The sequence below is a fragment of the Metopolophium dirhodum genome, chromosome 9, assembly GCF_019925205.1.
Source record: "Metopolophium dirhodum isolate CAU chromosome 9, ASM1992520v1, whole genome shotgun sequence".
NCBI lineage: Eukaryota > Metazoa > Arthropoda > Insecta > Hemiptera > Aphididae > Metopolophium > Metopolophium dirhodum.
In genome coordinates, this window is record NC_083568.1 from 33,258,480 (window position 1) to 33,402,658 (window position 144,179).

The 144,179-nt window shown below is 29.2% G+C and overlaps 11 protein-coding genes across 22 annotated transcripts in view; 7 read left to right on the plus strand and 4 right to left on the minus strand.

The window, feature by feature from the left end:
* The window catches only part of LOC132952678 (isoaspartyl peptidase/L-asparaginase), a 3,076-nt gene extending 236 nt beyond the window's left edge, over positions 1–2,840 (minus strand). Inside the window, exons 1-4 of the mRNA XM_061025034.1 lie at positions 2,283–2,840; positions 1,972–2,197; positions 1,673–1,908; positions 1–1,600 (exon numbers count right to left, since the gene is read on the minus strand). The exon at positions 1–1,600 is cut by the window's left edge and continues 236 nt beyond it. Coding sequence (XP_060881017.1) covers positions 1,398–1,600; positions 1,673–1,908; positions 1,972–2,197; positions 2,283–2,550 — 933 coding nt within the window. The 5' untranslated portion in view covers positions 2,551–2,840 and the 3' untranslated portion in view covers positions 1–1,397. The remainder of the gene's footprint in view (positions 1,601–1,672; positions 1,909–1,971; positions 2,198–2,282) is intronic.
* Positions 2,841–10,642: 7,802 nt separating this feature from the next.
* Positions 10,643–14,980, minus strand: LOC132952218 (large ribosomal subunit protein eL31). 2 transcript variants are annotated; one of them, XM_061024433.1, is made up of 3 exons: positions 14,824–14,980; positions 14,292–14,536; positions 10,643–10,850 (listed from the first exon to the last, which is right to left on the minus strand). In XM_061024433.1, exons 2-3 carry the CDS (start codon positions 14,513–14,515, stop codon positions 10,700–10,702), a joined length of 375 nt encoding a protein of 124 aa, XP_060880416.1. In that variant the 5' UTR covers positions 14,516–14,536; positions 14,824–14,980; the 3' UTR covers positions 10,643–10,699. The 2 variants fall into 2 exon arrangements, with proteins under 2 accessions (XP_060880416.1, XP_060880417.1); XM_061024434.1 differs by having other exon boundaries at positions 14,745–14,900.
* A 4,009-nt stretch (positions 14,981–18,989) lies between these two features.
* LOC132953075 (cell cycle checkpoint protein RAD1-like) lies at positions 18,990–21,384 on the plus strand (the record flags this gene model as incomplete). The annotated part of the gene is made up of 6 exons (XM_061025622.1): positions 18,990–19,016; positions 19,780–19,878; positions 19,946–20,100; positions 20,162–20,396; positions 20,459–20,665; positions 21,126–21,384. Coding segments are annotated over 6 exons (750 nt in total), but the record flags the coding sequence as incomplete, so codon positions are not given.
* Position 21,385: 1 nt separating this feature from the next.
* LOC132952847 (uncharacterized) lies at positions 21,386–22,054 on the plus strand. Its single transcript, XM_061025307.1, has 2 exons — positions 21,386–21,518; positions 21,586–22,054. The coding sequence occupies exons 1-2, from the start codon at positions 21,516–21,518 to the stop codon at positions 22,018–22,020; spliced, it is 438 nt and encodes a 145-aa protein (XP_060881290.1). The 5' UTR covers positions 21,386–21,515; the 3' UTR covers positions 22,021–22,054.
* Positions 22,016–44,485, minus strand: LOC132952845 (protein mini spindles-like). The gene is made up of 36 exons (XM_061025305.1): positions 44,288–44,485; positions 42,965–43,097; positions 42,452–42,642; positions 42,181–42,387; positions 41,847–42,021; positions 41,669–41,789; positions 41,388–41,608; positions 40,723–40,917; positions 40,482–40,662; positions 33,557–33,669; positions 33,278–33,491; positions 33,037–33,212; positions 32,820–32,971; positions 32,528–32,749; positions 30,873–31,056; positions 30,608–30,799; positions 30,435–30,532; positions 30,215–30,353; positions 29,985–30,147; positions 29,755–29,924; positions 29,517–29,687; positions 29,315–29,437; positions 28,801–28,953; positions 28,515–28,727; positions 28,301–28,436; positions 28,026–28,219; positions 27,090–27,424; positions 25,235–25,414; positions 24,972–25,176; positions 24,740–24,877; positions 24,328–24,515; positions 24,098–24,266; positions 23,242–23,415; positions 23,066–23,176; positions 22,778–22,931; positions 22,016–22,701 (listed from the first exon to the last, which is right to left on the minus strand). Exons 2-36 carry the CDS (start codon positions 43,025–43,027, stop codon positions 22,367–22,369), a joined length of 6,156 nt encoding a protein of 2,051 aa, XP_060881288.1. The 5' UTR covers positions 43,028–43,097; positions 44,288–44,485; the 3' UTR covers positions 22,016–22,366.
* Positions 34,853–39,333, plus strand: LOC132952848 (carboxypeptidase B-like). The gene is made up of 4 exons (XM_061025308.1): positions 34,853–34,980; positions 35,057–35,285; positions 38,385–38,574; positions 38,638–39,333. Exons 1-4 carry the CDS (start codon positions 34,880–34,882, stop codon positions 38,883–38,885), a joined length of 768 nt encoding a protein of 255 aa, XP_060881291.1. The 5' UTR covers positions 34,853–34,879; the 3' UTR covers positions 38,886–39,333.
* Positions 44,486–50,969: 6,484 nt separating the features above from the next.
* LOC132952392 (xylosyl- and glucuronyltransferase LARGE1-like) lies at positions 50,970–67,845 on the plus strand. The gene is made up of 14 exons (XM_061024685.1): positions 50,970–51,693; positions 57,093–57,287; positions 57,357–57,574; positions 57,685–57,883; positions 57,960–58,174; positions 58,441–58,526; positions 58,808–59,057; positions 59,717–59,875; positions 65,260–65,440; positions 65,563–65,687; positions 65,776–65,931; positions 66,034–66,213; positions 67,100–67,323; positions 67,443–67,845. Exons 2-14 carry the CDS (start codon positions 57,233–57,235, stop codon positions 67,522–67,524), a joined length of 2,130 nt encoding a protein of 709 aa, XP_060880668.1. The 5' UTR covers positions 50,970–51,693; positions 57,093–57,232; the 3' UTR covers positions 67,525–67,845.
* Positions 67,846–71,291: 3,446 nt separating this feature from the next.
* On the plus strand, positions 71,292–87,938 carry LOC132951702 (protein scabrous-like). Its single transcript, XM_061023587.1, is given in 9 exon segments — positions 71,292–71,420; positions 71,423–71,655; positions 74,016–74,349; positions 75,205–75,252; positions 76,570–77,016; positions 77,768–77,881; positions 81,034–81,130; positions 82,665–82,847; positions 86,839–87,938. Coding segments are annotated over 9 exon segments (1,989 nt in total). The 5' UTR covers positions 71,292–71,306; the 3' UTR covers positions 87,258–87,938.
* LOC132951703 (solute carrier family 35 member C2-like) lies at positions 87,680–97,384 on the minus strand. 8 transcript variants are annotated; one of them, XM_061023590.1, is made up of 7 exons: positions 94,350–94,490; positions 91,536–91,750; positions 91,362–91,434; positions 91,177–91,295; positions 89,660–89,793; positions 88,658–88,824; positions 87,680–88,599 (listed from the first exon to the last, which is right to left on the minus strand). In XM_061023590.1, the coding sequence occupies exons 2-7, from the start codon at positions 91,748–91,750 to the stop codon at positions 88,339–88,341; spliced, it is 969 nt and encodes a 322-aa protein (XP_060879573.1). In that variant the 5' UTR covers positions 94,350–94,490; the 3' UTR covers positions 87,680–88,338. The 8 variants fall into 8 exon arrangements, 5 of the variants coding, with proteins under 5 accessions (XP_060879573.1, XP_060879572.1, XP_060879574.1 ...); XM_061023589.1 differs by lacking the exon at positions 94,350–94,490 and adding an exon at positions 91,848–92,803; XM_061023591.1 differs by lacking the exon at positions 91,536–91,750 and having other exon boundaries at positions 94,350–95,488.
* A 569-nt stretch (positions 97,385–97,953) lies between these two features.
* Positions 97,954–100,855, plus strand: LOC132952028 (differentially expressed in FDCP 8 homolog). 4 transcript variants are annotated; one of them, XM_061024143.1, is made up of 7 exons: positions 97,954–98,260; positions 98,691–98,839; positions 98,899–99,202; positions 99,276–99,458; positions 99,529–99,773; positions 99,834–100,052; positions 100,123–100,855. In XM_061024143.1, exons 2-7 carry the CDS (start codon positions 98,705–98,707, stop codon positions 100,306–100,308), a joined length of 1,272 nt encoding a protein of 423 aa, XP_060880126.1. In that variant the 5' UTR covers positions 97,954–98,260; positions 98,691–98,704; the 3' UTR covers positions 100,309–100,855. The 4 variants fall into 4 exon arrangements, with proteins under 4 accessions (XP_060880126.1, XP_060880128.1, XP_060880127.1 ...); XM_061024145.1 differs by having other exon boundaries at positions 98,251–98,379; XM_061024144.1 differs by lacking the exon at positions 97,954–98,260 and adding an exon at positions 98,278–98,393.
* A 2,133-nt stretch (positions 100,856–102,988) lies between these two features.
* LOC132952640 (BTB/POZ domain-containing protein Tiwaz) lies at positions 102,989–116,019 on the plus strand. Its single transcript, XM_061024975.1, has 5 exons — positions 102,989–103,217; positions 110,902–110,997; positions 112,414–112,611; positions 113,475–113,680; positions 115,300–116,019. The coding sequence occupies exons 2-5, from the start codon at positions 110,936–110,938 to the stop codon at positions 115,740–115,742; spliced, it is 909 nt and encodes a 302-aa protein (XP_060880958.1). The 5' UTR covers positions 102,989–103,217; positions 110,902–110,935; the 3' UTR covers positions 115,743–116,019.
* The last annotated feature ends 28,160 nt before the right edge of the window (positions 116,020–144,179 follow it).

A 144,179-nucleotide genomic window follows, 5' to 3' on the forward strand; every position in this document is an offset into this window, starting at 1 on the left:
ATTTAACATATGCGGGTACGAGTGTACGACGTCCTAAATTAAATTGAATTGTACTTAAAAAATCAAACACATAAAGGTAGACTAGATAACAAAGTATACAGTGACTCAATTAACGTTAAAGTGTTCTGAGAACTGTTAAAAAATTAACTAATCAAACATTAATAAAAATAATTAATAATTAATAACTACTCTAAGCAAGTAGGTATATCAAGTATCTTACAAGTTACAAGTACTATTTATAGTGTTTATTTTTGTTTTTGTGTAAAATATAGGTACTTTAATAATATACTATAATCAAATTTACTAATATTTTGCTTTGGCAATGTTACCAATTTTTCACTAAGTTAAGTTACTTACTATTTTTCTATTCAACTTGTATCTTTTACAAATTGAAACGAAAGAAATGTAACATTTAATTTAAACTTAACTTACATGTTTTTATATATACCTAACTTAACAAGTTGGTAAAAATTAGTTAACATGTCCAATATTAACACTCTGAAAAACATAATCAACAAAAAAATGTAGATGATGAATAAAAATACAAGACTAGTAGACTCTAGCCACATTTTCGAGTCTCAATTAAAAATATTAAATTATTTTTAGAACTATTATATTATTTTTGACTACCTGCATAGTAGTTAATTTACAGATGTACAGTATAATTATTTCCAAACTATTTAATAATATCAAAGATTAAATAAGTAGGTAACTAATAGAATTGAGTAATAATTATATATAGTAATAGATATATAATTATATATAAAGTATCTATACTCAATGCTAATAGTGTTATTTAATCTATGGTAATAGACAATAGTAACTGAATAAAGTAGTACCTAAGTTCCAAAATATGCTCCTTTAATCTTTAACTCCATTAATACTAAGTCAGTAATATCCAAGTAATGATTTTAGGTTCAAGAGTGGTATGAACATTTTTAATTTTAAAGGCCAATTTTTTGTACTAAAAACACAATTATTCTATTAAAACTATCAATCACTATTGTAAATCTGTAATGTTGAAATACCATTCTAAAATTGGTCCTCTATTTTTGACATTTTATTGACACTGTCCAATTGTCTAGTTTGTCACTTAAACATATTTATTTTATGCGTACATATTACATGCAATAACTAACAAGTAGTTACCGATTTTGTAAATGGTTAGATTATGGTTCGCCAATATTATTAACAGTTGTTAAAAGTATAAAAATTGTGTTGTAATTTACTTCATTGTAAATTAACACAATATTTAGATTAATATTATTTATGGTTATAATATATTTATATGCATTTAAAAATATTTGTACATTTATACTATATAAAAAACAATCTATACCTATTCAAATCAAATGTATTAAGTAAATATTCGGTTCTGTAATCCTATTAGTTTTTTTTTACAGCTTAACCGAAAACTTTTGACCTTTTTTAATTCCATAGTAAATGATTCCGTTTTTCAAAAACGCCCATGCCATTTTAGGAGAAGAAAAACCAATGCCAACCTCTCCAGTTTTGGAAATAACAATAGCCCCAGCACTTCCACCCACACGGGCTGACATACCGTCACATGCTTTCTGAGCTGCAATGTCTGGAGTTTCACCTAAATAATATAAAATATAATATAAGAAATGAATATAATTTTTAACTAGTTATATATGGTAATAATTTGTACCATTTTCCAAATTTTGCATTATTCTTTGAGCCAAACAATAGCGCATTATGCTATCACCATGACCAGTGGTTGAAACAGTGCCCACGGTATTATCACAGTAACCACCAGCACCAGGAACTGGTGTATCACCAACTCTACCAGCCATTTTGCCGGTTATTCCTCCTGTCGAAGTACACGAAACCATATGCCCGCTGTTTCCATTCATACCAATAGCACCAACAGTGCCCACACCTCCACTAAAAAACATAATATATATTTTGTTACACAGAAAATAACTGTTCATAGACTTATATTATTACTGTCCAATTTCTGTAGTATTGGGTTCACTGCCTGATTTCAAAAAATTGTCCAAGCCTGTTCTCGCATCGCTTGTTATAAGATAATCGTCACTGACAGTTTCAAATCCCATTTTTTGAGCAAACTCATTAGCACTTGCACCCATCAAAAATACATGAGGTGTGTTTTCCATAACTTTTCTGGCCAGCGCTATTGGATGTGCAATGTTCCTTACACCAGTAACACTACCTATAATCAAACAAAAAAAAAAAATTTAATTTAAAATTTAGCATAATATTATAATATAATGTTGCAGGAATGGAATATTTCTTACCAGCCTTCATGTCTTTTCCTTCCATAATAAGAGCTTCCATTTCAATTTCGCCCTTTAGATTTAACACCGATCCACGGCCTGCATTGAATGCTGGTTCATCTTCCATATACTCAACAGCGACTTGACATGCATCCGTAATAGATGATGTTTTTGTAAAGGTTTCATGAGCTTTTCTGATGGCGGTTAAAATGCCATCAAACTTAGGTTGGTCACGGTTGTCCGGTATATTTCCTGCTCCACCGTGCAGAACTATCACTGGTTCAGACATTATATTTGGATAAGAAATATAATCTTAAATACAATCAACAGCATCAACACAAAATGTTAAAAGCTAGATTGAGAACTAACTACCTGCCTAATATGAATTTAATATAGGTGTATTGTTATGTTATGGTGTTTTTGTAAAAGAAATCAAATCATAATATTATACTACTATTAGTACGTACTACGTATACAGTTATCTGTTTACTGTTAAGTGTTTACTAAGCAGTAAATATCTACTAATAAATAATAATGCAATAATCACTATTATAGTAAAATAATAAAATTATGATAGTCATTTAATTATTTTAATAAGTGGTTTTATCTCTTATCAATTAAACTGTGGAAATTTGGAATTAGCTTATATATTTTGTTATAATTAGGACCTGAACCAATATGAAAATATTGGATAAAAATGTATACACTGTGGTTACTATAGTATACTATTAATGTAAATGAAAAAAAAAAATTTTTTTCTCTAACACAACACGAGTTTTTAAGTACTTTGTAAGTGGGCGTGGTTTAGATTTTCAAATATTCATATTTTCCCGCGCTTTGAGCATGACGTCATAATGCCGTACTCCCGTACTGGCCGTCGCGCGTCGGCATACTAAAATATTATTATTTTTTATAGCGTTATCGCCACTTCTTACTTAGTTACCTCGCTATGTTACATGCGTATGTACGACATTATAATTTATTAATATTATAATTTGTATTACTACATGGGTATTAATACACGAGTAGTATAAATGTTTATAATATTATTAGGTACATATTTATTAGTATTACCAATAATAATAATACAATATTATCGAATTATCACTTTTTTTTAAGTTTTCATTATTTGATACCTAGATAACTCATATATTTTAGATGCAGTTATTCTTCCATATCTAAGTTCGAACCACAAAACATTATTAGCTTGGTTAGTAGTTTTTTCCTCTACACCACTGAATACTGATATGGGTGTTCTTTCTTTTAAGAAATGTAAAAAGTCATCCGCTGTACCATCTGTATTATAAAATAATGTGTGTAAAAAACATTAAATACAAAAAAAAAATCTTTTTTTCTAATACAAAATAACTTGGCCTTCCGTAATACTTAAAATAATTAAAACTTTCATACCTATACTTATATTGTGGTATTTTTATATTATTAACTTACTACTATTATATTGTTTGGAGAATTCTAATATAGCTGTATGGATTGACAACATTTTGAAAAAAGATTCCTCTAATTTATAATTATGAGCACCAACTTGGCAATTTATTTGGTGGGTTTCTCCTAATTTCATAGCTTCATTAAAAAAATTCTTGTTAGATATTTCACTTTGAATATTTACTATGGATTTTTTGGACATAGATTTAGCTGTTATATATTTTAATGTTGTGCCAACCCCAGAAAGTTTGGGTCTTTTCCAATAGCACTCAACTTCTGTGGGAGACTTTTCTTCAGATTTTCTATGAACATACATGAGAAAAGCTAAACTGTGTTTACATCCACCTGTAAATAATAATATAATCTTTGTTTACAACATTTAAGGACTAGTTATAATTAAATATAAATACCTACCTTATCAATAATTATAAATTATTTTCTATAGGTACACTTAATATCACAAAAGATTTATAATATAATATAACATATTAAAATTCTCATAAAGATATAGGTTCTATATAAATATATATATATATATTATTATGCAGTCACCAACCTAAAGATGCTGCACAGTCATCATAATGTAAATCAACTATTTCTTCTTTTTCTTCATTTATTGTTAAAGAAACATGGTAATTTTTATTTCTAACTCAATGTTCAGGACAAATTTGAGCCTGAACATTACATATAGATCCTTCGCTTTTTATTTGAACATATCCAATAGCTGAATCTCCATAATTTTCTCTCGATGATCTAATGAAAATATATAAAAAAAAATCAGCCCATCTATATATTTTATTAAAAATAATCGAGTTTTTAACTACATATTAGTAATTAGTATTCTTAAATATTTATATTCAGGTAATTTAATTATTTAAATATTATAAATATTATTTGTATTAGGAAACAAAAAACTAGCAGTGATAATAAATAATAATAGGTACACACCTTTGAGCTTTTGATCCCCTAACTTCAGGATCATTGAAGCAATCATTATTTTTTATGTATTGTGTTACAGAAAAAATGTCAAGTTTTGATAAGTTTATAGATGTACCTTTGACATAGTCTTTACTGACACTTACAGCCATTGTTATTCATTTATAAAAAAAATTACTATAATATATACATATAAGACAATACACTATACACATTGACATTAGTATTTACAATTTATTTTCTGCTGAAAGTGATACTGACGATACTGTTGTGGCTACTCCACACTGTCAATAGAATTTGTGTCGAATTATTAGATTTTACGTAATCAAAGTTATTTTAGTACAGTCATAATATTATACACGCGCATTGACATATAATTAGACGCACGGGCGTACGGCATCGTGACGTCACACACCAACTGAATAGACCACGCCTTCTCAAACAGAGAAATGTATGTTTGGAGAGCTATTAGTCCTACAAATCGAAATAAAACGAAAAATTTACAAATATATTTTCGTTTTTAATTGGTATGTAGAATACGAAAAACAAAGAAAATTTTTTTTGTTCAGGTCCTAATTAGCTTATAATATAGACATAAGTAACCATAATAATATTAAAAATTAAGAAATATCTCTAATATGCATATTCCTATGATATTTAGTACACGGGCTAAGATATATATTATAATATTAAACTACCAATACGGGGGACCGGAAAAAGTTCGGGGAAAAAAAGTCTTAAGGAAAAATAGCCTCGGGGCAAAAAAGTTCATAAAACTATTAAAATAATTTTTATAAGTTACAGCGATAACAATTTATATAACTAGGATTTTTATAATTATGTAATATTTTTTTCCTTTTCTGTATAAATGTTCCTGACAAGTCATCTAACTTAGTGATATATTAATGTATAATATTTTAATAATATTATTGACTAAGATTCAATGGGATATTTTTTTATAATTTTAATATTATTAGCTATTATTTTTGTTTTATCTGTTTTGTATTTAGTAGTCACCTTTTTTTTTTTTTTTTTTTTTTTTTCCTGTTTGAACCGACGGCGTCGCGGGAACTGCTTTCGCATTACTTCCGCGACGCCGCCATCGTTTATTTGATGCACAAATATTATACATACATACGTGGGGGGGTTGACGGGACATGTCCCCGACTAACCACCCCCTTTGTTACATTATACATTTCATTATAAATTATATACATTTATTTTATTCCGGTGCTTCCTGCCGTCTTCGAGGGCCGACCGCAGTCCGCCGCCCTTGATGTCTCGTGCTTTCCGTGTTGGCGGGCCGACCGAAGTCCGCCGCCCTTGCGATCTCGTGCTATCCGTAACCAGTCCAGTGTGTGTGCGCCGTGTTGCGGCCTACTTGCCGAAGTGGTTGAGCCGCGATGCCGTGATCGTCGTCCCTCCCATGGTGTCACAGGTGGGGGGATGAAGAACGTGGTCGGTGACACCTCCGACGTTTCGATTAAGAAATGTGGGGTGATCGTTGACCGTTCTTCATCGAGTTTCCCGAGAGCGGGTTGAGCTGGCCCCCTAGTCGAGTGCTCTCAACCTGTTAAGTCGAGCCAGGTCGTCGGCTTGATCTTCTCTCTCATCCTGTTCCTTGGTGGCCATGATGGATTCGATCATTGTGATGAGTTCTTGTCTGTTGGTTTTGGCTTGCTCCATCAGTCGGAGCCTTGTGGCTGGATCGTCTGGCATTGCGTCCGTCGATGGTCCACAGAGGATCTCTTCGACGTCCGCCGCGGTCGGAGGTCGTCTGATAATTTCGGACAAGCGTGTTCGATCGTCTTCCCACCTAGGGCAGACGAACAGAGTGTGTTCGGCATTTAGTAGTCACCTATAATATGATTACATAATCATTAGATATTATCCTTAGAAAACAGACTTTTTACCCCCCAAGACTTTTTAGTTTTTTTCCGGGACATTTTTTTCTACCATCACCAATACGAGAAGAAGATAGTAGACTAAATTATCTATATTATAATACTTTTATTATATTTTTTCAATATTATACTCATAGGTCATAGGATACAGTAATACGTTTAGAAGTTTTGAAATTCTAGTCTAAGTATTACAGTATACCATAGTACTATACTACCTATGCCAAAGCACTTTGGTTGTGAAATCAATGAATATGTAGGTTATATAGGTATATTAAATAACTGCAATAGGTACCTACTTATGGCTAACCAACCTTAAATGTATTCTGGGTAGAGTAGGTACCTATAGACTATGATCTATGAAATATGAATATTATGATTAATTAAAATGTATTTTGGATTAATATAGAGAAAGGGAACATGTCAATGAGTGCCTAGGTACCTATCTAAATAAAACCAATACATTATACCTAGACAGCTAGGTAGCTATTTGTTTTAATAATTTTAAAATAGGTAATCTAATTGAACATATTTTGAACGAAATAATAAATGTCTTTAGTCTTGATTGATTTATTTGTGACCACTATTATAGTCATTACTCATTACATACCTATCTAGAAGGCTAAAACATTTATATGCATATGTTATACACTAGGTACAAATAATAATTGTATTTTGCTCAAGTCCTATAGAAACAGAAAAATATCACGCACACAATATCCTGATGGCTTAATAGATAAATAGGAACGTGTTCTAGAAGTGTTCATTTAAGTGCGAACACCTTTTAAGTTTTGGTACCTACTTAACTATATTAAATGTTGAATTCATGCAGCTCTTAAAACATTGAATGAGTTACCACACTGTCTAGTAGTCTACTAGTCTGTAGACTGTAGTTCTTATACCATAGGTGGCAGACGCAATGTCAGTTTTTGACTTGGAGAATGGATGGGCTTTACATATTTAAAATTTAAATGAAACAGATCCATGGACCATGGGTGGCTCTGTCCCAGTAGCATAGCTAGATGGAAAAGGCAGTACATAAACTTACCAGCCTCCTTAAAGAATATTATCTTTGTGAAAATTAAAAATATACACGTAATATTATGGGGCCCCAGGCCACTTCTCTGTCCCCCCCCCCCCACACCACTGTTTGACAAATACCCACCTTTAAAATACATGACCTACTCAGTGGCGTATACATAACTTTTGTATGGGGGGGGATCAGTTGCAAACAAATTATTATGGAACAAAAATACCTAAACCTAGGTATGTGCACATTTAAATACCTAATAAATGATAAAACATATATATATTCAATACATTTTATTTTAAATTCTACAAGTAGTTATATGTAGTTATGACTTGTTCGTACAACTGACATAATATTTGTGGTTGATTTTTGTTTTTAGATAATAATAATATTTATTATTTAAGCTATTTTTAGCTATTTTTATATTTCTTTTTCTAATGTGTAGGAAAATGTATTATTATACGCACGGACATGCGGGCGTCGTCTCCGCCGCGTTGATATCGGTGACGGTGGCGACTGGCGACGGCCCGTGGCTGGTCTGCCACATATTATTATCTTATAATAATTTATTATACTTGTATATATAATATACATATTATCAAATATCACATAATACGATTATTTGAATATGAAATAAATATATGATTACTGATTAATATTAAGTAAATTATTTTTAATTAATTGTTGAATGTGTTAAAATAAAAATTTACAAAAAATCCTTGCCATTTTTTTTCCTTGTAATTTCCTTACATTATTTTAAGAACACTATTTTATAAAATTTAAAAAAAGGCCTATTGGGGGGGGATCTGACCCCCACATCCCCCCCCTTGTATACGCCCCTGGACCTACTTTACAAAATAATATATTTATCATTTTTTTTCTCACCCACATTCCTACATATAATATATTATAATTATACATTTAGGTACCTATCTATTACTAAAATGAAAAATATTTTTATTAAAACAAATTACAACATTTAGGGTACCTTCTTGGCTTCTTATAATATATAAATAATAAATATTATAAATGTAACTGTCGATTCGAAATTGCAAATGTAAAAAAAAAAAACAGTAGTAGACCAGCTATTCCCAACCCATGGGCCGCGGACAATGTGGTACTGGGCCGTGATTCGCGAACTCTGGTCGAGAGTCTAAGCCAAGGGACAGCAAATTTGAATTGGCGTCAACATCGAGATTTTTATATGATTTTATACAATTCTATATTTCTTTGTGTTTATATTTTATACTTGTAGATTAGGTAAGTGGGCCTTAAAGTTCTTTATACATAACTAAAATAACCTCATTACTGAAAACGTTGGGGGCCGCTGTTCTAACTTCTAGACAAATAGAAATGTTATTAGTAAATACTAATTAATAGTAATGCAGGCACGTAACTAGGGGGCGTGTTACTGGTGCACTGACACCCCCACCAGACCATGTTATACTTATGTCTTACAATTTATATTTATAAATGTAAAGATTCATCAAAACCGTGATGCACACAGACTACACTGTACACATAGCATTGGCGTAAATAGCGTTTGAAATTTGGGGGGAGGGGGGCTGAAGCTCAGGTCTATACTTGATACTCTTATGATGATTTTAAATTATAGTTGTGAAATCATTAGCTTTTGGGGGGATAAGCCCCCCCCATTTGCGCCAATGACATATGTTGTGACTACAGCAAGAAGTAAAAGATCCTTTTTCTACTTACGACGCTTAAAAACCTATACAACTGATTAAAATTCCTTGAATGGTTTATTTATTTATAAATATTCATCGCGAATAGTTGTAACACTTGTAACCACAAACAAAATAAAACATCGGTTATTTTTAAAAAAAATATGTTTTTTTATTAGTAATAAATAAAAGACAAAATTTTAAATTTAAATTAAAATATTTTCTCATAAATAGACCTTAGAGCCTCCCCTATGTCTTACGGGGAAGTCATTCTTAAATTACCAATTTATCGATTTCAATAAAATATTTAAAATATTTTTTACTTCACCAGTGTGTTCTTCTAATATTATAACTCCAATAAATATTTCAGTTTAAGAATAATATAATTCTCATAAGGAACAAATACAGTTGATATCACATTGCAGAGGTTATTTTCTCTACATCGACCATTGAACTTAATTATTTTGTGAAATTCAAATTTAATCATAAACCCGGTCTAAAATACTTTTACTTAGTTTAAATATGAATTCATAATTGGTTATACTAACACCGTAGCACCATTATTATGTGATAATTTAAAATTTAATAAGTACCCAGTACATACCTAACAGATACCGTTAACACCATTTTCTGCAGTCAATGAATTTTTGAACAGTTGCACTATTAAAACTACCAGATATCCAAGAGTCGTGACTGCCACTCACATTTGTTACCAAATATAATTTATTTGTGTTTTAAAATATATTTGTTGACAACCAAGTAAATGTAACCCATTTACAGCCAGGGGGCATGTTGTTGGTTAAATTCAGACTTAGTGCTGACAGCACATAATATTATTATAATAGACGGCTCATAGTAACTAGTAAGTAACATACATCATATAAAATATAATATAAACACAATATCAAACATTGGTGGTCGGTGGAGAATTTATAACTTCCCTGAATTTAATTCTCTGTTCCTCATGTCAAAAAAATAGTTTTGCTTTCCCATATTTTTTACTCGTATTTCATACTTTAGTGAAGCACCTTTTGCTTTTCAAACTACTGTTTCAGCTTGTATCAGTACAATGTTTTTCAACATGTGTATTTCTCTGAATCCAATCTTTACAATGTGCATATTTCATCTTACTACAACAGTACACCAATGAGGTAGAGGGCATTCTTCTTACTCCACTAATTGAGGATTAAATATTAATAACAGCAGATAAACTGTTGTGTATTAACAAAATTATTCAAAAGATTTTTTCATCATTAATCACTAGCTATCTAAATAAAATTTGTTAAAAATGTGTTATAAAGTATAAACTTATGAGGTAGGTATCTTCTAAATTATTGTAACACTGGAAAATAACGAATTATGGACAAAATTAAAAAATACACGGTAAAATATTAACAATTTATCATTTTATACTTATTTATTATCAAAGACAAAGTGTTTACAAGTTTATTCTTCGGTTCCGTCAACATTTTCCGTACCCAATTTTTTGAATGTAGGTACATTCACCCAGGTAACCAAAGTGTATAACTTGTGTGGTGAATCTTCATCGTCATTACGTCTCCTTGCTAATTGTACACGAATGCGGAATGGTACACTCCTAAAAATTTAATTAGAGAAATATAATAGAAAACAAATTAGCAAGCAGTGGCGCAACCAGGGGGGGGGGGGGGGTCAGGGGTTGTAATCCCCCAAAATGTTCTCCGAGGCCTAGTATATTTTAGCTTATGTATATATATTGTAATAATGTAACATTATAACTCCTCCAAAATTTTTTCTAGTTGCGCCACTATTAGCAAGTTTTAACTATGTAATATTATTAATATTTCAACTAATTTATTTAAGTAGAAACAAAAATATGTATGAATTAATAGTATAATATAGTTATGTGACTTATATCTAACTATTTTGAATTCATTTACACATAAAAAGTAAAAGAAATATAACACCGACTGAAATAATTCATCCACATTTGTTGTTTCCATCTTACACACGTACGGCATAGCAAAAACTGTTTTGCTTGGGAAAGAACCGAGAAGGCTACACTGTAGGGTGGCCCTTAGCTTATTCCTATAAATTTTTTTTTTATTGTACAGCTTGTGGCACTCACGCAATTTTTGTTAATACATAATTAAATATTAACTGCAAAGTTTGAAATCAAACAATCAATTTTAAGACCCGCCCCTGGGAACTTGATGTTCAGTAATCATGTAATTTTTTACGAAATTCTCTAAACATTGGCTATAACTTTTTTTTCAACCAAAAAACATTTTAACATTTAGTATTTTAGATAACAAATTTTATGACAATTTCATTTGACTTGACATTACCTATTACATATTATATTATTACCAGCATAGTTATAATTTTATGCAAAAAATAAGTAAAAGCTCAACAAATCTGGCAAAACCGTTTTTTATTTTATTTTTATTTATACCAGTCAAATGGTTCAAAATACATTAAAATTACGAATAAATATCGAAATCATTTGTGGTATCAAACACCCGAAGTTGTTGCATTGGCATTTTTCGACAAAACTATTTCTATTGAATCAAAAAGAAAAATGATCGTTAAACTAACTAATAAAACAGATTCAAAAGAAAAAATTATAGAAATTATCAGAAATTCCAGAATTTTTGAAAAACAAAATAGAATTTTTCGTCTCAACGTGGGCGGAGAATGAAAAGGTTTTATGTCCACATTTTTGAAAAATTGTTTTTTGAATTCATTTGTTTAATTTTTAACTGTGCATATTTTTATTCAAAAATGGTGTAAATATTCATGTTGCATGTGTCGGTAACTATGATAAGAAGTAAACATCATATTGTGTGGAATTACATAAAAAGAAAAAAGTTCTATGTATATCATATCATTTAGTTGGAAGAATGAAAAGGTTCTAAACACAGAACTTTTTTATTCTTATACACTTGTTTTCCAGTTTTTTGGGTTTTATAAAATGTGTGGATGTCTAATACTTAATATTAACAATGTATCTTACAATAATTGTATTTATTTATTCGTTAAAATTATGGTTATATTCACAAGATAACCTGAAAAAAAGATATTGTGTATTAAAGTTAAGTATCGCTCTGCTGTACAAATAGGATATTGTGACATAGAACCTTTTCATCCTCAACCCGCCGTCAAGTGAAACATTAGATTTTTCTTTACTTGGATACAAAATTTCTTTTAAATGACCCATCAGATTGGAGTGAAAACTTATCTTTTCAAAATGCATTGCAAATGGTCACTTAACTGAAAACAGTCAATGATACTGCCAAGAGGGGAATAAAATTGATTGAAGATTACAATTCAATACTCACCACCAATGAGGAACAAAAACAATTTGTGTTACAAATTGTAAGTGATTATAGAAAAATATTTCTTGACTGCAAAGAATTGTGACATACCAAAGTAATTATTTTAAAACATTATAATAGGCAATTTAATTTTAATAATTTTGTACATACATAATTTTAATGTATTTTGAATCGTTGACTAACATAAATAAAAAAACGGTTTAGCTAGATTTTTAGAGCTTTTACTTACTTTACCATAAAATTGCAACTATGCCGATAATAAATTATATAATAATAAAACATACAACATTAAATAATTAATATTTAATATTCTTTGGTTGAAAAAAATGTATAACCCAATTTTTGTAAAAAAAAATTACAAAACTACTAAACTTCAAGTTCTCGGAGGCACATCTTAAAATTGAACGATTGATTTCAAATTTTGAAGTTAATATTAAATTGGGCATTTACAAAAATAGGTGGGTGCCACAAAGAAAATTTAAACATTTATTTTTAAGGTCCACCCTAGGCTAGTCATAAACTCATAACTAAGAAACAAAATTTTCACCACATAAAAAGAAGAACTTTGGCTATGCAATATCGTTTTTATTTTTTCGTTATCAGAACTTCAAATAGAGTTAATCAAGTTTAAAAAACACAAATAATAATGGATTTTGAAAAATAAGAACTCTTTTTGAATAAGTGATATATATATATAAAAAAAAAAACTATATTACACAGCCAGAGTTTGCCTTTATACGTGGTGAAAATTTTGTTCCTAGTTATGACTGTAGCCTTCTCGGTTCTTTCCCAAGCAAAACAGTTTTTGCTATGCCGTACGTGCGTAAGACGGAGACAACAAATGCGGGTGAAACGTCCTCTTAAGATTTAACAAAAAATTAGGTTCCTATCATTTTTATTAGTAGTCCCAGTCTTTCAAAACTTGGAATCAACAAATTCATATAATATATTTTTATACATTATGTAAAAACTAATTATTTGGAATTATGTATAGAAAAATTAGAGTAACCATTTTGAGATGAGCTTGGTTTAATGATTTTATTTTTTTCTAATCGACAAACAGAGCAAATCTTATTAAAGGATACCTCCATATAGCAGGCACACTAAATTATGGTACAAACTAAACCCTAAAACAGCAAACAAAATTTCACTAACGGAATGTGTGGTATTCAGAGGTTCCGCTGTACATATTTCAATTTGTCAAAACTTTTATTTCAATATAACTTAATGAATTAATAAATGTAGTTACAGTGGTTCTATTTACCTAAACATAATATTAGACATGTCAATAATTATTTATTATTTTTTAATTAAATTTTTAAGTAGTTACTATTAAATAATAATCAAAAGAAACATTATCTTTCAAGGCATTAAATTGAATTAATTACTAGCGACATTACCTAAGTACATACTCGCTATATTTAGTTCCGATTTTTTTTTTTATTAACCAAACAGTACCTAAGGTTAAGAAAAAAAATCTTAAAAAAACAGAATCTGTTAAATATTTGTGTTAAATTTTTTGTTCAAATCTACACAAAAAATATATCTATTAGAATCAGGTAATATATTACGTAGGTGACTTTGGTAACATAATAAATATCTAACACAAACATCCATACTGTATAGCTTTTTATAGGAGTTGGTCGGATACTTTAATAAGACAAAACCAATAGTTAGTGATATAATACAAATAAACTAACAAATGAAAATATTTTACACACCTGATTCCTTTGGACCAGACGAACTTGTTCAACCTAGTGTCGATGCGCACATCTTGTGTGCCCATTTGTTGGGTGGCGAATTTGCGGATTTCTTTGATCGCACGAGGGGCTCGCTTCTTGAAACCAATGTTCAAAAGCCTCTTGTGCATGTTAATGGTATACACACGAGTAACCACCTCATTGATCGCCGATTTACGTTTTCGTTCCCTAGTTAACTTGGCCATCTTATGATTTCGTCTGCAAGACTGGAATAGAACAACGCATTGATGTCATTAATAATAATTTGGCAACCTTCTCATCGATCATCAATCAATTCAATATGTTTGAACGATGGTTCGACAAGAATCAGTATTAAATCCTTAATGAATACAATTTTTAACATAAAATAAAAAATGTTATTTATTACGAATAAATCAAAAAAGTTCAAAAGTATATAGGTATATATAATATTACCCTAAACACTTCTCAGCAATAAGTAAGTTATATTGAAGTTTTAGTAGAAGGATTGAGTTGGATAAAAAATTTAACTTACCCGAGTCAGACGAGACAGAACGAAGAATTATTTGCAAAAGAGACGAATTGTTTACAAAAATCTTTGTACATTAACCTACAATGTTGATTACCACATTTTACACTCACGTCAACGATACAAAAATAAGTATGGTCACACTGAAACTACTGATAACAGTAAATAAAAAGGTGAACGGCCACCTAGATCCCCATCCAAATAGATCCCCGTGATCTAAATGACACAGCGGGATCTAATTGACAGGGGATCCAAATAACCATAGGGAACTAGTTGACACCATCCTAGTTGGGGATCTAAATTACCCATTTAGCGTTTAGATCTCCCTTGGTCTACTAGATACCCCCTCTGTGGCGGTAATTTAAAATAACATTATAAATTATATTAAACTTATTTTATACTAAACGTATTGTTTTTTCTTCAACAAATGATTAATTTAATTTCAATATGTATCATAAATCATATTAGGTATTACATTACATTAATATAATACTCATAAGTCATAAGTCATAACTCATGAATAATTCATAAGAGACAAAAGTCATAAGACTAGGTATAGTAAAGAATAGTTTGTAAATTTAAATTTTTTTATTATTTACAATTAATGGTTGCAAATCAAGGTTACTCACCTCTCTTTAAGTCTTAATATCACACACAACTATAATGAATCACATAAAAAAAAATAATTAATTTAATGGACCAATTATGGGCCACGAAATCATGATCAAAAGTTATTTATCTCACAACTGACTCATAAAATGTTTTAATTAAACTTCCAAATAACAACCGTTATCTCTTATGCACAACCTATCACTAATTTATTTCAATTTATTTAGTTCATAGGCTGTAATGCTGTAGCTGTATAATAAAACAGAACCTAATTATTTTTTTTTTTTTTTTATTTTAATACAATTTTTAATTGATTGAGGCACAAAAAATGTTCTTTATTTGGGAATGAGGAAGAAGAAACAATTTAAGTAGTTCCTTTTTAACAAAATGAGTGTGAACGTTAACTTATTCCAAGCCTTCAACGTACTGTCGTATCTGTCTATAGGAAATAAATTGGTGACAATGCGACATGTAAGTAGGTAAATCGTAAATAAGCCTATTGTAAATTATAACATAATCTTCTGTAACGGAAATTTACTGCTTAATAATACCTATTATATTGTAATGTCGACTTGTAGACTGTAATCGTTTATTTCAGTCATTTCAAAAGAAAGTTTCGCATTTTAATTTTAATACCTAATAATTACTATAATTTAACTAAAAACTTCTTAATTACTATTAAAAACTGTGACTAAGGATTTTTAATTTTTTTCATCTGCCTTTGAAACAATAACCTAGGAGCCTTCTATTAAATTTTTAAGCTTTTTTACTCAACAGATAAAATTTTATTGATATTTATAGAAAAAAAAAGGTGGATAAGCGGATGTCACTCTGCTGTACAGTAGGTTACAAGTGGGTCACTGTAATGGATGGTGTTAAATTTGAATTCAATAATATAATATCATTGTATAAGAAAAACGATTCTGAGCGAAAACGGTCAGTCAGCCTATGATTTTACCAAGTATATTTGATGATATTATTGTGAATAAAGTAGTTTATATATAACCTACTTACTTGGAGCCTTGTTTTAAATTTTCAATCTTTAGCCATAAAAGTTAAACATTTTATACATTTTTAACCACAAAATAATTAATAAATTATAAATTTGATAAATGTTGTCAACATTTGAACTTTAAATGCTTATAAAAAAAAATTGTGCCTATGTATTTTTAAAATTTTTCAACTGCTATTAGAACGATATATCAGGAGCCTTATATTAAATTTTCACGCTTTTTTACCCAACAAATAAAAATTTATTGATATTTATAGAAAAAAAAACTAAAAAATTGAAAACTGACAATGTCCGTAAATAGCTCAAAAAGAGTCAAAATATTTTCAACATTTTATGGTGTATAGAAAATAATAATATGAACATTCAGTGAAATTTTCAAGTATCTACAGTCATTCGTTTTTTAATTACAATAAAATAAGAAAATTGTTACATGAGAAATCGAGTAAATATCAAATGTTGTAAAAATATAAATTTCAGACGCTCATAAAAATTTAATTTAAGTTTCTTCTAGACATTTTTTTTTTGATAAAGGTAGACACACTTATGAGTAATCTTATATTACATTTTCAAATCTTAGATTTAAAAAGAAAAATTTTTATGAATTCTCAATTCAAAATAATTTGCTATTTTTCGTGATTTTTCCGTATTTTGTCAAAATTTGAACTTTAAATGCTCATAATTAAAAACTGTGACTAAGGATTTTTAATTTTTTTCATCTGCCTTTGAAACAATAACCTAGGAGCCTTCTATTAAATTTTCAAGCTTTTTAATCAACAGATAAAATTTTATTGATATTTATATAAAAAAAAACTAAAAAAATTGAAAACTGACAATGGCTGTAAACAGCTCAAAAAGAGTCAAAATATTTTGTAAATTTTATGGTGTATAGAAAATGCTAATATAAACATTCAGTCAAAATTTCATGTCCCTACGGTCATTTGTTTTAGAGTTACACCAAAAACCAAAATCGATTTTCTCAAAAACAGATTTTGCGTAAAAATTCCCGTTTTTCCTTAATTTTTCTTTTGTTTTTCATTTCGCTTGTGAAAACTACTGGGAAATTTTTACTTTTGACCCCTTAAAATACCAACTAGATTCACTTTCCTATCAGAAAAAGTTACTGTTTGAAGAAAATCCAAGCACTTTTACTGTCCTAAAAGGTGATGACAGACACAAAAATAAAAAAAAATTTAAAAAAAACACACATCATTGTAAAATCAATACATTCATCGCTTCGCTCAGAATCTAAAAAGGATACAATTGTTTGGAAAAAGTAAAAAAAGCATGACCAAAAATTAACTTTAACTAGGTATACAATTGAATAAAAAAAAATTTAAAAAAAAATTTATCCGATTTTGAATTAAAACAACAGATCAAAATTGTTATTTTACGGTTGACTAATCCTCATTCGTCAAACTTCAGAGACTCGTAAAAAATATTTCTGGAATTACGCTCAACTTTCAATTTTAATTCCAGTAGGTATTAAAAACTCATGAGGAACCTTGTATTAGGTTTTTAAGTTTTTAACGTAACATGCAATTTTTTTCGACAGTAATTTTTTAAAAAATTAATAAAAATCGAAATTTTAATAATTTTTACATACTTGTTAAATGTAACAGTATTATGCGTTAAAAATAAACATAATAAATTACCTATACAATATAAAAAACAATAAATCTTTCTGAAGTATTTCTGGATAATAGTCGTAAGTTGTTAGATACCTATTATAAAATATCTATAACTAAATTAAATGGATGCTCGACAAATCGTACCAACATGTGACTAGGATCTTGAAAACAAAGAAAAAAAAGCAATTATATAATAATATTGTTTTACACTTTTTTACATAAAAGTATACTATTTAATACATATTAAACCTTGTTTATTTTATTATTAGTCAACTTTTATCGTACAATTACCTTTTAATAAAACATTCAATAACTGTAAAATGAATAGAAACACAATTAATTTATTACGGTACAAAATATCTATAGATACACTTGTTGTAACTACAAAAAAAGAACCATGTAGGCTAACACATTTTAAATATTAGGTAGCCTATTAATGGCTGCTACTAGTACTCCCGCAAAATCCCGTGGTGCATTCATATTGATGCTCCTATAGAATGGCCCAGGTATTGGTGATGGGACTGTCACTTCTACAGAATCCAAATAATCATCTTCATATCTTTCACTGACAACATACAACAAACCCTCTAATGCAACTACTCCTATATTAAAATTTCAATTTTACTTCAGTGCATTTAAAAATATGTACAGCAGAGCGACACCCACTTGCCCACCTTTTTTTAAATTGTTTTATTACTCATCAATAATAAAAGAACCCTTATAACCTCAAAAATTGTATCACTTTATTCTCAGTTGATAGGTCCGATGTCCTATCTATTCTTATAATATCTTTTATCTATGCACATATTAATCCGTGCACATGACCATAATATTTGATCGAAGCCCGCCAAGGTAATAAGGCAACTACGAATTAAGATCTATCTTAAATCGTGGCTATAACCGACGTTTAACTTCAAATTTGATTTTTGACGCTAGTTTCACAGCAACTGGTTTGTGAATTATGTTAGTTAAAAATAATAATAATTATAATATAGTTCTATACGTTTTCTCTGTAACTAAAATGTTATGCATTATTATTCAAATATAAATGTGATTTCAATATAATAAAGTATACCTAGTCATTAATATGGAGGTTGATGGTAATGATTCATTTGAAGAAAAGTATCTTTTAGTCGCTAAAGCTGACAATGTGAAACACATTTCTTCTTTGTTGAAGGCAGTTAATTAAAGACGTGAGTGGTTCTCTACATTAATATATAATACCTATTAATCTTAACCTCTTCGTCTATCAATCTAATTTATGACTTCAATCAATAATTATTACTCCTCTATAAACTCGTTTATTTATTTAACAAACACAGAACAGAATACATTGAATTAACTTTGAAGTTTGAGTGCTTGTATAATTAGTCGGTGACCAACAATTACTATTTTATCGAGCTGGCGGATCATTTTATGTATGGAGGTGTTGAAGACTTTTAAGTTCCAACCATAGGAGAAAAAAAACCTAAAATTAAATGGTTATGAGATAGTCTAGGACACAGAATGAGATTGGTCTGAGGTCAGAAGTGTCAATTGAGCATTTGAGCATTTGAATCCACGGTCAACGATGATAGGAAAACGTGATAGTAGCTTCCGCAACAGTATACTGTCACTGTATAAACTCCACGATAGTTATATTAAAAACTACTTTATAACGTTAAATAAATAACAAGAACAAGAATTGTTACTATACAAATATGCCGTTTTCAGGTTGGTGTGTGTTTCGCAACCGAACATGGTTTAAAAATTGTGGTAGAAGATTCCAAATGTGTACAAGCTAACACTTTTATAGGCAGCGAAATATTTCAAGTATGTTTTAAATGTATTTTGGTTCATGTATAAAAATCGATAATATTAAATTAAATTTCTTTTACAGGAATATCACCTTAATGATGATACGGTTGCCTTTCGTGTTGATCTCAATACTTTGATTGAATGTCTCACAATATTTGATGGGTGTTCAACTAATCCTAGTTCCACAACTGCTTTAAAGTTAACATACAAAGAATATGGTTCTCCAGTAAAATTATTGTACCTAATTGTCTATAAAATAAAATAAATTAGCAATCATTAATTTGTATTTTAATCTTAGGTTAGAAGAAGGCGGTATCATTACCGACTGCTCGTTGAGAACCATGGAAGTGTTTGATATATTAGACTTCAGTATACCGGCAGAATCCACTACCAGTAAAATTATATTAAGGTCCTCAGATTTTAAAGACATTCTCAGTGACATAGATAGTACATCTGATTACGTAGAATTTACATTTTCTGAAGAGCCACAGTTTTTTAAAATCTTAACTTCTGGAATTGCAGGAAAATGTAGTGTAAGTACCAAAATACTGAATAATATTGATTATTGTAAGCAATCAAATGTTTGTTTTTTAAGGTTGAGATACCATCTAAAAGTGAAATAATGGAACAGTTTCTTTGCAACACGTCAATTACTGTCAAATATAAATATAAACAGATTAAACCTTTTTTAAAATGCATGAACATATCACAAAAAACATTAATACGGACAAATGAGGAAGGACTGTTGTGCTGTCAATTCATGGTGCAAGTAGACAGCCATACTTGTTATTTAGAATATTTTGTAAGTTCTGCTGAATTTATACCATCTTACATTAATTATCATTTATTATTTTTTATAGCTATAAATAATACAGTGGTGTAGCCATGGGGGTGAGGGACTGCAGCCCCCCCACCCCGAAATGTTAAGAAAATAAAAAAAAATATTTTAATGATCTATGATAGTCACTCTAAAAGTCTTAAATTGTATTTAAAATATTTAAAAATTTAATATAAGAATTAACACTTTGCAGCTATCTATCTGTGCTAGTATGTATTTAATGTGTAAAAGTTATCAGCCCCCCCCCCCTCCGAAGAAATTTTAATTGAAATAATAAGATCTAATTAAAAATAGCTTACAAATTACTTATTTTAAAACTGAATAGTATATGGAGAAACTACATAGTTAATGCCCAAATTGACTTAAGATATTTAGATCAGATAAAGTTTTATCTTAATTAAATTATTCCAATATTTTGTTTCAGTGCACACCTATTGTTGATGAAGACTGATGAGTGATGACTAGATATGCATCAACTATAAATACAAAACATTTTGTCATTTCCATACATAACTATTGATTATTACTTAATTTTATCATATAAATTACAATTACAACCTAAAAACTAATGAACAATTTAAAAGTTTGTCATATTTCTATGAAAATGGAAAAGTGTAGATTATTGTTGTTGTAGTTGTACATATAAAATAAAAATAAAAAAATATATTTTATATTTTGTTCCATGAACAATCTAAATATTTTTTCTTAATACAAAAACATTTTGTATTAATAGCATGAATATTAAATAGTTAAACAGTTGTAACTTTATGCTTATACAATTCCTATCAAAATTTGTAACTGACGATTTTAAAGAATGGTAAGAATGTCACAAATGCATTTTTTTTATACTTATAGATCAGAAAAATATTTGCTATTTTTTGTAGTCTAATCTAATGAAATACAACAAATCTTGGATCATCAATTGTTTTTCAAAATTAAGTTTAAACAGTGAACACACTACCTCCATACCATTGAGAGTAGATTTTCTGAACCATTCACTGAACATTTTGGCAGATGGAGTAAACGAATTTATTTACCTCACGCCCGAAACATACGTCATGCAATCAACTTTTCATTTAGGAATTTTATCATTTGATTTCTGTCATCACGGCAAGTGGGTTTTAAGCTTTAATGATTTACCATCTGCAATGGATTTCATCGAAACATTGAGAAAAAACGATATTAAAGTGACGGACATTCAGAAATTGTTATCAGAAAGAGTGCACTTGGAAGACACCATAATCAAAACAGTAACTGATGTAGGTTTTCCAAATTTTGTAGCTGAAGTGGAAAACGCCATGAAAAACAAAGATGTTTGATCATTGGAATTAATTTTAATCAAAAATAAGAGTAATAATTATAATTATAACATTAAAATTAATATATGTCTAAAATACTAAAATGTAAGTATTATTTCATGTGTTAAGTACCTATTATATATTATTAAAAAATAAAATCTTTATGTTAAAATCCACTAAAATATAATATTAAAAAATTATAATAAATTACACAATATTTTATTATTAATCTGATTGCAACACAACTAGCTTCTTCGTTTGCAAAAAAAAAGGCTCATACACAAATTTTGATGTTTTCTTTTATAATATTAAAGCAAATATAAAAAAAAAAAACAAAGAAACAAATTGCATTAAACGTTATGGGTTTTCAGTCTTGGTAGGAGTAGTGAAAGGATTTGGGCATACCGATTTGACCTATATCAGAGCACTTGTTAGAAAATAATACTATGTAAATGGAATTATAATTTATTTGCGGGGGTGAACGACTTGTGTTGAGCATTGGTAGATCTTCATCTTGCGAGTCCTCGTCTAGTCGATTGTTTCCATTACATTCTCCATTCGATGCACCGTATGTTTCTTCTCTGGACGCTTTCATTTTCAATATTTGCAACCGTTTCATGAAACCGTCTGCTTCGCTTGCAGCAGCAGACTCTGGTTTTCGTATGGGCATAGATGTAATTGGCTTTAGACTGTCATTATTTCCTGTATAATAAGAACAAGCATAAACTACTGAGTAAATAAAATGTTAATTGTCCTAGAAAAAAATTTCAATTACTACCATTTGGTTCAACTAAACAGCTTTTTAAATTGTCTTCAATTGCTGACAATTTACGGTGAATGTAATCTTGAAAATATTTCGTAGTCTTAGAAATATGTGGTTCTATGTCTATATTTGGATGCTTTATTTTAAATCTATGCAACTGTTGTATGCCCTAAAAAAATATATATATATTATACTTAAAATAAAGTGTTTCCAGATTTGTATAAAAATATAGTTATTTTGTCACATCGTATTAATATTTTATTTTTGACATACTACATGGCATGATAAATTATTTCAACTAACCTCGTCGGTGTTTTCATGTTGACCTATTTGTTGGAATATGTCAGACAGTTCATCGTATGGTGTTCGATGTTTTCGCTTACTACTTTCAGGTCGAGGTTCGCTGTTCAAATGCTACGCACATATTAAATTGGGATTTATTAAATGTAATATAATTAATAGTTATCATTATTCATTACCCTTAAAAGTTTATGTATGTAAACAACCATTTCTGAATCTTTTGGGAATTCTGGACTATCTAAACTTTCCAATACTTTATCACTGCGTATTTTTACCATAGTGTGAAGAACAGTTTTGCACGTTCTTAATGGAGTGTCAGACGGTTGTTTTTTCCAGTGCTTCGAATCAAACTCCTAAGTAAAGCGTTTAAATTGCCACTCATTAAAAAATATGAAATAAAATTTAATAAAATATACAGGGTGATTCATCAAGTGTAAAACACTCATTATCTCAATTATTAATGTTTTTGAAAATATTTTTTACAGTTTCAAGTTGTTAAAAAAATGTTTTTATTAAAAAATTATATTTTTAATTATATTTTTTTTAAGTTTTTTACTTTTTTGAGTGAAAACATAGTTTTAATTTCACTTTCCAAAGCAGGATATTTTTCTAAGTATTTTGATACATAAAAATCAAAAATTAGGACGAGTAGTTTATGAGTTATAATTATTTAAAGTTTAGACAAGCGGAGTAGTGGACAAACATTTTGCGGGGTAGCCCCATACCACTCCATTCATCTAAATTTTAAACACTTATAACTCATAAACTACTTGCCCTAAATTCGATTTTCATGTATCAAAATACTTAGAAAAATATTCTGCTTTGTAAAATTAAATTAAAACTGTTGTCATTCATAAAAGTAAAAACTTAAAAAAAATATAAGAATAAAAAATATTTAAAAATATGATTTTTTAATAAACACATTGTTTTTTTAAAAACTTGAAACGATGTAAAAAAATATTTTCAAAAACATTAATACTTAGAGATAATGAGTGTTTTACGCTTAATGAATCAGCCTGTAAATAGCTGAATTACTTTTAAGAATCTGTGTATGTGTGCAAGCACCCGCTCGTAGCATAGTTCATCGCCCCATTCTTGAAAATCTTTTACTATTTTCCATATACATTTCATTACTAATTCTTTATAATGAGTGGACGAGTTTTGAGGGGACTTAACTGTGTCATAGAGCATTGCCAACAGAGCACTATAAAATTATTATGTTTGTTTTAGTATGGTGTAAACATTGGTGTAGAGCAAAAACTTACCATGTGACTGGTGTATGAGAGGATCGTTCTAAAACATTCATAATGAGACTGTTCACACATCGGCCAAAAAGTTGAGTATCTGTACTGTTCTCTGGTCCCTTCATACTTAATAGATATAACAGTTTTGAGAGTAAGTCACGCACAATTTGTTCATTCAGTATTAAGGTAAATTCTTGATATTTGTACAACTAAAATTATATATTTATGAATGAATTAAAAATAATTAGTAGATACACAACTACTCAATTGGAAAATGTACCAAGAACAGTTGGGTGGAAAATGAAACTTGAGTACCCGATGAGTATTCTCACATAATATGAAGGAGCATTTACGCAATTGAATTACTTGGAGCTTATTGGATAGCATTTCAATTAATTTAGTCTAATATCAACTTAAAATAAACAATACTTACATTCAAGCATAAATTAAATATATTCTTATATCCAACAGTGACGTCAATGTCATGAGATTCAGATAAGACATCAAACTGTTTGATGATTGCATAAAATAGTGATAATACTTTGCCACCTTCTAAAAACTTAGATCTCATCTGCAACAAATAAAGCAGAAAATTTTAATAATAAGTAATACGTTTGTGGGAACAATTACACATGTTAAATATATGATGTTCAAAATTGTCTTACATCGGGTCTCAAAAGCATTTTGTCAAGACTTGTTAGAGCAGTTTTTGAAGTCTCTATATTTTGTGATGTAACTTGATTTATTAACTGCTGAATAGGATCTGGCATGGGCGCTGGTGGTGTTTTAGGACTTTTTGTAATAGTAGCAGTACTGTATGGACTCACATTTACACATGGTTTAGATGAAGACATATTATCAGGTAAAGATCTAAAATTGAGAAAATATTTAAATTTATGTTAGTGTGATTTCATAAAGAGTTACATACTGAGTATGGTCTTGAATTCTTTTTCTGAATTTCACTTCATCATGATCTGTATTCCAATTATATGATTTTAATTTTAATTCTGGTCTTGAAATCTCTTCTGCTTCTAGTTCTTTAATAAACTTTTCGTCAAGCGCATAACGTGTCACTTGAGGTTCATCATAGACTTCACTAACAGGTCGTCTAATAAAAACAAAACAATAATAAACTGATAAAGTAAAATATATTCAACATAAATGTAAATGTGTGAACTACTGGAAAGTTCTAAATACAGTATCTACCTAACTGCAGTATGTACATATTTACTATTTATAAGCAAGACCATCCCAAAGGGGTGATGTAAAAGGTATACAAAATATGTCTTTAAAAGTAACTTTTCTAAATGCTTATAAAAAAAAAATACTGTAACAATTCATTAGCCTGACAAACCATTTTTGCTTCGAATCATTTTTTGTACATACAGATTTAATATCATTGAATTCAAATTTAACACATCAAGGTATAATAAGTACCAAATAACTATAATATTTAAATCAACATAAAAAAAAGTTGCACTGCTGTACAGTAGATTAGGTAAGTAGAAGACTGTAATGGATAGTATTAAATTTTAATTAAATGATATAATATCATTGTAAATGGATTCTGAGCGGAGACGGTTTGTCGGCCTAGGATATTTTATTCTATAATATATTTTATATTGTAATTATTAATGCGGTAGCTGGTTAAGTTGAATTATTATTATTTATTTACTATCATATTTGTATACAATAATATGCTTTAGAAGTTTCAAGAACCCACAAATAATAAATTTAAAATATAACACAAAACTAAAATCGTTTTTTTTTCATTTAAATATCTAATTTCGTCTAAATTATTGAACATAAAATAACTATAATAAAACTTGTTTTTATATTTTTTGGTTACAGAATAACCTATTTACATGGAATTTTGTTTTAAATTTTCAATCCTTAGCTATAACAGTTGAATATTTTATACATTTTTAACTACAAAATCATTTGTTATTTTAAATTTGATCAAAATTCAAACTTTAAATGCTTATAAAAAATAATCGTGTCTATGTATTTTTAATATTTTAAACTGATACTACTGTAACAATATTTCAGAAGCCTTGTACTCAATTTTCACGCTTTTTGACCCAACAAATAAAATTTTATTGACATTAAGAGAACGTTACTCATTTTTCGTGATTTTTACGAATTTTGTCAAAGTATGAACTTTAAAAATAAAATTGGAAACTGAAAATATCCAAACAGTTCAAAACAACAAGTCAAAATATTTTGAAAATGTTATGGTGTATAGAAAATATAGTGAAAATTTCTAATTATCTATGGTTATTTGTTTTAAAATTATACCAAAACCCAAAATCGATTTTGTGTATAAATTCTCATTATTTTTTTTTCCGGTTTTAGAAAACTACTCAGAATTTTTATTTTTGAGCCTCTAAAGTAACAACTAGATTCAACCGATCGAACAAGATACTGAAGTTGAAAATCAAAGAATTATTTCGACTACTTTCCATGTACAGCACACAAAAAAAACCCCATGTAACACATTATAAATCCAATACGTTCATTGCTCCACTCAGAATCTAAAATATATAAAATAGTAAAATAGAAAACATTACAAAATATAACATATTTGGATTACTGTGTAATATACAAATAATCATGTATGTCTACTACCAATATCATGAATTAACATTTTTTTTTAGTTGGAACATAAACAAATGTCGTCTGGTAGGGAAGGGGGCTTAAGTTTGGTTTGGGACGGCCCTGCTAATAATTCCTAACACTATACCTCATGCATCAACAATTTATAATTTCAAAAGTGTTATCACCTGAATCCCATCCTTAATGCTGACGAATGCTCTATAGCAGTAGGAATGCTTCCTGTTCTATATGACACGGTGCTTGCAGATCTAGAAGGTGAATCATTAGAATATCTTTGAGGACTAGATGTATGGTTAGATTCTTGTGAAACATTAAATGTAGCATTGTGTTCTTCTTCGTCAGAGTTATATTCATCATCAATAATGTCCTCGGTGTCGGGTACTTGGTGAACAGGAGGAACAACCATTTTGATGGTTGGCTGAACAGTAGCCACTGGTACAGCTCGATTCTTCGATGCTCTTTTTAATCGTTCTCTCAGAAGACCCATATCTTTTTCAGATATCTATACAAATGGTAAAAATGTATTATAAAAAGAGCAAATACATAAAAATTCTCAAACTGTTGTCAGATTTTACACACATTACACAAATATAAAATTTAAACATGTTTAATAGCACAAATTAGCAATAGAAAATACTAAATAAAACAAATGGCACATATGCCTCAACTTTGGTATAGCGTACTTGGCCGGCGGTCCACTGCTGTAGTCACCGAAAACTAGACTAACTTAATAACTTAATATGTATCTCAAGGAGGGGTCTCCCAGAGCGGAGTCAGGATTGGCAACAAAACTGTGTTCCATAAGGAACATAGCTGCGTAAAAATTAAAAAAATATATATATACGAGCACTCACACGAACCTCTTCAGTAAGGCTCATTATCATTTTGAAAGAATAAAATAAAAATAAAACACTTTAATCCTAACAAGTCTAATCTAAAACTAATTACGATCAATAAACTATTAAATTTATATCACGTAAATATAATTATTTTTGAATGTTTATGGATTTATTTGATTTGCTATGTACACATTTAATACTTATCACTTGTCAGTTATCATAATATTTTGTGATTATTAACACAGAAAAATTATGTATTCTTACATTGCCCACAAATTTGAAAAGTGCTTCTCCGTGCAAAAAGAATGCAGCAACAAAGCAATTTAGTGCAGCTGTTCGGACAGAATTATCTCTATCTCCAATACTTTTAGCAATTTCTTTACAAGCCGCTGCAACACTAGGTTGGCAAATTGATGTACCATAATCTTCTATCATCGTCGCCAAATGTTCCAAACACTCTATAAGTACAGAAAACATTATTATAAATATAATATTTTTTTACTAAATTTCACATCACAACACTGATTAATAAATATTACCAGAACGCTGTCTTGAGTTCTTCGATTTAACACCATCCATAATGTATTGAAACATTTTTGTATTTGGGAATATGAAAGCAATTTGTTTTAAAATGGCACGAACATTGCTCCTTACTGTATCTTTTGGGTCACCCAACTTAAGTGTAAATAAAATTAAAAATTGAAATATTATTAGTATTAAACATAAATAATATTAATTTATATTTTTACCCACTTTTGTTACTAAATATGGTACGAAACTTGATGCTTCAGTATCATGGAGAGTGTATTTTTGAGTCATTAGGATGTCAAATATGTGTTGTAAATAGTCAAGTCCTTTTAAAAGCACTGACGGATTGGTATCGAAAAATCTTAATGTCATCCATTTCAATATTAAATCAAGATTACTAATCAATGCTCCATTGCTATCATCAGCTGTGTTCAAATCCTAATTTTAAATTAGGAAAAAATTAGTATGTTTAAGAATAGGTATATTAGATAAATAGTTATTTTCATAATACCTCTGAAAGAGTTTCGATGGCTTTGAGATGATATCTGAAATCTGAATGAAACATGTTTGTAATCAACACCTTGTTGATACCAGCAGTTAACATTTGTTCTCGAAGTTGTTCAACAAATTCTTCTCGAGGAGATGCGAAATTCCATTTTAATGACTAAACCATACCAACATTTTGAAACTATTATACTTCACTAATAATTGAATTAGATAAGCAATTCAATATAATATAATATAACTATAATAATTTTAAAATATTTGTTATTTTAACAAGCATGGTTTAACAACAAAACCTTTATACTTAAGCACTTTCCAAAACTCAGTGAAAATAAAAATAATTGGAATTGTATCCAACTTTAATGTTTTGAAAACATTGACTTTTAATGAAGCTTATTGATTTAAACTGGATCAGATATAAGTTTAATATAGTATAGTAACTATATATATATATATACTTGTAGAACTTAGTTTTAATAAATACATTATATATAAATAAATAATAATATAAATAATTTTACTTTTAATTTGTGCTCATCAATATCACGTTGGTGCTTTAAATTATTTCGTTGGAATAATGGGCCATTATCAACTTCTTCTTTTTTTTTTCCAGTAGCTGTACTTACTCGAGGAATTACATTTTCCTTAGTAAAAAAAAAAATGTTATTGAATAGTAAGTTTAACTAATATGTAAAAGTAAATTTAAAATTTAGTATAACAAACTTTATTAGCTTTAGTAGCAGCTTTAGGAGGTGGTATTTTTGATCCTCCTGATTTAACTGAAGAGCCAGCAGGAATACCAGATTTTACAACCTTGGGTTTTTCAATTGGTACAACGGGTAAATTTGGTCTTTCTTTGTCCAACTTTTCTCTGCAAAACTTGACAGACATTGGCTACAAACCAAATAAACTATTAAAATATTTAAATACGTTTTAACATTTTTAAATAGTAAAATTATACCTTAAGTTTTTCACATGCTCCATACATAGAAGCATAACCTAAGTGCATCATAAATCCAAGTACAGCCTTTTCAGAAGCACTACGAACACTTGCATTTCTATCTTCAAGACTTGTGTAAAGAACCAGAAGCAAACATTTCAACTCATCAGCAGGAATTGACTTAGAAGGGACTAAACAAATTAAAAACTAAATTAAAACTTGTTCAACTAAATTTATAATTAAAATCATACTGAGTGGCAACTTTTCTGCAAGCCAAGTCCATAACTCTGATCTTAATGTTACTGAATTATTTTTTAATGCATCTAAAAGTATATCACCACCAAAAAATTCACGATAACCACATACATCTGCCCATGTATTCATACATTGACGAGCACTTTGACATTTAAACGTCTAAAATAATTTATACATCATTATTAATATTTAATATTTATTCTAAAAAATATTAATAATATAATACCTTTGGGTCACCCAATGCATTTAAGACACCAGGTAAATAACCTTTTATGTAGTTTTTAAAAGATGATCCCATAGCTTTTGAAATTAATTCTACCAAGTTGATTGCATTCGAACCAAGGCGAGCATTTGAATCACTTATTCTAAGTAATAACGACCAACAAAACAATTAATAATAAATATTATTTTTAAACATTTATAAGTATAAGTTAACTAGTTTATACCTGTCTTGCAAAGCTTTTCTAGCTTCTCCCAATTCACTAGTTATAAATTTGGCTTCATTAACAATATTTTGCAATTTGCTTAAAGCATCAGATCGAACCTAAATATATATATATATATATATATATAAATTATAAAGTGTTTTTTATATACTAATAATATTTATACTACTTACTTTCCAATCTTTATCTGAAAATTCATTAATCAAAGCATCGGTTATTTGAGGAGATATATCTACTCTTGGTACTATGTCTCGAATGTTAACTTCATATGATGGTTTTTCATCATCACTTGCAGTTTCTATGGATTCAGTGGATCCGTCCATATTTTTGCCCCGTGTTGGTTTAGGAGGAGCTTCTCCTTGATGCTATTGAATAAAAAAAGAATTATATGTGTTGTTATTTTTTACAGAATATGTTATAAATAACAATTAATCTTACCTTTTCAAATTCAGCATTTATTTGTTGCACTAAAGTTGGTTTTTCATTTTCAAAAAACAAACTTAACTGAGGTCCCATATAAAGATACATAACACCCAGAAGAGAAATAACAGCTAAACGAACTTGAGGGTTAGAAGCACTCACAGCTTTTTTGACATTTTGCATCACAGATTTAGGTTCAATGCTAAAATAAAAAAATATATTATACAATGTTTTTAATACTGAAAATTATTTCTTTTGATAATATTAAACATCCTACATGACAAATATGAAATATTCATGAACCATAATTATATTATTTTCAACATAAATATGTATATACTGTATACCATTCTATAAAAGCTGGTTGGCGTTAATCTTATAATAAATAAAATAAAAATATACAGTTTGTACCAGAAGTCCCTTATCACTGTAAAGAAAACTGCATTTAAATAAATTGATTTTCTGCTGAGATACTAAGGGTGATAAGGGACTTAGTATCTCAGCGGAAAATCAATTTATTTAAATGCAGTTTTTTTACAGTAATAAGTATGGAAATTCTGATTAAATAGCATAATATTCAATTTTTTTTTCAAAAATTCAAAAATTATCAAAAAATTTTTTTAGGCAAATACTACATTTTTTAAATTTCTAAGATAGCCATTTTGTTGATTGCTTTAAAAAAAACAGTTCAAAAAAAAAAAAAAAAATATTAAAATTTAATGAAAATTGCGCAAGTTAGAGCTAATGATTATTTTGAATTTATAAAATATCAGCGTTCCAATTTTCAATTAAAGCATGTGAATCGTATTTTGCTAATGCCGTACGCATAGGTAACATTATTCTTAGAAATTCAAAATAATAATTGGCCCTAACTTGGGCGATTTTCATTAAATTTTAATATTTTTTTTTTAACTGTTTTAAAAAATATGATTAATAAAATGGCTATCTTGGAAATTTAAAAAATTTATTTGCCTAAAAATTTTTTTTGATAATTTTTGAATTTTTTTAAAAAAAAAAATGAATATTATGTTATTCAATCAGAATCTCCATACTTGTTGTTACTGTAAAAAAAAACTGCATTTAAATATATTGATTTTCCACTGAGATACTAAGGGTGATAGGGACTTTTGGGATATTGAAATGATCTTTTTTTTCTATAGTATTTTTAGTATCTATAGATTTCTCTAAAGTATTACAAACAATTGATTAAAGAAATGAAAAAAATTGTGTAAGATTTTAGTGTATCTTTTAACCCAGGATAAATATCAACTATAAACGACCTATTATAATTCTACATATTGATGGTAGATAAGAAATATAAAATTATTAAAAGTAACAACACTAAAAAAAATTACAAACTGTACAATTATTATAAGTAAAATACATTTGTTGGTTATAAATGTATTGATACAATTAAATAAATAAATAACATAACTTACTCCAATTCAGACCTGATAGCATGAAATTTAAGATAATAAATTAAATAAACAAATCTATACATAAACATATTACTATATTAACAAATTGAATATGAACAATATAATTTATTTTAATTAAGATAAAACATCATGATTATCTTGATACAATTTACTCAGTTGATTAATTTTTTACTATTTTATTAAATAAAAGTTTATTTTATACTTAAAATAAAAATAAAACAAAAATGTACTTACATAAATCCAAACTCCAAAATGGCACCTGAAAGCCAATTCAAGGCATCAATCTGAACTTTAGGGTTTTTCTGTACAGTAAATGCATAATCTAACACTGCATTACAGACTAGATCTAGTCTAGTTGATTCTGCAAAAGTAGTCAGTACTTGACTAGCTAAATTACCATTTTTATTATCCCCCAAGAGGGAAGAAACATCTTGAATACAGGAATTCATGCCAGTACTATAAATATTTAATAATGAAAAAAAAAATGAAAAACAAAAGTAAAAAATAAAACAAATAATATAAATACCTAGTTATAGGAAACTTTTCAATGACTTTTTTTAAACACTCAAGTCTCAATTTTTGTATTTGTACATTATTATCTTTAATACCAGGTTTCTTATTTAGCAATTTTATTAATACTTGACTGCTAACAGTCAATGATTCAATTTGATCAATTATCTGAAATAAAAGATACAAACAATTTATTAAGTAAACAATTTTTTTTTTAAATAATTAGCACAAACTTGAGAAAATTCTTGAACATTGGACAAACGAGTTTTCCAATTGGCGTCGACCATACCATTTAAAATTTCAGGAGAACAAAATGTCAAAGCCAATTCATCTAATTCATCGTCACCGATTTCATTTTCAGTTTCAATTGGAGGAAGAGCTTTTGATTGTACAGGTTTACGTCCTCCACCTGATGGTAAAAAAATAATATTAAGCACATTACAACATTCTGAATATTAAATCCAATAAATATACCAGGAGCACTCATAGGCTTTTTGGCCTTACTGTTAGCAACAGTTTTACTAGGAATATTGACAGCTGTGCGAGTTCTTCTAATAACAGTGTTTTTGTTAATTGTAACTGTTGCTTTTTTCTCTCCAAAATTAGATGAGACAGCAACTGGTTTTGATTCTCTTACAATATTAGTTGGTTTTGCAGTTATTATAGCTTTTTCTGATGCTTCTTTTATCTAGAAAAAAATCGTTTTTAAGTCATTAATAATTGTAATAGGTATATTCTGATTTTTCGACTTACTTTAGCAAGTTTTATTGCATCTACAGTGGTCAAAAACGGAAGAATATTTTTTTCTGATACAACCTTCCATGCAGTACCGAGAGCTTCAGCAGAATTATCTCGAACAGTTGGATCTGTAAATTAAAAATTAATAGTTCATGAATAAATAAATAAAAATGTATTGATTTTATTTCTGTTTACAAAAATAAACATTTGGCTAAAGCACTAAAAATTAATCACCTGATATAACTTATACCATTTACAATAATCATTCAAGATTAAAATTATTCCATAGATTATGTTGTTATAGATACAAATCAACAGATATAATAAAATATAATGTTAAAAATTTAACTAATATGAAGAATTATTTATTTTTATTTAATGGTGTACTGTATTTGATTAAGCTATGTTGTTTAGCACAAAACATAAACTTAACAAATTCTAAAAATTCTAAAAATGCATTAATTGTTTTAAAAAATTACAAAATTAGGATTATAAGAGATTGTAAGTTATAACCGAGTAGGTAAAAAATGTATAAAAAATAAAATATATTAAAAATAGTTATGGCTTTAGTAAGAGTGAATAAAAGCAATTTAACTTATATGGATGATATTGTAAATAAACAAAACATTGGTCAAGACATAATAAAAGAATATATTAATTATAATAATGTATTATTCAGCACAACAAATAAAAATATGAAATGTGACTCAAGAAAAAACACGGAAAAAGTTATTAGTAAAGTAATAATGTTGTACCAAAGGAAGTAGAAAAATGCACTCGTATCGTATACAATATTAATTTTGAAAAAATGTTATTCTTTTCTTTGTAGACAATTCATTTTCTTTATTTTTACAGAAAATTATTGAACTTTAAATAGGGAAAAAAATAAAAACTAATTTCATACAAGAAAAGATGTTTAATTTTTCAAAATTAAAATTGGACCAGGGAAATATATTTATTTTTCTTTGTTAATTGACTAAAATTAATGAAAAATCAAACCACCTACAACCGCAATCATCAAATATAGGAAGTATTGAGCATTTTATATTTCAGGACATTCCATACAAGTTTAAGAAATTTCATCATACAAATGACATTTACAAGTTTATTGATAATTTGAATAAAAAAAAATTTGTTGAAGTCTCAACTATTGGACATACTAAGCAAGGAACTCCTTTAAAAGTAATACACGTAAAACCAGATAATAATAAAACAAACAATGATATTATTTGGATTGATGGAGGTATACTTGTCTTTACACTATTTAAACAAATATTTATAAACCTTAAATATATTTGAATAGGGACTCATGCACGGGAATGGATAACTATTTCTTCAATGGTATATATATCAAATGAATTAATACATAATAGAAAGACTTTACCAATATATATGAAAAATATTCATTTTGTCTTAATGCCAATTGTAAATCCAGATGGGTAATACTTAATAGAATTTCAAAAAATTCAAATAACACCATTTAATAATTTTTACCATAAATGTTTTGCTATTTAGGTATACATATTCATATGAAAACGATAGGCTATGGAGGAAAAATCGTGTTGAAACATCTAACAACAATTGTATAGGAATAGATTTGAACCGTAACTGGAATTATGATTGGTACCGTGAAAAATCTGGGAAAAACTATTGCTCGGCATGTTACCAAGGACCAACTCCAAACTCAGAATTAGAAATTAAAGCAATCATTCGGTTTATCTTAAATAATTTAACTAAAATAAAGGTCAGTTCACACTAAAACTTGAGAACTTCAAGTATCATGGTTAATATAATTCCAAATTCCACTATAATATAGTATTTTTAAGTATTTGTAATGTTTTATTATTTTTTCCATGTTATTTTAATATTTTATAACAATTAGTTATTTAGCATAAATATTTTGTATAACATAAAAAGGTAATGGTTAAATCATTCTTTATGCACTTTTATATTATTATTTAATATACATACAGGGTCATTAAACACTCATTATTTCAAAAAGTATAAATACTTTTTTACAGTTTCAAGTCGTTACAAAACAACAATTTTATTATAAAATTATGTTTTTAAATATTTTTTATCCTTATAATTTTTAAGTTTTGACTTTTTTGAATGACAACATATAGTTTTAATTTCATATTCCAAAGCAGAATATTTTTCTAAGTATTTCTTTACATAAAAATTGAATTTAGGGCGAGTAGTTTCAGAATTATGAATATTTTAAGTTTAGATGAGCGGAGTAGTTGACAAACATTTCGCGGAGTAACTCCATGCCACATAATCACTACTTTAAATACTTATAACTCATAAACTACCAAGGCTGGGCAAGTTAACTATTTTTTTAAACTCGTTAAGTTAAGTCAATATAAAAAATGTAAGTTAAGTTTAAAGTTAAAAGTTACCTTTATTTTTTTTTACAAGTTAATTAGAAAATAAAAGTAACTTTTAACTTTAAACCTAACTTACATTCTTTTATATTGACTTAACTTAACGAGTTAAAAAAAATAGTTAACTTGTCCAGCCTTGGTAGTTTATGAGTTATAAGTATTTAAAGTGGTGATTATGTGGCATGGAGTGGTATGGAGTTACTCTGTGAAATGTTTGTCCACTACTCCGCTTAGTTAAAAATCAGTTACTTTTTTTTTCATATAAAATTAATAATTATACATATCGTTTTTATAAGTTAACAAATAACATAGTAATTCAATAAAATAATGTATGTATCTATTAAAATTAATTGGTAACAAAATAATTAAATAATTTTTATGTATTTGTTTAGGTACGTAATGGTCCAAAATACACAACTATACTAAATTAAAATATTATAATAATCAAATTCATTGTATAATATAAAATATAATAAACTGATTAAACATCTCACAGCTCCACATAAAGCAAAATAAAAACAAAATTGTGAAAAATAATTGTTGAGGACACGTTTATGTACACTATTAAGATCTATACGTAGACACGTAGTACCTACAGAGTATTTGCAAGGGAAATTCAAATTTTGTTTTTTGCTAATTACCTGGACAAATCAGGTGGTTTATTTAAAAATAAAAATTAACCCGCGTCCCACAATGTTGTTAAATAGATAGGTAACTTATTCAGCTATTTAACTAGGTAAATAGTAAATGAGGGATACGATGAACTACACTGCTACGAGTTTGCATTATTTGCACCAAAGGCCAAGTTATCGCTTAAATTCCATGAATTAATAAAAATATAATTATAAGTAGTAATGAGTAATGAATATACAAACTTGTATCTGATAGGTACTGAGTAATATTTCTGTAAATAATATAGGTATATAATATATTCTGTAAACATGCAATATTAGGCATTATTATTATAAATTATTATTTATCGATTACTATACTTAATATTTCCGATAATAATTTTTTTTTTTTATAAATTAATATTTTTAAAATTGAATATATTTTTAATGTGGTTTAAGATTAAAATTAACTTAATGTGACAGTAAAGTTAATTAACTCATAAGTTATTAAATAATACAGAAAAAATGTAACTCGTTATTTAACTTAGATAAAAATAACTTAACTTTAACTTTTTAATTTGTTAATGCCCAGCCTTGTACACTACTCGCCCTAAATTTGATTTTGAAGTATCAAAATACTTAAAAAAATATTTTGCTTAGAGATATGAAATTAAAACTATGTTTTCATTCAAAAAGTAAAAACTTAATTATAAGGATAAAAGATAAACAAAAATATAATTTTTTATTAAAAACATAACGACATGAAATTATGTAAAAAAACATTTTTAAAAACGTTTATACTTTTTGAAATAATGAGTGTTTAATGATAAAATAATCACTTTGTGTACTACAGTATTTGAAATAAGAGTAATTTTGGAAGCTTATATTAATATAATGTAGAATAAATATTAAATTATACAGGTAGATAAACAATTTACAACAAAAAAATACTACTTTGTTTTCTAAATATAATAACAAAATATTATCATATAACTGTAATACTATTAGATTAAGAAGATGTCAACGCAACATAGACAAAACGCATTAACGCAGAATCATTTTTTCTGTGCTTTTAAGTAATCTTAGAGACATTCACCTATTACAAAAAAGGTAGAGAATAATATTTTTGAGGGAATGACATATCAATTTTATATTTAATTATTATTTGACTTTGTATTCGACTTTCAAAAATAAACAAAAATTTGTTGTAAATTTACATTATGTTTAAATTGTTACTAGACAATATTTTGACAAATCCTATGTCGTTCCCTCAAAAATATTAATCTCTATTTTTTTTTGTAATGGGTGATTTTACTCTAAGATTACTTAAAAACATAGAAAAAATGATTCTGCGTAAATGCGTTTTATCTATGTTGCGCATGGGCCAGAGAGAGAAAACAAACAGTGCGCTGACATCCTCTAAATAAAGAATTTTAGAAGGAACTCTAATTAAATCAAAAGCAATAATTGGTACACATAAAATTATATAATTAGGTATATATTATTGTATATCGTGTCCGTGAAAAAACTAGGTACACTCTATAACTAAGTTACCTACATTATTCAGTACCCAATATATATTTTAGAATTCTATCTGTGGGAGATTGATGATCCAATAGTCTAGTTTAATGTGCCCCAAACAAAATTTAAAAATATGAATAGGTCATGGGGTACTGAGTAATATGGGTAATTTAATTATACAGTATAATAACCAATCTTTGAATTAATTTATCTGTTTAAATTTAGTATTAAAATTAAGTTTCAAAAATATTTGTAAAATTATATACGTTAGGTTAGGGTTAATACAATAAATGTAAGTACTTATAGAAACCCTTTGTTGGACAGGGGTTTATAACATTACACTCATACGGGCAAGCTATTGTATTTCCTTGGGCATACACTAAAGATCATATGATAAAAGAAGACTATGATAAACTTCAGAACATAGCTACATCCATGTCATCAAAAATATTTAAGAAAACTTCAAACATCTATACTGTTGGTCCAGCAAGTACAGTGTTATATAGAGCATCAGGTTTAAATCAATTTATTTTAATGGGCTACCTATTTAATAATTAGTATCAACAATATTTTACAGGAACGTCAATAGATTGGATGAAAGGTATAGCAAATATTAGATATGTATTTGCATTGGAATTAAGAGATACTGGTGCCAATGGTTTTATTTTACCAACTAGTGAAATAATACCAACAGGTCAAGAAGCATTCTGTGCTGTTTCTGTACTAGCTAAAATTGTTGAATCTGATAACCAATCAAAAGGAACATTTTGTAGGTCCATACATTCTTTGTTTAGTATTATGTTAATAATATTTTATTTCAATTAAATAATTTATTAATAATCTACAAAAAAAAAGTTAAGATAAATACAAATAATTAATAAACAAATTTTCAGCATTTAATCTGTGAGAAACATTACTGGCGTACACTGATACTAAAAATTGATTTAGAAACGTTTAATAAGTGGCTCAATTGCGTCCTGTGTGTTTTTGAAAATAACCCGCTGCAGTATCTTTTTTTTTTATCAATATTGACGACGGTGGCATGGGGGTCAGATCCCCTCATAGAGTGGATAATTCCATATTGTGATTGATGCAGTTGGCACAAAAAAGCCCAGCCCGAAAAAAAACCCGGGCTGTTTTTTTAGGTTAAACCCACTTGATATTTTGAAAAACCCATAAAAAACCCGGGCTGCTTTTCTGGATGAAATAAAAATGAACTCTATTTTTTTTATTAACTCATGTTAATTTTCACAGAAATGTACGGACTAGGTATTATTTATTTTTCCAATTAAACTTTGATTAGAAAAAAAAAGTCATTATTTTTTTATTTAGGTACCTACGTACAAATAAAAGTATAAAATGAAAAAAATTACACATCAATAGAAATATTTTATTTTTAATATAAGATATTAGCATGGATTAAATATATATTTATTAAATCTTAATTAAATTTATATAATAACTAACAACAAAACAAAAACTTCATAATGCCACTAACGTCAATTAACAATTGGGAAAAGGTCGGAATGGTCAATATCTAATATATTATTTTGGTGGTTTTTGGCGGGGCCTGAGATAAGGTGATCAAGGGAAAAATCAAAAAACCGTGCAGCTAATACATAGAAATAAAATCACCCATCATCACTTATACAATAAGTGTTTTTTTGGGGTATTAATTAAAAATATCTGATAAAACCTAACCAGATTGGGTTTTTCTATGAAGCCCGGATTTTTGCCAACCCTGGATTGATGTGAATTTAGAATCAATTCAAATTATATTCATTGTTCCTTATTATTAAATATTTTACTACCTATGTAAAAAGTTTTAAGGGTGGGGGATTTTCCAATTTTCCCCTCTCATCTAGCTGTTGTTTTATTTAATTGCAATCATGTTTATTGCTTCCTGAAATCATGTCTAAGCCACTGATTGACGGACAGAAATTTTAGAAATTGTTAAAAATATACTTTATTAGTAATACGCAAGTGAAGTTTGTAGTTAGTGATACTATCTATGTTATGCTCAGATATTTTTTTTTTTATCTAGGTAGATAGATAATGAAAAAGTTAAATATATCTGGATAGAAATTATGTAATTTTTTTTACTTCTTACTTTTATAACAGTTAGATACTATAATTTTATTATTTATATAGATAAGATAAAGATACAATGGTTTTATCGAGGTAAACTCAGCTATTGCATAAGAATAAGTACTACAACTCACATCAAAACTAATAAACATCTGCCATTTCAGTTGGTAATAGGCTTTAGAAAAAGATTGCTTTAACATGTATGGTTCATTTTTTTTTGTTTAAAAATTATTTATATTATAAAATTGAATAGGTATATAACTTATTTAAGTTTTTTATGCTTATTTTAAAATATGATCAATTAAAAATAACATTTATTATAAAAAAAATTACCTGATTCATTCAATGTTTTTATTAATGCCGTAGTGAAAATTTTTAAATATTTTTTGTTTAAAATTGTTGGTGTACATTTTGAAAAGCATCGAGTTAAAAACGAAACTGATTCAGCTTTTACGGATGGATTTTTATTGTCTATAGCAGTTAAAATATCTTCATGAATAGATTCAAGTGTCATCTAAAATAATTATAAATTATTGTTTATATAAAATTATAACTATTATCAAATATAATTTACGCTTAAATATATTGCATCGACAGCATCTCGTAGTGGCAATACAACATTTTGTTTTTTTTCTTTAAATTTTTCCAACAATGCTGGTATGCAAGCAGAAGCATAAGTTTCAAATCGTTTTTTCAATCCATTAGCTAACATTGCCATACACTTGGCAGCAATACCAACTATTATAACATTTGAATCTTTTGTAATAATCTGTGGAAAAATCGAAATATAGGTATAAGTACATACATAAAAACAATATATTAATTATATACTAACTTAATATTTATATTGTTAATTGTTTATTACAATTAGTATTAACCATTTCACTTCTCCAGACTTACTATTACATCCAATACATTTACACTATTCACTACTATGACGTACTATTACATTCCTGTATTTTATAATATTATCATTTGCCGGTAACTGTCAAACTTGAGAAAACCTTGGCTCGCATTATTTTAAACTTAAATAGTTAGATCATAATATAAATCTCATACATCTGCATACACAGGTTGCACGATCAAGGTATTTAAACTTTAAACGTCCAAAAATAAATAAGGGCATTATTATTTATTTCATTCAATTTTTATTTTTAAATAGTTTTTAGGAAATTTAAATCAAGCTCCCTAAAAATATTATTAAATTATTATTATCAAATTTATAACATGATTTCTTACTTTCTTTAAGGCTCTGACTAAATCTCCATATTCACCACTTTCTAATTTAGGAGCTTTAGACAATATTCCTTCAAGTGTATCCATGGCTTCTTTACGTTCTTGCCATTTTTTTGCTTCAACCTTTTCATAAAAGTCTTTACTAAGTTGACTTAGTATGTTAACTGGATCAATATGTTCTTCTGGATCATCAACTACATCAGTGCCTTCTTCCAATATCATATCTATTATTTAAATATGTTTTATTAATTTATTTTGCTTGTAATTACTAATTTTTAGCTTACCTCCATTAGCAGCAGCAACTTCTTCCATTTTAGCAGCTTGCTCTTGTTGAGAACGTAGGAATCGTGTAGCCCGTGGTTTATCACCACTTATTTTTTCAAATTCTGCTTCCAATTCTTGAATCTAATTTAAATATTTATTTTAATCAATTATTATATGATGAGGCCTGGGTATATTTACTTGTAGAGGTTTTAGATTAGCCAAATTAGCTTTAACAGGTGTAGACCCAATCCAGGAATAGATTTCTATGGCCAACAGTTTTGCTTCGTCTCTAACACTTTTATCTCTATCTTCAAGTATTGATTGTAATTTTTTCAGTAGAGGTTTAATACTCAAAACTTTTGATCCATATTCTCTATAATAAATAAATCCCAATACATTTAAAAAAGTAATACATTTTTTAATAACATATTGTTATATTATATATAATTTTTTTATTAATTACATTTATTTATAATTTAAAAGTTTAATGATACAATATGATTTTTATGCTACTATTAGTATATATACTTACTTTATTGCTTGAGTTGCAGCTTTAATACAAGTTGAAACAATTTTAGGAAATTTATGGTCCATTCCTTTAACTAATTCTTCTATAACTATATCTTGCTTTTCAATTTCAATAAACATTAATGTTATTTGTATAGCAATATCCTTAGTTTTTGCTTTTGGTGCACCATAACATTTTGTTATCAAACCAGTCATGACATCACCCACCGTACTATAAAAATATTAATGTAAAAAAAAATCAATGCTACTTAAAATAAAAATTATAATTAACTAACCGTCCAGCAGTAGCAGAATTTTCCACAAAAACTAATGTGGCTTCAAGACCTTTTTCCTGTGCAACCGCATTGCTGTCAATAACAAATTTCTTTACTATTCCTGTAAATTTATTCCATTCAGGAGCTTTTTCATCCAATTGTCCAAATAACTTAATAGCTTCTTCATAACCATTTATTCTGGCTTTCCACAACTTAATAAAGTAATTAACATTTAGTATGTATTGTTAAAATTATTGTAATAGAAAATTTATAAAAATAATAAAAAACAATTTCTCATATTACAATATTATGGGTGACGGCAGTGGTGTTTAAACCCCCGTGGTATTATTTACTATATTTAATATGTATAGATGTATACAAATTTATAAAATGTATAAAACATTTTTTTTATATAACCCTTCCCATTGAAAATATCTGTGTACTGGGGGGACGATAAGTAAATGAAACTTAATACTAGTATTGAAAAAGTGAAAACAATTAGTTGTATACAAGAATATACAAATAAATAGTTACTTTGTGTACACATCGTTCCTCAATGGGCAACTTTGTATATGATGTATCTTCCTCAGCAGTCATTTTTCCATAAAGTTTATTAAAACAATATGAAGTTTAAATTTAACAGTATATTTTTTGACTCATTAATGTGCTGAAAATAAAAAAAAAGTTTAAATTATGTATTTTATATTTATACACAATATAGGTGCATTGTATTTAAGAGAGTGATTGATAAATAAATATTGTTGACTTTAGTGGGAAGATTATATTAATTTCAATTTTTATTTAAGTATAAATTAATAACAATTAATATAAGTAAATTGATAAAAACTTATTCATTATAGAGTACAATGTAAAGATTCAGCAGATAGAGTGAGAGGTCCTAAACAGGTTTGCTTATTTGGATATGATCAACCTACATAAAACTGTCTAGTATGATAAATTTCTTTTTATGTAGGTTGATACTTAATTAAAATTTCCTAACAATAAACATGGTTATATAAAAAAAATGTAAGTCTATACCTACGCCAAAAAAAATGAATGAGATACACTAACATAAATAAAATACATAAGCTTTTATGTATGATAAATGTAATAAATGCATGTATTACCTAAATGTAATTAAACTGTTCCATAATAAAATATTATACTATTGTTTTTGATTTAGGTACAAATAATATAATGGTCTTTATAGTTTTATTCAACGATTTATTTACTTAAGTATAGGATTTATTGGTATTCGTAATGAGCTAACCTAAAACTATAAATCTTAAAAAGAAAATAGTTAATATGTATACTTTCATATCGACAATAGACAATTAGATACATTTTACCTAGGTACATAGATATTGTAATTATAAACATCTATTAATTTTACAAATTTATTAAAAATTGTTTTATTCAATTACACAATTTAGAATCGATAAGAAATTATTTGCAGTTGAAGTTTGATATTGGGACATAGGTATACATTTATCTGAAGTATTATTAAACCAAAACGACACGATTATGTTTAAAAAATATATTAACATATTTTTAACCATTAATGTAGACAATATTAGCAAATATACAACTATGTCAATATAATAATCTGATGGTACTTAGTTTACAAAAATACAATAAATACCTATTAATAAATTTAAATTGGTAATTTTGTATAAGTATATTACATAGATTAAATGTAATTAAATAATATTATTACAATGTTGTGCATAGAAAATAAGTAAACCATCTAGGTATCTCGTGCATCAAATCCTACGGTATGTCTAAATATTAAATTTGACTACGATATAGGTAAAACGTTATTGTACACAATATATTATACAAAATTTTAAAACGTACCTTAACTTCTATAATATCTAGGTGTAAATTGTACGGTATTCAACGCTTTCCTCCAAATAATTGTCAATCAATTTAGTTACAATATAGTTATATTTTAACGTCAAACGATTTCGATACGAATTACGAGGATGTACTTATATCAATTTAATGTGTTTTATCAGTTGTGAGTAGTTGTGACTAGCCTGTGAACGGAGGGATATTAACGATTTTCTTTACTTGACGCAGTTAATAAAAAAAAATACGAAATGAAAACAAAAAGAATAACACATGTTTTATCACAGGGAGATTAAAAATTCAATTACATTTATAATAGATTCTAGCGTCCTTGGAATATTTGAGGATTTACACGTTATCAATGATAACATTTTGAAGTATTCAAATAACAATTATTTTTAAATTAAAATTGCCTTTTTCATTTTTCCAATTCTTATTCTGAAAATTATGTACTTAAAATGTAATGTTAAGCGCATCTTTACTCTATGAATATCCGAAATTAATATTATCTAACAAAAACTATACTAAATACATCGTATATTTCTACATCAGGTAGGTTAGCGTATGAATATATTTCAAATTTTGCACCGGGCCATGAAATCCATTGGGTTGGCAATGTATATAGTATAAAATATCCTAGACCGACAAACCGTCTCTGCTCAGAATCGTTTTTTGTATTGGGAATACAAATAACAACATATTATAACAACAAACAAGAAAAACCCTTATATTGATTAGACAAACGTCAATCACAATTAAAAAGTAAAAAAGTATTGATCTAATCTTTTAACATTTTGATAATAATTTTCAAATAAAATATTAAATTGTTGAAACTAATACTACGTAACTTATGGTACCTATAACATTATTATTATTTTTGTCACTATACCTATTATCATAAGATTTAATTAATTACGACGGCATAGGGCCCTAAAATAATATTTCCATAAAAATAACTATTTGTAGATGTTAGATTTTGTGATCTTCAGACTTAAGAAAACGAATAGAAAAAAATACGATAACCTACTGCACATTTTCTGAGATATACCAATCTTCAAAACTTATCAACTTTTTATCGTAATTTTTTTTGTATTTTAAAGCTATATTACTGTGCTATCAACTAACATACCCAATCTAACCAGAAATGTACAAATTATTTTTATTAAATTAGAAAAAGTAGAATTCTGTAAAATAATAAAATTAAAATTAAAACTGTAGTAAACACGTCGTTATTTGGAGCTATACGCGATTTCCTTTTAAAAATGCTAATTTTTTTACTTTTTTAATTCAATGAAAATATTTTGTACATTTCTGGTTTGATTGCATATGTTATTTGATAACACAATAAAATTGCTTACAAAAATATAATGGTAAAAAGTTGAAAAGTTTTGAAGATACATCAGCAAATGTGCGGTAGGTTTGGTTTGTTTAAAAAAAAAGTTGAATTACCCATAAAGCCATAACTAAAAAAAATAAAGAGTTATACCCCCCCCCCCCCTTTTAACCGGTTTTTTTTCATAACTTAAGGTACCTTGCATATGACGCCGGCCGGTTACTTATTCACGGGATCATTGTACCTACCTATAATATTAATATGGACTATTATACAGGGTGTTTCTTATGTCATTGTTCACGGGTTTTTTTTAACGATAATGGATCGATGACAAAGAATTTCCCTAAAACAAAAAAAGACGTGTTATTTTATTTTTAACAGGCAATTTTTTTATGACAGTTTAAAATTTTTAAACACGCCGGTGTACCAATAGCAAAATCAACTTTATTTTTTCAAATGGTAACTATTATATTAGATTCTGAGCGAAGCGATGAATGTATTGATTCTACAATGATGTGTGTTTTTTTTTTTATTTTTGTGTCTGTCATCACCTTTTAGGACAGTAAAAGTGCTTGGATTTTCTTCAATAGTAACTTTTCTGATAGGAAAGTGAATCTAGTTGGTACTTTGTGGGGTCTAAAGTAAAAATTTCCCAGTAGTTTTCACAAGCGACGTGAAAAACAAAAGAAAAATTAAGGAAAAACGGGAATTTTTACGCAAAATCTGTTTTCGAGAAAATCGATTTTGGTTTTTGGTGTAACTCTAAAACAAATGACCGTAGGGACATGAAATTTTGACTGAATGTTTATATTAGCATTTTTTATACACCATAAAATTTACAAAATATTTTGACTCTTTTTGAGCTGTTTACGGCCATTGTCAGTTTTCAATTTTTTTAGTTTTTTTTTCTATAAATAATATCAATAAAATTTTATCTGTTGAGTAAAAAAACTTGAAAATTTAATAGAAGGCTCCTAGGTTATTGTTTCAAAGGCAGATGAAAAAAATTAAAAATCCTTAGTCACAGTTTTTAATTATAAGCATTTAAAGTTCAAATTTTGACAAAATACGGAAAAATCACGAAAAATAGCAAATTATTTTGATGAGAATTCATAAAAATTTTTCTTTTTAAATCTAAGATTTGAAAATGTAATATAAGATTACTCATAAGTTTGTCTACCTTTATCAAAAAAAAAATTTCTAGAAGAAACTTAAATTAAATTTTTATGAGCGTCTGAAATTTATATTTTCACAACATTTGATATTTACTCGATTTCTCATGTAACAATTTTCTTATTTTATTGTAATTAAAAAACGAATGACTGTAGATACTTGAAAATTTCACTGAATGTTTATATTAGCATTTTCTATACACCATAAAATGTTGAAAATATTTGGACTCTTTTTGAGCTGTTTACGGACATTGTCAGTTTTCAATTTTTTTAGTTTTTTTTCTATAAATATCAATAAATTTTTATTTGTTGGGTAAAAAAGCGTGAAAATTTAATATAAGGCTCCTGATATATCGTTCTAATAGCAGTTGAAAAATATTAAAAATACATAGGCACAATTTTTTTTTATAAGCATTTAAAGTTCAAATTTTGACAACATTTATCAAATTTATAATTTATTAATTATTTTGTAGTTAAAAATTTATAAATTTTTAACTTTTATAGCTAAGGATTGAAAATTTAAAACAAGACTCCACGTAAATAGGTTATATATAAATTACTTTATTCACAATAATATCATCAAATATACTTGGTAAAATCATAGGCTGACTGACCGTTTTCGCTCAGAATCGTTTTTCTTATACAATGATATTATATCATTGAATTCAAATTTAACACCATCCATTACAGTGACCCACTTGTAACCTACCGTACAGCAGAGCGACATCCACTTATCCACCTTTTTTTTAATTGATTCCGGTAAAGCTTTTTTTTCTGAAAATTTTGATAGTCTAATCATCAATGTTGGTTCGCTAGTTTATTAACTATATGGTCCTCTTAAGTTTAGTAAAATATGCATTAATACTTTTAATTTAAATAATTGGTATAGCAGGTTAGGTTAGGTAAGTTTTTCCGTTGTTAAAATAATTGTTATGTTAAAGGATAGTAGTATAAAATGGTGGGCAAGTGGGTGTCGCTCTACTGTACAGTAGGTTACAAGTGAGTCACTGTAATGGATGGTATTAAATTTGAATTCAATGATAATATAATATTATAATATAGTATAGTATGTCCCAAAAGTCCCGTATCACCATTAGTATCTCCATGGGATATCAATATATATTTAAATTCGGTTTTTTTACAGTAATAAGTATGAAAATTCTAATTAAATAGCATAGGTTTCAATTTTTTTTTAAAAAATTCAAAAATTACCGATAATATTTTTTAGGCAATTAAGTTTTTTAAATTTCCAAGAGAGCCGTTTTGTTGATCATATTTTTTAAAACAGTTAATATTAATAAAAAATTGGGTAAGTGGATATTGCTCGGCTGTACAGTAGGTTACAAGTGGGTCACTGTAATGGATGGTGTTAAGTTTGAATTCAGTGATATAATATTATCATTGCATAAGAAAAACGAACCTGAGCGAAAACGGTCAGTCAGCCTATATATATTACTAAGTACATTTGATGATATTATTATTGGGAATAAAGTAATTTATATATTTACCTATTTACGTGGAACATTGTCTTAAACTATCAATCCATAGTTATAAAAGTTGAACATTTTATACATTTTTAACTACAAAATAATTTTTAAATTTTAAATTTGATAAATTTTGTCAAAATTCTAACTTTAAATGCTTGTAAAAAAAAAATGTGCCCATGTATTTTTAATATTTTTCAACTGCTATTGTAACAATATATCAGAAGCCTTGCCTTTAAGTTTCATGCTTTTTTACTTAACAAATACAATTTTATTGATATTTATAGAAAAAAAAACTGACAAAATTGTAAACTAACAATGTACATTTACAGCTCAAAAAGAGTCAAAATATTTTCAAAATTTTATGGTGTATAGAAAATGAAAATATAAACATTCAGTAAAATTTTCATGTATCTACAGTTATTAGTTTTTGAATAACAATAAAATAACAAAACCGCTATAATAGGTATGAGAAATCGAGTGAATATCCAATATTGTAAAAATATGAATTTCAAACGTTCATAAAAATTTAATTTGATTTGCTTGTATACATTTTTCTTTTGATAAGGGTAGACAATGTTATGAAGAATATTGTATTACATTTTCAAATCTTAAATTTCAAAAAAAAAAATTTATGAATTCTCAACTCAAAATAATTTGCTAATTTTTGTGATTTTTCCGTATTTTGTCAAGATTTGAACTTAAATGCTTATAAATAAAAATTGTGACTAAGGATTTTTAATATTTTTCAAATGTCATTGTAACAATAAAGTAGGAGCCTTGTATTAAATTGTCAAGCTTTTCACACAAAAATAAAAAACACACATCATTGTAAAATCAATACATTCATCGCTCCGCTCAGAATCTATAATATAAAATAGATATAATAATATCGGCTCTAGTATTTATTATACACTTGGACAGGCGCGGATCCAAGGGGGGGCCAAGGGGCCATGCCTCCCCCCCCCGTAGATGGGTAGATTTTCTATTATATCTATTTTCGGCAGCCGATAAAATGTATTGTTTTGCCGATAGCGTTTCGGCCGTGTCCGTTTTCATCGTTCGCCGTGATTCGCCATGATGTGATTCCGAAACCTTTCCAATTATTTATTTTGTTTTCTTATACTCCTGACATTACCAGCCACTTCAGCAACTGCGGAACGAAATTTTTCTTCTCTTCGCCGACTAAAAACTTGGATGCGATCAAGAATATCCGAAGAACGCTTAAATGGACTTGCATTACTTAATTGTTATAGAAATATTAGTATTGACTGTGAAGAAGTAATTGACGAATTTGCCAAATCTAAAAGACGAATGGATTTTGTTCTGTGATCATTTATTATTAATTATCTAATAATTTTATATATTTTATTGTACTGATAAACTGGGATTTAAATAATAATATTTGTCTATTAGCTTACATGGTATGTACAATGTTTTTATCAGACTTAGGCCCATTATTGAGGAGTGGTGGACCTTAAACTATATAATCCTTAGTACAGAAAGTTAAATAACTCAAAAACTGCTAGCTCGAATCATTTGATTTTAATATGTCAAAATGTTCAAAATATGATCTCTTAAAAAATTTGCAGTAAACAATGGGGGTTCACTTTGAAAAATAGAAGTTTGTATCACCACAAGACACTAGTATTAAGTAGTACAGAAAGTCCCAAGAATTAGAAAATATATGGTCTTAAATTATATTTAAAAATTTAAAAAATCAGAATTTGAATAAATTCATTATTTAAGGAAAACATGTGGGCGCTCGCAATGAACATGCTTGGTAAATCTCCCTGTAATTAAAATATTTATATTATTATATCTGGAAGTATTATTTTATTCTACGAAAAAACGTCTGTACTTGTCAATTTGGAGGTAATCTCATCTACACTGTTGCATATGTTCAGTCTCTTATTACCTCCTAGTCATTAGAGTATAATATTGTATCAATCTTATATATAAACTCTTATGTATAAAAGATGTATTTTGGCTGTCTCGTTTGGACCGTATGGCTTATTTTAAGGTCTTTAAATGTTATAGTCTAATATATCATTATCATTTATTAATTTTTACTTATTAGATGTTTTTACTAAAATATTTTAGATGAATTGTATTGGTGTTTATTGGACGTATAATATATACTAAAGCATTGTTCGTCAAATCAATATGTGGAAAACAAAACGTCAAACACAGATTTAAATCAGGTAATAACTAATAGGTCGTATTTAGTATTATTTGTAGGCGATACCCGCCACACTGCAAGTCTGCACCTACACAATAATATATAGGTATAAATCTATAGTATAATAATATACATATAGTACATATATTATAATATTATGTATATACTATAGCATGTAGGTATTAGACGTATTACACTATTACTGTATTAACTATTAAGTACGTAACACGAGTAAACGCTTCGTCACAATTATTACGGTGCCGTTCTGTCGGCATCAATACAATTTAAGTACCTATATTCGCAATAATATATAATTGTATACTACATAGTCATAAATATCGTAAATGTCATTCACTCGTCCGTAGCAGGACGTAGCTTGGTACCTAAATTTAATTTAACCGTTGTCGCGCACTAGATGGCAGCACGCTACGGGCGAATAACATAATATACACAAACATATAAATATATTATACATATGTTTATATCGACCGGTCGACCGGTCGACCGACAAACCTCGTCGGCACTCTGCATCCGTCCCCTTCGACCAGAAATCGTGGGCGGCGCGTCCAATGCTGTGCGATTTTCGTCGAAAAAATCGCATCTACACCGGTGTGTTCGCCACCGTTTTTTGGCAAAAAGACGTGTCGCTGCGGAAACCGTGGACTTTCGCGAAAAAAACTACCAATCATCCGTCACGTCCATCGGTTATTATCGATTTTACGAACAGGTGTGTTGCCCGCGCGGCTAACAGGCACGCTCCGCCGCAGTGGGCATGACTGTCAACCACCGCGGTGTACGCGATATTCCCTAGCGTTTCCTGCAGCGGAGAACCGCCGGTATTTCCCGCACTAGTGCACTACCCGTTCAGTTTTGTGCGATCGAGGTCTCTATTTGAATAAACGCGTGGCTTATCGAATATATTGTACTTACCTTCTATTAGCTATACCTACATCGTATTATATTATACGCGATCGTCAAGTTCGTATGTTAAATTAATTATAATAAAATAATAACGCGTGTACCGCTGCCAACTGACCCATTATAGTAATACCTATATATAACTATAATACATATATTGTATAGGAATAGGAAGGTTGTTTTTACATCAATAATTATAATATAGCGTATTTTACGTCACGATATCGATTATAAGCAGGGTAGTAAAAGCTCTGCAGGACGATCCCGTAAATGTTTCAAGTGCGTGATAGTATTATTCGCGATCAACAAACGACGTTTAAGCGGTGAGTAATGAGTTTATTATATAAAACCAAATTCTTAAATATGTATTGATTGTTTTTTAACGTTTATGTTTGGGAGAATATATTATATTTTAATATTTATAAATTATAGTAGTCAGTAGATGTAAATAATATTTGCACACGTTTCGTAACTATTCGTCATAATTGCCTGCAGGTCACCTAGTAATCAGAATAAATATTTTATTATTTAGCTCTTTTATAATTCACACACGACACACGTGTCATATTTGGAGTCGACGAATCATAATAAAAATTAATATACCTAGGTAAATAGGTACTTAAGGTATTTTACCTAAATCGAAAGTTCAGCTTTTTCACATAACCCATCTTACTTTAAAATTTCAAACTAATTTTGTTGTTGAGACAATAACATAGATTTAGGTCTTAGGTATCTAATACCTGCTGTATTCTACAGTACCTATCATACCTCATACCTAAACAATTTGGCGGCTTTTTCAATACCCAGTGTTGCCACAGTACCTATATGTTAAGAAACTATAGGTAGGTTGTAGTATGTACTATGTACCAATACATTATAAAACATATTAAAATGTATTGGGTATAAAAATATAAAATATAAGTAAATAGGTACCATTATACCTAGTCACAATTTTTTTTTATAAGCATCTAAAGTTCAAATATTGACAAAATACGTAAAAATGACAAACATTTGTTTTTTAAATCTAAGATTTGAAAATGTAATACAAGATTAGGTATCCATAAGTTTGTCTACCTTTATCAAAAAAAAAATGTCTACAAGAAAATCAAATTAAATTTTTATGAGCGTTTGAAATTTATGTTTTTACAACATTGGTATTTACTCGATATCACATATAACGATTTTCTTATTTTGTAGTAATTAAAAAACGTATGACTGTAGATACTTGAAAATTTCACTGAATGTTTAGGTATATTAGCATTTTCTATACACGATAAAATTTTGAAAATAATTTGACTCTTTTTGAGCTGTTTACGGACATAGTCAGTTTTCAATATTTTTAGTTTTTTTTCTATAAATATTAATAAAATGTTATTTGTTGGGTAAAAAAGCGTGAAAATTTAATGCAAGGCTCCTGATGTATTGTTACAAAATATTAAAAATACATATTCACAATTTTTTTTTATAAGCATTTTAAGTTCAAATTTCGACAAAATTTAATAATTATTTTGTAGTTAAAAATTTATAAAATGTTCAACTTTATAGCTAAGAATTGAAAATATAAAACAAGACTCCACGTAAATAGGTTGTATATAAATTACTTTCTTCACAATAATATCATAGGCTGACTGACCGTTTTCGCTCAGAATCGTTTTTCTTATACAATGATATTCACATAAAACAGAAAATCACGGTATTGAATCCCCTTAATAATGAGCTATACCTACCTATAATAGAGAAGATATTTTTTGTACATTATGATTCATACATTGCGTGCTATTTTAAACTATTACTTAGTCATCATATTATAATTTATGTGGCCGCATAAATAAGTCACAATTTGTATTGATTTTTACATATTTTCGTTATACACGTCATAACTACATGTTACAGTTATAAAAAAAGCGTAACTATAGGTACATCTTTATACATAAATACAATTGAAATAATAAATTAAAATGTATAACGCTCGTTAAGTGCAATTTATTTATATATTACATTCATGAATAATATAATATAATTTACGTAGGCACGTAGCTATAAGTTTCAAAATCAATTACATAGTACAATATTAATATATAGTTATAGTTGTAAGTTGTTTATAGTTATTTCCTACACGAGTACACAGGGCATGTTTTCTCAACACTTATCGAATGATTTATTTTATTTTAGAATATTGTTATTCTTTAAATCAATTTTTGTCAAGTGTTGTAGATAATAGATGTAAAATAATTTATGCACTGCTATTATATGAGTATACGACCATGAGGCATAAGCATTAAATGTTACTATATAGGTTAGTTCTCCAATGTTCACGAATATGAATTATAGGATTAATAAATTTATAGTATCACTACACGCCCGCTATAATTATACAGAACGATTATTCTCAAGTAAATACTCACAGTATCAGTGAGTGTCCAGATATTTTTGTCTAGGGTCTATTTTTGTCAAAAAGAGTCAAATTATTTTCAAAATTTTACCGTGTATAGAAAATGCATTTAGTAAACACAACATTTTGAAATAATATGAATATGACTATTTTTTATAGTTATAGTTTTTATATTTTTATACTATTTTGAATGACAACTTAGACCAAAATGTTAATTTTTGTTGATTTCATATTTCTTAGAAGAATATATCTTTTGGAATTTTAGATTCTGAGTGAAGCGATCAATGTATTGATTTTACAATGATGTGGGTTTTTTTTTTTTTATTTTATTTTTTATTTTAGATTCTGAGCAAAGCGATGAATGTATCGATTTTACAATGATTTGTGTTTTTTTTTATTTTTTTTTTTCGTGTCTGTCATCACTTTTTAGGACAGTAAAAGTGCTTGGATTTTCTTTAACAGTAACTTTTTTGATAGGAAACTGAATCTAGTTGGTACTTTGGGAGGTCAAAAGTAATTTTCAAACACAACGTGAAAAACAAAAGAAAATTTAAGGGAAAACGGGAATTTTTATATTGTTTGAAAGGCAGATGAAAAAAATTAAAAATCCTTAATGATATTATATCAATGAATTCAAATTTAACACCATCCATAACAGTGACACACTTGTAACCTACTGTACAGCAGAGCAACATCCACTTACCCACCTTTTTTTAGTTTATTTTCTATGGTTGTCAAAATTTGAACTTTAAATGCTTATAAAAAAAAATTGTGCCTATGTATTTTTAATATTTTTCAACTGCTATTAGAACGATATATCAGGAGCCTTATATTAAATTTTCACGCTTTTTTACCCAACAAATAAAAATTTATTGATATTTATAGAAAAAAAAAATAAAAAAATTGAAAACTGACCATGTCCGTAAACAACTCAAAAAGAGTCAAAATATTTTCAAAATGTTATGGTGTATAGAAAATGCTAATATAAACATTCAGTGAAATTTTCAAGTATCTACAGTCATTCGTTTTTTAATTACAACATAATAAGAAAATCGTTACACGAGAAATCGAGTGAATATCAAATGTTGTAAAAATAAGAATTTCAAACGCTCATAAAAATTTAATTTGATTTTCTTGTAGACATTTTTTTTTTTGATAAAGCCAGATAAACTTATGGATAATCTTGTATTACATTTCGAAATCTTAGATTTAAAAAGAAAAATTTTTATGAATCCTCAACTCAAAATAATTTGCTAATTTTCGTGATTTTTCAATATTTTATCAAGATTTGAACTTCAAATGCTTATAAATTAAAACTGTGACTAAGGATTTTTAATTTTTTTCAAATATGATAGTAGCAATATAGTAGAAACCTTGTATCAAATTTTCAAGATTTTTTTCCCAACAAATTAAGTTTTATTGCATAGAAAAAAAAACTAAAAAAAGGTGGGTAAGTGGATGTCGCTCTGCTGTACAGTAGGTTACAAGTGTGTCACTGTTATGGATGGTGTTAAATTTGAATTCATTGATATAATATCATTAAGGATTTTTAATTTTTTTCATCTGCCTTTCAAACAATATAAAAATTCCCGTTTTCCCTTAAATTTTCTTTTGTTTTTCACGTTGTGTTTAAAAATTACTTTTGACCCCCCAAAGTACCAACAAGATTCACTTTCCTATCAGAAAAGTTACTGTTGAAGAAAATCCAAGCACTTTTACTGTCCTAAAAGGTGATGACAGACACAAAAATAAAAAAAAATAAAAAAACACACACAGCATTGTAAAATCAATACATTCATCGCTTCGCTCAGAAACTAAAATTTTTATGTCCGTAAACAGCTCAAAAAGAGTTAAATTATTTTCAAAATTTTATCGTGTATAGAAAATGCTAATACAAATATTCAGTGAAATTTTTAAGTATCTACAGTCATACATTTTTTAATTACAACAAAATAAGAAAATCGTTACACGAGATATCGAGTGAATATCAAATGTTGTAAAAATATGAATTTTAAACGCTCATAAAAATTTAATTTGACTTTCTTGTAGAAATTTTTTTTTTTGATAAAGGCAGATAAACTTATGGATAATCTTGTATTACATTTCGAAATCTTAGATTTAAAAAGAAAAATTTTTATGAATTCTCAACTCAAAATAATTTGCTATTTTTCGTGATTATTCCGTATTTTGTCAAAATTTGAACTTTAAATGCTTATAAATAAAAACTGCGACTAAGGATTTTTAATTTTTTACATCTGCCTTTGAAACAATAACCTAGGAGCCTTCTATTAAATTTTCAAGCTTTTTTACTCAACAGATAAAATTTTATTGATATTTATAGAAAAAAAAAACTAAAAAAATTGAAAACTGACAATGGCCGTAAACAGCTCAAAAAGAGTCAAAATATTTTGTAAATTTTATGGTGTATAGAAAATGCTAATATAAACATTCAGTCAAAATTTCATGTCCCTACGGTCATTTGTTTTAGAGTTACACCAAAAACCAAAATCGATTTTCTCGAAAACAGATTTTGCGTAAAAATTCCCGTTTTTCCTTAATTTTTCTTTTGTTTTTCACGTCGCTTTTGAAAACTACTGGGAAATTTTTACTTTTTACCCCCCAAAGTACCAACTAGATTCACTTTCCTATCAGAAAAGTTACTGTTGAAGAAAATCCAAGCATTTTTACTAAAAGGTGACACAAGAAAAAAAACACACATCTTTATAAAATCAATACATTCATCACTTCGCTCAGAATCTAAAATTTAAAACTGACAATGTCTGTAAGCGGCTCAAAAATATAAAATACTAATAAAATTGGAAACTGAAAATGTTCCTAACTAGTTCAAAACAAATCAAATTATTTTCAAAATTTAATGGTGAATAAAAAATGCAAATATAAGCAACCAGTGAAAATGTCATGTATATACGTCCATTTGTTTTAGAGTTACACCAAAATTTAAAATTGATTTTGTGGAAAACCGATGATGCGAAAAATTCCCGTTTTCCCTTAATTTTTATGTTTTTTTTTTCCCGTCGCTTTTGAAAACTGTTGGGAATTTAAGAACTTGACCTCCCGATACACCAACTAAATTTACTTTCCCATCGAATAAGATACTGAAGTTGAAAACCGTTGCATTATTTCGACTACTTATCGTGTAAATTGAAACAAAAAAAAAAACACAACATTGTAAATTCAATACATTCATCGTTCCACTCAGAATCTAAAATATAAAATCATTGCATATACTATAAATGTTTTAAATGAATTACCAATAATAAAAATACTTTATTTTACCACAAAATTAATTAAGAATTTGAAAATTTACAGATTTATTACAGCAACAGAAGTATATTAGAAATTTACCATAATTGTCTATTGTGGCTATCGCAATAGCTCGACGAAGGGGACGCAATGGTTTGTGTGCCCTTGGTACCGCCTTGGTTAGACACTGGCTGACTAGTTTTTTGATGGGATCGTTATTCGCATCGTTAATCATATACTATGCTGTATTAAACCAACGAGGTAAAAATGGAATTTAAGACTTTATTATTATTACCATTATTATTATTAAAACTCGCAATATATTTTCAGTTCCAGCCTTAACATACGTGGAAAGTAGCAACTACGAAGTTCGAGAACATGAATCAACGTCAGAAGCCATGGAAAAAGAGCTGAGATTATTAAGAAGACAACTTAGTATGACACAAAATCATTTATTAGCTGCAATGAAGACGTCACTGTTTCCTGTTTCACCAACTGATTCACCACAGTTATTACCAGAGACTCCTGCGCCTTGCTCTTCTCAAAAAGTATGTAATAACTATTAACTTATGAGTCATGATGTTAGCTTGATTAACAATATTGGTATCGTTTATTAACAATTTAGTAACTTTGAGTAATTCACTAAAACGCATTTCAGATTAAAGACACGATAGATAAATGCGAAGTGATTGAAGTCGGAATCGTGTGTGCTGGTTATAATTCTACACGTTCAGTAGTAACACTAATCAAATCAATACTATTTTATCGTAAAAACCCATTAAGATTTCATTTCGTCGTAGATGTTATATCAAGAAAAATTTTAAAAACTTTGTTTGATACTTGGAAAATACCCCAATGTAAGTTTATTTACTATTACGAAAAATATTACCTACTCAAATATTTATTAAATTTCAATAAAATATGGCTTTTTAGTGGAAATAGAGTTTTATCCAGCTGAAAAAATAATAGCCGATGTCTCTTGGATAAATAATAAGCATTATTCTGGGGTCTATGGTTTGATGAAACTATGCTTAACTCAAGTATTTCCTGACACGTTGAAACAGGTCCTAGTTTTGGATACAGATATTACTTTCGCAACGGATATTGCTCAGTTGTGGTCTATGTTAAAAAGTTTTAAAAAAGGACAAGTAAGTACCCATTTTACTACATGAAAAATTAAAATTTTGCATACCTAGCGTTGATTTTAAATGTATCTACATGGAGTATTAATAGTATTATACTATTATACTATATACCTAGAATATAGTAATACTAAGAATTTATTAAAACCGATTATAAAATAAAACGGTTTGCAAAAATCAAGATTAAATGTTTAAATATACTCATTCTAAAAATACATAAATATATTATAAATACATAAAATACTTATAAAAACTTTTGGAATTTTTTTTAGGCGTTAGGATTGGTCGAGAATCAAAGCGATTGGTATCTTGGCAAACTATGGAAAAAACATAAGCCATGGCCTGCGCTCGGCCGAGGGTAAGCAATAGAAAAATAAAATAATAATATGGGTACCTTTATATTATATTAAGCTATATCAAGGGCATTCTCCTCAAGGGAGTGCCGGGGGAACTATGGCACCCCTGCTATTTTTAGTTAATATAATTAATTGTATTATACTTTTATCACTTGTAAAAAAAAATAGTACCTATATGAGCAGTATTATCAGAGACTTTTGACTTTGACCCCCCCCCCCCCCCTAAATAATGTATTAATAGGTAAAATAACAAAAATAACGCTTGTCGCTTGATCGTTTATAGTTACAACACGGGTGTGATATTGATGGACTTACGAAAATTACGTTTAATTGGCTGGAACGGATTATGGAGATCGGTAGCAGTAAAAACTCTAGTGACACATTATTGGACCAGTCTGGCTGATCAAGACATTTTTAACACGATTATTAAAGAACGACCGGAACTCCTATACCCCATGCCATGCCAATGGAATGTCCAACTCAGCGACAATACTAGGAGTGAACTGTGTTACGCCGAAGTTATCGAGTTAAAGGTTTGTTTCTTGTTGCTTGATTAAATTAACAATTTTTTTTCTAAATATAAACACTGTTTTGTATACCGATTACTGTTTAATGTGAATCTAGCGAATATTTATTGTGGTTTAAGTGCAAGCATTAATTGTCAGAGCAACAATGATACTATCAAATTATATATTTTTCAAGATCTTTCCTTAAGTTTTCTTGATTAAATTATTTCTTGTAATTTGATATACATGGTATAAAAAATTATATTTATCTTTACTTCTTAATGTTTTCCAGTAGTTAGTTTAAGATTTTAGACATGGTATTCAAATCCCCTCGGCAGTTGACTGTTTATTAATAAATAATAATATGTAGTTATAAGACCAGATTATGGGTACCTACAAAAGAGCCACATGGCGGTATGGCACCTTGGTTCCCAGTTTTATAAGCCTGTCGGTCCTTCAGTGGGTATTTTATATCGCATATAGTATATATACTAATATACTATAGAGAATATATACATCTTATTTCATTACATGTTTTTTATGGCCCAAAGCCCCAAAGCCATCATGGCCCATGAAGCGCATATAATCTAAAAACAATTATAAAAACTATACAGTTGGTTATCATATAATATAATACTGAATGCATGTTATTTATCAACTTTTCAATTAATATCTTTAAATTTCAGATAATTCATTGGAATTCACCAAAAAAGCTAAAAGTTAAAAACAAACATGTTGAATTTTTTCGAAATTTATATCTTACATTCCTGGAGTACGATGGAAACTTGCTTCAGAGAGAATTATTTGGTTGTAATTATTCATCTACTGTTCAAGATGTACCGGAAGTAAGTCAATTCTTTCGAAATATCATAATAATTGTACGTGTATACAAATTATAAAGTTTAAACTTATAAGTATAAAAGTACAGGACGAATGACCATTCTATAATATGATAAATGATAATGATATAACGAACTAATAATTATTTATCTATATGGTAAATACTAAATAGATATGGGCATATATCAATATCTCATAATTCATATACCCACTGTGAATTTTAGGTTACAGAACATTGTTGCGATGTATGATATAAGGTTCAATGCTAACATCGCATCTCGACGTTACCAAAACATCGTGTTAAGGGTTTAGTTTTACAAATATTTTAAGTTTACATAAAAATATCCCAGAAATGTTGACGTTTCAACATCTCTGAAATAAGTTGCTGTAACAGTTCAACAACAGCGTAGTGATGTGATGGAAAACGATTTATATTTTTAATAATAATAAATATATTATAATAACAAATTAATTCAATTATTATTTATAAATAGACAAATATAATGGTATTTTTATAAATTTTTTATCTATAAGCCACATTTGCCGCTATAGAGCGGCTAGCTAACCCACCCACCGGCCATCAGTCACCACACATAATATTTTTAACACTGTGTTATTGCCAAGGCTGTTAACGAGTTAAAAAGTTAATTTTATTTTAAGTTTTTAACTTAACTAGTTACCTTTGGCTTTTCATTAACTTAACTGTTAACTAACCAAATTTCTTTCTTAATTAACGTGAAATTAACGAGTTAATTTTTAATTTTAAGAAGTAAGTTAAGTTAATTTATTTTGTTTTTAATTTTATAATATTTCACTATTTCAGTCTATTTCGTTTTCATGTCAAAAAATATGTATCGTAAATTGTTTAAAGTTAAAAATTTATATCATTCGAATCTAACTTATATAGTTATATGGAAATAATGTATGCAGTATTAATACTATATCTTATAATTTAGTTTTGGGTTGGAAAAAAATTAAGTAGCTAGCGTTGTATAAACAAATTAACTTTTTTAACTTAATAACTCGTATGGTACATTGGTACCTACGTATGTATGAAAAGGTCAGGCCATGCATAGTTCAAACTTTAAGTACCTACCTAGTACCTATAGGACGCTACCCATACATTTGTCGTTCCCGTCTTACGTCATGTACGACATGGCAAGTTTTCGTTCACTAGTTTCAATAAATGTGCCGTTATATTTGATATTAGAGTAAATTCACCTATTATCAAACTTTTAAGTAAGAACATAACGTATTCTCAGCGTCAATTTTTATTCGATATTTTAATTTTCAAGCGAGATATGATCATTTTATTTTATGTTTGTAAGATGGTGAATAGAAATACAGTTATTATAGGTAGTATAGGTAGGTACACATGTTAAGTACTTTTTTGACATTAAAAAGATCACTAATTTTCTTTTTTTTGAGAAATATTAGAAAAAATAAATGTATTTGAAACACATAGTTAGGTAGATACCATATCTACGTAATATAATTTGTATTTATAGTAGGTAGCATGAACTAAGAAGATTTTTTCTTTTTCTTCTTAGTTCATGGTAGGTAGGTATTAAATATTTATGTTGACATGTTGTAACTTGTAAGAAACAATAGTTCTTAATATATAGTTATGTTGACGTAAGTTTTTATCTAAAATAAACATTTTAGGTAAGTAATGTAGTTAAATGATATTTTCACATAATAATACAGTGTTTAACTTGTACAAAAGTACTTTGTTTTATAATCTAACTTTTCGTTTATAATAATACTCCCCAGCCCCCGCTGCTTAGTCCTTCGTCTATCATCTCTAAGCTCAATATTGTGAAAATATTATTACCTAAATACAACAATTATACACATTATTTGCAATAAGCAGTCATGGTTAGGTAGGTTAAGGCGTTTCCCAGTTAGGTATGAATAACATTGGTTCTCTCCCTACAATAAGGTTCAATACCCTAATCGGACTTATTATTTTTATACTTTTTTCTCGTTTTACTACAATTTATCTCGTATTAATGTTAATTAATAACATCTATTAATAAATGTATTACTAAATGTAAGATAGATGTTTCTAGAACGTTTTATTTATAACATCTCAGAGATGTTGATACGACGTTATAAAATATGTAGTATTGTGACTATAAGTCACATGATAAGAAATATTATTATAACTCTTATAAGTATACACCACTATGTAGAGAAGATATCTTCTCTAGTAAAACTGCTACGATTTTCTTTAACAGTGTCTTGTTCGATGGGAAAGTGAATCTAGTTGGTGCATTTGGGAGGTCAAATTTTAAAATTCCCAGTAGTTTTCAAAAGTGACGTGAAAAACAAAAGAAAGATTAAGGAAAAACGGGAATTTTTACGCAAAATCTGTTTTTGAGAAAATCGATTTTGGTTTTTGGTGTAACTCTAAAACAAATGACCGTAGGGACATGAAATTTTGACTGAATGTTTATAATTGCATTTTCTATACACCATAACATTTTCTAAATATTTTGAGCTGTTTATGGACATTTTCAGTTTCCATTTTTTTTAGTTTTTTTTTTTCTATAAATATCAATAAAATTGTATTTGTTGGTTAAAAAATCTTGAAAATTTAATAGATAGCCTTTGTATATTTTTTCAAAGGCAGAGGAAAAAAATCAAAAATCCATAGGCACAATTTTTTTTTATAAGCATTTATAGTCCAAATATGACAAAACACATCATTTAACAGCATAATTTTTAATTTGGGCACCCGTAGGTATCTGCCATGCCCGGTTGGGGGATGGCGGCCTCTCTCTCTCTAGACAGGTGTCTACCCGGAGAGAAGTGTCACCCGTGACCGAGATTCGAACCGGCGACGGTGCTCATTGCAACTGACGCCCTATTCCGCTCGGCCATTCCGTCTTCCTCTAATTATATTATATACTTATTTTTTAGAAATTCATACATTATCAGAGATAAACATAATTACGCACTGAAACAATTAAATATAAGACTTGAATCATAATTTTCTTTGAATTGATATTATGACATAATATATACATTTCCAAGTTTCCAAAATTGCACTCTCGACTCTCTATATAATAATTGAAATAATTAATTTTAATTAACATTTCAATTTTAATTTTGGTATATAATAATACATATTATAGGATGTAACAGGCTAACACGAAAAAAATGATGCTACTTAAATGTATGACAGAATTTGTAAAAATTATATGGTTAATAAATATATAGTCATGTCAGGAAATTCCCAAAAGTATTATATTGTAAAAAGTTATTAGGTATAACCCATTCTAAATTAATTTATTCTAAAATATTCGATATTTTAAAAAAATCTAAAAAATAAACTACTTAGATTAAGACAAACGGTTTTACCACCAAAATTATTCTTATAATCAGTTTTACAAATTGACTATTTTAAATTTTTCCAAAAAAATTTAAATCAAATTTAAAACTTTAATTTTAGTATTAAGACATAAAAATATTTTTTTTATATTATACTATTGTAGCGCTTGTGACTAAATTATATAGGTATCTGGTATATATATAAAAAAGGTGGAAAAGTGGATGTCGCTCTGCTGTACAGTAGGTTACAAGTGGGTCACTGTATAATGGATGGTATTAAATTTGAATTCAATGATATAATATAATTGTAAACGAAAAACGATTTTGAGCGGAGACGGTTTGTCGGTGTGGATATTTGATATTATATTTATATTGTTGTTACTATTATTATTAATACGTTACTATCAAATTACAACAATAAATTACTAAAATCGTTATTTTTGGTTATTTCATATGTAATATCGTCCATATATGAGATTTTATATTTTTGAGATTTTTTAGTTACATAATAACCTACTTACGTGGAACCTTGTAAATTTTCAATCCTTAGATATGAAAGTTGAACTTTTTATACATTATTAACAACAAAATCTTTTTTAAATTTTGAATTTGATAACTGTTGTCAATAATCAAAATTTAAATGTTTATAAAAAGAAAATTGTGCCTATATAATTTTAATATTTTTCAACTACTATTGTAAAAATATATCAGGAGCCTTGTTTTACAATTTCACGCATTTTGACCCTACAAATAAAATTTTATTGACGTTTATAGAAAAAAAAAACTAAAAAGTTGAAAATTTAAAATGTCTGGACAACTAAAAACAAGTCAAACTATTTTGAAAATTATATCACGTATAGGAATTGATCAAATAAACATATTATGACGTGCCTTTCAAGTGTCTACGGTTATTCGTTTTTGAATAACAACAAAATAAGAAAATCGCTACATGAGAAATCGAGTGAATATCCAACGTTGTAAAGTTTTAACTTCAAAATTTTAATTTAACTTTCTTATAGACATTTTTTGGTTTTTGTTGATTAAGATATATAACCTTATAAGCAAATTTGTATTACTTTTAAAAATATAACGAATTTCTAACTAAAAATAATTTACACATTTTCGTGTTTTGTCAAGCTTTGAACTTTATATGCTTATAAAAAAAATTGTGAATTTGGATTTTTAATATTTTCAAATGTCATTGTAACAATATATTAAGAGCCTATTATATTAAATATTCAAACTTTTTTACACAACAACTAATATTTTATTAACATTCATAGAAAAAAACACTTAAAAAATTGAAAACTGAAAAATGTCATTTCACAAACAAATCAAAATATTTTGAAAATTTTATCGTGTATAGAAAATTCGAATTTAAACATTCAGTGAAAATTGCATGTATTTACTGTTCTTTTGTTTTAGAATTACACCAAAAACCAAAATCGATTTTGTCAAAAACCGATTTTCCGTAAAAATTACCGTTTTTCCTTAATTTTTGTTTTGTTTCTCCCTGCATTTTTGAAAACTATTGGGAATTTTAAATTTTTTCCTCTCGAATGCACCAATACTAGATTCATTTTCCCATCGAACAAGATGCTGTTGAAGAAAATCGAAGCAGTTTTACTTCCTGAAACGTTGGTGACAGACAAAAAAACACACATCATTGTAAAATCAATATAGCTATCATCGCTCCCCTCAGAATCTAAAATAAAAAATGTTGATTGGAACAACATTTATTTTATCTGTCAGGTGAATTATACAACCTGTATATATATATTTTAATGTTAAGTAATATGTTATATATATATATATATATATATACAACTGTGTATTGCGTATATACATATATTAGAAGTTTAAGTCTATCGTTTTATAACATTTAATTATTAACAATTATTATTAGTAGAGTTTTCGTCATTATTATTGAATAAATAATTGAATAGCTGAGTTTTTGGCAATTATACTCTCATTGGGAAGGGTATATAAAATATACGTACCATTTTATAGAATTGTCTAAAATTGATAATTATACCCCTACATTTTTGTTTAGATTAGTGAAGATGATCTTTGTTACGAGTTCAGAAGAGCTGGCATGGCTAGTCTAAGGACTCATTTATATTTTTTGGATTTCGAATACCAGTCATCACCAGACGAATGTGACATTACACTGGTCGCCCAGCTATCGATGGATAGACTCCAAATGGTTGAAATGTTATGCGAGTATTGGGATGGTAATAATAATTATTATATTTGTTACGATTTTATAATTGACTAATATAAGTAATACATGTATCATGTATCATGCATGTATAAACATTATAAATACGTTAAATTTGAATTTGTATTTTTCCAGGTCCAATAAGCTTAAGCCTTTATATGTCCGATGCCGAGGCTCAACAGTTTTTGAGCTACGCTCAAAATTCTGAAGTACTAAGGAATCGTAAAAATATTGGATACCACGTAGTTTATAAGGAAGGGGTAATATAATATTTACCTGAAATAATATAAAATGTATGTACTTCATAGTTCATACCAAATTAAACATATTTATGTACATTTCTTAAAGGACTTTTACCCTATAAATTTACTGAGGAATGTTGCTTTGGAAAATGTCGTAACACCCTATGTATTCTTATCTGACATCGATTTCTTGCCAATGAGCGGACTATACTCGTATTTGAAAAAGTACATATTTATAATGAACATCAAGTCTTCCGATAAAGTAATTTATCGAATCATCTAATAATTCATTACTTATTGACTCTATATGTATACACATATAGGCGATTGATTCAATTAATTAAAATTTATAACTATTTTATAGGCGTTAGTCGTACCTGCATTTGAAACTCAAAGATATAGAACTGCATTTCCGCAAACAAAAGCCGATATACTGAGAATGTTGGACGACGGAGCATTATTTTCATTTAGATATCATGTGTGGCCAAAAGGGCACGCGGCAACAAATTACGCCAAATGGAAAGGATCTACTGTTCCGTACAAAGTAAAAAATTGTATTTGTATAATATATAGGTACCTAGTAAATAAAATATTGTATAGCGTCTAAAACAGTGGTTTTCCAACTTTTTTAAACACGGCACACTACTCTTTACAATATTTGCATGGCACATGTCTCAGTCAGGATTATGAAATGGGGATGGGGGTAAGTATACATTTTATTAAACCGAGTTTTTTCGGTTTTCGTATATAAATAATACGTTTATTGAGGGGACATATAAATTGGGCGGATGGGTGTAAACACCTCCCCTGCGGGATACGCCACTGCAGCATAAACTAACTAACCATGAATAACGTTTTCTTCATCGCAGACTATTTTTTTTAAGTTATATAATTTTTACACCAAATTAAATAATCGACATTTTATTTTATTATATATTTATATACCTATTGGCTATTACCTATATATTAATATTTTATTAGTATTTTATTATATTTTTATTAAGTATAATTATATAATAATTACTTTCAAAAGCTCGCGGCACACATACAGAATTCTTGAGGTACACCAGTGGGCCGCGGCACATCGGTTGATAACCGCTGGTCTAAAATACAATATAGCATTACAAATTATTTTCCAAATTACAATTTACCTATAAATATTCGGAGTTTGAACAACACGTAAATTTGGTGTATGGAAAAGGGAAAAACAAAAGATATGATTTACCATTCACGAAATCTTTTGTTTTTCCCTTTTCCATACGCCAAATTTACTTATTGTTCGATACTTCGATGCTTACTTATATAAACAGATAGTTCAATAAAAAATATTTAAAATTAAAAAAAAAACTTATGAGCATAGATTTTATTCATTTCAATTCTAATAGGTGTTACATTTACACATCGTAAACTCTAATTAATAATTTGTTTAGGTATCATGGGAACCAGATTATGAACCCTATGTAGTGGTACGCAGTGATGTTCCGAGATATGATACCAGATTTGTCGGTTTCGGCTGGAATAAAGTCTCGCATATCATGGAACTTGAGGCTCGAGGGTACACTTTTATTGTTCTTCCAAATGCGTTTATAATTCACATGCCTCACGCACCGAGTTTCGATATTGCCAAATTTCGAGGGTCATCTCAATATAGAAGGTTCGTGTTTACTTTTTAACCTTAAACTCGATATTAACCAAAATGTATCATTGTTTTAAAACCACAATGAAAACGAAATTCATAATTTGTCTTATTTATTTGTTACCTGCACTTTATAGATGTTTGAAAATTCTTAAGAACGAGTTCATAGAAGACTTACGCATAAGATATTCAAAACGATTGAATCACACCGAGAGTTAAATTCAAATTAATTTTTTTAAAACAAAATAATATGTTTTATTGCGGCCTGCATTATCTTTTTAGACCAAAATATCGTTTATATTTATTTATTAAGCCGTTGTTTTTTTTCGTTTGAAATACGCGTTGATTTCTAGCTCAATAGATTATAATTAATTAATAGTATATTAACTATTTATTTATTTTTTAAATATTTGTAATTTTTATAATACGTTGTATTTTATTGTTGTGTAAAATGTTCCTGTTTTGGTTTTTAAAATAATTATATAATAGCTATTTATAAAATTTGTCTGGATCAAAATAAATGAAGTGTTATTTTTTTCATTTATGTAAACGAACTGAGTTTTTTAAGGTGGTTTGCTTTTCGTTTGAGGGCAAACGCCTGGATACATAGAAGTCTATGATATAGTCCCTTGCTAGTTTTGAGCAGGTGTGTTTTATCTGTATAAGCGCCAAGCGGACAGTTGTTTTCGTTTTTGGGATGTCCCAGCTGTGTGTTGCATCTGGCACGAGCCAAGCAGCTGCATATCGCGTTTACCTTATAATTTTTGAAAAAAAAAGCAGCTTGCAATCGCTTATTATGATAGTTAATTTAAGACTCGTTTTGAAATACGAGAAGACTTCATGCGATTTTTTATTATTTAGGTACATTTAGGCAAAACATTAGACTCAATTTGACATATTGTACTTTTTTATTGTACCTGCACATACACATAAGCAATCTGTTGGCGCCGTATAAAATAATATTAATATATTTTTTATACAGATCGTACATATTTTTAAAATTAATATTAGTAGCAGTTTTTCTTTATATCATGTTTTGTTTGACTATATAGGTTATGCAACGTTCGTATTTCATAGAATTAAATTTGAAATAAATCAACTAGCCACAAGGAATATAGCGTAATCAGGTTTGTCCATTTTCATACCGGAAATTTTCACGCTTATTGATACAACCATACTTTATTCAGGATAAGAATGCCCAAATTCGCGGATGAATACTGATAATTCAGCCGCCGGAAGTTATATTAGGTAAGGTTAGTAAATAAAATAATAATATAATATATACTAGCTTGTATTCGTTCATAATACTATTAAAGAATAAAGGATAACTGTCGGCGGCTCAGTAATATGTATTAATGCGCGAATTTGGGCATTTTTTATCCTGAATAGAGTAGGTATATGTACATAGTTATATGAGGTCACGAGACAAATGACATAGTGTCATGGTATATACATATCCTGGAATAACCATTTTATATGCATCGTCGCTCATAAACAATACACAAATGCATCATAAATTTGTGTACGTTTTAACAGCTTAAATATGAAAAAATATTGAATTAATGCGGACTTAGCAAAAACATGATTCGAAGTGATGGTCTTAAAAAAATCGAATAATGGAACAATTAATATGATGTAAACAATAATATCATATACAACTTTGACGTTGTTTTAACTGTATAGCACATCGAAAAATTCGACAAATGTTTTTCATAACAGTGTAAAATATAATACCTAAACGTCGAAAAATGTATAAAGTCATATTTCATATTTTATAATTATATGAAAACTTTAAGGATTTATTATCGCATATTCACATGCAATATGTGGAACAAGTTATAGAAATCAAAATATTATAAACTATAAACTATACATAATATAATAGCATGTGTATCACGTTACAATTTAATTCTACGGATAATCTCATATTTTACCTATAGGAATTAATTTAAAGCTTATACAATCAGTACCCTTATTATAATATTATCAATAATCACTAAATTTTAGTATACCTATAACAATTAGGTATAATATAATACTGAACAATAGTAACTAGCGTATACCTATATAGGTAATAAGTATACGCCGTATCATTACAAAACAATATATTATATAGCGCTTATGGTAGGTGTGTTTTTGATGTTTCAATATACATATAGATTATAATGTAATTATAATTTATGTAGTACCTACCTACGTGTCAACGTGTTTATGGAAACACTTCGGCACTCCGCATACGAATACTTCCTCAGTTCCTCCTATAACGACCTTACCGTCTCACCCAGTACCCACCATAAACGAAGTAGAAGTCACAATATACACGTCTTAAACGAATCAGGAATCGTTTCCCACTGATCATGTTCTTCTCGAGTCTAATGCTATTCATCGTTATACAGTAGGTAATCCTGCACCTCGACGCTTGAAATTAATAAATTGGTGCAGAGACCTCTATTTTATTATATAAAATGTAACTTTTAAAATTAATAATCGTGTAAACTAACTTTTCCATCATAAGACAGGTTTTCTCCACGAATGCGTTTTAAATAAATCAATTGCAAAATACTACAATCTAGTACCTATAAGGTACTCAGTAAACAGTAAATAGGTACTATATTATTATGCATGATATATAAAATGTATGTAGGACGTAGGTATTATAGGTTGGATATTTCTAAAACCAAAATAATTTCAATATGTAAACATCATATATCATACTATGTTTAGGTACCTAAGTTCTGTTTATTGTTTAATTGAAATGACTTAATATTTTTTTACGGCATACATTTTTTACCGATTATTACTTATATGTTCGTATATATAGTATATAAACAATAAATAGTATTAATAGTAACTCTTCGGTATACACGATCAATAAAAAAACTGTAAGCCTTATATTATAATAACTCACAAAAGAATAATTATAAGGTTTAACTATATTATTTTTAACTGGGATGGGCGAAAAAATCACACTTAACCACATTAAATTTTCAATTCAGAAAAAAAATAAATGTAAATGAAATGATTTACAATTCAGATAAAAAAAATTATAAAAATTATAAAAACCAAAATACACAAAATAATTATTTTATCATTTAAAAATGCATTTAGCATCGGTCGTAAGCCGATAACTTTTTAATTAGTGATTACCAAATGGTAAACGTATAGAAGTACCTAATTAAATTATGTTATTATTTTATATATTAATAAAGATTGTAAAGTGTATAGGTGTACGAACAATATTTATACTAGGTATATAATGTCTATATTATAGATAAGACATTTATGATCAAATATTGCGATGAACTATTAGTGTTTAGTAAATCGAATTGAATAACGACGTGTATATCATTTACACATTACAGTTTACTCTATCGATAAAAGATAAATAATCGTAACGGTTGAAATTATCAGTATATGGTTATTAGCTATATAAGATCAGGACAATATATATATGACAGTATATCAAACAATATGCTTCAAAAAGTTGTATTTCAATGGAAAACAAAGAACCATACCTACCTACGGAAATAAAATATGTAATGAGCAACCAAACTCATCAATGAAGTCTATACATAATGCATCTTATAGTTTCACTTTATTATACAGAACTATAATAAAAGAAAGAAGTATACCTAACTACGTTTAATAATTAAATAATTCAAACACGATGTGCATTGGCAATATGTATAAGAGTACGTTTAACTGTTGCAGTATCCGATGATAAATAATTAGCGAGCAAGTCCGGTACATATTTAATTCAGAGAATCAACTGTCCACGTGCCTAAGCTCGTTGAACACCTGCATAACTGGATTTTTTATCGATCGAACGTTGATATAATAGAGTCTCCGAATAAATAACCACTTTAATAACAATCGTTTTAATTTTTTCCTCGCATTAATTTCGTTTTTACTTCACTCATGTTTCTGCAATGTTATAATATTACCGTGTATATAACTATATAAGAACACGTTAAAGTGAAAAAACCGGATTCGGTGTACGCATGCGCAAGCTGAACACGAGCCATGCACCATCTGCTCCTGGCCGGGGTACAGGGACAGGCTTGAACGGACTAGTTTACCGCGTTCAGTTAGAAACGAAGTGTTCAAGCAAGACTATACAACCATGTTTCTGTTCCTGATAATAAATGTTGCTATAATATGCACGTTCACGGGTCCCGCCGAGGCTCAGACCGCACTCGATACGGACGAGTTGAGGACGATTAAAAACCAACTAAATTTGCTGATGGAAAAAAGACAACAGGATTACCAGCAGTTGGAAAAATCGCTTTACGAATCTCTGAAAGGAAGCACAGACCTCGACGCGTTGAAAGAAGAAATTAAATTAATCAGGTGAATATATTATAATATTATATTTTGTCATGAAACTTACCAAATAATTCAAAAAAATCTATAATTAGTCGATGTAATGTACATACTACAGGTACTGTAGGACCCTAGGTACTTACTATATTTTACTGCGAAACCAATAACATAACATTAATAATAAATACTAATAATACTAATATATAGGTAGGTACAATATTATAATTTATCATCATATTAATAGGTACATATTGTTAGTTTATTATTGTTTATTTAGATTTACTCATTAAAAATCACCTTTCCGATTAAATTTTAAATTATTATGGAAAACGACGTCATAAAAAGTTTCAGATCTCAAAAAATTTGTAAAGTAAATTAAAGTAACTAATGAGCCGAGTTTATAAATATATTTTTACATATTAATTATTTATCTTTATTTAATCAAATTTTATCTCATCCTCCCTTTTGAATAATAATAATTATATAGTACGTACTAGATAATAATATTATGTAAATTAAAATGTGTTACTTTAATTCAATTATGCTGAGTTGAATTTTTATTACCTAATTTAATGGTTCACTAAAATTTAATGAACCAAACATGGGCCACTAATTAATCCTGATCAGTGATGAGTGATCAATATGAACAATTTTATAATAATAGTTATTGCTTTCATTTTTTTCGACTAAACAATACCTACTCCAACTTTATACGCAGAGTTGTAAGATAAAATTATCAGACTACAAGATATTATAATAACAGTTATTAAAAATTCGTATAAAAAATAAAATCATTGTAAAAAGTAATATTATATATACTCTAATTACCTGTGGTTATTTGAAAATACAAAGTTTAGTGATATTGACGACAGTCCTGATTGTATACAAGTTATATAGAACAAAATAACAGTGTGGATAAAATGTTAAACGAAGACGTTAAAATCGTTACAGAATTCCACGTGCCTGGAGTTACAGTATTTTTAGAAACGACTAACTGGCAAACCGCAACGAGTTATTTACAATGTGTCATATAGTGTTGGTTTTGAAAATTAAGATATTATTACGCACACGACACATTACACTGTTATGTCTGTTATGAATGTATCAGAGTAAAAATATTGAAAAAAATATGACGTTTTAAGTTTCACGTGAAAATTTTATATTTATAGTATATAATATAGATTCAATAAATTATGATACTACAGTATTTATAGAAATTAGAATAATAAAGACTCAAATACATATTATAACTGAATTTGCAAGAAAAGTATTCAATAATTTATGAAACATTACTTTAATACTTTATAAATATATTGATATCAAGTGACAAGTATTCTCCACATGTACTAATCATATTAATAGTCGATCATAGAAATTTATTATATAGATAGTATTCGACCATGTGCTTACCCACTTATAGGTACATACTACACATAAGCTTCATGCAAATGTTTTAGAATACCTATACCTGCTTAACCTAAACCCGTAACCTTGTTCTATCTGTTGTTGAGTCTCGTTTTAGAGTCCATTTATTTTTTCATTAGGATTTTTTATACTATGATATTATTAGATTGTCTACCGATATTTTACAGGACGGCTAACTAATTATTTATTTAGTTAATGGCATAATAATAATATATGTATAATGAATACGCAAACGCAATCATCACTTCCATGTTCCAATAAATATAATATAATAATATATAGTAATAAATATAAAAATATAGATAGGTTACTATAACCTATAGTAATTTAATATTTTTACATACCTATGTCATATTTTAGTTAATTTAAACTAAGTAATACATTTATACGAGTAAATTAATTTATTAATATCATTGCTGAATTATCGAGGTACATGCCTGGGCAATGGTAGTTTATAAAAACAAAATAATAGGTAGGTATTTTTTGTTACTTAACAATTATTTATTTAAACTAATCTTTATTTTACGTATAGTTAACATAACTTTTTAGATATTCACATAGAATAAAAGATGAAATAAGGAGTGAAATTATAATAAATCGTATCCGGATGTTTACACATTTGCGTGTTTATTTTTAATTGTTAAAAGAGTTGCGGGATGTATAACAATCGTTTTGTGGTTATGCTCAGTAAAAATAAATACACATAAATACATAACAATGTTATTCACTAGTATTAAAATAAATATAATATATTCATAGGCTTTTCGCAGCATAATTATGTTAAGAGAAGCAATTTTAAGGTTAAACAAAAAATTCGGAAACACTACTACCTATTTTAATATTATACATTTCTAATTTCTAATTTCTAAACAGATAATGGCTCATATTATAGTTGTTTTAACTTAAAATAAATTATTTTAATCATAATTTTATATGATTATATATTATTGTCTTTATATTAGGGATGAACATACGAGGATGGCCCATTCTGGCAACGATGGGGTCCGCGATAAAGTAGCCGTAGGATGGCTAAAGGAAGTGATTGGGGGTTTAAGATCAGAAATGCAAGCGGTGTGGTCGGCCATCAACGAAACGGCGCAGATACACAAGACTGTAGCCATACAAAACGATCTGCAAGCACTGAGGAATGACTTGGATTCTGACCGAAAAGACTTGCAAACAATGCAAGGAGAATTAATGTCAGTTAAGAAGAATGTCGAAGAAATATCAACTAAACATTCCGAATTGGAGAAAAAGATTAGCATCATTGCTAAACATCAAAACGTAATCGATAAAGTAAGTGAAATTAGTAATTGTTTTTTATATTTATATTGATATTTTATAGGGAATAGCCGAGTAAAAATGCGTTTATTGCGTAGATATATATATAATAGACAAATAAAAATATATATATTTAAATCGCTAATAAAAATCATTTAACTATTTATGAATAATTAAAGGCAACTGCAGGTGGTAAATATTTACAATGATAATTTTAGATAATAACAATAATATATTATAAAATATATGACAGGGAAAAATTCACTTGAGGTAAAGCCTCTACTTGCCGGTTAATACGAAGAAAAAAACGTATCTGTTTAAAATGCCTACCTATACAGTTATGCAGTGCGTATATATTATTATTATTTATTATACAGAACCTATATACGCCAATGTATAGGTATTATACAATTAATATTATATTCGTGCTCTTTGCAATTAAAGAAAACATTTACACTATAATATAGATAGTATAGTATATATGCATATATCAATAGCAATTACAAACGTCACGTCTAGGTGTATTTTACACTGAATTATATTTATATATAAAAAATAACAGAGACCAATATTCTACCTTTAAGATAATAATAATTACTACAAACCATATGGCTAACGTGGGTGCACGTCTGCCACCAGACAGAGTATAATATTATCTGCTCCCGCATTGACCAAATGGCGTTTTCGGTGATTTTTTTTTTAAGGTGAGGATTAAACATCAAAACAAGCGCATATATATACTTACCGTATATGTACCCGTCTATTATATTATATATTATAGTATTATACCTAGGGATAACAAAATCGCGCACAATAACAAGCCAAAACAAAGTCACGTAAATAATAATTATTATTGTATTCGTTTTCCAGAAAAACAACGAAAACGATGTACAAATGGCTTACAGCAACGTATATAAAGTGAGTGTTTGTATATTTACAAATAAATTGTATATGTATATAAAATAAACAAGTTAGGATAGCTCATTTTAAGGCCTCAGCGTGATAAATTCCCGGTTTCTAAACGTATATTTATTAGTAGGCATAGGCGCAATTTGGAAAGTCAAGGGGGGCTTAGCCCCCCTAGTTTTATCTAAGCCCCCTAAGTTTTTAAATATATTCATTTTTAAATCTACCTATTAAACAAATTATGCGAGTCTGTATTAATTTAATAAATTTATAAATTTAGCCCCCTCAAATCAGTTGTCCAAATTGCGTCCATGTTAGTAGGTATTATAAACTATAATTCAATAATACATTATACGTACAATTTAAAAAGACTTCGATAACTTGAATATGCTATATTGCTTATAAAATATACATAGAAACATAAATAAATTAAATATCTTAAGAGGACGTCGTACCCGCATGTGTTGTCTCTGTCTTACTCTTACACACGACACAAATACGAATTGGAAAATGTTCGTTTACCAGTTTCAATAGTAGTGTGCTGTTAGTTTTGATATTGGTGTGAATTGACTTATTATAAAATTTCAGGTAAGATAATTATCGGGTTTTTTAAGTGATTTATAACTTGTAACATATTAAACTATGAACTTTTTTTAAATATTTTATGAGAATTTTTAAGTAGATTAAATTTTTTTTTTAAAGTTATTATATACTTTTTAAATTACGAGTCTTAAAAAAATGTAATAAATCATAAAAATAAATCTGACTTGGATAAATGTTTTTATAATCCAATGTTTACTAAAAATTAGATTTACAAATGAACTATTTTGAATTTTTAAAAATAATTAAAAATAGATAAATAAATAGATTTAATTGTTTATTTTCAGTCTAAAAATAACAATAAAAAATTGTATATTATACGTGTAGCGCAATCAATAACTTAAATAATATATAAAAAAAATATATTGATTATTGATTATAGAACATAAGTTTTTTTATTTGTCAAATCTTCTTGTTTCACCTCACACTCTGTATATAGTTACTTCTCTAAACCATTTAAATCATACAAAGTACCTAACTATTTATACATAGTTCCTTCGTATATAATAAACTTCAATCGCATTTTTATAAAACTGAGTTAGGTTCTTAGGTGGGGGTTTTTTTAAGTAATAACTTACCAGCTCACTTAAATTGTAAATTGACACTCAAACGCTGCAGCTTACTATCTGTAGCTGTATCTATTATGCATTAGGTATATATATATATATATAACCTAACCTACCCTATATATATATGCGTATATAACACCGGTGTATGTTTCGTATGCAGCGAGTAGCGTTTGATGTTGATGACAACAACAATAACGTCGAGCGTCTGCGGACGAACGTCATCACCACTTTGGTGACGGACCGGGAGGCGCAGGAGCTGGAACAGCTGGAGTCGTCACGCAAATATCTGGCACACCGAATGGCCCGTCTGGAGAAGCGCATGAAGGGCGTGCTTTACCGTGAGAGCACGACTGTGGAGCGGGAAAACCGTTTGTCCCGACTGGAGGCTGACCTTAACGCCACCAAGGAAGCGCTGGCATTTAACGCCACTCGCCAGGATGCCACACAGGACAGGCTGCACGGGTCCTTGCTGGAGCTGTTGGAAAGCGTGGAAAATCTTGACGACCGCGTGGACGCGTGTCTGCCAGAAATGCGCAAAGAAATATCGAAAATAGAATTCACCGTGGCCCGGATAAACGCTTCTGTGGCTATCATTAAGGAAGACCAAGTGAGTCCGGCAGTATAATATCACCTGTTATGTACATATTGTATTATTACCTATTATAATATCGAAAAATTCACCCAAGTATACTTTTTCAAACTAGAACGTCCCTTTTTTATTACTTAATTATGTTAAATAGATAGATGGGTTTTTTACAAATGTTATGCTTCAAAATCAAAATATCAACGAGTAGGTACCTATACGGCACTTGGCTCTATTTGTTTGTGCGGGAGGGGGGAATGCAAAAATGAACCACAATAACTGACCCATTTCAAATGATAAGTTTGTTCTCTCAATATTTTTTCTAGGTAGGGCAACTTTACCCTCGTGATCCCCTCCTCATATGCCACCTATAGGTAACTATTTATTTTTGGGTTTTTACTTTACCTGCACTATAACAAATGACATGGTGTTGTTTAATAGTAATTAATTTATAGTATTTTCAAGCACTTATATAACTCGGATACCCATTGTACGTTCTATGAACGTAGATAATATATTATTATCTGTTTATAGTATTTTGTGTAGGATAAAATGGAGATAAGCACACTCAATGAATCGTCCTGTATAGGATATTAGGATAACAAAGATATTATAATATGTAAACGCATCGTACCTATATACTTAGGTTAACTTTATTATTCAGTATAGCTATAATAAAGGTATACAGTATACTTCGTAGGTACCTACCTACTACGTTATGGACTATATTATTATCACCGAGTTTATTGTAAGTGCGTAACGATTGTGTTTTCAGAATAACCAAATGTTGACTGCAAAGGCCCTCGGCGAAGGGATGTCGGCCATACAGAGAAAAATGACCAAGTACAACAGTGAAAAACAAATTGAGAAAATGGTTACCATCCCTCATGTGAGTATACTGTGGCTATAACCTAAATTACCTCGGCTACCTATTGTGTATAATAAGTTCTCGTTTATACCTTTACCACAGTTATGGGCAGTATATATTTATATTAAATAACAGTACTTGTTTACCTGACTTTTTAACTTTTAGTTACAACTAAGTATATATAATTAAAAAAAAATACAATCATTATAATTACCAGATTATGTCATATAAGAAAATTCGAATTAACTATTTATACGCAAACATATATCGTAGATATTATAATAATAATTTCTATACCTACATGACTACTGACTAGCTGCTAATGTTGTCAGGTAAATGTTTTAATTACAATTTATATTAATACTAATTGGGATATTAGTTGTGTTTGTGCATCACAACGTATTTTTCCTTTTACCTAATTTTATGTAGGTACTGGACTTTTTTATCATGGGCTTTTATGCTTCGGACTTTTTATGCCTCAGACTTTTTAGTTTTTAACTACGGACTTATTTTCCTAGTAATTGTTGGTAAATCTATATACCGGAGTACATAATATTATATCCTAACATTGCGGCAGTATAGATAAATCGTGTATAGAATTAATTTTGGTCCTTGGGTATTTATTTTTCCGTATACGTAGGAATACAAGCATTTTCGTTTTTTTAAAATAAGCAGATTTCGGAATCTTGCGCGTTACCTATAACTTATTAGGAATATAATATTACGTCGTCGTTTGCACCCGTACACGACTCGCCGAATTTTCATCCTGGTCATCAAAAAACTGGTCCATCGTCATCTGCGGTGGTTTCATCGTCCGCTATAATGTTATTGTACCACAGCCCACAGATAATAATAAATAATAATACATAGCGGGCCCCGGGGCGACGCACACGCTGCCCGGCGGCGGCAGGTGGTTTGTGTTTTTACCATATTATTCGTTTCGTCCCAACGTGAGCACGAGGTCACAGTCGGCGGCGGCGCGACGGTGGTCAGGTGCTACTCACACCTGCCCAATTCCATATGTCGGACGAACCGGCTCCTTGTAATACACTCATTGTATAGCACGCACACATGTAATAAAAAATAGTGGCCTATAATAAATAATATTATGTTATGTATAGTGAATTATGAACGTTATTATAATAATATGCACGTACTTAAATGATAAAAACAAATTTTAAAATAACCTTGCACAATAATACGCGAGCAGGACAACCATTACTGCGTCAGTGCGTCCGTATAATGGGACGTACGAAATTAAAACAATGAACTATATTAAATACCGACGTACAAACTACAAATGTACGATAATATGAATGCTCGAAAAATTCAATAAAACGGAAGTTGCGCGGGGTCTCAAAAGACGAATATAATAGGTGCGCATAAAATATACGCTAAAATTCGGTTATTTTATTTTTTTAATTGTCATCTTGAGAATACTATCTGGAAAGAACCTATTAAAATGAATTGCGGAATAAAAATCCCCCACCCTAGGTAAAACAATCCCCAGACTAGAATATTACTCACAAGTCACAACTATATGAAAATGATAGAACAAATATTTTTTAAACACCAATTAGTATGTATAATTACTACATTATTAATATTTAATTCAAATTTATAAATAGGTATTATACATACTTATCATTCAAAAAAATAATATATAATGTATTATAAATAAGTTCCCGAAAAATGTACAATATTAATACTCATAAGCTAACCTAATACTCATAAGTCATATTGTGATAACTTCAAATGTTACCTATAATATTGTCGTGTACGGTGTACACACTACCGTTGATAATAATATATAAGAATATAAGATAAAAGGTTACATATATCTACCTATATTATATCTGCAATGGGCACAATTGTGATATTCGCTATCTTAACATTTTCTACATTTTTAATTACAATATAATTTGCAAATTTTTGTATACCTAGTTAAAATTTTACAGAATTATACTTTCATAATATGAATATTAATATTGTACCTAAAATAAAATATTATTGTTAATTTTTCGAAAACAGAGGTCATTAGCCTGGGGTACTGTGGGGGAAGGTACGGTAGGTTTTTAACATGTGTGTGTATGTGTGGCAAGGATATGCCACTAAAAATCTTGGGTGGTCACCCACCTGGGGGAGCTATAGTGACACCGGCCAGTGCGTACACTCAGAACAGTAACTGAATGTACACAACGCGCCACACCGAACCACAGTTTTCCAAAATTATTTAAAGTATTATACTATTATATAATATATTCATTTTTCGAACGATAAGTATATATAATAATAAATATATACACCTAAATATTAATAATGTGGTAATTATAGATACTAATTAGCGTTTAAAAAAAATATTCAATAATTTTCATGTGGTTGTGAGTAATATTGTAGTCTGGGGATTTTTATACCAATCACCATTAAAAAAAATATTAATTAATAAATTATCGACTAAATTATCGAGCGTGCGATAGACAAGTAAATATAGTTGTACGCTCGTTGTAATTAATATATTATCATAATACATTTTTTTTCGCGAAATTATAGGCACAATTTTGTAAAAGTATAAAAAGTTTCTTAGTTTTTTACCCCGTGTTGAAAGATACATATAGGTAAGGGAAATTTTTTATTCATGTAAAATAATGATTATAATGGTTCAATTACAGTTCTAGCTGCAGATCGCAGACTGCAGACTTATAGCGTAGGTATATAATAATATAATATCACCCATAGCCCCATAGGCCATAGTATAAGGAATAAATATTAAATAATAAATATACTATACGGATATCACCATAGCGACAATTGCGGCATAGGCTATGCCTCATAGCGGGTATTTCAAAATCTGGAGAATAAAATATTTTTTAAAAAGTGATTAAAAACAAACGAAGTTTTTGTTTTAATATTTATTCAGTTGGCAGTTGGCAGTTATTGTTTTCATGCAGAATCGTACATAATCTACAACCATATTAACTTGTTTGAAACTACCTAGTATGTTAAATGAGTAAAATTAATCTATGCCTTACATGTATACCGCGTATACATACATCGTCGTAACAAACCAGTGCTAATAGCTAATTAACATATTTTTGCATATTTTATACTGCTTAAGTATGAAAATATTTATGAAATTGATTTCAATCTGATAGAACCATTGTTTTAATTTTTAGATAAAAAAAGAAAATTGTACGGAATGTACACATGCAATCGACGAATTGGCCACATTGCAAAATTCATTTGAAAGAATTGTCGACGGACTTCCCAAAGGTATGTGAGAAACTGAGAACTATCCCACATTTGTCAGTGCGTGTATAATTATAAATACCGTATTATTAGCATTTAAATATTATGTGCTATTATTTTCACTTTAATTTATTAAAAAAAAAAAAAAAAAATGTTTTATTCATCTATAATATCACAACCACAAAGGTAAAAATGTAAAACCCCCGATAATGCACTAATATTTATAACAATTTAAAATTCTTACGTCCACATCTGTAATAAAATTATAATACAAAATACACTCATCAAACTAAATTAAACTGTATTAGGTATACGATTTATACCTAGAAGTTAGAGTAACACGTATAAGTTTAAACTTTATTATGTACTTATATATTAATATATTATTTTATATATTATAAAAGGATTATTATAGTCGATATAAAACACATGTAAAGTTAAAATAACGAGCTGAAACCGAAAAAGTCCGTTGAAGAATTCTTGAAGCGTAAACTATAAATAGGGTTGCTCGTGTTACCCCGCAGCATAATAGAAGTATTTACTAGTTAATTATTTTGATCGGTTAACCATATCGAATATGACTGCAGGTGGTTTTTTATTCATATTCATCCGGTTACTATTGCATTGTTTCCGTTTTCCATGTTTATATATGCGCGTCATGTAGTAAAATAAAAACACGTATAAATACAAATAACTAATTACTGGGTATAGCTACTCGTATGACTAAAAGTATACATCCATCATGCGTGTACCTTTAGCTGAATAAAAATTAAATAGGTAGAAATTAGAATTACACGTTTAAGGAATATTCAAATATAATATGCTGTTTATATAGTGTATTACTTATGTGTTAAAACTAAACATAATATGATTACGTGGTACTATTATGCATAATATATTATATTGTAGGTATAATATTATTCTTTATTTTTGTATACTTCCACTAAATGTTGGATTAATTTTCTTGCACTAATATTGTGATTTTAACTGCGTTAATCATAGATATGTCTAACGCGTCCCACAATGGTTTCTGCGCCATAATTATTTTTTTTTAGTAAATTCGAAAAATTCTGGTAACACTGGTAACTTACATTGTAAAAACATAACATATTTGCGATAAATAAAATACTTTATTTAGGTACCTATCTAATTAAGTAAGTAAGTAAATAAGTAATTTTTATTATTATAAATTATAAATAGCCATATAGGTTAGGTTAGGTTAGGTTTAGGTATAGGAGGTACCTAATAATTAATAAGTATACGCCGCAGTGGTGACTTTAACCTAAATTTTTATTTTTAGAGGGGGTTAAATATATGCAGTTTTTCGTAGTTATTGACCAAAAGAATATATCTCATTAGAAATTAATTCTTCCTTTATATTTCGTGTAGGGGGGGGGGGTAGTGTTATATTATACATTTTACAAAGAGTAAATTAAATTTTATGCATAACATAAAATATTAAAAATATTTCCTATGTATTATATATACTTACCCTATAGGTTTACCTATTCAGAAGTTATTTAATTGAAATTGAAATGTAAAATCAAACGTGTTATAGATTGTTCTAAATTGAAGTCCCCGGGAACATACCTGATAGCACCGGATGGAAAAAACCCGTTGCTCGTTCAATGCGACACATCGGATGGTATGTCCTGGATCACAGTGCAAAAAAGGACCAATGATCATCTCAAATTCAATAACAATTGGAATGAGTATGCCAAAGGATTCGGAAACTTATACGGTAAGTGAATACGGAATACCGAGTAGCATTTATATTAATTTGTAAGTAAAATTAATGCGTATAACTATTTATGTTCAATGATTATAATCACTAAATCACCTATGATATATTTTAATTGGTTTTGTAAGTGAATCAATAATTTTGTCAATTAAAAAATATTGGGATAGAAAGAACATATAAATTAAAATATTATTTAGGTCCTTATAGATTTTACAAGGTCAAGCACAAAGTTAAAAAAGTTTTTATTCGTGAATAATTTTGACAACCGAGTAACTGTAACCCCGCTGTTCTATAAAAAATAATAAACTATACTAACCCTTTACCCTTAAGAACACAAGACAATGAAGAATAACCTAACCTAACAGATACCTAACGGTATTTTTTCAAGAATTTACTGAATACTTATGCCCAGTTTAAAGTGTTGTTACAGAAATTCCTAACATACTACAATTACATTTTGTTTAGGTATACATTATATCGGTTATGGGGAGGTATGTCGTAGTCTTATGCGTTCACTCATATTATAGTCGTATATGCAAGGTCAAAACAAAATTAACGTTTTTATGTCAAACTTTTTAATTTGAAAAAGAAAATCTCAACAGTCAAATACCGAACCCTTTTCTGTTTTCGAAGCATCTGTGTAAAACATATTACAATTTTGATATGCTTAGTTAATTCCCTTTTATATTAACACAAATATATCATGTATAGTAGATCTATTATCTATATGTTTAGGTACCTAGTTACCCACGTCCCACCTATAGGTACAATAGTACCGGCTATACCAGCTATTCTCAACATACCTTCTTATACGAACAAAAAGAATAATATGTTGAAAATGCGCCATATTTATTTTAGATAATTTTGTACTCACTCATCCCTTTCACGTAATTGGTGTTCACTGTTTTAGTTGCACGTTACTCATGCTTATATCCTGCGTTTAAATAGAAAATAGTTAAAATTATAGTTATATAGGTTATAGGTACCTATAAATAATAGTCACGACATGGATATTCTCTTAAACGTTACCTATAATCCAGTGACGTCACCCATAGGCAATGATGTAAGCAATTACTAAAAAGTAAACCTACCTCCCAGCTCCTTCCATTCATTACCTTCACCATATTCAACGATAATATGAATATCTATATAGCACATGGCTTATATATATTGTATAGTCAGTTTATTCGAAAAACAAGTAACCTAAGATAAATACTAATTTCTAATATAATATTTGAAATGTTTATAGTTCGGACCCCCCCCCCCCCCACCCCGTATATTGACGCGAATTCAATAATAATAATTTATATGGACATCATCATCATAAGACATATTTTTATATTATTATAAATTCAGTCTTGTAAAGTATTCGAATACTTTTTTTGTATTTGAATACTATTCTAAATACATTAAAAAAAAAAAAAGGTGGGTAAGTGGATGTCGCTCTGCTGTACAGTAGGTTACAAGTGGGTCACTGTAATGGATGGTGATAAATTTGAATTCAATGATATAATATCATTGTATAAGAAAAACGATTCTGAGCGAAAACGGTCAGCCTATGATATTACCAAGTATATTTGATGATATTATTGTGAATAAAGTAATTTATATATAACCTATTTACGTGGAGCCTTGTTTTAAATTTTCAATCCTTAGCCATAAAAGTTAAAAATGTATAAATTTTTAACTACAAAATAATTAATAAATTATAAATTTGATAAATGTTGTCAAAATTTGAACTTTAAATGCTTATAAAAAAAAATTGTGCCTATGTATTTTCAATATTTTTCAACTGCTATTAGAACGATATATCAGGAGCCTTATATTAAATTTTCACGCTTTTTTACCAAACAAATAAAATTTTATTGATATTTTAAGAAAAAAAAAACTAAAAAAATTGAAAAACTGACAATGTCCGTAAACAGCTCAAAAAGAGTTAAATTATTTTCAAAATTTTATCGTGTATAGAAAATGCTAATACAAATATTCAGTGAAATTTTTAAGTATCTACAGTCATACATTTTTTAATTACAACAAAATAAGAAAATCGTTACATGAGATATCGAGTGAATATCAAATGTTGTAAAACTATGAATTTTAAACGCTCATAAAAATTTAATTTGACTTTCTTGTAGACATTTTTTTTTGATAAAGGTAGACTAACTTATGGATAGTCTTGTATTATATTTTTAAATCTTAGATTTAAAAAGAAAAATTTTAATGAATTCTCAACTCAAAATAATTTGCAAATTTTCGTGATTTTTCCGTATTTTGTCAAAATTTGAATTTTAAATGCTTATAAATAAAAACTGTGACTAAGGATTTTTAATTTTTTTCATCTACCTTTGAAAAAATAACCAAGGAGCCTTCTATTAAATTTTCAAGCTTTTTTACTCAACAGATAAAATTTTATTGATATTTATAGAAAAAAAAACTAAAAAAATGAAAACTGAAAATGTCCGTAAACAGCTCAAATTAAGTCAAAATATTTGGAAAATGTTATGGTGTATAGAAAATGCTAATATAAACATTCAGTCAAAATTTCATGTACCTACGGTCATTTGTTAAAAAGTTCCACCAAAAACCAAAATCGATTTTTTCAAAAACAGATTTTGCGTAAAAATTCCTGTTTTTCCTTAATTTTTCTTTTATTTTTCACTGCGCTTTTGAAAACTACTGGGAAATTTTTACTTTTGACCCCCCAAATTACCAACTAGATTCATTTTCCTATCAAAAAATTACTGTTGAAGAAAATCCAAGCATTTTTACTGGCAGATAAACTTATGGATAATCTTGTATTACATTTTCAAATCTTAGATTTAAAAAGAAAAATTTTTATGAATTCTCAACTCAAAATAATTTGCTAATTTTTGTGATTTTTCAGTATTTTATCAAGATTTGAACTTTAAATGCTTATAAATATAAACGGTGACTAAGGATTTTTAATATTTTTCAAATATGATAGTAACAATATAGTAGGAGCCTTGTATCAAATTTTCAAGCTTTTTTACCCAACAAATAAAGTTTTATTGACATCCATAGAAAAAAAAACTAAAAAAAGGTGGGTAAGTGGATGTCGCTCTGCTGTACAGTAGGTTACAAGTGGGTCACTGTAATGGATGGTGTTAAATTTGAATTCAATGATTTTTAATTTTTTTCATCTGCCTTTGAAACAATATAAAAATTCCCGTTTTCCCTTAAATTTTCTTTTGTTTTTCACGTCGCGTTTGAAAATTACTGAGATTTTTACTTTTGACCCCCCAAAGTACCAACTACATTCACTTTCCTATCAGAAAAGATACAGTTGAAGAAAATCCAAGCATTTTTACTGTCCTAAAAGATGATGACAGACACAAAAATAAAAAATTTAAAAAAAAATATATAAAAAACACATTTTAAAATCAGTACATTCATCGCTTCGCTTAGAATCTAAAATATATTCGAATACGTATTCTGAATATCATTTTTTAATATTTTTATTTTATATTTAAATACTAAATTTGAAGAAAAAAAATGTTTGTGTTTATAAATTATAATCCTGGGTAGTGCTGTAGTGGTCATTAAAATTATAGTTAACTAGATGTAGGGTGTAGTGGACTATACCTACCAGCGTTATCACGTTTATACTTTATATACGCCGGAACTACATACATACTCCGTCTACTAGTATAGGATAAAAGGTCACATTACACAATTACACTATTACTGTATTACCATGAAAGCCCCGATAAATAGTGATAGTAATTTGTTATTGGTAGTGTAGATAATATTCCATTTATCAGTACTATTAATAAATAGTATTCTCAAAGTATTCGAATAACTTTTTGAGTATTCCAGAATGTATTCTAAATATATTTTGTGAGAATTATTCGAATACGTATTCTGAATACCTTTTTAACCTTTTTAACAGTTTATTCGAATACGTATTCCGAATACAAAATAAAAGTATTCTTTACAAGACTGTATAAATTATACAAACCGCATTTCACAGGCGATTTTTGGCTGGGCAACGACGCTATCCACCGTTTGACGGCGGACAACGCGTCTTCTCTGCGCGTCCGGATGACTGACATATACGGTAACAATTGGCGGGCGGACTACTTGAACTTCTCGATATCGAACGCCACCGATGGTTACCGACTGGACATTTCCGGTTACCGTGGCAACGCCACCGACGCACTGTCATTTCAAAACGGCCACCGGTTCAGCACGGCAGATCGCGACCAAGACGCCAGCACGGCAAACTGCGCGGCCAACTATGAGGGTGGCTGGTGGTACTCGCGGTGTCAGCACGCCAACCTCAACGGCAAGTACAACTTCGGGCTGACATGGTTCGACACCAGCCGCAACCAATGGATGGCGATCGCTGAGAGCGAGATGCAAGTCGGACGTCCGGTGTCCACACAATAATATTATTGTAGACCACTATTATATTATGATATGATAATATTATACCTAACCTATTATAATACCCGCGTCGGAAATACGTTTAACCCACACGTGTGCTAGTCAAGTGAAGACAATGTTGAGTTTATATTATTTATATCTGCGTAATATTGTCAGTTTCATTTTTTCTATTTATATTTCGAACTGATTAGGTAATAGTTTTGATAATTTGATTGACATGTTAATAATTATCAGTTATCACTTTAGTCTGTAAGGTTAATAAATACACCTATTTTCAAGGTGAATTTCTATTATGTACATATATGTATAATTTACACAAACATTTTTTTTTGTTAAATTTTGATCTCAAAATATGATCAATAAACTCTTAAGTAGGTATAAGTTAATATTATTGATAGTTACTGAATTATGTTTTTTTTTTTTATTATAATTATTATACATATTGTATTGAACTGCACATAATTATTATTTATTATACAAAAAGCACAGTTTTTAATTTTAAAAGCACTGATATAAATTAAAGTACAAAAATATAATCCACGATATTTATGCTCAACACGACATTTATATATAAATGGTTACATAAAATTAACTTAATTTGTATTGTTCATAAAGTACTGAAAATAACATATTATATTTTATTACGTCAACAATAATAAAGGTAATAAATAATATTTGATTATATACTATTTTAATAATTTATGGTATAATCCTTTACACACAACCAATATTTAGCTTAAACCTTCCATAAAGATTAACATAATAATTCAAACAATAATAAATATATACAATATACATAATATATATATTTTTTTAAGTTCATGGTTGTGAAAAATGAATGTAAACAAACTTAATGCTTTCAAAAATAATTTGCACTAACAAGTAAATTAAAAATTAAGTGAGTATGATTTTAAATACTAAATAAACAAATAATAAATATAATTGTGTTGTATAATATCACAGTTACTTAAACAATCAAGCCGATGGATATTAAACAATGTTGATTTTTTAATAATGGAAATGTATTAAGTTAAAAAATAAAAAAAATTCACAGCCTTTTAAACATAAAGCATATCAATATTATTTACGAACGTCTCCTGTTTAATATATCAAAAAGCACTTCAGTTGAGCTATTTGAATCACCAGAGTCAGAATCACTATCTGGTAACGTTAAATGTTTATTATCTTCATTGTCAATAATACCATATCGATTTTCAATTGATCTTGAAAACTTTTGCCACACATGTCCAATAACACCTATCATGCACATTGCTAAACCTAAGAACTTCATGGTTGTCATTTTGTCACCATTCCATTCCACAGCCAATATCAAAATACAAATTTCCTAATAATAAAATACATAATAAAATAAATATTAAATTAGCAGAATAAGTTATACTGACCTTGATAATACCAACTACACTTAATGTAATGCTTGATGTTTTATATACAGCAAAATATTCAGATACTTCAAGTCCAATAGCAAGGCATGATCCAATTAATATACGTACAACCATTTGATAACATTGAATGTTTTCATTATTAATCCACCAATTCCAGAAATCATTACCTAAACACAATACAATATTTAAGAAAGCAATTCTAAAAATAACAAAATACAATTTAAAAGCCAGTCAATAACAGTACAAATAAAATATGTGGCCAAGTGGGTACTAATCTGCTGTACCTTAGGTACCGTGTTGGTTACTTTAATATAAGCGATATAAAATCATTGTATAAAAAAAAATTAAAATGTTGGGAAGCTCTGACAAAGGTAAAATATATTAAAACATTATTGTGAAAATGATACAAACATTTAGTGAAAATGTCAAGTTTGTACAATTATTTGTGTTTGAATTACAACAAAATAATAAAATTGTTCAATGAGAAAGTGTTAATTTATGTATGAATATCCAATGTCGTAAAAATCTCATTTGACTTTCCTGTTAATTTTTTTTCTGTTAAAGGTAAAAACTTTATGAATTATGAGGAATTTTGTATTGAATTTTCAATGTTAGCTATCAAAAAAAATTGTAATAAATTTAACAAATTAATAATTTGCAAATTTTAACAATTTTGACTAAATTATCAAAATTATTCTAACTTCAGAAGCTCATAAAAAATGATTGCAGAATATTACAGCCAACTTTTTTTTTAACTTATCTAATAAAAACTTATGATAAACCTTGTATCTAATTTTTTAATGAAACTTGTATTCAATTTTCCAGATTTCGACCAGGCGAAAAGTTAATCCACATTTTTACTAACACTTGAAAACTACTGGGAATTGTCTTCTTTTGACCCTCCCAAAGTACCAACTAGATTCACTTTCCCACCTAGAACTACTCAGAATCTAGTTTGATAAAATACTGAATATTTAAATTACAAGTGGTGGATATTTTTACCTTCTAAAAACAATGAAATAGGAAATATTGCAATAAACATCCAGGGTTGACTAAAATACATCATATCAACAGGACTTTTCATGCCCATGTCAGCTTTCTGCATAACAAATTGTGATAGTGTCCAACGAAAACCACTGTAATACATGAATTAAATTACAAAATCAACTATGCAAATTATCAATATTGTTATATATATTTATATATGTATATCAATATCCACTATCAAGTATTACACATAGTCTTAAAGCCAGTGCCTCAACTTCCGGGTGTGCAAGGTGTGCATTGCACATCGGCCCCCAAGGCTCCAATCCGATATAGGCCCCCAAATCGATGTGTTAAAATTAATTGTTAAGCTGTGGCTGAAGAAAATTAAAGTAAAATGAAGAATAAAAAAACCAATTTGTTTATATTATTTATAATTTATTGTAATCAAGTTAAACTTGAATTAATCAAACATTTTTTGCGCAATTCTATAAATGTTAAATGTACAAATGTACCAACTCTATATGACTCAAACTTTGTTCAATTTGTTATTTAATATTTGGTGTATGATTTTCAAAATTTATCTTAACTTTTCTGTTGCCCGGAATAAAAATTCTGATTTGCAGTAGTATATTATAAGGTAGGCAATCTACCTGCGGTAGATCACAGACCCCGTGCTGTTTTACGTAAGTGTATGATTTAACTCTAAAGAATCAAAGTGATACCAAGTTTGTCATTTTTACTTAATTCCACCTACCGTGGATTAATGTAATCAATTAATACAAATTCCTAACCTAACTTAACTGTACTAAAATCCGATGAATAAAAAAACCAAATTTAACCCTTTTTAATTTAGCCCATCTTCTTCTAATCTAATTCTAGCCTGTAGGGAAATTTTCATTTCACATTTAAATAGTTAGATAATATATATACATATATATACAATATAATGTCTAATATTATTAATAATTTAAAAAGATATAGATGTTTTTAATACACACATCAGCTGTAGTTAGTAATAAGTAATAATTATAGTCCATTTACGTTAAGGGTACTTGAAGACAACAACAATTTTTTGCCTGGTACAGTCTGATAAAGTTATTGCATTTCCCTACCAGTAGTTGATTACTATTGTTATGCCCGGTAATAAGCTGCCATAATACTTAGTACCACCTATTGAGAAGTATTTTTGTCACAAAAAGAGTATAGATTATAGATAGATAGGTTGTGGTTGTAAATTGTTATTAAAATACATGTTAACACTGTACACAGACTTAAAATGTTTTATTATTTAGTACATGCGTGTTACGAATTAACAGATAATACAACAGATAATACAACTCTATTTAAATAATCAAGAAAATATTATAGATTAATTTTTTACAAATACACTTGATAGAAACTTCTAGTAGACATAGGGTCAAAAAATAAATTATTCTTAAATGATATCTTTAAGCAGAACCTGATATGCATAATAAATATATTATGGAAACAGATTTGATTAATTTTAATACATAAATAATTACTATAATTACCTGGCAAATGATGCAGTTAGTAATAAAATAAATCCTAATGTACTAAAATCTGTGGTTTTGAATGTGAACAAAAATAATCCTCCAGAGATTGAAAATACAATAAAGAAAAGTGCTACTGACTATAAAAAGGAAAAAATACTAATGAATTATTATTATTATTATTATTATTATTATTTTTAGCTTACTGCTTTCTCCAAACGTAAAATCAAAGCATTAACTAACACAAAAATAATAGCCGTTGATTTTGTCATAGTGTACCTGAAACAGAAAATTTTATCAATTATTTAATTTAATTTTTTTCATTTTTTCATTATCAATAATGAATAAATGAGTAAATGCTTAAAATTAATAATACATACAATGAAACATTTACAAGTTCTAGGCCCCAATTTGAAAATCCAACGTCAATACCACTGGAAATTCCAATAGGTGCAAATTTTGAAACTTTACTGTCCCAAGATAATTGTACAAAAGGAATTTTTATAATTGCATGATATAAGCCCCGAAAAATAATTGAAGCAAGAAATTTTAAAACCAAGTGACACGAAACAACAAGCAGGGGAAAATGGAACATCTATAAAAAAATATTATACATTTTATTTGAAATTAAATTAACAACAAAACTATACAATTTATATTTAAGAAAAAGCTTAAGTAACAGCTGTTCATACTTGTAAAAATGATCTTTGGTAAAATGTAATTCCAATTGAGAAAATAAAATACGGCAGTATTAAAAGGCAAGAACTAAATAAAGTTTTAAAACGAAACGGCATGATCATATAATGTTTAGATTGGATATAAATTTGGAATTTATTCATTTAATAATTGCAACGTGTGGCAAATACAAAAATTTAAAAGAGTTTCAACTTGTTTACAAAATAAAAGGAAATCAGTAGATGAATTATCATAAATTAAATGCATCTTAAAGGTGCTAAAAAACACGATAAGAATACATTTAATTAAGCTGAATTCAAAATTTGTTGAATTTAAAATGTTAAATAATACAGATAAACAAATATTGAGACAAGGTAACAAAATACAAATAACAAATAACACATCATTACATCAATATTCATTTGCTGATAACTGATAAGAGATATTAACTGGAAAGTACTGTAAACTATGAAATACAAAATATCTCACAAAATGTTTTTAATACAAATAATTTAAAATCCTTTATCATCAAAATCTTTAATTCTTATCATAGTACTGATAATAGTGATAAACGTAATATAATAGAATTGGAAAATGGAAATTGGGAATTGAAATGGACCCGGCCACCACTCAAGTACTAGTGTCATTGGCTATTTGAGTTGTGATAATAAATTTAAAAGTAATGAATAATGATATTGATTATTAAATATTAATAAATAATGTCATCAAATATTGAAAATAGATTCAATACTTTGAACTTAGTTTTACCAAACACTTTTACTACTGATAATAAAGTATAAACACAAAGATAAATAAAAATCGTTTTTAAACTATTGTTTCTTCTCAGATTTAAAAATCAATCAGTACTCAAAGTCGAACTAGTTGGATTGTTTAAATTGTATTGAGCATTAATTGGTATATTATGTATTCAATTAGGTAGAAATACACAATATTATTAAAATTCAAAACTAAGTTTAGAAAACACTTACGCAATAAATAACAATTCTTCTAATTTTGCTCTTAGTCAGTAAGTTAAGTATTGATTAGCTAATAACAATAATTTAAATCATTGTTATAAAAGAGTTAAGATTGGACAGAAAAAAGGTTTTTGTGTGGTGATCAATTAAAAACCGGCTTTAATAAAGTGTTTAAATGAATTAATCATTTGTTTATTTGTGTATATCTGAAGCTATTGGCATATTATATGACACTATATTATAATAATTAATATATTTTATATAGGTACATTTATTTGTAAAAATACCTAATTTCAAACACATGCAACCTTTATTTAAAAATGTTCATAATTATTTGTTTTAATTTATTTATTGAAATATTTTATTATTTAGCTTATTAATAAATACCTAACTAATCAATTTATGTATCATTTATATGACTATATGTAAGAGGAGTTGGATTCATGTTGGCTGTAAGTGACTGGAGTAACATATTATAATATAATGGCATTCTATTATTTACAGTAGAATTGCTTATAACTTATAAGAAACCCATAAGTACTACCCATAGACCTATAAACTAATGGACAGTCCATTCCACTCTGCCCTGCCATCAATGCTAGGCGATCATATAACCATATGGTTAACTGAGAGAGAAAGAACATAAAGTAGTGAAGGAGCACCGCAAAAGGACTGTATAAATTTTATTTCTTTGTTTCTTATCTCACTCACTCTATATTGTATCCTTGACTTCTCTCTCAAAGCGCTGTCCTTTAGTTTATAGGTCTATGGTACTCAGTGCTGGATAAACCACCGGTGCAAGTGGTGCATTGCACCGGGGCCCCGATTCTATGAAATATTTAGGGGCCCCGATATTATGATTTATGGATATCGAGTACTATAAAAGATTAAATATTAAAAACAACTTTTGGATAGTTTTATTATAAATAATGATTTACCAAGTAGTTTTTCGGACGTTTTAAGTGCTTGTATAATTTTTCTGACAATGCCGATCACTGTGGCAGGAGCAGAACGATCATTTTCCAAACTTAAACTTAAGAATTACCTAAGAAACACATGTGAACAAGAACGTTTATCTAGTATATACATTTTAAATATAGAAAAGGAACAAGCTAAAACTCTAAATATTGAGAAGATAATTGACAATTTTGCCAATGCAAAATAGAGGAAAAAAAATTGCTTAAAATAGAATATCTTAACATTTTACTTTTTACTATTATATTGGAGACTGGCTTTAATCTCTAAATAATAATATTCTTTTCATTTTATTATACTTTGTACTTTATTTTTTTTGTAACTGTTGAGTTATCATAGTTGTATGGCTGGTATACTTGTAGCTTTTTTTTTAACTTTTTTAAATTAGGGGCCCTACATTTTTTTAGCACCAGGGCCCTAAAAGTTCAAGATCCGGCACTAATGGTACTACCTACTACTTGAGCATTTGTTTATAAAAATCACAATTAAAAATGGAAACATTCAAAATTTAATTTTGTACTAAAGGACAAGGTATATGTAACAATAATTTTATTTTAATTACATTACCTACAGTTACTGGCATTGTTTTTGTAAAATACTTTCATCAAATATCATTATATTGTCTAAATCTCCATTGACTACTGCTTGATCGATTGCATTCCTTCTTTCATCAATTGTGCTCATTATATTCATTAGCCCTTGATGAACAATGGCAAACTCATCATTGCATGCAATTTGATTAACTATCAACTTCATTTTTTCCATTATACTAATTCTCTCATTTTCAATATTTGTCAATTGTTGTTGGTAATCTATAACTTGATTGCCTTCCAATATCTATAATAAATTTAAGATGTAATTGAAACATTTATTTCTTTAATCTTTTATTTATTCCAAACTAAACTTTAGGTAAGTAGTTGATTAATATATAGTGCAATCATAGGATTATCATAGGCTCTTCCTTGTTTTACATTGTTATGTTTAATGTAACAAACTTAAACAGACCGAATATCTTAATAAAAACAATTAAAAGGATGTCAGCGAATTGTTTACTATCATTATGTTTATAGTTGTTTTATTCTTCTAGCCAACGCGCAAAACACAGTTCCTCAGAATCTTTTTTATTGTTTTTTAGTAAAACCACCTATTACAAAAACGATAGAGAATAATATTTTTGAGGGTATGACACATGAATTTTTCCTAATATTTTGTCAAAACAATTTAAACAATATTTAGATTTACAATTTTTTTTTTATTTTGAATGTAAATAATAATAAAATATAAAACCTATATGTCATAGGTACCCTCAAAAATATTATACTCTATAATTTTTGCAATAGATGATTTTACTTTAAGATTTCTCAACAATAGTATTAAACCGATAGGGTATATTTTCCTTGAAGATTAAAATATGTGAGAAAAATTAATTAATGTTATATTTTACTGTTGGTTTATCAAGACCAGTGGCGCCGAAAACATACTTCAAGTAGTTTAATTGAACTGCCTTAATAATGGGTGGCTGTGGCCCGTGGGTAGGTGGGTGGTTATTGGGTAAAATATTAGAGCATACTTCTTAGTATTTCTGCTATAATTATATTAAAGACAGGTATGTCATTAAAATATTTATACATAATTAGTTGAGCCAGTCTCATAGTCGTTTGAAGGGGTAGGTGGTTCAATCGAACTATTTGAACTGCCGGTTTTAATTTCATTTGGCGCTACCCATCAAGACTAATATAAATGTTTTTACATAGGACTCAAGTAAAATTTACTTACTTCATCATTGAATTCTAAAATTGGTATTTGTTCATTTGATTCAATTATTTGTTGTTCAACATTTAATTCATATAAAGGTTGAATTTTATTTGTATAACTATCTTTTAATTCTAAATGATCTGAAGTCAACAAAGTATTATTTACATCAACAATTTCTTGTTTATCAGATCCCATACAATCATTCCCTGAATTTAATGCAAGTGGTGACTTTTTGTGATTTTGATCATTAAATAAATCTACCAAATCACCATCAAAAACATTGTTTATTTCTACTGTATCATCTAGTTTATCATTGGTTTTAATCATGGTATTATTTCTTCTTGCAGCCTCTTTTATAGAACTATTAATTGTAACTAAATCTTTTCTTGTTAAATGATGCAAACGACTTGTTGAATTTAAGGTTTTAACAACATTTAAAATATCATTGTAATTAGTATTAGGCATTGTTAATTGTTCAGCAAGGAAATCTTTCTCATTTTTGGCTAGAGTTAAACGTTTTGGTTCTAAATCATGACCAATATGTGTTTTAATATAAAGTACACTAACTTCGTTGCCTTCAACCATTACATCCATTCTAGCTGGACAATAGGAACCAATTTTATTGGTACCTAACGACTTCAATTTTCTAATGTTATTGCCTTTAGGCTTATATTTTCCATCACGGTGACATTTAAAAAATAAGTGTTTAGAACCAGATATACCAACATATGTTGTACGAGCTTTAACAAACCTATAACATAATAATATAAATACATTATAATTATACCTAATCATAATATTATTTCAAATAAAATATGTAAGTAAAACTACTTACTAAATAAAATGACTTACCTACTAATATCTTGATCTTCAACCTCATACTTCCATGCATAAAATTCATCTAAGCAATCAAACTTTAATTGTTCACTAACAATTTCTGTTGGATGGCAGAGCACATAATGAGTGGATAAATTACTTTTGGAACAATGGTGATTGCAAAACACACAGGATACTTTAAAAAGACTGTCGTTTTTATTCAGATGGACACTCTTAATGTGCCGTGTCAGCATAAATTTTAACTGAGAACTATAACCACATTCTGAACATGAGTAAACAGAAGTTGCTACTTTATGGACATTCATATGCCTGTTGAATGACTGTTTGTAAGAAAATGATTTTTTACAAATCGAGCAAACATATTTTTTAGTGTTAGAATGTTTGGCTAAAATATGATCGTTTAAATTATTCTTTTTTGAGAATGTTTTCATACATTCATCACATTCAAATTTCTTGCAGCTTTCGGACGACATATTATCAGAACAATCGGTAGACAAACTGAAAAATTATATTTTGAATTATTGAAAAATGAACAGAAATATTATCCAAATGTAACTAAAATAATAACAATAATATACCTTTGAATAATAATGTTAACAGGTAGAATTGTAGAAATATAAAATTAACGATTGTTTCTTGATTAACGTAGTCAAAATCATGGTTCTGTGTGCATTACTGGTAACTATAATATAATATTAACTACAACTCACTGTTTACTAAGTATTTACTTCTTACTAATTCTGAATTCATAACGTTAACAAAATACGATTTTACGATTATGAAAATACGATTTTGTAAAGACGTTAATACAATACTAATTAATAATCATTACATAATAAATCATTAAGTATCAATTATTATTGCCAATAAATTATAACTTTATAAGTAACTAGTAAATTGAGATTATGCTTTAATTTTTAGGATATTATTGTTATTAATATTGTTTTTTTGTTAATTTTTTTTTATGAGTCGTAGTCGCAGCTTTAGAGTTTAGATAGAATGATTGCATATCGGCCATATCGGGCTATACTCATAGATAATGGCTAGAACATATTATCATACAAATGTCTAGTTCCATAAGTATCCACTAAGACAGCGCTAGTAATGCTAAAAGGAAAATATCCCCCCAAACTCCGCCTGTTATACTACATTTCATGGTCAACCCCCCACACCTTCCAACCATGTCGTGTCCAATCCTGTATAACTTATAAAAAAAGGTTAGGTTAGGTTAGTGTGCAACCACGGACTAAGATATAATGGACTGGAAACGACATGGTCGGCGGGGGTCGGAGGACGGCTACGAAAAGGTGTCACTTAGCTGATAAGAATACTGTTCTTGAAGTTTTCAGCGCTACCGGGGGTTTTATTTGGCTACACAATTTGTATCTTAGTCCGTGTTAAATGCAGAGGGCGCTGTGAACTCCAGGAACACCGGCGACCCCCCGCACTTTGCCTCTTGAACATACGTTCGGGGCTGTGATAAGCTGCTGCTCGTTACCAGCATAGATAATATTATAAGATCTTATATTATCTATGGTTACCAGTCCATTATATCTTAGTCCGAGTGTGCAACCCACAGACATCTTTATAGTACTAGATAGTGAACTCCCACCGTGAATTGAAGCATTATGGTCGGGGGGCAATTGCATGGTATTTCATATTATGACAAATAAGATTATTTACGATTTATTTTGCATTGTATTTTATTATTTCTAAACCTGTAGTTTTAAAAACAAAAAAAGTATTTTATATGTCATTTTACATTTACTATTTTATTTTACCATTAAAAACGATGTTGTTCCTAATACATTTTGTATAATGAATTAAATGTTTTGCCCCCCGAGAAAATGGCGGCCGTCGACAACTGAGCTTCAATTGATAACAATGTAAATTACCTTATCTAGTTAGTTTTAAATCGTGATCTTAATTCGTGGTGAATACCTAACCTTTTAATAATGATTATAATTTATAATATAAAATAATGACATAGGTCATAGTGTAAGACGTAAGTCTTAGCTAGTGAGTTTTTTATTTTTATGTCTTAAGTGATTTCAATATTCTATAACAAATAATCGTCTTACATTTTACCTAGTTGTAATTCCATATATTTTAGAAATTTTAAATAAATCTAGTATGTTAATTATAATATGTGTTACTATACAATTGTTGTATTAAAAATGTCATATCTTGTTGTACATACTATAATTATTATATAATATAGTATTATTTTTCAATTACTTATTATGAGAATTATATTAAACAAATTTCTATAGTTAATTAATTACTTAACTACACTAAAATGTATTATGATTTCAGGTAGTACCTTTTCTATGAGTTCATTACCCAAAGATTTTTTCTATGTTGAAATGAATGATTCAGTGACTTCACTGTCTTCAATATCATCTGATTCAGTGTCATCCGAAAGTTCAACATCTGTATCTGATAACTTCTTAACAATAAATGAGGTAGATAAATAGTAAATATCTTATTGCACTTCATATATTTATTTGTTATTATTTTTTAGAATGATCTAAATGAGGATATATTGGAAAAAGAAATTGAAAAATGCAATCAAATGATAAGAATTACTAAAGAGTGTAGTCAAGAACGGATGCGACTGGTCAGAAGACTAGTAGAGTTAAGGTTCAAATTAGAAATGATAACAGAAATAAAGGCTTTAGAAAACAAAAATCTTCCGAATGAAACAAAAGTGGTTTTTGGTCATCATTTATCTTTTGTATGGAAACCAAATTGGTTAGAAAATAAATTTTGTGATGTATGTACAAAAACTATTTGGAAATACATGCAACAGTTGTATGAATGTTCAGGTAATATATTAGATATTATTGTTCATAAAATTAGGTATTTCAAAATGTAATTATTTAAATGGTATAATTGTAGATTGTGGATACTACTGTCATATTTTTTGTGTGGAAAAGATTAAAAGGGTCTGTACTGCAGTTGTTGCTAGTGAACATTCTATGATTCTGACTATCACTCCATCCAATGGATTGTTATCCCAAGATTACAAATGTGCTGAATGCCAATCATATATCCGTATTCGCAACACCAAAATGTCATCTGGTAAAATAAAAAGCATTGGCTTAACTACACATAGTAACAATATGTTTATTGAACATATTTTTATCTTTAGAAGATAATCTTTCATTAGAGGCCCGCTTATGCGACTATGATGGTAAATATTACTGTCCTTTACACCATTGGAATAATACCGCTTTAATACCAGCACGTGTTCTATGTAATTGGCAATTTGAAAAAAAATGTGTGAGTCAGGCATCTTTTCAACTACTTAATTTTAATTATAAATCAAAGATGTACAATTTGGAAAAACACAACCCTAAACTCTATACATATTTAGAGTCACTAAATCAAATCAAAGTAAGAAACTGAATTAATTTTTTGCAATTTAAACAAGTCATTAATTTTTTATTTTTACAGAATATTAAAAACGTCTTAGTAAAAATGAAAAAATACTTGGTTTTGTGCAAAGTTTGGAATGCACAATTAAAAAATGTATCCTCTAGATGTCATGAATTGCTATATGATAGTATTTTGTATAGCATGAAAGATATGGTTGAAATAAAATCAGGACTTTTTTTAGAGGATTTACGGGGAGTAAAAGATGTCTGTGAAAAACATATTCGATATGAATGCGAAGTTGGTTAATTTTTACCATAAATCCACCATAAATAATATTTAAAATATATATTATTATTATTATTATTAGATTTGTAAAAATCAAGGATATATTTGTGAGCTTTGTCAAAAGGAAACAATAATATTCCCATTCGATGAAGATGCACATAGTTGTGTTAAATGTGATAATGTTTATCATTACCAATGTTGGAAAAATAGAGATTTCTGCCCTAAATGTAAAAGAATTAAAGAACGGTCTAAACTAAAAGAAGTATAATTAAATATTTAACTGAAAGTATTAAAACATTTCATTTTAATCTACAATAATATTATTAGTATACTCACCAAGATTTATAATATTTTATACTATTTTAATTAATTTATGTCTTAAGTAAAAATATTTAATTGACTGTTGTTTTATAGCAATAACTGCCTTTAAAAATCATATTAATTACTAAAATGTATCTATGGAAGGGTTAATTACTGTGATATTTGTATTATGAATTTAATTTTATTATTATTGTGTTGATGTTTAACATATTAGATAATTACATAAATATTAATGTTAATTAAAATATATATTTTGAATATTATTTCAAAACATAATTATAAACTATATAATGTGAGTTTTCTTAACCATATTAGGTATATAAACATTGGTTTACTTTTTAAGTCTTATAGTTACAACAATTATTATAGTAATTGACAATTGTATGTTTTAAGAATGAAATTAGTATTTAAAAATATTTCTGAAAAACCTTAACAAGCCCAGGAATTACCATATTGTTATTATTTTTTGCTTTATAGAACACCTCAGTATTGTATTATTTAATTATTATTATAATTTATAAGTTTTTTTAAAAGAGTAAACTAGATTTTGAGAAAAGCAGTGCTGTGCTAACTTTCATTGGTGACTGGCGTCCCTGGGCAATCATATTTAGTGCCTCTATTAAAGATATATTTTAACATTTGCCACCCTTTAAAAGGTTACAACTTTTTCTGCTCTAGGGAATTTGACCCATTTACCCCCTCCCCCATGTCACATGAAATTTTTACTTTGAAATATTTCAGACTTGAAACTGTCAACCTTCTTGAAATATTAAAAAAAAATTTTTTTGGCATGTTTTATAAAATCTTCACTACCTAGATGGCCATACTAATTTTATACATAATTAGTGATTATCAATATTTAATCCTGGATCATGATATAAAGAAGATATTTATTAAGTAATTTGTATAATGTAGTATGTAAAAAATATTTCCTTAATATTTTTTGTTCACACTTAATTAATTAGAAGGGCTTACTGTGCTTTCTACTTCAGTTTTAAATTAAAATTTGTTTTTTTTTTATCTTTCATTAATATGAAATATTTCAAATAAATAAATTTCATGATATTTCAAACCATTGAAGGACTACTAAAAACGTGTAGTAGACAGTAGCATGGTTGCATCACAGAATAATCAAGTTATTCTGAAGTTGCATTCTTTGATGCTGGATGCACAGAATAAAATAACTATTGAGAAGAATAATAATCAGATAAGCTATGTCCAATGTTAACAGTAGCGAGTTTTGTGGGAGGAAAGATAGCACCCTATGTTCCAAAAAAAAAAAAAGGAACTGGTGTATTTTAGGTTAGGTTAGGTAGGTTACTACTATACAATTGAATCAAATATAATATGCGCTTTTATTATCTATATAATATAATAAATTGAAATATCACTCTCTCGCTGTTCGCTGCATCTCAAAAATTATAAAATGTACGTCGGACTTGAAATTTGGAATTGTGGTTCTATTATTGTGAATTATTTAGATATGCAATAAGAAATTATTTTCCAAAATTCACCTTTTAAAGAGTTGCTCAAACAGGAATCTTGACTCTTGAGATTAACGATGGAAATTGGAAATTTTATTTTTATTTATAAATAGTTGCCATTGGTTTAAATCTACAGATTATAATAATTATTGTAAATTGTAATACTAAAAATTAGTATTTATTTTTATATAAATACCAATGGTTGCCAATGGTTACTCTGGTAGATGAGGTAAAAGCATGCATCGAATTGTCACGCTTATGGCCTCAAATAAACAAATTATATCTTAAAATAATTCTGGACAAAGTCAAGAAGGGCTCACTTTTGTGTGAGATAAAAGGGCTAAATATATTCAAAGGTTAGGTTAGGTTAGGTTAGGTATATTTTAAACTCTGTATCTCATTTTCACCAAAAAGTGAGATTGGCCTTTCTTGGCCAAGGTCTAGAATTAAAATTAATAAGTTTATTTATGAAATGTTTCTTTTATAAGACTGTTGCCTATAAACTCAAAAACCACTCGACCAATTTTAACGAAAATTTCAGAGATTGTTCCGAGTTATTATTGAGTTACTATAGAATCTAAACCACGGTTTAAGATATACAACCATGATTTGAACTGAGGTATACCAAAACCGAGATCACCAATATAACGCGTATTTTGTATCAATTGATAATTTATTCCCAGGCACTATATTAGTTATATCAAAAACCACAAATTCACCGTAGGTTGGATTAAGTAAAAGCGATTAACTTGGTATAACTTTGAGTTTTGGGTGGGATGGCTATAATATAATATAATAGAACGTGTCCTGATTGATCAACGCACTTACGCACCTATATAGTCTATAGTCTATAGTCTATACTCTATAGAGCCTAAACGGGAGACTTGAAATTTCCACGGGCTCACGGCACTTTCGTACCACTAATCACCATAGAGCAATATTGAAGCGAAACTCGATCAGCTGATTGGGATCTTGGTTACCTATGATCTGAAGTCTGAACCTATGATTATATCTTCGTCCGTGGTTTTAGACGTTTTAGTACATGACACGTTTTATAATTTGTTCAGTGGCTACACTGGAAACACCAGATGGCGCGGTTCTAGCTTGCTGTGGCGGTCTTCTGTAATCTGTGCGTGCTGTTCACTGGTTCAGTACCTACTCGGGATAACTACAATACGAGCGTTGTGTGTTACCAAATCACTATTCATATTATTCCCGAATAAATCGTTAGAATGCTTTTTTAGGAAATGTGTTTGTGTTAAAATATATAATCAATCAATTAATCTTTTTAATACTTACAAGTCACATTTCTTTTTATTCTTTTGTTGTGTCTAAAAGAAATCATCCTGGAGTCCGGACCGATTATTAAAAGGTAGTTAATTAAGAATTGTACGATAACAGTATTATTTATTATTTCAACATAAATAATTATAACACTACAGCATTCAAGTTCTCGTGTATAATCTAGTTTTAAAAATAATTTATGTTTTTTTTAGTAAATAAATGTTTCGTTATACACTTATACCTAATATAATTTGTTCCCAAGAATAAAGAAAATTATAGATAAACGACTATATTAACTTTAAAAAGAATGGTTAGGATCACTTTAGGATATAGGTCTAAAACGTAATGCAATAATGATTGTATAGCATTAAGAAAATGAAGGATTATAGTTTTATGTTTTAAATGTATTGGTGTACCAAAAATAAATAGTATGCTTTGTCATAGGTGTAATTTTAAGGGGGGCTTGAGTGTTCTCCCCAATAATCCATGGTCATAAGACTGAAAAAATAGAAGGCTTTAGAGCCCTCAGTTTTTCATTGAAATTGCTCCCGTGGACTAAGTTATTAAGACCGTCATTATTTAACAATAATGATTACAAAATGTATTTATCTCCTTAATATAGTTTACATTAAATATTAAAACATAAAAATATGTGCAACGAATAACAGATATGTATACCTAGACCTATATGTGTTATAATATCTTGAATTTTTGTAGGTACCTAGTCGGTAGGTACTTTACATATTATACCTATTATAATATAGTAATAATAATAATAATAGTCTTAAATTCTTATCAGAATATTGAGAATCTTATAGTTTAATATTTGATTGTTATTTATGTGATAATTTGGTTATACACTGCTACTGTGCTACAGGATACCAATACCTAACAAATAGTGATTATATTTAAAATATAAATATTATAATATTGTAATATGTTTAATTTATTCCTTGTTAATTAAAAAGTTATTAGTGAGACATTTAGAAATTGTATAGCTGTTGGATCAATGAACAAAATATCCGGGAATCTCGGATAAAAGTGTATTAGTAAATTAAATTATTCGAAAAAATTATTTTTTTGCTCATGGCTCATCTATTATATGACAGAAACTTTTCATAAATTCTATTAGTTGTTACGAACTTTTAACGTTCACGCGTTTATAAAAGTTCTCGGGTTGTTATTAAAATATATTCACCGCAGAATTCCCTATTTTTATTTTCTAATAAGATATCCGTCAGACGTAGCCTAACCTTCATAATATATAGGTTAAATCGTTATTGCCGCTCTTCACAAAAGAAACCTTACACTCGTGAGTAATACTATGTCTATAATCTATATAATATGTAATAACTGGGGATAATGCGATATCGTTTTGTACAGAAACATGATAAAAATGAGACACCAAGTGAACACTGCAATCGGTCGGTGTTGCGTGCATGTGTCCGTCATCGTGATCGTCGGCGTGTAAATTTACATGCATAATGATGTGATGTATTAGTATTACCCATTATTATTATTATTATTACATGATTCTGGATTCGTCGAAGGCGCCGTGAGTGCACCCACGCATTTCTAGTATAATGTATGTGAGCGCGCGCGCGCACGCGTATCTATACAAATTAACAATCACATAATGTCATTCATTAGCGGATATTATGGGAAAATAGGTAAAATTATCGAAGTAGGTACTACAGGTGCATATATTATATTATATATTATAATTATTGTTTTTATTATTAAATGACTATTGACTATTGAGTGAGAACCGTTTGATGGCGAGGACGATATTGTATAATGTATGTATACTGTAAAATGTATTTGAAATTTTTTTTATTTTTTCGTACAGGTACAATATAAGGACCTTATGGAAAGAATTTCTGTCATCGACAAAATGTAATGAATATGATATAAGTTAGATTTTAGGCATGATTTAAGTACTCAGGTACAAACACAAATAAAATCGTAAAAAATAAACCAATCAAACGGTCTCGCGGTCTTGCGCCCGTAAGCCCTTTGCCCGTGTGTGAGCGTACCGAGCACTGAGTATTTGTGTATATATGCATCATCGTGTATGTATCAATATGCGTACATAAACGTGTGTGTGTACGCGCGCGCGCGCGCTTGTTCGTATATATACACACTGGAGGCGAAAATCATTACGTGCACATGTTTATTATTTTTATATTTTTTCCCTCGGAATATCGCCCGTAGGTGTACGGTTTTTATTTTATGTTTTTGTGCGCGTTTGATGTGCCGTGACATGAGGTCGTACGCGACCCGGGGCGACAATCGTGCTGGTGCCCGGGGCCGACCGCGCGTCCCCCCCCCCCCCTGTCGCCGACAACCGACCACCGCTTACTGCTATACACACTGCCGCACGGCCGTTTCCCCCCCCCGGGCAGGGATGACCGGACCTATGTGTATATTGTGTGAGTGTTTGTGTCTGTTTCTATATACATACATATTTATACAGCCTTATAGGTATACGCGCGCAAGTGTCTGTGTGTGTGTAATATTCATCTCGACTAAATAATATATATATATATTATATATGGTTATGGGTACAAGCGGTGCTCTTCTACGCGTACCCATACATAATATTGTGCGGCGGCGGGTACTCGTGCCGTACGCCCGGAGTGGTCACGGCCCGCGTATATTCGTTTCCCACGTGTTTTTCATAATATTATTATCATTATCATTATATTAATATTATATATATATGTATATAATATGTACGGTACACCACCTCGGCGGGATCGTTCCCACGAGCCCCTTCGCCCTCGTCGTCGCGCGCGCGAGATCGTCCGACATACGCCGCGTGTTCACACTATATACGTAGGTATAATAATATACAGATATTTTAATATCGCCTTCGATATTATATATTATGATATTATTATGTATAGGTACATTAGCATTTATAACTGTGACGATAACGGACTGGGGCGTTTAAGCAATGCAATATTATTATTATTATTATTGTTTTTGTTGATATTATTATTTTATACGTTCGAGATAATGTTAGACAGATACCTAAACGTCTATACTTATATGGTTTTATACGTAAAGATATATCTAATTATCTAAATGCGAAATGAAACATGATTAATTTATTTATGAACGTTTTAACTTTTAATACGAAAAAATGAAAAATAAAAAATTTTATTACTTATACGTACATTGTATGTACCAGGGTATATACGATTTATATAGTTAACAACGGTAATTTCATTTTGATCTCAGTTTCACGTGAATTAAAAATATACATTGGAAATTCGAATATAATCTTGTTCAGAAAGAGGTAAAAAAAATTAATAGTTAAATTATTATTATGAAATATCAGTATAATATATCATAGCAAAACTTATTTGTTCGAAAAGATCTAATCATCTATGATACATACGATATACATATACATATCCTATAGGAATCGCGGAAAAAAGCCCAGAAATATAAATATAAATGTGAACACAAGTATACTCTACTCCTAATTAGTAATTACCATATACCTAAAACAAAACATAATAATATATTATAATGAAAATAATAATTAATTGTTAATTGTATAAAAAATAGATTGTAAATCAAATAAAAATATAAATATGAACACAATATGTATACGTCGTGATATATTGTATTATGATTTATGAGTTATAAGTAAAAAATAGTATTATATAATTGTTAATCGTATAAGAGGCCAATATAGTATTGTAATTGTTGTATTAATTTTAGTAGGTATGTATATACCTAAGACTTATGTTTTTTGACTTAAAACTTATTTTAGTATGTATATATAACTGAGACTGATGTTTTTGACTCTTAACTTATAACACAATAAATCATGACGTATCACGTATACATAATATTGTGTTCATATTTATATTTTTATTTGATTTATAATCATATTTTATACAATCAACAATTAATTATTATTTTTATTTTAATATATAATTATACTTTGTTATAGGAACATGGTAATTACATTTATATTTATATTTCTGGGCTTTTTTCCTTGGTGTGTTTATTATTTTGGGCTTTTTTTCCGTGGGCTTTTTTCCGCCTACCATCCTATAGGTTAAGTTGAAATAAAAACGGTAAAATTTATCTTTTCGTAATTAAATAAATATAAGGTCATAATGTCATACAACTTGATAAACTATTTAGTTAAACATTTACTGCTGTACGTGGTACGTCTGTAGGTTAGCTTAGGGACCTATACTATTGTAGTATGACACGGAACTATTTTAACTTTTTATAGTAAACATTGTATATGCTTAACTGCGTGCAAGGTGTCAGTATCCACATTATAATTTTAGAACTTGCTAAAAGAGTACTTGAGTACGTGCTTCTTTCCGACCATGTTGGATTAGACATATGCAGTAAAACTTAAAATGAGGATAAAAATAATAAAATATTTAGTTTTCAAATAAATGTAATTTATAAAATATTTTTGAAAATCAACTATGGTAGTATTAATTTGTAGGTGTAATAGATAATAGTTTGATATTAAATGTCGAATGTATGCACGATTTATATACAACCAGTGGTGTAAGTAGGGGGGGGGGGTGGTTGAGGTGGGTGATATATCACACCCCAAAGGACCAAAACCTTTTTTTTTCTACGTTACACATTCTTAGTACAATACATACGTTACAGATGTCTAAAGTATACTTATATTTGACGTATGGTATGCAATATTACAATTTTTTTTTTATTAATCAGTCATCATTGATTGCTTGGTAAAATTATATTTTTATCAATTTGAACGTTGATAAAAATATTGAATTCAGCTGTAGGTTGTAGACATATCACTGTATAACCATAGTTATGGTAGATATAGTATCACACTATCTCATTGGTATCAATGATAAAATTATGGTATATACTTTATAGTCATGAGCTACAAAATATTTTAACCTGTATCTATGATCTGATTTCATTTTTTTTTCACTTTTGTATTTTCACTATTTTGTTAATTGTTTATTGTAACTTATTAAATACGTATGTTCTATGTTCTACTTGTTATTAGTGATAAATACTCATATCAACCCCTAAATTAAGGCCCTAATTACGCCACTATCATAGGAGGGAGGCGTAGGGTGATCAAATATATTCGAAGGCTTCAAAAACAATTAATATTAATAAAAAAAAAACACCGTAAACTTAATGAAATACAAATAATTTTGGGGGCAACACTGGCATTCACACTGGCTTAGCCCCCTCCCTATATACGCCTATGGCCACTGTTTACAACCATACAGCTGCAGGTTACTCAACGGAGTATTTCTTTTGATGCCCAGTGTTTATCTTCGATTACCTATTCGGTGAGAAGGGCATTTAGCGCCTAAGTGGAAATTAATGTATATTTTCAAGATATTATAATATATTATATTATATATTTTTAATTCGATATAATATATTAATATGTTATATTATGTATAATAATGATATCACTAAGAGCGCTAGTTGTGATTCTTCCTATGCTGAATAGCTGATTTTGGTGAAAAACTGTGCTCATCACTCTGGAGACCAAAATTTTACTTATACGGTGTTGAGTAACCTGCATATCTTAAACCTTGGTGATTAGTAATTTGTACCTATGTAGGTATAATTTGTTTAGTGCCAACACGAGATACTATAAATAGAACAATAAAATATCTCAACAATCTTGATTCAAAATATGTTTTGTTGTAGGTTGTGGCTTTAATATAATATTATTATTTAAACCTGACCTACACTTTAAGTTGTAGGTATTCTTGGACACAAGCATACTAATTTAATTTAATAACGTATATCTACAATTAAAAATAAATATTTGTATAGATAAACTAAAGTATTTTTTAGTTATTATATCCAAATAAAATATTATTCCTAACCAAATTACTTTTTTTTTTTATTATTATTATTCAAAATACATCTACAATCTATACAGTTATTTGTACAATAATTAGATTTGATAAAGGAAAGAATATAAAATTAACGGCGAATAATAGGATTGGGAAGTTATCCATTGATAACACCCAGTTAACCAAATTACTTAAATTATTTTTGTTGTTACTTATGGAATAATTGAACATTTAAACACCAACTTAATTTTAGAAGTAATTTAATATTGATTATTTAATTTTACAAGATAATCTAACCTTTAGAGCATTTAGACTTGAGAGTATACATGCCATTTTCTTATGGTGTTTTAGTTATATAACATACAAACGGAACCACTTTACTAATGGCACTGGTTTACGTATTAATCTCTCCGTTTATATGCAGTGTAAAAATGGAGAGAAAAAAGTAGATTTTTGTATGGTCGCGTTTTGTTTATATTTTATTATGTTTAATGTCACGTGCCTTCCGTCCGGTACAACTGGTATCATCATCAACAGGTAGGTCCGGATAATATGAAGAAGCGAAACAAATATCATTGACCTTTATTATGACGCTTTCACAGACCATAGACAGGTGCCTTATTTTTACTTCGTTCTGGAATATCAAGATGTCGCATTTTCTCTTACAATGTTTTCACAAAACGATTTCTTTTGTAATGAATATACTGGTTTGGGTACATTTAGAATACTTTACCAAAATTATTGGTGACCAATGACAAAATACAAACAAAGATCATTAACATATTAACATATTATATGTTTTATATGTATACTTTCTTTAAAAGCATATATATATATATACGCATTACGCATATAGTTAGACACGTTGACACATATATTACGTATAATATATTATATATGAACTGTATACAAATGTGATATATGGCAAATAAGAAAGCATCGCACTTTATATATTATCTTCAATCTCTGGAAATTGTGTATTGTATAATGCACCTATAGTGTTTATTTGACGATGTTAACACAAAATCATAAATCACAAGTTTAAATGCATTAAATATCTATAGTGACTATACATATGTGTATACAAATCTGGTTTGGCAAAATTATACAGACCAGTGTTACTGCCAAATTAATCTACGATGTCTGTGTGAGATATTAATCTATATATAATAAACTATATATTATATTCATAATAATATGTGAATATTACCCTCTCGCCCTAATGATATTTTTATATTATTTATTTCATAATATAACAGTTGGATCGTTTTCAGTTACACCTTAAGCGTGGTCCACGCATGTATACATAATATGTCTTATGTGTTAGTACACTGTATAGTTCACTACTATTCTATAATTTTACCACTTTTCCGTCATATCGTGAAAGATTGTTCTGTGTACAGACCAGAACGATCTTCAGCATTATATACGACGCCCACGAAATTGTCGACCCACTATAGATACATATAGCTGTATTATACGATAAGGAGCAGTTGGCTCAATCCGAATAGAAAATTTAAACATCATACAATAATAAACAACAATGATCCAGCTGACTTTAAACCAGTGGGTGATGAATACTTCCTCATTATATAATTTTGAAATACATTTTAATCAGTTTACCCGGCTATAATGCACAGAAATAAAAATATTTTTACATGATTAAAATTAAATTGTTTAGTATAACAATTTTAATACTACATTCAAAAAATCAAAATAATATACATACAATATTTATTTTGTATTTATCAGAATTTATTATTACTATTTCGACTATATTGGTTTTTTGTTTTTAATTGTATTAACTAATAATTCATATAATAATACGTGATATATCATGAATGTATCTATAATGTATACAATTATACTGCATGTATACTTACAGACAGTAAAGGAGTTTCAATTTTTTTTTTATAATTTTAGACGAAAGTGTGAAGTGGTTCGAGATGTGGACGGAATGGAGCCTAAAGATCTCACTTCATCCAGATCCTTATACACAAGTGCACAGATCAAAATCAGGTTCGTATTTATTTAATAGAAAAATATTATGTTCATGATAAATATAATGTATTGAAACGTAGAAGCTTCTATAATTAATTCCAACACGATGACGACATTTTTAGTTGAATTTACTGTGGCTGTGTTAATAGTCAATTATGGTGATATCTTATTGCTTTTTGGTCAATACTTAATACACATTTTCATTTATATGTATATATTGACCACTTATCTATGTATAATAATACAAAACACCTATAAATATTAGAATAAGCTTAAAAAATAAAATACCACATGGATGACTGTATAATTTACATAACTACACGATTATAAGTTATAGATGTCCTTTTGTAATTTATTGTAAGTATAATATTTTTTATGTATAAATACTTATTATTATAATGTTGATTTTTCAAATCCTGGTGAACAGTAACGAAACCATTTTGAAATATTCAGTTTTAAACGTTGAAATATAAAAATACTGCACATTATACTTAGTTTTTAATCCATAAAAAGTAATACTAAGTTAATGGTAAAGTTTCAACCCTTCATCCCAGCCATTAGTATCAATAACATATTATAGAAACTAGTAAATAAACAACTTATTCATTCAATAGTTTTTTTTACTCAGAAATAATAAATATTTATAGTTAATGTTTTATACCTATACTTATTACTTATAATAAGTATATAATATGTATACTATAGTAATAGTAGTATAGTCTATAATAAATATATGGTAAGTGGTAACATACACGCATATATTTTTCTGTTATTTAAATTTTAATATATTTTTTTGAGTGTTAAATTTTGAATTTCAAAAAAAAAAATTATAAACTTGTAATTTAAATTTTTGATTTTAAATATACCTATCGCTCTAGAGTACCAATTTACTTTTTACTAAATGTATTAAAATTATTTTAAATAAGTATGATAATATTTATAATTTATTGTTTTATAAAGTTTTTTAAATCTTAATGTAATCAATCTTCGTTTTTATATTCACATTAATAAACCATAATGCTTATATTTATAGTAAACTTACCAACAATAATATTGTAAAACAATAAATTTATAGGAATAATATTTTTCTGTTATTTTAATTTATAGTAAAAACCAAGTGATTAGATTTTTACATTGAAGTATAAACTATTTATTTTTAAAGTTTTACTCAAATCCATAATATGCACTGTAAATATTATACACGATACTAAAATAGGCATACTTTTTAAATTAAATAATAAATCATTTCAGACCAATTGGATTCATTCTTACCTATAATAGGTTTTGGTTAGGTATAAGTATATCTACCTACTGAATACTGATGGTTTGAAAATGTTGTATATTTTGATTGCTTTCTTATTTCTTATGTATAGATTTATGTTTTTTCCTTATTCCATTATTATATTATTGGATTATTATTTGTATTGCTCGTAGTAATTCTCCGGCTACATCTCCTACTGTATCACACAACAGCAATTCGCCATCACCAACACCGGTAGTGCCTACTACCGGTTACAACCACAAAATCATTGCCGGCATACCATGTGTGGCAGCCGCGTCTAAGTATACTGCTCCCGTCCATATAGACGTCGGTGGCACCATATACACGTCCTCACTGGATACTCTAACAAAGTTAGTTTAATGTGATATGTTTGTTATTATATTTATTTATTTTTTATTTATTGTTATTATATCACCCCAAATAGGTAAATAGTATAGTACAAAGACAAGAAGACATTTATATATATTAAATACAGAATAGCTAATTAAGTTTGGTTATTCAATATAATTTTTTTAGATTTAATTAATGAATCAAAAAGTGCATACAAATTCGCATGCATACTTGAGTGAATTTGGGTTAATTATCCGATGAAACCACTCTTTATATACCTATTTGCGTAAGGTCACGGAGTAGACATGGGAAATAAGTTATAATAACAATCGGGGATGCGAAGAGTAGGTTTCTGTTTCCTTTTTATTTTTATTTTTTTTTTGGCTTACCTAACGATTGGTCCTTTCAGCGTTGCACGCCGTGCCATCGCCTTTGGCATTACACGAACGCGCTACGCTTCACTAGTCACTCTCGCATAAAAGTCGTGCATTACTAGTCTCCGATATATTATACTATATCTACGTGGGCTATAGCATTTTTCTATAAATATTATTGCCATGTTATTAAATGGCTATACAGGAATTTTACCACATGGCACACACTCGAAGAAACTATAAAAAAACGAATTCGTTGTATTGTTACATACCTATATTATATATGTATACTTTACACGCGTTAATGTCATTATACTATGTTCAAAAAGTATGGAAATTATTACATTATTATTTTTTTTTTTATTGAAATACACATTTTACCAATTTAATAGTGACATTATACATTTTATTACATATTTTATGTATATAACTGGTTCATTCATATTTATTAATATAACGTACACAATTTATTTATTTTTACAAAAATCTTACATTTAGTTAAATTTCAGGAATCCTGATTCAAAACTGGCTAAATTGTTCAATGGTAGTATACCCATAGTGTTAGACTCTCTTAAACAACACTATTTCATCGACAGGGATGGCAAGATGTTCAGGCATATTCTCAACTTTATGAGAAATTCGAAGCTTTCGCTACCTGATAATTTCACTGATATTGACCTATTGCTAGAAGAAGCTAGATACTTTGAAATCACTCGTAAGTAAATTTTAAAAACCTATCTACTATTAATTATTACAATCAGTAAATTATACATTATTTCGTTACGGCCTAATAATCCATTTAATAATTTGTATTATAAAACTAATTACAGCCCTAATAAGTGTGTCATATCTTATTTTAATGCTTAATGAAACACGTTTTTTTGTTGTCTTAAATGAGGTAATTGGGCACATAAACAGTCAGTTTATTGTGCATTTAAGTAAGACACTATTATACCGATAATACCTACGCTCTGTTGTCTGACGACAAGGTTAAGAACGTACATTTTTGGTCGAAGGATATTGTGAGACCGCGGTCTTTTATACAGGCCCCCGGGTGCGTGATACTTGTCTCATCAGTATCGAGCTATCTTACTATTTATTTTATTTTAAATCCGTTTTTGTCTCATCACCATTATTATATTCATAACATTCGTAATTCATGCAATTTGGGCTGAAATATGGACATCATTAGACAAATTAAAATATTGTGTAATAAATAATAATAATCGATCATGATTCACGATTTTGGTATTTTTCCGGAGGCTATCTAATGATGCTGAGAAAATTTGAAAATAAAAATAATGCTACGTGACAGTAGTATAACATTAAACTACTTTTATATTCAACTTAAGATAATGAAAAACAAAATTACTTCAATTTATTGTTAAATGTATTAGTTATAAAAAAGTATATATATATATATATATATATATATAATATATTAATATTAATATTAATATATAGATATATATTAATATTTAGACCTATGCAGTTTATCTATTGAATATCGAAAATATTGAAATATAATTTGCTATATTAGATATATAAGATAAAAGAAAAATGTGCATTTAGGTTTAATTTCTTGTAATATGTAAAGGTAACTTAAGAAAAAAAATATAAGGTTTTGTCATAATAATTGTACTTTTTTTTTAATAGATATTAATATTTTTTGGGCTGAAAAAAACTTTCTTTTCTAACTAATTTTTTTATTAAACGGATTTAAAAGTACAGGTTCAACAAGGATTCTAATAAAGTGATTTGCCCCTTCACCACCACACCATTTATCATTTTTCATTTTTGAACCGCCCCATGAGGGGAATGAACGTTTATCGATCAAAAAAAAAAACCAATAATATACACTATACATCTTTATTATTTGTCCAATTGAAAAAATAATAAATATTAAATTAATCTAATAAAAATACAGGCACCTATCATTAATAGAATCAAGGTTCAAAATCATGTTCTGAAAAACCATTTATCACGCGTAACGCCACGCGTTTGCCGCGCAACAATGATAAACAGTGTACAATAAATAGGTACACAATATGTAAAATAGTAAATAGTAAATACCGAAATATGAGGTATACCTACGGGCTGCGACCTACCTACTTATATTTATTATTTACATGAATGGGTAAATAAGGTTTAATAAATATATACCTGAAGTGATACGGTACATAAACCTGAAAATATTATATATATCTACCTACTTATGCAGTAATGCGTCTGTATGCTGTACGCATATTATACGTGAAAAATAATGTTAATTATATATTTACCATGCATAGTCATATATGTATTGCAATTAGTGTAATTGGTTTATTGTTCCAGCCATGTGTAAACAGTTAGAAAACTTGAAACGAGACCGGATGAAATGCAACCGGACAAATGGTTGGGACTCAAACGGCCCGAGCCGGTCCAACAGCAGCCTCTCCGGTACGAAAGACCAGTACGAATGCGTGTCCGTTCACGTGAGTCCGGACCTCGGGGAGCGGGTGATGTTGTCTGGTGACCACGCGGTCCTGGACGAGGTGTTCCCCGAAACGGGCCACTCAGCGTTGGAGCCTTCAGCCGGACGTCCGGCTGTGTCCTGGACGCCCGTGGACTCCAGACACCTGGTCCGGTTTCCGTTAAATGGATACTGTAAGCTCAACAGCGTGCAGGCCATCACCCGGTTGTTGAACGCCGGTTTCACGGTGGCTGCAAGCACGGGTGGCGGTGTACACGGCCAACAGTTTTCCGAGTACCTGTTCATCCGAAAAATGTCCAATTGATAGCACGCGTTGCGTAAAATGACAGCATCAGATCATAACTTATAGAATATATTATATATTATATTATATACAATATCATAATATTTACACGCGTTATACCAGAAAAGTTTACGTTTATGTAATATGATTATAATATAAATAATGACGGAATTAGTTGTTTAATTATAGGTATGATATTAACTTTTTTTTAAGGCTGGTTTACATGTTAAAAATAAGTTTACTTTGGCTATTTTATAATAATATATTTAAATATATATATCCGTTTTGTATAAAATTATATACGACTATTATTATATTTTGTTGATTGTGAATTGCGCAATAAACAAACGATACCTTACATATTACATACACTTTAGTCTATAGTCAATAGTAGCAGTTAATTACTATATGAAATTAGTCAAGAAATTAAAATTTGGTAACTGTGTCGTATAGTATGATTTACATTATATCCTCTTCCTTCTCCTCCTCCTCCTCGTATAAATAATATTCGTCATCTAGAAATATTTTCAATCTCAAAACGTAAAATAAATACGAATGAATTCAAAACAAGTTAATTTCTAAAACATGAATTAAATAATGCTGTAGAGTTCTCCAAAACCTACATAATATAATACCCGCTGTATAGTAAATATAGGTATTTGTTTCGTTTGTGTAACATAGGTAAATAAATTATACTTCCATATTACAATTGAGTTTCTCGATTTATTTTGTTGTAAATAAGTCTGTGAAAATCATTTATTGTTATTATTATTTTTTTTTATAACGAATTTATAACGATATTCATGATTTTGAAATAAAGGCATAGAACCATTTAGAAATAAAAAAATCATATACCTACTTTAGTTTCATTTCTTTTCAATATTACGGGTTTCGTCTTTAATTTTCACAGGACCTGACTTTACACAAATAAATTATTTGTTTACTGATACAACGTAGATTAGTTTATCAAGCGAAAAGATTACATGTTTGCGTAGTCATCATAAATACGTAAATGCTTAAAGCACGTTTATTTTAATATATTTTTTATTCATGGGGTTTTTTCTACCCTTCACATAAACCATGATTTGAGATGAGGGAGGAATAAAAAAAATTCAACATGAAGTCACCACTTAGGTGGTTGGCCGTCGTCTTATAGCTGCTGGCTTGTAATATTTGAAGGCCTGGATTATAGGTATATGTATATGTATTATGTGTGATTATACATATTATTTGTTTAAAAATTCGTGATAAGTTGAATTTTAAAATTCAATAGAAAAAAAAAATCGTATATTTCATATTTGGAGAGTTACTGGCTGAAGATATTAATATACATAACATAATTAACATTTATTTTGGAATACAACAATAAATATTATTGGAGAAATAAAAAATAAAAATTGTATATATGTATAGGTTAGGTTAGGTTAGGTAACTATGTATATAATTGTATAATATTGTGTATTAGTGCCTATAATTCTTTGAAGATTTTACTTTTTATATGAATTGTTAACATTATCAAAAATTATTTACGTATTTTTTTAATCTACCTCATCATTATTTCTCTTTTGTACACATAAACGTTATTTATTTATTATTATTTATTGTTTGTAAAATAATAATATTTCCTTGCTGTTACTATAAGATTGTTTACATATGTTTACAATTTTGTCCAAAGGCTAAGCCCGTAAAATAAAATAAATATAGCTTATACACAATAGGTACGTGCATGTATTATCTTATAATTATGACCTGTATCGCTGATCATTGAACGGTGTTCCAAAGTTATTTGAATCGTTTAGAGTAAAAAAAATAATAATAATAATAAAAGTTATAAGGTTTGTAAATTGTAAATAATTTATAAATATTAAGTACATATTATGTTCTCATACACATATGTGTATGTATATTATGTTCTCAAACTTATAAAACGGATGTACCTACATCGCGTAGACGATCTTATTTCCACTATAGGTATATAGATAAAAAGTAATGATAATACGTATGTATTTTAAACGTCGTCTAACAATTTTTTTTTTAGGGTGCACTTACCTATTTAAGACAGAAGTATGCATGCATATGCCGCTGCCGTGGACTGAACTATTTTTCCCGTGTGATTCTATTATTTCTTTCTCTGCAGTGCCTGAAGTAGCTTACAAAGCCCTCCGGGCAACAGCGAGGTCACTCGTCGGTCTTATCATATAATATCTATCTTATTATTCAATACAATATTATCTATAATGGTTTTCAGTGAAACATTATTTTTCTTCTTTTATTGCGTATTAATATATTAAAGATACCTTATTATTATCTGACGATATTATGCGTGTTTAAGCGGTGAGGCACGCATATTTGCACATATTGACTTTATAAAAAATAATGAACGCGTTCGCAATGGCAACCAACACACTACGCGATGAATTATAATATCATGTGTAACATGGTCGTAACTAGAATTGTAAATTTTGATATTTATGATAGTGTATGCACACATACGTGTAATCGATTCATTGCCACATTGCAGTCACGCGTATTATATTGTATTATATATTTTTGCAGCATTATTATACCTGTATATGAATACAAACACAAGTGCACATAAATGTTGTACCTACGCCGTACCTATACATTATAGTCGCACCCGAAAGTTGCTAAGGGAGCTCTAGTCCGTCGTGTTTTAAGAAAATTAATATAGGCAATTTAATATGATGACATTAAAATGACTTGTGTGTGCAAAGTGTGCAATGTGTGAGTTTAATCTGTAATCATTTACGATTAATATTTCCTAGAATATTATTTGGCCTGGGTTGTAACAGTAGGCCCAAATAATACCACCCGGTGTATCAGTCGTTATATTCGACGTAAATTAACTTACGTACGCGCAACACATTGGCAATAATAATAAATTTGATAACTTTTTTCAATTTAAAAAGTGGTTTTTAGACCAAAAAGTCAGATAAAACTGAAGGAATTTGGTTTGACGGATTTCTATTTTCAAATTGATTTTTATTGATTACCAAGTTGACTACGTTTCGGTCGAGGCGATTATCCATTTTGAATATCTATTTTTTCAGCTGTGATATCCATGAATAAAAATATGATATTTTTATATTTATATTATTCATTTTATGACACTAACAATAAAAGGAATATTAAAAATCGCCTCTGGTCAAACCTAGTCAACTTATTAATCTATCATAATTCGTTTTCAAAATTAAAATTCGTCAAACCAACATCCTCCCGTTTTGTCTGGATTTTTGGTCTAATAGTCAATTTTTTTCATCGACTGGAGCCCCCTACACTTGTAACTTAAAAAATAATAATTATGATTTAATAATCGATATCTATTTCAATTTATATTTTTACTCGTTCAAAACGTTAAGATACTTTTTAATGTATCTATTCAGTTTTCATATTACGATGATGAACAAAATTACTTAATATACTGCATCGTATACTTCAATTTTACTAATTATTGATATGTTGTCTTAATATAACGCTTCAGAACTTAGAAATATATTATTTCTAAATCGTACTTATCTTTATTCGTAAATTATTTCAACGAAAAATTGTTTTCGTACTTGCAGTGCAATATGACTTATGGTACCTCTGACAAATTCCTCATAGGTAACTACTTAGGCTACCTACTTTTTATCAGTGACTTATAACCACAGTAATACACCAACGACATTCTATTATCTATAAAATAATATATACGTAGTTATTACCTATCGGTCGATAATCTTAAATTCTTACGTATAATAAAATGTAATATGGTCAGTGGTCACGACTGACGACAACGACCGTATCAAATACACACCTTTATAGTATATATAGCGTACTTAGCAATTTGTATTTTCTTTTGAAACGAATGCGATATTATATCATATTATTAGTATTAAAATATAGTCAAGTATAATGTTGCCAAATGACTCTGTTATTAACTTATTACTTTCTAGTTAATACTCAGAAAAGTAGTTTGAAGGGGTCACAATAATATCAAATATGATATGACTTATCGGTTGGAAACGATCATAATATAACACGATACACATGATACACATGATGTAAAGATCGACATATTTTGATATGATATGTTATAGTAGGTATAGGTATATTTGTATAATATGACGGATGATTGTATTTATTTATTTACAAATTCGAGACACCTTTCGACAATAATTTTTTTTTTGTTTTAATAACGAACGTCGTACTTTAGTACTTAACTACAGCTGGTAGTTTTTCATTATTATTTACGTATAATTTCACCAGTGCGATTACTTGACGACGTGTTCATAATTCTCACAAAATTGGGATTGTATCGAAGATTTTAACGCCTCTGGGCGCGACGTGCAGCTGTGTCACGCCCACTTTGTTATAATTTGTTCTTTAATTTTTCATCGCGATATATTTTTTTTTTTTCGTCGACGACTTATCGACAATATTATTATTAATCATTTAATCGTAACCCCCGTATCTGTTCCCACAATCGAAATACAAAATATACTGTACCTATATCAACCGATTAACAGTGTTCTACAACAGGCAACAGCCGTGTACCAGCAGAGCTCTATATAATATACAGGCATACAGCTAGGCTACAGCATTATTTAGTGTAAAATTAGGTGGGTACTGGGCAGTATACATATAATATATATGCAATGCCTTGTGTTGTCAACAAGAACTATAAATTAACCACACACACACATATATAGATTAAAATATAATATTTTCCGTTTATATTATTTTATTATATAGGTACGCTCGTATAGGTTCGCTTGTTATTGAAGGTTTAATTGATACTGCGGTGATGTTTTTATTTTAAACGCTACTCGTTTAACATCATATTATAATAATAATATGTGTATCGTATTATACGTGACGTGCGCCCATACACACACACAAACACACATATATTTGTAATGTTATTATAATATATATACTTACTCTGTAGGTAGCACGTGTAACGGTTTTGTTCCACGTGCGCGTACATAAAAGCCATTAAATCCGCAAGCACATAATATACCCATATCATAATATATTATTAAGTTAAGACGTCTAAAATTGAATTTCGCTTTTCAAATCCTCCAACGAACGTGCCGATGATATTCACGCGGCTTGCGTCAATCTTTTCAGTTGTGCTGATCATCACGCACAGCACTATGACAACACATTTGACATTACGCATTTTTGCGTATAATAATAATATTATAATCGTGCGAGGATCATTTTAATATCAAAACCCTGACACTTATTATTATAATACGCCGCGTAGTTTCTGGAACGATGGGTTTGCACCACGGATATAGATATTAGATACTATGGTTGAACAACAAGCAATCATAGATAATAATGTAAGAGTAAATAAAGTTTAGATTGGCGGAGTGGAGTGGTATGGGTTACCCCGCAAAATGTTTGTCCACTACTCCGCCCATCTAAACTTTAAATACTTATAACTCATAATAACTACTCGCCCTAAATTCGATTTTTATGAATAAAAATACTTACAAAAATATTCTGCTTTAGAAAATGAAATTAAAACTATGTTGTCATTCAAAAAAGTAAAAACTTAAAAAAATATAAGGATAAAAAATATTTAAAAATATTATTTTTTAATAAAAACGTTGTTTTTTAACAACTTGAAACTAAGTAAAAAAATATTTTCAAAAACACTAATACTTTTTGAGATAATGAGTGTTTTACGCTTAATGATTCACGGCGCTGTATACTGCACGTGCGTCGTTAATATACCTACAATGATATAAGTTTACTCAAATATATAATATTATGTTTTAATGTTTATACGTATTCTTATCATGCATATCATAATTATATAATATTATTATCAAAAAGTTGAAACGTATATTATGGAGAAAGAGAGTGAGTAAGTTAGAAAAAGAGATAGAGGGAGAGAAGTGTTAAAAGTTTCGTAGGTGTTTTTAGAGTACAACTCCGGTGATATATAATATAATTTTATATATGTATATATAAAATAATAATATACATATAATAGTGGTGTCCGTATATATATATATATATATATCGTCGATGGAACGGCGGTGGCTCTTACAAAAGTACTATACACACAATATAATATATTATGATGCATATATAATATAATATATAGAATGTGTATATAAAGAGTGTTGTGTATATATAAAGGTCGTCGTGGTAATATATATCTTTGCGGCCCGGAGGCAATTTCCACCGTCCAAAGAGCGTCGCGCGCGGCTACAGCGGCCATGTATACGCTCGCGTATTCACACACACACACATACACACACACACACACACACACACACAAGCGCGCCCGCCGAGAGAGGAGATCCGGAGAGAGACGCGGCCCGGAGCGATGTTAATTTGTAAGTCCGCGTCGAACGCCCGGGGCCGCGTAGACGCGCTCACTACGCCGCCGACGACGACGACGTCGACCTGCCGGATCTCGAGCCCCCCGGGGAGGCCACCCCCCCCCCCCCCCCCCCACTAGCACCACTGCCTCGCCCCGTAAAGTATTCATAGGACAATATATGGCTGGCGGGCACGAAAACCGCCCTGGCCCCAGACGCGGAGACCATCCGCGCTAGCCCCCCGGGCCATAAATTGATTCGAACGTGTATATATAATATATGTATATATTGGAGTTGCCATAGTTACAGCCCGGGGCGGCGTCGTAGTCGGCGTGCGTGTGCGTATACGTAGTGTATACGTGTGCTCGCGTATACATATATATATATATATATATATATATTATACACGCGTACAACTGGCTCACGCCCTGGGGCAAAGCACCGCCGCCGCCGTTACACCTCCACCCCTTCGTCTTCATCGTCCAGCCACCCGTCGCGTTTTTCTACTCGTTTACGCGCGTATTTTATATGATATATTATTATTATATCGTCATTATACCAGATACCTGGTACCGTTGTCATGTCAAATATAGGTATACCCATAATATTATGATTATACGTGATGCATTTTTGGAAAAAGAATCATATTACCTAAATATATTATTATTATTTATCTTTTTGATTGTTATTTGATGGTTTTTTCCCAAACATGAGGTTTATGGCTTTTGTGAAATCGTATACTAATGTACTATAATATTATATTATAGTGTTGTATTGCTGTTGCATATCTCTACATAAAATATAATATTAATTATTGGTATATTAGTATAGTATATTGGTTACCGAAACTATGACGAGAATATTTGGGGCTAAGATGACTACAGACTTTTCGAAAGACGAACGTCGTTATTATAGTAGGTACATATCTTGTACATATTATAATATTATACCTAAACGTGTTGGTAATATCAGCCATTCGATAAGTAAATACTATAATACACATCTACGGAAATTACAAATCTACGCGACATGTATTATATGTTTAGGAAATGTTATTATAATATAGGTACAATATACATAATGTACCAATTATTCAATTATATTAAAAAATAAGGTGGGCTATAGTAGGTATCAAGTGGGTCAATGTAATGAATGGTGTTAAATTTGAATTCAATGACATCATAACATTGTATACGAAAAACCATTCAGAGCGAAGACGACCGGTCAGTCTATGGTATCACCAACTACCAAGCATATTTGATGATATTATTGTGAATAAAGTAATTTATTACTTTAATAGGTCATAGATAATTTACCTATTTATGTGGAACCTTATTTTAAATTTTTAATCCTTAGCTTTAAAAGTTGAACATATTATTATACATTTTTAAATACAAAATCATTTTAGATTCTGAGTGGAGCGATGAATGTATTGATTTTACAATGACGTAGGTATGTTATTTTTTAACGATTTTAATCGCACGCGCGTGTAAACCTATAGTATATAATGCCATGTATAATAAATATTGTATATACAGTTGTATACACCTAATTATGTCACCGGAGACCACAACACAAATATTATAATATAAGCTAAACGCATCTTGTACAGACGTAACTGACTCAAGGTCGACCGCATCACCTTTTAATATATAGGTATTCGTAAAATATACAGAGTCGTGCATCGTTATGCAACAACATCAATGCGTATCCTATTATTTTATTATTATATGCAATAGTAATAATAATAGTTAACTGAACAACATTATAATAATATACATATATTAGTATATTATTGACGTTTCTAGATTCTGAGCGGAGCGATAAATGAATTGATTTTTTATTTTTTTATTTATTTATTGCGGTGGGCTCAATATAATGTACAAAAATATATAAATTCAACCTAAGTGGGTGTTGCAGTTACCCAACTTTACAAGTAGAAATTTTATAGAGATAATAGTAATAATAAAAAACACATGGATTTACAATGATGTTTTTTTTTTGTGTGTGTGTGTCTGTGTCCACGAAAAGTAGTTGAAATAATTCTTCAATTTTCAATTTCAGTATTTTGTTTTATGGGAAAGTGAATCTAGTTGGTACTTTGTGGGGTCAAAAGTAAAAACTCCCAATAGTTTTCAAAAGCGCCAGGAAAAACAAAATAAAAATTAAGAAAAAACGGGAATTTTTACGCAAAATTGGTTTTCCACAAAATTGAATTTTAGTTTTTGGTTTAACTTTAAAACAAATGAACGTATATACATGAATTTTTCACTGGTTGTTTATATTTGCATATAAAATGTTAAAATGTTAAAATTTTCAAAATATTTTCATTTGTTTTGAACTGTTTAGAAACATTTTCTGGTTTCCAATTTTATTAGTCTTTTTTTCTGTAAATGTCAATAAAACTTTATTTTTTGGGTAAAATGTTTGAAAATTTAATAAAAGGCTCCTACATTATTGTTACAATGACATTTGAAAAATATTAAAAATCCTTAGTCACAATTTTTATTTATAAGCATTTAAAGTCAAATCTTGACAAAATACGAAAAAATCACGAAAATTAGCAAATAATTTTGAGTTGAGAATTCTTAAAAATTTTAGATTCTGAGCGAAGCGATGAATGTATTGATTTTACAATGATGTGTGTGTTTTTATAATTTTTTTAATTTTTTTGTTTTTTTTGTTATTTATTTTTTTTTTATTTTTGTGTCTGTCCTCATCTTTTAGGACAGTAAAAGTGCTTGGATTTTCTTCAACAGTAACTTTTCTGATAGGAAAGTGAATCTAGTTGGTACTTTGGGGGGACAAAAGTAAAAATTTTCCAGTAGTTAGGTTGGATTGGGTTAAGTTAACCCAACCCAAAAGCGACGTGAAAAACAAAAGAAAAATTAAGAAAAAACGGGAATTTTTACGCAAAATCCGTTTTCGAGAAAATCGATTTTGGTTTTTGGTGTAACTCTAAAACAAATGTCCGTAGGGACATTAGCATTTTCTATACACCATATTATTTTGACTCTTTTTGAGCTGTTAACGGACATTGTCAGTTTTCAATTTTTTTAGTTTTTTTTTTCTATAAATATCAATAAAATTTTATCTGTTGAGTAAAAAAGCTTGAAAATTTAATATAAGGCTCCTAGGTTATTGTTTCAAAGGCAGATGAAAAAAATTAAAAATCCTTAGTCACAGTTTTTATTTATAAGCATTTAAAGTTCAAATTTTGACAAAATACGGAAAAATTACGAAAATTAGCAAATTATTTTGAGTTGAGAATTCATAAAAATTTTTCTTTTTAAATCTAAGATTTGAAAATGTAATATAAGATTACTCATAAGTTTGTCTACCTTTATCAAAAAAAAAAAATGTCTACAAGAAACTTAAATTAAATTTTTATGAGCGTCTGAAATTTATATTTGTACAACATTTGATATTCACTCGATTTCTCATGTAACAATTTTCTTATTTTATTGTAATTAAAAAACGAATGACTGTAGATACTTGAAAATTTCACTGAATGTTTAAATTAGCATTTTCTATACACCATACAATTTTGAAAATATTTTGACTCTTTTTGAGTTGTTTACGGACATTGTCAGTTTTCAATTTTTTTAGTTTTTTTTTTCTATAAATATCAATAAAATTTTATTTGTTGGGTAAAAAAGCGTGAAAATTCAATGCAAGGCTCCTGATATATTGTCAAAGAAAAATATTAAAAATACATATGTACAATTGTTTTTTATAAGCATTTAAAGTTCAAATTTTGACAACATTTATCATATTTATAATTTATTAATTATTTTGTAGTTAAAAATGTATAAAATGTTTAACTTTTATGGCTAAGGATTGAACATTTAAAACAAGGCTCCACGTAAATAGGTTATTATATAAATTACTTTATTCACATTAATATCATCAAATATACTTGGTAATATCATAGGCTGACTGACCGTTTTCGCTCAGAATCGTTTTTCTTATACAATGATATTATATCATTGAATTCAAATTTAACACCATCCACTACAGTGACCCACTTGTAATCTACTGTACAGCAGAGCGACATCCACTTATCCACTTTTTTTGGGCTGAAATTATATTTTCAAGCTTTTTTACTCAACAGATAAAATTTTATTGATATTTATAGAAAAAAAAACTAAAAAAAATGGAAACTGACAATGTACCGTAAACAGCTCAAAATAAGTCAAAATATTTGGAAAATGTTATGGTGTATATAAAATGCTAATATAAACATTCAGTCAAAATTTCATGGACCTACGGTCAATTTTTTTAGAGTTGCACCAAAAACCAAAATCGATTTTCTTGAGAACAATATTTTTACATCAGCAGACTGCGCTAATTTACGAGGAAGTCGTAAACATATTGAGCGGCTGTAAAATTGCCTATACAAAACACCTTAAATGTTGAATGTTTCAATGAAATACGGAATCTCTTAATTGTATAAAGGAAATTATATGATAAAAATGTTGTTATTTGTTCATAACTTTACTATTTACGAATGGAACAAGTTTTCTTATTCATTAACTATTGGTTATTACTTATTTTATTTGTATTAATATTATAAATGTATTTTATTTGCCTATACAAACCCCTTTATGTCTTTTCAGATTTAAATTATTGAATAAATAAGAAATGAGTATGAGTAATTGCATTGGAGGGGGAGGAACCCTTTTTTAAAAAACATTTTAACATAATCTTTTTTATTACACCCTAGTCAATGTGAAATTTTACTTTGTAAATTTTTTTAATACTTTTGCAGTATTTTTGTTTTCTAACTAATGCACTGAAATAAACAATTATTATTTATAATATAATTTTCACCAAGGAATTGAAGTTTTTAAATGTAAAGTTACGCTTTATTTATAGCTATTAATTTAATAAATTAACATTATTTTTTAATCTTACAATATGATTTTCAAAACTATAATAATAGTTCCAGCCAATTACATTTTAGATTCTGAGTGGAATGATGAATGTATTCATATTACAATGATGTGTGTTTTTCTTTTAAATTTTTTGTTTTTGTGCCTGTGTACACGATAAGTAGTCCAAAAAATGCATCGATATTCAACTTCAGTATCTTGTTCGATGAGTAAGTGAATATTGTTGGTGCATTGGGGAGGCCAAAATTTATAATTCCCAATAGTTTTCATAAGCGCCGGGAAAAACAGCATACAAATTAAGGAAAAACGAGATTTTTTACGCAAAATAGGTTTTAAACAAAATTTTGGTTTTTGGTGTAACTCTAAAACATACATGAAATTTTCACTGGTTGTTTATATTTGCAATTTCTATACACGATAAAATTTTAAAAATGTTTTGAACTAGTTAGGAACATTTTCAGTTTCTAATTTTATTAGTATTTTTCTACGGACGTCAATAAAACTTTATTTGTTGGTTAAAAAAGCTTTAAAATTTAATACAAGGCACCTACTATATTGTTACAATGATATTTGAAAAATATTAAAAATCCTTAGTCACAGTTTTTATTTATAAGCATTTAAAGTTCAAATTTTGACATTATTTATCAAATTTATAATTTAATTATTATTTTGTACCTAGTTAAAAATTTATAAAATGTTCAACTTTTATAGCTATAAGGATTGAAAATTGAAAACAAGGCTTCGCGTGTAGGTTATAATATATAAATTACTTTATTCACAATAATATTAATATCATCAAATATACTTGGTAATATCATAGGGTGACTGACCGTTTTCGCTCAGAATCGTTATTCTTATACAATGATATTATATCATTGAATTCAAATTTAACACCATCCATTACAGTGATCCACTTGTAACCTTTTGTACAGCAGAGCGACACCCACTTGCCCACTTTGTTTTTTATAAATTGTATTAATGTATTTATATGAGTCTTAAGATTGTGCTATTATAATTGTTATATTAAGATTAAAGTTTTTTTTTGTATTTATATATAATTTTTCTTATTTAATAATTTTATATTAATCTAATATGACATAACTTTGTAGTTAACAAATTTAAATAATTTATACAAAATATATTCTTTTGTTTATATTATATATTCACTATAATGTTATTTTTAAAGTAAATTTTTAACTGTACACCTATTCAAATAAAAAAAAATGAAGTTACAAAATTATTATGTTGTTTTTGAAAATAATAAATATTTAATTAGGTATTAAATTTTGATGCATAACATATTCATTAATTATGCATAGGTAATACAGGTACCTATTATAAAAATAATCTATAGCTATAATATTAAATATTATTATCACCATTGTATATTTTTAGTTAAACATCTATACAACAATAGGTTCAAACATCACAGTGATGTTTTTAATGACATCAAATTGAGACATCTATGAAAGATTGGTGAAGTTGATGTTTCATAGACGTTCTATTTTAATGTGTAAGGAACTTAGTGTTTGACCGTTGTAGAGATGTTCAGTATTGTTAACGTAGGCACTGCATTGTTGTGTAATAATATGTAAAATAAGCCCCACCAATAATATGGGTGTAATCTAACACTATTGTGTATCTTGACATTGACGTCCAGTGTTGGGTAAATTACTTTTAAAAAGTAATAAAGTTACCTTACTCGTTACCTCGTTACTTAGAGAGAAATGTAATAAAGTTACTTTACTCGTTACTCAAATAAAATAGTAATTAAATTACTTTGCTTTTCAAATAGAAAAGTAACTACGTTACTTTCTCGTTACATTTTTATTTTTTTAAATTGCTTAGTAATTATCATTTAAAAAGCAAAGGAACTAGAAATACACTTCCTACAGAAAATATGGTATAATTTGAAAAAGATGTACAGTTAATAACATAAATACATAACAATATTAATTACTTATAACTTTTAAGTTATAACTATTAAAAATAGTACTAATTAATTGAACATATGAATATGCGGTCATTACTAATAAAGATATTAGATAAGTAATAAGTATGATAGGTAAGTTTATTATTTTGTCACAACTCACAACACCATATAAAACTAAATAAATAAATAAAAACTTTTTTTTTTTTATTCATTTTTATTATTCAATATTATTATTTATTGTTTTTAAATTTACTTTACAAAATAAAGTGTCTTCAAAGTTTTTATCGCTCATACGTGATCTTTTCTTAGAACAAATGTCCCCTGCAACACTAAATAATCGCTCTACAGAAGCACTTGATGGTAAAGCTGTGTTGTATTTAATAAAAATATCCTTGACTATTGTCATTGAATTTAGCATGGTGAGATCAGATGTATAAGGAGCTTTTATAAATCGTTCAATTTCTGGATATGGTTCTTCAACATCTTCATCATTGAAGAGAAATTCATCTTCACGTTGAGGCAATTTCGATCTAATTTCATCATTATTGCAAAAATTTGGAGTCGCATCAATTTCCAATTGTAATAAATCATTTGCTTCCTTCTTTTCATCTCCGCTCAGCCATCTTAGTTTAAATTTTGGATGTGATACTGCCGCTAAAATAATTGTACTATCTTTTTTCATATTTTTAAATCTCTTTTACACACCTTGGGCACAAGCAGCAGCTAAAGCTTTGCAGCAACCACCATTTAAACTCAATTCTTCTAATTGTTTGGATAACCAATTAATTGTTGGTAGAAGATAGCCCATACAAACTGATTTATCTTCTTGCAAAATATCGAGCGCTTTTACCAAGGGTTCCATAACCTATAAAAAGTTGAAAAATTATTTAAAATAAATGATAAAAAATATTAAAATTAAATATTATAATACGTACTATGCAATAATCAGTCATAAAATCTCTATATTTTTTTACCGAATATAGGTATGTTTGCAACATCACATATTTTTAGGACTTTTTCTTCATCCTTCTTTAATTGGTCTTTTAAACACTGAACAGCTCTAAATGTAGAGTTCCAACGGGTCATATTAGGAATTTGAATGTATTTATTGAGTGAATCATGAATTTTATCAGCAACTTGACTTGATCTATCCTGTTTATTCCAAATTACTTGCATCTTACCAAAAGTTGATCTTGCTTGTTTCTTGTATAATACATTAGACAATGCGTTTTCGCTATCTTTTGTAGCAACAAGATTTAAGGTATGGATAGCACATGTATGATGAGATGGTAAACTATATGTGATAATATAGAAGACTTTTTAAACAATTACTCCAAATTCCAATCACATATTATTTGTGGAGACATAAATTTAAATATTAAGATCGATGACATCATTTGTATTAAATACCTTAATGTACTTAGTAGCTATGGATTTAAATCATGTATTAATGGCACTACACGTAGCTCTGTCAATAGTAACACATGTATTGATCATATATTCATTAAAAACAAACAGGCGTTTAATCATATTTGTGGATACATATATCAAAGTGCTATTACGGATCATTACAGTACTATTGCTGTACTATCTACCCCACGAAACAATAATAATATATTTACAGTTGATAACAATACCGATAATCATAATTACAATTTTACTAATATAGACAATTTAACTAATATCTTACAAAAAATAAACTGGACAGAAGTTTTAAAATCAACTGATGTAAATGTAGCTATTGACTTATTCACAACTATTATTGAAAATAGTATAAAAAAATCACAAGAAACTAAAATAAAAAAGATACCAAAAATAAAAAACGATTAAAAAACTGAATAACCCTAGGAATTATTAATTCTATGAGACATCGAGATAGATTATATGCGAAATTAAAAAATCAAGCATTTAACATTAAATTGCAAGAGATATATAAAAAGTATAAGAATCTACCAAATGTAACCATAAAAATAGCAAAAGACGTATATTTTTATAAACAAATTTCTAATGCTAAAGGTAATACTAAAAAAATATGGGAATTTATAAATGAAGCCTTAGATAATAAATCTAATAAAACTAACTTTATACCAACAATCCTAAATCGTCAAAATCAAATTGTAACTGATAATATTAGTATTGCAAATGAGTTCAACTCTTTTTTCGTGTCTATAGGTACAAATATTTCGAATAAATTGAAATCACATCTAAACAAAAGAAAATTTACGTTTTTAAATGATATTCCAGTAAATGATAAAAGTATATTCCTAAACCCTATTTCAACTGATGAAATTAAATAATATATATTAAATATTAAACTAGCATGTTCATTCAATAGGTGGGAATTAACAAACACGATTTTAAAAGCTATTATTTTTAATATTCTTACACCATTACTGTTGAAGTACACAGATATACAGAAACTCTGGATTTTTTACGAGTTTAATCGCACTTTGATTGTCTCCATACATTGTTGGCACCATTTTTGGCTGGTCTAGCAATTCACCTAAAAACAATTTTAACCAAGTTAATTCTTGTACTGCTTGACTTAAAGCTATGTACTCTGATTCAGTTGTGCTAAGGCTAACACACTGTTGATGACGTGAAATCCATGCTATACTTCCAGATCCTAATGTAAATACTGACCCTGATGTTGATCTTCTTGTATCCAAGTCACCTGCATAGTCAGCATCACTGTATCCTTTTAACATGAGTTTTTGTCTAGAACTAAATACCAATCCAAAATTAATAGTTCCCTTTAAATATTTTAAAATTCGTTTCACTGCTGTCCAGTGTTGTTCCTTTGGATCCTCGATGTATCTACTAACTAGATTTACTGAAAAAGTTATGTCCGGTCTTGTAATCTGACTGAGATATAATAAGCTTCCGACTGCTTCACGATATGGGACTTTACTAGTTAAATTAGTATTTTGTTGCTTGTCATCTAATGAATGTTGAGGGTCTGCTGGTATTTGAACTGATTTTGCTTCAGTCATATTGAACTTCTCCAATATTCTTTTACAATACAACCCTTGGGGCATTACAATTGATCCATCAGATTTTCACTCAATTTCTGTACCTAAAAATTGATTCAATTCTCCTTCGGTAATATTGAAATGTTGTCTCAAATATTCCATTAATGCATGTACATCCTGACTCGATGAAGCTGCAACTAGACCATCATCAACAAATATAGCGACGATTAATACTTTGTTATTTTCTCTATTAACAAAAACACAGGGATCTGCTTTTGTTTCTAATAGATTAAAGTTAAGAAGAAATGTTTTGAACTTTATGTTCCAACATCGTGGTGACTGCTTTAGGCCATATAAACTGCGTTGAAGTCTGCACACCATTTCGGTACCATCGTTGAACCCTTCTGGTTGTCTCATGTAAATTTCTTCGTCCAAATCTCCATATAGAAAGGCTGTTTGAACGTCAAATTGTCGAAGTTGTAATTGTTCTGCTGCTGATATAGCTAATATAGACCGAATTGAATCGAACTTTACTACAGGACTAAAGGTTTCATTAAAATCAATACCGAACATTTGACTATACCCTTTTGCTACTAGCCTAGCCTTGTATCGATCAACATGTCCATGAACATTGTATTTTGTTTTATACACCAAACCACAATTTACAATAGTTCTGTCCTTAGGTAAACTTACGAGCGACCAGGTTCTGTTTTGTTCAAGATATTCCATTTCATTGTTCATGGCTTCTATCCATTTTTCTGAATTTTGTGACTCCACAGCTTCCTTGAAATTCACTGGATCGGATTCGACTACGAAAAAGGCTGAATTATCATAACGTAATGGTTTCTCAATATTACTTCTGTCTCGCAAGTTGTACACGTTGACATTTGATCCATTTTCTTGTTCATGTTCTTGTTTTTCATTGTCATCTACACTTATTGACCCAAATTTATTTTCCATGACTTCATCTCCTTCTGATTTATTGCTGTGTTCTAAAGAGCCGTCTTTGTGTAAGCTAAGAACATCAATGTTATTACTATCATTTAAATTATTAGAACATTCTACACGTTGGTAATTTACAACACTTTCATCCTTGAAAATAAATTTATATAAATTAAAATTCGTTTCACTGCTGTCTAGTGTTGTTCCTTTGGATCCTCGATGTATCTACCAACTAGATTTACTGAAAAAGTTATGTCCGGTCTTGTAATCTGACTGAGATATAATAAGCTTCCGACTGCTTCACGATATGGGACTATACTAGTTAAATTAGTATTTTGTACCTTACCTATAGTATATAAAAATGTATAGTCAGCGTCTGATGAACTACAGTGTGAATATATTACTTATACACTACATTATATAGGGGGTTTTGTTTATAATTCCAACAATTACAATATATTTTTAATCTAGTTCTTATTACTGGTGTTTTTCCATATTCATTCAAAAATACTATCATTATCCCGTTACATAAGAAGTTAAATAAAAGTGATTGTACAAATTATCGACCAATTACTATTGGCACTTACAATTACACTATCCAAAGTCTTAGAAAAGTGCATCAAAGATAGGCTTTATAACTTCTTAGAAACATGCTCGATATTTTCCTGTAACCAATTTTGTTTCAGGAGAAACAAAGGTACCGATAAAGCTTTAATGGCTGTAATTAGTCACATTTATAACAAATTAGATATGAATAGAGCAGTAATAGGACTTTTTCTAGATGTTAAAAAAGCTTTCGATTCTGTTGACCATTCAATATTGCTAGCCAAATTAGAAAAATACGGTATCAGGGGCAATGCAAATCACCTTAAATGTAATTTTCTAGAAAATCGTATTCAACAAGTAAGAGTAAATGACAGTTTAAGCGATTATCTGATTTCAAATCATGGAATACCACAATGTACTGTATTGGGTCCTCTTCTTTTTATTGTTTATATTAATGACTTATTGAATATTAAGTGTAACGGATCAATTTTCAGTTTTGCTGATGACACCTCAATTATTATAGATGACGGAAATAAAAATCATATTCATAGTAAATCGACGCATGTATTAAGTATCGTCAAAACATGGTTTGATAATAACCTCCTAGAACTTAATTTAACAAAAACTTGCTTTATGAACTTTAGTATAAATAAATTGTCACCCACTGGAAAAAATTATCTTTAGGCACACCTCATAAATTGTAACGAATTTAATATAAATACAATGTCTGCTATTAGTAATGACAGTAAGTGTAATTGCACTTATATTTCTTCAGTACAACAAGTAAAATATCTAGGTATTACTATAGATGCTAACCTTAAATGGCATAATCATATTATTAATACAACTAGAAAGCTCAGACTGTTGTTCTATAAATTTAAAACTATTAGCAACATACTACTATCACCAATCACAATGAGAATGGTATTCGTAGCTCACTCAATTTATTCATACGGTATTGGAAGTTGAAGTGGTGCCTACAATATACATCTAAATTCACTTGAAACCACTATAAATTCTCTTATTAAAATATCTTTTAAAAAACCCTTTAGGATGAGCACTGTATTGTTATATAAAGAATGTAATCTTTTAAATTTAAATCAATTATATGCACGGCATATATTATCGAATATGTTTTTCCTTGATGTTCAAAAATTTAAATTTAAACATAACCACTGTACAAGAGCTAAGCAAACCAATATGTATTTAATTCCTAAGTGTAGAACGGAATTTGGAAAAAGAAACCCCTTGAGTGCTGGAATTAAGATGGCTATGGAATTAAATATTGACGTTGGTTTGTTTAGAATCTTTAGATTTTATAAGAAAATGGTAAATGAAAAAATTAAATTGCTAACATAGATAATTTTTCTGTATTCCTGTCAAATTGTTATATTTAATATGTAATTCTAAAATATTTAAAAATTTATATTCATGATAGCCTATTTTCACATAATCAACTATGATCGACTTATAATGTGTTAATTTAATTATTTAGTAAATGTACGAGATATTTTTTAAGAACCTTGTCTCCACAACAAGCCTAGCTTACGGAGACAATCATTTATATACAATGCCAAATTATAATATGTATAAATATTTGTAATTTTACATGTATGTATACATTTCTGTTTTAAATGAAACAAATAAATAAAATATGCAATAGCCTGATCATCAGTATTATTTAAAATGGAATCCAGTTCTATTACTTCTATACCATCTTCTGCATCTTCATCACCATCACTATCATTACTATTATCAATTTGGTCCAACCATACGTCTTCTGCTGCAGTCTTCATCTCTGACCCAAAAACTCTATAATACAAAAAAAAAATTTACATTAAATCAAATATGTTCATTTAATTATTCACTTAAAATTATAAATTGACTATTATCATTGAGTATAGATACTATATAATATATAATATTAATATATAATACTATACTATCTATACTCAATGCTATTATATAAAATGTGTTTGTTTTTTATTCATATTAATCAAGATTAATAAATATAGCTAAGTTTTTAATGATCAATTAATTTATATATTTATAAAATAGTAAGTAATTAATAATTTATCAAATTAAATCAATAAAAAAATATATTTATCAATTACTATTTAATATAAATTAAAAATAAGAAATGCATTTTTATTGAATTATTACAATGAAAAATCTAAACAATTTAAAATACAACATAGGCAGATAAAGGTTATTGTAGTGATCCCTCACTGCTCGCTTATATTTTTGAGTTCGTCGACGTTGATGGTGAATGTAGGAGAGAAGGTTGTAGAGCGACAAGTTACACCAGTTAGTTATAAGTAATTTATTTAAAAAGTAATTAATTTCATATATAAATTTGAGGACAGAGCGAAAAGCATCTGCCCGAGACTCAGCGTGTGCGTAGTGCAGACTCTGTACTAAATCTAATTTTACTATAGATTCTATCTTATATTTATATAAAATCTATACGGATACAAATGTACACGGTAGAGTCCAGGAGGTGGATATTTGAAAGGAACCGGGCTGGACGTTGTTATTGCAAAAACAACCCGAGCGAATGATTGGCATTTATTGGTCATATAATTTTCATAGGTTGTTTTCGTATTTTCGTGGAACTGCAAAGTGTTTTTTAATCGCGCTGTCAACTCTAGGTACGTACATTGTACGTGGTTCCTGGAATAGTTGAAGTAGTTAACCTTCTTGTTGTTGTTGTCCTATCGTGGGAATGTACTTAGAATATTAGTAATACCGTCGGTTTACTACATTCCTCCCCTCGAAGATGGAAGTCCCTGACTTCCGCTAATTCAAGAATGTCCGAAGTGTTGGGTAGCCGGTAGGGCTGTTTCTTGGTGCGAGTGGAAACTCGACCATGTCGATTCCTCTTGATGACATCATTGGGTTTGCGTCCAGTTCTTCTGTTTCTTCCTGTGACTGTGCTGCTTCCGTGTGATTTGTTACTGTTTTTGTTTTAACCATACTTATTGTTAATATGATTACTGTCATAAAAATACTACTTGTTATTACATATAATATATAATCGTTGCGTTCTTGCGCGTCCTTTAGCTCGTCAATTTTGTTGTCGACTTTCCGTTGTTTTTCTAATTGTTTGTTTGACCCTGACACTTTATGTAGGTCCTCCATGTTATTTGTTTTAACATGGTAATCTTCCATTAAGTTGTTGTTGTCGGTGAACGGCATATCCTTTATGTGTTCTAAAACTGATTTCGGGTTGAAATCCATATATTCAGATTTGTAATCGACTTTCCCTGGTATGAGTACGTCTCTAGCGGCGTACGCTTTACAAGTTTCATTTAAACTTAAGATACCTACACCTCTTAGTGTATGGCTGGTGGATTCTTTATCTTCGTCGCATGTAATGAATACTATGTCATAGTTGGTGACGTAGATCCACTCGTTTTTGAATCGTTTTTTGTGAAAGATGGATGTACCCATTTGTACGTGCATGATTTCGCAGCTCGTTGGAACTTTTATAGGATCTTGGAGTAATTGTACTTCGCACGCTGGTCTACTAGTACGTGGATGTAATGGATTACCTTCAGGACACAAAAGGAAGTCTCTAGCGTGTTTACAATGTGTGTAATAAAATTCGTCATAAAGAGCATAGTGTTCTTTCGTCTTACTTATAGCTAGATACTTATTACTAGGTTTTATATAATAACAATCGTTTTCGGTGCACACTGGCACAGGTATTAAATTATACAAAATAAAATCATTTTGATAGATTAGAGGTAAAGTAAGTATAAACACTAAGTTGTCATTTGCATACTATATAGTAATGTCTGAGAGCTTTACTAATTCGTAAATATTTTGTATGTCTAAATCAGTAGGTAAATCGGTGCCCCCAGGTAATGACACTTTAATGTCCTTAAAATAGTAAGAAAAGAATTTTGGTAGGAAATGAAATTATAAGTAAGTAGGCAAGTTGAAAATAAATGAAATTGTAAATTTTTTTTCTATTCGCTGTCGTTATCGTCGTAATAACGTTTTACGTTATTTTTATGTATGCGATACTCGCGATTTCCTTTTTGAATTGTAATATTTTCATTATCGTGTACTAATAGTACCTCAAAAGGTCCTTGCCAATTTAAGCTAAGCGCATTTTTCTTATTGTGTTCTCTAATGAGTACTTTATCTCCTACGTGTAAATTGACGACATTTAAAGTTCGGTCATAGTAAGTTTTATTAGATTTTTTTTTCTTGATTAGGTTATCCCTCGCTATTTTGTGTGCTTCCTGCATAAGGCGTTTAAGGTCGAAAACATAGTTGTCATAATTATACTGTGGTTCGGGATTTTTGTTAAACGCGGAAGGAATGTTCGGTTTTCTTCCGAATACTAATTCATAGGGTGTAAAATTAGTCGAGGTATGAACTGTGGTGTTATAACAGAAAGTTGCGAAGCATAATAGTTTATCCCAATTACTGTCTTTGTCAACAAAACTCCGTAAATAGGTTTTTAATGTTTTGTGCGAACGTTATAGAAAAGCATTTCCTTGTGGGTGCCAAGGCGTAGTTTTCGATTTCTTTATGTCTAAAAGTTTGCACATGCTTTTGAATACGTCAGATAGAAAATTTGTTCCGCAATCCGTCAAAATCGATTCGGGGATACCGTATATACACACGAAACATTCTACGAAAGCTTGTGCTACCGTTTGCGCGTCCGTGGCGGATAACGCTATGGCTAGTGAAAAACGACTTAATTCGTCTTGCAAGGTGAGTATATACATGTTCCCTGCTAATGTTTTTGGTAAAGGTCCTACTATATCTAGGTAGACTCTTTCGAAAGGTTTTACTACTGTACTAGTAATTAACATAGGTTGTTTGGTTTTAACATGTGATTTGTTTTTCTGACATAGCTCGCAATGTTTAATATAATGTTTGACGTCTTTTTTCATGTGGCGCCAGTTATAATTAAGTTTTAATCTTTTTACCGTGCGCGATACACCTGCATGTCCCCCTAACGGTGAGTTATGGTGCTCGTAAATTATTAATTTCTTTTCGTCTTCGGTTAATTGCTGACCCGTGTAAATTTTTACTACAATGTCGGTTGCTTTAAAAATATGCCGAAACATTGTTCGAATACGTAAGTAACTGGTGAGTGAGGTAGACCCGTCTAATTTATTCGTAGAAAACGAGTTAATTTTATTTGTTATGCAAAACGTTTTTAAATTGTTTATGGCTTGGTAAATGACCTCGGCTTCGAGTGGTGTTGTATACGTAGGCTTAAAGCCATAAATTATTAATAAATTCGGGTCTCTTTGGATAGTACAAAACTTGTTTTCATCGGAAAACTGTATTTGACCTACGTCAATGTTTTTTATTACTTCACGCACTGCCGGGTTAGTTATGACTTTGTCTTCCGAAACTAGTATTATAACGTTCTCTGTCTCTACGGCCTTGATTATATCATTGTCGATTTCGATAATTTTTGAATTGAAGATGGGTTTGCTTTCCGCGGCTTTGAATTCATTGAACCCGTTAATTGCGTTGGCCGGACCGGTTTGTATCATTCGAATTCGTGATAAACAGTCGGCGTTCGAGTGCTCGGGACCGGCCCGGTACGTAATGTCATAATCGTAATCGGCCAGTTGTAATCGCCAGCGCATTAACTGCGATGACGCGTCTTTAATGCCGAATAAATATGTTAAAGGTCGATGGTCGGTTATAATGTTGAAATGACGACCGTATAAATATGGTCTGAAATATTTCACGGCCCAGACGATGGCTAATAATTCCTTCTGAATAACGCTATAGTTACACTCCGCTTTATTTAATGTTCTACTGGAGTACACGATAGGTTGGTCTTTAGGGACTTCCCCCTGAGATAAAACGGCTCCTATTGCATACTGACTTGCGTCTGTCATTAAATTGAATTTTCCCGCTTCCCAGTCGGGATAGACTAGTAACGGTGGGTTCATTAAAGCTTTTTTGAGTTCTTCAAAACTATGTTCGCAATTATCGGTCCAAACGAATGGTACGTCTTTTTTAAGTAAATAAGTTAATGGCTTTGCTATTTTTGCAAAATTATCGACGAAACGTCTATAGTAGTTTAGTAGTCCTAAAAATGACTTAATATCCTTTGCATTTTTCGGTTTAGGATATTCCCGAATGCATTTCAATTTGTTCGGGTCCGGGGAAACTCCGGTTTCGTTTATTACGTGCCCTAAATACAATACTTCTTTCCGTAAGAAAGAACATTTATTAGGTTGTAATTTAAGTTTGTGTACGCGCAGCCTATTGAATACTTGTTCTAATTTTTTTTGGTGGTCCATTAGACTAGACCCGTGTACTACAATATCATCTAGGTATGCAGTGCACATTTCTTCAAGTCCCATGAGTACAGATTTCATTGCGCGCGTAAAAGTGGCTGGAGCTGAGCTCAGTCCGAAAGGCATGCGTAAAAATTCGTAGTGACCGGATTTTGTAGAAAAGGCTGTTTTATGTGTATCGGCCGGGTCTATATGCAGCTGATGATAACCTGCCGCCAAATCCAAAGTACTGAAGTATTTGGATGATCCTAGGGATTCTAATATCTCTAGTAAGTTTGGGAGGCCATAAGCTTCATTCTCGGTTACTTCGTTAAGTTTTCTAAAATCTACGCACACTCGCAGTTTGGGTTTCCCTGTCGGATCTAAATTTTTCTTTTTCACTACCACGAGTGGAAAATTGAAAGGTGATTTAGAATCACGTATAATATTGTTATGTTTCATTTCTTTAATTTGTTTTTAGATTTCTTCTTGGTATGCCCAAGGTAAACGATACGGGCGTATGTTAATTGGTTTTGTGCAACGCGGTGTGTTTATTGTGTGAGTTACGATTTCCGTGGCGCTAAGATAGTCACCTGGTAAATAAAACAGGTCCGCGTAATTACAACAGAGTTCTAAAATGTTTTCCCGTTCTTCTTTATTCAAATCGTCGATTTTAATTTCGCGTTTGATCTGTGTTATACGATCGGTTTGTTTGTCATCTATAAAAGATGCTGTTAATACGGTTTCATTATATGGCTCCCACTCGATATGTTGTGTGGTAAGCTCGTCTATCACGAAAGGTTCTTCTGAAATATTTATTATATTACTGTTCGGTGCGTATGCCAGTTTGGACTTTACCCTAACGTTATCGTCGCGGATAATGTTCAACGCGCGACCGTTCCGTTATCTGTGTACCGCCGGCGGTCTCTTCCCGCCGCATGCTTGTCCGACGCAGTCGTCGCTGTCGCAAGTCGCCGTAGCCGTCTTGACAAAATATATCGCTCGCCTTTTTTTGTCGTCTGTGTGTCCGGTGTATGTGCGAACCGGTGCGCCGTCGCCGTCAATATCCGTTGTGTGATTCTGTGCCCGTCCGAGCCGTTTTTGCTCACCAGCATAGTGCTCGCGTTCGTTGTCAATCGTTACAACAGCGTTGAGCACTTCGCTAAACCGTTCAGCTTCGTTAAGCTTCGCTCAGCCGCCCGTAGCCCCTCGCGCCACGTGGTTGGTCGTTCCGACTGGAACGTGTACCTACTCAGTCGTTTGAACACCTCGTACTTTCCCGCGTCACGCCCTCGCCGTGACCGCGTATCATTTTTGGATATAGGATATTTGTCAAATCACGGCGTATCCATTTCGTCCTCGCTTCAGTTTTGTTTTAAAGTCAAAACATTCGCACGCGCTTCGGCGCCCGCACGCGTAGTGTTGTAACCGCCGTTGATACCCGCACGCGTAGTGTCGTAATCGCTTTGTTACCCGCACACGCAGTCATTATTGGCCGTCGTCCGACGACAGCCTACGCACGCACGCGTCGACCACCGAACGCGGATCAGCTGTTCACCACCGATGCAGATTGTCCAGCTACTCCGTATCAGGTCGTACCGTCTACGCAATCACATTTCATTATCATCCACCTTTTATTATTATTATTATTATTGTTTACGCTCGTAATATTTTGTCACTCGACTATTGAATTATTATTTTTATAAGTTTATTATTTGTCATTTTTTGTCCCTTTGTATTGGCGATCGCTTGTGGTCGGCCCTCACCTACTACTAACATAATATTAAGCGTAATTTTCCCTGTAGCAACGGTTAATATACATCATATTTAATTGATAATTTTTATACAGAAATTCAACGACATTATTATTATTTCTCACTTTCATTTTCCGTCACCCATTCTCAATTTTCCTATTTACAGTCCACTACTATCGCACGACAATTACCATACGCACACATAATTCGTGAGCGGGCAATACCTGACAGTCACATATACGCCGTCGAACTGCGCGGCTGCTTTAACTCAGGTTGCCTCCACACAATTACTAATAATGTTATTTTTGTTAACCGGACTGATACTGTTCGCGATTATTACGTTTTCGTTCACGTCTTGTTTTTTTATAGTTATATTCTCGTGACCTATGTTTTCGTCGTTTTTTATGAGAAGTACGCAATTGCTACGCGGCGGTAATATAATTTCTTTAAAACCAGTTTCTTCTGGTATCGTTAATAGATTTTGGCTATAGTCCATGATAACCTTGTTTTGTTTTAAAAAGTTACGACCGATGATGCCCGACTCGTTTATTGGAAAATCGCCAAAAACGACGTCGAATTTGATGAGCACATCGACGTTGTTAATTTGCATAGTGGTTACCATAGTGCCTACGGTGAATATCGGAATTTCGTTAATGCCTTTTATCGTACGTTTCTCGGATTCGTCTATGACAACTTGTCCTTCTAGCGCGGTTATTTTAATGAGATTCATCTCCGCGCCGGAGTCGACTAATAATTTAATATTATGAGGTTGGAAATTATTTGATCCACACATTATGTGTTCTTCTTCGAAATTGGCTACAACTCTTACATGATTTTGGTTGATTTCGTTTACGGTACGGCTAGTGCTAGGACTTTCGGTTTCCTTACTAGTGGTTTTTTTACTTTCATTGTAAATACGTTTCCTACAATCTTTTATATTATGATTGGTTTTCTTACAGCGCAGAACCTGACCTGCCCTTGATACTCGTGTTTTACTACACTGGTTTTATCGTCGCGACTGTTAATGGGATTTCTAAAATTCGTGCTGTATGAAGTACCTGTATTACTACGGCACTCGTTTGCATAGTGGTCCATCTTACTGCATTTATTGCATTTAATGTTTCTTTTATTATTCGTATTATTTTTTCCGTGAATTTTGTCCGTGTTAAATCGTCGGTTAATGTGTTGGAGGTCTTGTTCCTCCTCAATCGCGATAGTAATTGCTTGTTCGAGAGAAGCTACGTCACGCGCACGTAAAAATGACCTAATGGCGGGTTTCGCCCCGTTAACAAATGCAGTGAGTGCCCCTGTTTTATGGGATGCGGCTACTGCGGCGGCTGAGCCTGGCTCTAGTCCTAACGTTAACGCTCCTACCAATTCGTGATAACATTTTTCGGTTCGTCCGGCAAAACTACGTATGTCCTCGTCGGATCAGGTTAGGTTAGGTTAGGTTAGGTTAGGTTAGGTTAGGTTGGAAAGCCATCTCTGAGATGAACGCCTCCTCCAACCGAAGATGATCTCGTTCCTCCAAATAAATCTCCACCGGAGCTCAACAGCGCAAAGCTTGCTACAACAGACCGCCGCCGCAACTGGCGCCCAAGTCCTCCTCGTCTCCGAGCAAAACTGGAGCCCGGCTCGAGACGACAGGTGGGCGGTCAGCGACGATCGCTCATGCGCGGTTGTACTAACAGCGACGGCAGACTTTGCACCCGAGTCTTCCGGGTCGGGGCGCGGGTTCGCCTGGATCCAGACACGCGGGCTTAGGATGTACAGCTGTTACACCTCCCGCAATGACACCGAAGCAAACTTTCAATCCTTCCTCCTGGACATCCAACACTCCATCCGCTCAGCCGACCCACAGCTCGCCATAGTGATAGGAGGCGACTTCAACTCCTGGTCCCAAGAGTGGGGGTCAGCTCGGAACGACGAAAGAGGTGACCGATTGTCAGATCTGGCAGCCAGTCTGGATCTCCTCGTGGCCAACGCAGGGACCACACCCACGTACTGTAGGGCAAACGCCGAGTCAGTCATCGACGTCACTTTCCACCGCCTCACCGCACCGGGGGCCATTCGCGATTGGAGGGTGCTCGAAGACGGGTATTCCGCCAGCGACCACCGCTACGTCGCGTTCACCCTAGACAGAGCAATTGAAGGCGAAGATATCGGTGGCCCCATCTCCAGAGGCTGGTCCTACCGTCAACTAAACCCCGACGCCTTGGCCGCATACCTCGCCAGTACTGCAGAACCCATCGTACGCGGCGAAACCACTGCAACAGAAGCAGCCAACTCACTCATCGAGTACCTAGAGGGCGCCTGCGACTCCTGCATGCCCCCAAGAACGCCGCACAGAACGGGCAGAAAAGAAGTTCACTGGTGGTCGACCGACTTGACCACCCTCCGCAACACGACCATCAAACTGCGCAGAGCACATCTTCGGTCCTCGCGCAGGCGCGACCCCCAAGGCACAGTAGACGCTCACCGCGAGGCGTACACCACGAAACGGAAGGAGCTCCGCAACGCCATCCGGGACGCCCAGTCCAAAAGCTGGGCAGAGCTTTGTAGAGCCGTAGACGACGACCCCTGGGGACTTCCCTACAAGGTGGTCACCAAGAAGATAGGCCGAAGCCGTCCAGGGGTCGAAGCACGCGGCAGGGAAGCGGCCATAGCCGATCACCTGTTTCCGGATCCCCCGCCAACAGTCTGGGCCCACGAGCCCCTCCTAACCGACGACCAACAACAAGGCCATGATTTCACCATGGTCGAAATCCTCACGGCCTGTAGAAGACTACCAGCGGGTAAGGCTACT

What these genes read in the sequence shown, in the direction of transcription:
- LOC132952218 (XM_061024433.1), bottom strand. Translation starts at nt 14,515, where the DNA reads ATGGCCAAGTTAACTAGGGAACGAAAACGTAAATCGGCGATCAATGAG. An exon ending in GTCTGGTCCAAAGGAATCAG is followed by an intron (nt 10,851 to 14,291) that starts GTGTGTAAAATA and finishes TTAAATTTTTAG; the next exon opens with GAGTGTACCATTCCGCATTC.
- LOC132952848 (XM_061025308.1), top strand. Translation starts at nt 34,880, where the DNA reads ATGGTATATATATCAAATGAATTAATACATAATAGAAAGACTTTACCA. An exon ending in CCAATTGTAAATCCAGATGG is followed by an intron (nt 34,981 to 35,056) that starts GTAATACTTAAT and finishes TTTGCTATTTAG; the next exon opens with GTATACATATTCATATGAAA. An exon ending in AGTGTTATATAGAGCATCAG is followed by an intron (nt 38,575 to 38,637) that starts GTTTAAATCAAT and finishes AATATTTTACAG; the next exon opens with GAACGTCAATAGATTGGATG.
- LOC132952845 (XM_061025305.1), bottom strand. Translation starts at nt 43,027, where the DNA reads ATGACTGCTGAGGAAGATACATCATATACAAAGTTGCCCATTGAGGAA. An exon ending in TAGTCAGAGCCTTAAAGAAA is followed by an intron (nt 40,918 to 41,387) that starts GTAAGAAATCAT and finishes ATTTTTCCACAG; the next exon opens with ATTATTACAAAAGATTCAAA. An exon ending in AAATGCTTTTGAGACCCGAT is followed by an intron (nt 24,878 to 24,971) that starts GTAAGACAATTT and finishes TATTTGTTGCAG; the next exon opens with ATGAGATCTAAGTTTTTAGA.
- LOC132952392 (XM_061024685.1), top strand. Translation starts at nt 57,233, where the DNA reads ATGGGATCGTTATTCGCATCGTTAATCATATACTATGCTGTATTAAAC. An exon ending in CGCCTTGCTCTTCTCAAAAA is followed by an intron (nt 57,575 to 57,684) that starts GTATGTAATAAC and finishes AACGCATTTCAG; the next exon opens with ATTAAAGACACGATAGATAA. An exon ending in CCGAAGTTATCGAGTTAAAG is followed by an intron (nt 59,058 to 59,716) that starts GTTTGTTTCTTG and finishes TTTAAATTTCAG; the next exon opens with ATAATTCATTGGAATTCACC.
- LOC132951703 (XM_061023588.1), bottom strand. Translation starts at nt 96,847, where the DNA reads ATGTCGTCCGAAAGCTGCAAGAAATTTGAATGTGATGAATGTATGAAA. An exon ending in GAAGATCAAGATATTAGTAG is followed by an intron (nt 96,289 to 96,389) that starts GTAAGTCATTTT and finishes ATTATGTTATAG; the next exon opens with GTTTGTTAAAGCTCGTACAA. An exon ending in TTTTAGAATTCAATGATGAA is followed by an intron (nt 94,620 to 95,558) that starts GTAAGTAAATTT and finishes AATTTATTATAG; the next exon opens with ATATTGGAAGGCAATCAAGT.
- LOC132952028 (XM_061024143.1), top strand. Translation starts at nt 98,705, where the DNA reads ATGAGTTCATTACCCAAAGATTTTTTCTATGTTGAAATGAATGATTCA. An exon ending in CAACACCAAAATGTCATCTG is followed by an intron (nt 99,459 to 99,528) that starts GTAAAATAAAAA and finishes TTTTATCTTTAG; the next exon opens with AAGATAATCTTTCATTAGAG. An exon ending in ATATTCGATATGAATGCGAA is followed by an intron (nt 100,053 to 100,122) that starts GTTGGTTAATTT and finishes TATTATTATTAG; the next exon opens with ATTTGTAAAAATCAAGGATA.
- LOC132952640 (XM_061024975.1), top strand. Translation starts at nt 110,936, where the DNA reads ATGGAGCCTAAAGATCTCACTTCATCCAGATCCTTATACACAAGTGCA. An exon ending in TCACTGGATACTCTAACAAA is followed by an intron (nt 112,612 to 113,474) that starts GTTAGTTTAATG and finishes GTTAAATTTCAG; the next exon opens with GAATCCTGATTCAAAACTGG. An exon ending in TAGATACTTTGAAATCACTC is followed by an intron (nt 113,681 to 115,299) that starts GTAAGTAAATTT and finishes TTATTGTTCCAG; the next exon opens with CCATGTGTAAACAGTTAGAA.